We start from the raw sequence: 144,179 nt of genomic DNA on the forward strand, positions 1-144,179 counted from the left end.
AGGATACACCCAGATAGAGATTGGAAATGGCTTCTAGCACGTGTGCCCGGTCCTTTTTATTGGCAGGGTCACATGTCCTGTGACACGTGTGCTGGATGGGTATGGTGTGGGTGTAAAGCAGCCGTGAGGGAGTGGCTGTGGCATGCTGACAACTAGACCTGTGATCAGCCTATCACTACATGGATGACCTGGGACATGTAGCGTTATAGTCTGCCCCTGTAAGCGTAAGCGGAGTGGACTGGCCTGGCATATGCCAGTCCAGCGTAAGGGTGTGAACAATGACCCCAGGGCTCTGGGCGTGGTTCCGTCCTGGGCTGGACAAGGTAGTAACGAATGCGTGTGTCTCTGTTGTAGTGCCAGCGCCACCTGGACTGCAATCGGCAAAGTGTCAACCTGTGACCCAAGTCCCACAACATGAGCAACATGGACGTAAGGGGGAATCATTGACCCTCCATTCATCCATACTTCCACACTTGAAAGATCATAGACATGACACATCTGTGTGAATATGAATGTTTAATGCACATTGAGTGGAGTGTTGTAGCTGGAGCAGTAAAGGGCCATGCAAACACCACTTTACCTTGTTGGCCCGTGGAGGGCCAGCCAGAGTCCTTCAGGGAATGACAAGTTCACCCGAAAGGGAAGAGTCCAGTCCGCAGTCTGAATGCTGTGTCATTGGTGACCAAACAGAATATGGCAGTCCATGTCGCGGTCCAAGGTGAGTGTCACAGAGTGTATAGGGGGACAGTGGAAGGTGATGATGCAGAGGGAAGAACCAAGCATATGGCGGAGATGAATGCTACAGTTTTCTTATTACCAGTAAGGCAGATTCATCCGCATCTTCGTCCCCTGCTGTTTCATGTGCCTCACGTGTGGGGGTAAATGTCGTTTACAACGCAGCGTTTACACCGCACGACCTTTACCATGCTGCCCTTACAACGCAAGTCGTTACTAAGATTTGCGCTGGATGGCACTGTTGGTTAAGGAATATTGTAATTTTATATTCCAACACCTTCCCTACTGTTATGTGGACTGGTGTTGGAATATAAAATTATAAAAATCCTCAATCCGCGCCCTCCAACGCAAGTTGTTGTAATGACTTGCGTTGTAAAATCCGCCATGTAAAGTACTGCGATCAAAATGATCGCGTTGTACTGTCATACATCCCGTGTGGGCAATGGTGTTCTGTCTCTAGCACTGTGTGGCAGTGATATCTCAGGGGCCAGAGGTGGAATGTCTGCCGCTCTATATCCATGATCCTCCGCATGTGTCCCAAATCTCGGGTGACATCTGACTAGAATGTTGTTCTTGTGTCTGAAGCAGGACTCTAGCGATGTCAGCCATGGTTCATTGGAGAGCAAGGAGCAGACTGTGGGTGTCCGTTAGGGACTGTGGTCCCTGAAGGGACACCCACGTATGGCATATAGTTTGGCTGCCATGCGGTCAAACCCCACACGCACCTGTTCAGCCAGCTGCTCCAGGCACCCCAACACAGAGCATTGGAAGGCCATGTGGTCTTTGTGGGAGTCCTGGTAGGCAGCCGTGGTGGTGAGTGCTGCCTGCTGTGTGGTTTGTGCAGGGAGTGGAGACTCCTCATAGCAGCTGGGCTGCCCTGCTCCTGGAGGTGGGGTGCGGAGGCTGTCCACGAGCTGTTGGAGGGCGTCGGGGTCGAAAGTGTGGTAGTCCTCTACACCATCAGAGAAGAGAGGTTCGGCCTGCTCTACAGGAGGTGTTGGATTTCCCTCTGCAATGTGAAGGGGAGATGCAGTTTAACAATGTGTTCACGTGTATGTTCATGCATTGTACATGTTTACATTCAGACTGCATGACAGTGTACATTGTGACTGTTTGGGAGGAGCTGCCTATTTGATGCGGGACAGCGGACATTTCGATGCCATCACAGATGGATCTGCTAAGCAAGGAACACGGTCACGCTGCTGGCGCGAAGGGCTACAGTCAGTGGTTATATTGAAATTGTGCAACACTGTGATTTAAAAAAAATTATTATTTTTGATCTTTTCTCACCTGATTGCCGCTTCCCCGGTCCACCGCCGACCTTACGTCGGATTGCTGTGGAGGGAAGACAGACTCGCGGTATACTACGGAAGTGACTAGACTTCCGGGTTACACACGGGGCAAGTCAGCAGTCTAGCTTTTCTGGGCTGGTGTATTTAAGGGGCTACTTCCTGTTCTCCTGATTGATCTGCTAAGCAAGGAACGCGGTCACGCTGCTGGAGCGAAGGGCTATATTCAGTGGTGATATTGAGATTGTGTAACGCTGTGATTTTTAAACAATAATTTTTTTAAATCTTTGCTCACCTGATTGCCGCTTCCCCTGTCCACCGCCGACCTTAGGTCGGATTGCTGTGGAGGGAAGACGGACTTGCGGTATACTACGGAAGTGACTAGACTTCCGGGTTACACACGGGGCAAGTCAGCAGTCTAGCTTTTCTGGGCTGGTGTATTTAAGGGGCTACTTCCTGTTCTCCTGCTTGATCTGCTAAGCAAGGAACGCGGTCACGCTGCTGGTGCAAAGGGCTACAGTCAGTGGTGATATTGAGATTGTGCAACAGTGTGATTTAAAAAAAATAATTCTTTTAATCTTTGCTCACCTAATTGCCGCTTCCCCGGTCCACGCCGACCTTAGGTCGGATTACTGTGCAGGGAAGACGGACTCGCGGTATACTACGGAAGTGACTAGACTTCCGGGTTACACACGGGGCAAGTCAGCAGTCTAGCTTTTCTGGGCTGGTGTATTTAAGGGGCTACTTCCTGTTCTCCTGCTTGATCTGCTAAGCAAGGAACGCGGTCACGCTGCTGGCGCGAAGGGCTACAGTCAGTGGTGATATTGAGATTGTGCAACAATGTGATTTTTAAAAAATGATTCTTTTTAATCTTTGCTCACCTGATTGCCGCTTTCCCGGTCCACCGCCGACCTTAGGTCGGATTGCTGTGGAGGGAAGACGGACTCGCGTTATACTACGGAAGTGACTAGACTTCCGGGTTACACACGGGGCAAGTCAGACGGTCCCTAAGATAAAAGGCATTTCCCTTCTAGTGCGCAGCGGACGCGCGCAGCGGGCGCGCCGGCAGTGCGCCAAAGGAGTGCCAAAGGCAAGCCCGTCTGCGCCCGTCCGCGCCAGTACGTCGCCTCTCGCCAGAAATGCTGGCCAGGATGTACTGGAGGGACATGCCTACTCTAGGGACACCCTCCTAGGGGTCTTAACAATCTAGGGACCAAATGTAATCAGACTCCACTTCACCCCCTGGGAGGCCCCTTTCAGTGTGGATGTGGCAGATTCTCATTACCTAGACTTTATGGCACTCACGTCCCCTAAAGTCTCCTGCTATAAACAACGGCTGACTATTCTCCAGCTGAACGTAAGATCCTTAGCTAAACATTTTGCCGAAATACACGATCTCATTGAGGACAATAAACCTGACATTCTGTTCCTCACTGAGACATGGATACAGGATGTTATGACCACAGTCCTGAATCTGGCCGTACCCTCTGGCTACTCCGTGCATACCGTGAATAGGCCATCATGGTGGTATAGCGGTGGTTGTTAACTCTCGCTACTCCTGCCTCTTCTCCAAAATTAACATCCTAGGATGCGAAGCTGCGCGTTTCAGCATCCAGATAGACCCGCACTTGACCTTTTCTGGACTATTGGTGTACAGGCCCCCCGGTCAAGACGGCGGCTTTAGGTCTGCTCTTTTGGAAACAGTGAGCTCATTGGCAATAGGCACTGCTAATTTTAACATTTTCGGAGATTTGAATCTTCAGTTTGATCTTACCTCCGACAAAAAGATTAATGACCTTCTCGCTGATTTAGCAGCATTTCAACTGCATCAATTAGTCACGGGCCCCGCCCACAGAGGAGGCCATTTGTTGGACCCCATCTTTTCGAACATGAAAGCGGCCGTAGTTGTCATCCCTACCCCGGTTCCTTGGTCCGATCATATGTTGGTTGGCATGTCACTACCCCTTAAAGGGACCTCAGCTATGCCGGCGGGACGTCAAATCCACAAGCACCCTTGGCGGAAATTGCGTCTTGATGAGTTCCATGCCCTGCTTAGAGCTAACCCTCTCATCCCCTGTGACGATACTGAGATAGGATATGAGAGGCTCTGTGACTGGCTCACTCGGGCTCTGGACGTACTGATCCCGGCCTGCTGGTCCAAAAGCAGCCCCCTTGAGTCTAAACCATGGTACAACAATCTCCTAAAGATCCTAAGGAAATCATGTAAAAAATCCGAAAGGAAATGGAGGAAAACCTATGACCTAGAATTGAAAAGACTATACCTATCCGCTCAAAAATACTATCACAGAGCTATTTGCAAGGCACGAGCTGCTTACTATGCGGAGGAGATTAGGCTTAGCTCGAATCCTTCAAAATGCATTTTTAAAATTCTGAAAGACCTTAGTGCAAAAAAGGCGTCGATACAGGCAACTGCCTCTGAAACTCACTGCGAAAAATTGGCTTCCTTCTTCATAGAGAAAGTACGCACTACTTACAGATCTTTCACATCTATTCCCCTGTCTCCCTCTCAGAGGTCTGAGCCGATCCCTCTCAGTTGCGAGCCTACCATCAAACTTATGATAATTCCCGAAATATCTCATGAGGGTTTTACTAAACTTTGCGGGAAAGTCAAATCCGGCTCTCCCGCTGACCCATTAAAACCAGCAAAATTTAGGGAAGCATCCGCGCTTGTACTGGAACCTCTCCGTCAGGTTATCAATTCTTCCTTTAAATCTGCTGTAATACCACCCAGATGGAAACAGGCTTGGCTCACTCCCATCATTAAAAAACCTATGTTAGATCCCACTAAACCAGAGAACTTTAGACCTATCTCTTTGCTCCCTTGGCCGGCCAAGGCAACAGAGGCCCATGTTAATAGTATTCTTGCCAGCTTTCTTCAATCCAACAAGACTCTGGATGCCTCACAGCATGGCTTCCGAACCGGACACAGTACCGAGACGGTACTCCTAAGCATGACTGAACATCTACGGACCACGCTGGACTTGGGTCAAACGGCGGCGCTGATCCTGTTGGATCTGAGCGCCTCCTTTGACACGGTCTCACATGCGATCCTGCTGCACCGCCTGGAAGAAGCGGGGGTGGGAGGTCTTGCCCTGTAATGGTTCAGAGCCTTCCTTATGGGAAGATCCTTTCGGGTTTCCACTCCCCTGTTCCTCTCCAAGGAACAAGCCATTGAACAAGGTGTTCCTCAGGGCTCGGCACTTAGGCCTACGTTATTCAATCTTTACGTCCAGCCACTGGCTGCGGTCGGTAAGCTATGGGAGCTTTCTATGGTCTCATATCCCGAAGACACGCAGCTAGTGGTGGCCCTAACAGAGGACACCGATCTTAATGCAACCAGGTTTAGGAATGGCCTTTCGGCCGTGGCTAACTGGATGACGCTGAATTTTTTACAGCTTAATGCTAGTAAGACCGAGGTCCTAATAGTGGGAAAAAATGCTTCGGCCTGTTGAGAAAAATGGTGGCCTAATACCCTGAGGAACCTCCCTGATCCTAAAACTGAAGTAAAAAATCTTGGGGTCTGGATTGACTCCTCTCTCAGTTTTAGCACCCACACCAAGAAAACGGCAGCCACTTGCTTTGGGATCCTACGGAATCTCAAACCTATTTTAAAATTCTTCGATCCTTCCACCCGCCATCTCATTGTGCAATCTACCATCCTATCCCACTTGGATTATGCCAGCTCTTTGTTGCTGGGATTAAACCAAGCGGAGATGAGAAGATTGCAGCGGGTACAGAATGCGGCAGCAAGAATCTTGGTTGGACTGCCCCGTTCTCACCCGGTAGTGAGTACCCTGAGTAAACTCCACTGGCTGCCAGTGGCCAATCGGATACAATTTAAGGCCCTTTGTTTATCGTTCAAGATCCTTAAACTCGAAACTCCATCTATGATCCGCTCGTTACTCACTCCTTATGTCCCCTCACGTGCCTTGCGGTCAGAAGGCCGGAACCTGGTAACGGTTCCGCGGGTGAAACGCTCTAGGATGGGCAGACGCTCCTTCCGCTACATGGCTGCTAAGCTATGGAATTCCTTGCCGTCCTGGCTACGTGGACTAAATGACCTGCTAACTTTTAGGAAAGCCATCAAGACTTACCTCTTTCCTTTAGATTAGACTATCTGTACTTTAGGGTTAGCTCGATCGTCAGTGGCAGCCGTCCTCCTTGCTGGCTTGATGCAGCGCCGGGACGCCCCTTAGCTGGGGCAGCTGTGCGCTATATAAATACCAGTAAGATAACATAACATAACATGTGTGTTTGTACTTGTACATCATCATCATCTCACATTTCCCTGCAAGGCCAAATGTGATTGGACAGTTTCTACACACAAGCGGCACCAGTTGTGTCCTCTGTTCTGTTGTGTAAGTGTTGTGGTTTGTACCACATTGTTGTCAATGTTGATGTGCTCTGCCTGTTATGTGTGTGTGCAGCATTTTGGGGGAATCACCCCAGCAGCTCTGATTTTGCTGCCCCTTCTTCCTTTCATGTGATGTTTCTTTGACTTCTGTGCTTATACAGTGCTAAGATGTTGCATACTTGGGTACATTGGTCTCTTGGTGGGAGTTGTAGGTCTGGGGCAGGGTTTGTCCGCAGATGTGCTCTACTTAATTGTGCATGTGTGCCATTGTGCCCATCTGGAGAGGTGTAGTGCAGCGGCCAGTGCAGCTGACTTTGGAGCACAGGGTTCAGGGTTCGATCCCTGGCTCCAGCAGCAGCTCAGCTCAGCACCATGTGACTCTGGGCAATTGCTCACTTAATTTCCACGACCGCCCCCAACACCTTGAGACCCTTAAGGGTGAGTAGTTTGCGCTTTACAAATATGGATTTAATGTTATTTGTATCTGCCACTTCAACCCAGTCCCTGGTCATTACTCACCCTGGTGCTGTGGTGTCCGGTCATGTTGAGCAGTGTCCGGTCCCCCAACTCCTGCCACCATCTTCCCACTTATGACTGTGGACACCATTTCCTCCATCTCATCCAGGCCCTACTGTGGCGCTGGACTCCCACTTCCAGTCTGCATTGCTGCCTTCCGGTTGTTAGCAAGTTGCTGCTTGGTTTTGCGCGTTACATTACTCCCGCGCCTTTTGACCTCTTCCATTGTCCTCTTCAGCACTCCAACTGCATTCACGTTGTCCACGATGGACTGCCATATTCCATTTTTGTACGCCAATGACACAGTGGAGGTGACAAACTGTTGTTTATGGTGTTCTACCACCTCCATTATCAGGATCCTGTTTTCCTGCGGACTGAACCGCTTCACTTCTTTCTACTCTTCTTGTCCTTGCCCCTCCCTGACCCCGAGGTCCAAGGCTGGTCCTCCGCGGGGCTTGTGAGGTTCTGGTTGTCCTCTGTACTTGCTCCGGCTACCTCCATTGTGCTTCGCTGTTATTTGGCTTTTGTTTGTATGATTTTCTTTCTACTTTTATAGTGACTTTTCCCGCCTGACGTGTGTGAAGGCCTGGGCAAGATTATTGAAGATTTTTTTGTCGTGGTTGGGCCCATCGCAACTTTTTTCACGTTGGCGTTTACTTTTTCATCGCTGTCCCGGTGACTTTATCACAGACATTTGACGCGTTATCGTGAGACTATCGCATGGTACCGCCGTGTGGAGAATATAACGTTAACATGTGAAGAGTATTGTTTATTTTGCAATCATTATCACACGTTCTTGAGAATATCCCCCATGATTTGTAAACAACTACACAAATTCAATGATTGCCTATTTATAGCAGAGTTCATCAGTGGAGCATTTATCTATTTAATATACTTAAAAAATCATAAAAGTAGCACTTTCTTGCTATCCATACACTGTGATGTGGTGTGGAAGAGCCCAAAGTGTGCCCATGTTTAAGTTTGGCTGATAGTGCATAATGCTGGCATTGTATTCAGCAGAAGAGGAAGGGGCTGTGGGTTGTAAACTGCAGTGGACTTAGGTGAAATACCTTGGTATCTGTTACTTTTTATTATTTTATTTTTTTTATAAAGTAACCACAACATATATCCTTGTGAGGAGAAAATGACAATCAGTGGTCATTGATGGTTTATACAACTCTGTTAGAAAAGATCAATATTACACTGCAAGTAAGCACTTGCAAAGATGCACACAGAGGTGCTCCCACAAAGGTGCAGGCCTGCATTCACATACACAAATGTACTCAGGAAATTTGTGATAGCACAATTATACACTCACACTCATACTTATGCACACTCACATATAAAAAAATAGGACACCTTACAAAGCAAACATTTACAATGCATGCCTTTACAACGCGGTTTTTACATCGCAACATGCATTGCAACGCATGATTTTACAATGCATGCCATCACAACGCATTTTTAGAAACTACATTTACAACGCATTCCATTACAAAGCCTACCATTACAACACATACCATTACAACGCATAATACTTTTAGGGCAACAGTAGGGTAAGTGTTGGATAGTGTAGGGGTAAAAATTACTATTCCCACTCCAGTGAGTGCAACAGTAGGGTATTTTGCGATGCAGGGCACACTACGGAATTTGTTTACTTACCTCCAATTATCCATATGCCGGTTTTTATCACCCCCCACCCTGCCCCTCCCCCGCCCCGCCTCTCTGCCCCACCGCAACTCCCTCCATGGGCCGCGGCTGCTGAAATCTACATGGGGAAAATTGCAGGAGAGACAGTGTTTACTGTGAATTCAGAATTCTGACTTGTGTGGAAAATGGAATTACTGGACATAACGTAATTCATCCTCATATTTGTCATCAAGAAACAATGAGGTGCAAAGAAAATAACTCCTAATCTCTCTGCTTGTCTCACTATGTTTGTCATGCTAAAATTTTAAACCAGCTCCTTTACTCTATGAACAAATCTCAAACTTTGCTTAAATACAATAGTCTCTGGTTTACCCCAGATGTAAGGCACGAAAGGCTTAAGGTGTGGCAGGACAAATAATTATGGCATTGCTCTTACTTGAAGAAGCTCATAGGGTGTTCCGCCAGCAGCTAAGTCTTTCATGTACGAGTCTTTACCACCAAAAGAGCTTGCCTAATCTCCACAACGGCCCCACCAATTCCGGGGATGCCTGGCTCCACCTTGGGGACTCCCAGCAAGGGACCATCCCACAGGGAAAGCCAGGACGGGTTCCCCAGAGTTATACAGCGCCGGGACGCCCCGTTGCTGGGGCAGCTGTGCGCTTTACAAGTATACTACATTTACATTTACATTTACATTTACATTTACCAAAAGAGCCCATCACAATTTTCTTACAGTGGCAGTTAACTCTACTAAGACCTTATTTCAACTGGTCTCTAAGCTCCATATTCCTGATAGAATCATGATGACTACCTTGCTTCTCTATCACTATGCAATGGCTTAGCCACCTTTTTTTCTTAAAAAGTGCAAGGAATTCCAGCATGGTATCTCTATGGTCCATGATATGACACAAGAACTACAAGATGGCCCTCCACCTTTTGCTACCCTGTTAAGAGACCGTCCTATGATTTCTAAAGAGCAAGTACTTGTTTCACTTCTTTAAAATCAGATTTACTGAATTATATTTGCCTAGTAAGGACCCTATAAGCTCTAGTCTCGCTACGATCTATGCCTTTAGTTTTATCCTTGTTAGGTTGTGTTATGTAATAGGGATTTGTAAAGCACATCTTGTCACCTGAGAAGTTTCCATTCTCTGGAGCTGGTGTGGAGGTTGGCTGCAGGGTCTTAGTTGAAGAGCCATGTCTTCAGGTTCCTACGGAATTCCAGAAGTAAGGAGGAGGTCCTTAGGTGTAGGGAGAAGTTGTTCCCTGTTTTGGGTGTCAGGTGTGAGAAGGCTAGTCCTCCTGTTCTGTTTCAGCAGATGTGGAGTGGGTGTTTAAGAGAGAGAGAGAGAAAGAGAAAGGTAGAGCGCAGGTGTCTGGTGTATTGGTAGAAGTGGAGGCGGGAGTTGAGGTGACTGGTCCAATGTTGTGCGGTGCCTTTTATGGATGTGAAAGGAGTCTAAATACACAGAGTTTGTGTATCAGCAACCAGTGGATACCTCTGAGGTGACACATGATGGGAATGGACTGGAGGAGGTAAAATACAGAATGGTGAAGGAAGAAGTTGGAGGGCTCCTTAAGTCCTTCTTCACAGAGGGTCCTACAGTTTCTAGCCTCCGTCTACTGCTCGTGCCCTTACATCTAGCTTTAACTCCTGGGATGATGCATAAGAAACAGAAAGAAGCTGATGTTAAACCTCTATAAAAAAAGAAAATGTTGATCCTATGGTTGAAGCCAACTATAGACCCGTCATGCTGCTTATGCCCTGTTCTCCCCCCAATGTTTGACTTATACTGGTGGTTACTGACTCTGAAAGTGCCCTGGGCTCTACTAACCAGACCTAGAACCAGTCCTCTGTCCTTAAAAGGTATATGGTAATTTGTGTAATTCTAATTCGCAAAGACAACCTACCTGTAAGTCTCTAGTATAGGATCTTCAGACAGACGTGGAGCACATGTTATTTTCACCCCTGAATTTGAGACAAGGGGCTCGGGTGACATCCTAAATCCCTCAAACATTCTGTATCTTCTGACAAGCATACCCTCACTGGCCTATTTAACATCTGCACAACTTGTAGCGGTGCATTTCAAAAAATATACCTGGATAGGGCATAGGGAATCGACCGTAACAAAGTGGCTCAACAAGTCAGATATTCAAAATATCATGGCAGAAACAGACACATTTAAAGACTGGGGCATCCGGATTGACAAATGTCCAACCGATAAATACCCCCAAGTGTTACTAAAGAGGATACAAAATCAAAAGTTGCTTTTTCCACAGTGTAGCACACTAATGGGCACAAAATCGTTTTCAAGCCGAATATTTAACAACAACATTAAAATTGAGCTAAATAAGGGCACTGCTATCAGACATTGTAAGGAGGTGAGAGCCTCTCAAGGCGACAAACAAGAAGATTGGGCTTGGCTTAACACGGCATTGCACACCAAGGGTTGGAGAAATTCCTAGTATAAGAAATATACTATCTTCGTACGGACTACAAAAGCATAGCCTACCAGGGAGGGCTCTTACAAACAAACACAGAGGCACTAAAGCGGTGCCAATAAGTAATAAGTTCAGACTAATAAGATGGAATGTGGCAGGGCTTAAGTCAATCCTGACCAACTAAGAAGCAATGGAATCCCTGAAGACAGGAGACATCCTATGTTTGCAGGAAACTTGGATGGAAACAGCCAATTACATTAAAGGCTACCAGGCGATTCATACAATGGGCAGCAAAAAAAACAACTTTGGAAGACCGAGCAGCAGGATCTCGATTTTTGTAAAATTAAATCTGCAATTACAAATTGAGGAATGGCCCACGTACTCACCTGATGTCCAGATTATATCTATAAATGGGTTTGGAGTAGAGGGCACTCTGTTCGCAATTGGAATAATCAATCTTTATTTCAACCCCCCCAAAAAAAGGATAAATATATAAATATCAGAAGGACCATTAGGCTGATTAGAGAATATCTCCACGAGAACACAGCTCATGAATGTATTATTACAGGGGATTTCAATATTAGAGATGTATGCAGCCCGGACCAAAGACAAGATGATCGTGATCGAGCTCTTATGGAAGCCTGTATTAATGTATTTAATTTGGAGTCTGCGATCAAGGCAGGGCTGCCAACAACAAACCCACAACCTACATTTAGAAACATCTCCACACTTAATTATATCTTCCTGAGTAAGAGTTAGATGTAAAGAGTATAAGGTGCTGCAAACTCCGGTAAGTGATCACCATTCAATCTCCGTTCTCGTTAACACTAGTAGCAGGCTGCATGAGGAACACCTAACTGCAGGCAAAATGCTAAAGCTACATAAGGAAACAGCTCCTATAAAACGTATTAAATGGGGCCCCATAAGCCGGGCAAAGTATAATAAATGGAAGCAGAATATATGCACAACCGATCCACAGAGTAGTTGGTCTGAAATTATGGCCTCACTATCCACAACAGCAAATATACTGCACCGGGGCAATTCAGCTTCACTGACAATAAAACCTTCATTGAGAGCAAAAAGAGGTGTCGCTTGGCAGAGTCACAGCACAGGAGGGAAAACCCTCTAGGGCGGATACACTATTGAAGTCAGCAAGAAAAATGCATTAAAAAATAGCTTGGCAGTTGAAACAAACAAGCATGGAGGATAATTGGAGAATTATTTATGCATTACTAGCACCCAATAAAAGTAAGGAATTCTGGAGATATGTCAAAGGACTAAACGGCGGCCACCATATCCAAAATGTCATACCTGGTAACAAATGGGTTGCCCATGCAACCGGTTTATATGTCGATCAAAAAACTCCTATGGCAAACACTGTGGAGGCAGAAGACAACCAAAACGAAGAGAGTGACACGGCGGACCCTTTCCTAACAGAAAGGGAAATCCTAACTATCCTCCAGGGAATCAAGAAGGATGGGGTGCCAGGGCCGAATGGGCTGCCTGGGTACATTTTCAGGGAAGATCGCGATTACTGGGCACCCCACATCCAGGGCTTATTCAATCATTGCTATAACATATCTACAACACCAGATTCATGGAAAGACTCCATCCGACAACCCTTCAACAAAAAGGGGGACGCCTCCGACCCAGGAAATTATAGACTGATTGCTTTACTGGATGTGGAAAGGAAGGCATCCGCTAAAGTGCTCCTGAAAGAGCTAGAGTCATGGATAACGAAAAATCCTATTATCCCGCAATACCAGACCGGCTTTTGGACGAACTCTTCGACCATGGATAACGCCTTTGCTCTTTCATATCTGCAAACAAGGCAACTGGGACCACCACCCCTCCATTATATGCATGTTTTGTGGATTATAGTGCCGCTTCTGATGGGGTTCATCGGAACATACTGTGGGCAAAATTGGTTAAATGGGGAATACCAAGGAAACTCCTTGTGGCCATTTTATCACTCTACACTGGCACTAGGGTGCATGTAATGCTCACAAGCACATGTGCTACAGCCTAGATCTTCGGGAACTGGGGACTAAAAGAGGGTTGTGTGATCGCCCCCACCCTTTTCAACCTATATACTGCAGACCTGGGAGAGGCACTCTTAAAAACGAACAACTTCCCTCCAAAATTGGGTCACCTAAGACTGACGATTATGCAATATGCTGACGATCTGGTTTTATTAGATCAAACAAAAATAGGTATGAAAAGGGCACTAGAGACGCTACATCATTATAACATGGAAAATAAATTTATAGCTAATGCATCAAAGACAAAAGTGTTGATCTTTGGCCACAAGCTAAAAAAACTATATCATTGGTATGGCAGCTGGGCCTTCTAAGGATAGCCACGACCAAGAACTACACCTACCTGGGAGTTCAATTTGCAGATACCGGCAGACCAGTACTTCAGGTTAAAGCACAGGAGGCTAAAGCAGCCAAACTTACATATGGCTTATGTAAATTACATCACAAGCTTGTAGGCCACTCGACGGAGGGGACCCATCGAGTAATGCAAGCCAAGCTAATGTCTACACTCAGCTATGGCCACCTTGTCTTCCCTAGTTTGCTGACCAAATAACTGGAGGGCTTATATATAATGGCTTATAGAAAAGTTTTCAAGCTCCCATACTCGACCACTTATCTGACTAGAGATTGACATCACAGCAATGGACATTGAATGCAAAAAAGATATAATCGAATTCCACCATAACGTGACTAATGCATGCCCGGGCACAATCAGGGCAGCGCTACAGGTGGTTTTCACAGACAATAACAGTAGCTGGGCGAGGTATTACTGATGGCCATTAAAACATTAGGATTACCAGTCGATCTTTTAACAGACATACCACTGACAAAGTTTAGTCTAAAGAATCTGCTAAAGAAGTGTGGCAAGACCACTTCGAGGCAACAAGACATTGAACGGATCAGATCTATTCAGAGTGCAGAGGGTCTTATCAACTCATATTAAACAACTGCATGCCAGCCCTACCTAAAAGCAGGATTAGGAAGGCAGGCTCTACAATATGTTATAATGACAAGGCTATTAACTTTTCCAATTCAAGACTCTAGAGCTCACTGGAAAAATTGGTTGGCAAGTGGGTCTGGATGCTGTTTTTGCCAATACCACACAGAATCTGCGGAGCATGTCATTTGCTGTTGTCCAGCTCTGCAGTCCCCAAGGCGCTTGCATCTAAGAACCATATTCATACAACACGGCATAAGAACATGCAAGGAGGCCTTAAGGCATATATACACCACCATAGTCCTGATGGAGCTCGCACGATTTGGGAAGTTTTATGCGGCGGCTGGATTGTCTTTATGATCATCCCGAGAATTGACAACAAAGTAACTTACGATTAACTGAACACCTCCATTCGCTCTTGCTCAGTATCGCCCTCTTAATACTGCTACTGTCCATATTAACTTTTACTAGTTACAGGATATTTAATAGACCTTGGTGATGTAGCTTTGCACATTCTTTGCATGTAAGACCAAACACCTGTTTTAATTCTAAATGTACATTTTATGGTGACTACGATTGTATTTTTGCATCTAAAACCCTCTTCAGATTTTATTCATTTTATCTTTACCTTTTCTTAACTTGTATTTATCTGCTCTGCTTTTGTAAAGGATTTTAAGTAATCATACAATAAAGGTATCTGACATGTAAGTCTCTAGTATATGGTAGGCCATGTAGGTTCAGAGACCCAAGTGGACTTATTGCACTTATGTGTGCACTGCTGTAGTGTCTAGTGTCATTATAATGCCAGACCTGCCTTGCAGGCCACTTTAAAAATACAACTATGTCCAAATTCAACTTTGGAACTAAAGGTACATCCACAGTTGAAAACAACCTTTTAATTACATATAAGTCACACCTGAGGCCTGCCCTAGGTGCCCCAGGAGTAGGTTGTCTTGTTATAAAAAGCAGGCACAATATACATTTTGTTTTATGTGCCATGGTGGGGAAAAACAGCCATTGTCATTTTTCTCCATTGTAGTGCTGCTAGTCCCATAGGCTAACATGGGGAGCCTTTATTACACTTTACTAAAGTCTAACTTTTAATTGGAGTCATTTTACAACTTGATTCAAAGTACTAAAATAATAGTTACAATAAATCCAACAACTTGCCAAGGTTGGATATATTATAACTATTACAGGGAAGTAATTTTTGAACTTATTATCCTGAATTTACCCAAACCAGCCCTGTAGTAGCCTCTTCTGATTGGTCAGCCTTTTTACACCCTGAGCCAAGCTGCTCTCTGAGTAGTTCTGAAGAGGTGTGGGGCTGAAACTATTCAGCTATTTGGTGGGAGTAGATCTGTGACCTGGAGAATCCAGGACAGGAAGTGGAGTAGGGAAATAAACCAAACTTCAAAGGTAGAAGCAGAAATGTCACAGGATACAGGCCAGCTCCTACTTCCTTTATCCACAGCCAGATGGGAGCCCCTTTAATTAGATTAGGAGAGGGGCTGGAAGGGGAGTGTAGGTATAAGTCAGCCACACCAGTGGGGTGGGTTAGCAAGACCCGCACTCCAGGGAGATAAATTCTCCATTTTGATTTTGAGTATTGTGCATTCTGGGACAAAGCTATGCCACACTTCCCAGAAAGTGGTCATTACAGAGGGTGGCAACTTGAACGCTATAGGTTGGGGTGCCCCCCTCGACACAGTTCAGCATGTGGAATAAATATGGCAGATCTGCAGGAGCTCCTAAGATCTCTGCCTACACAAGAAAGGGCTGTGCCTGTCTTAAAGGATAAGAATTGGACTCCCTGAGCAGCAACAGTTAGAGAAGTGCTGGAAGAAGCCACCTGTAACATCCACTGAAAAGACTACCCCAGCTGGCCAGCTTCACCAGGATTTTCCTGGACTGGCCAGGTGCATTGTGGGAGATTGAGTCACAAACCCCAAAAGGCGAAGCAGAGTTTCTGGACCCTGGTGTTGCTGGACACTTGCTGACGCTCAGGAAACCTTTCAGAAGCAAATCTGAAAGTTTGGGAAGTTTTTGCAAAGTTTTGGTGAAAAGCTCCAGGAGAAGACCGGAATGAACCCTTGAGTCGACCGACCACACTGGTATGTCCCTCTGAAAGCGCCGGAGCTCCCCAACATTGAGGCTGAGAACAAAAACCTCTATGACTCACCGAGGCATTGCGCTGCAGAAGGCCGCCGTCATCTACCAAACTCCAGATTCAAGGACCTTATCGGTAGACATCGGGAAAGAAAACTCCATAAAAGTGGCTAAGTGCAAAGGTAAAATGTTGACCGGGTACTCCCGCTTTACCTATCTGACCCACACTCCATTGCGGTCGGCCCAAAACCTTGACATTGTCCCGGTCCACCATGATTAGATAGCTGTGGTTGGCACTTTATACTTTTTTGTGCTAGAAAGCACATTTTTAAAATGTAATCTTTGAAAATTGATATCACCTATTGTTGATCTTTGTTGTTTTGTGTTGGTGTCTGTTGGACCCGGCCCTTTGGGCAGGTTCACCCCGAGACTTTTTGCTTTTTCCTAGCCTGTTTCTGGAACCTGGGTTGGTGATTTTAGGCCTCTGCGCACTTTTTAACTGTGGTACAGTGTAAAGTGCGTGTGCTCTCTGTGTATGTGTGGTGAGTGACCTGCCCTCCCATAGGAATGAATGGGGAATATGTATGCCCATGGTAGTTCCTGATATGTGGGGAGTGCAGGGTCGAGTTTGATATGTGCAAACTCGGGAGAATGAATGCTGCAGAATGGTGTATGCGGCATGGTTGTGTCTAGTCTAGAAGTGCCACTTTTAGAAGTGGGTATATTTGTGTAGTGAGGCTGCTGGCACGTGATTGGCTGGTGAGCCTGGCCCAGGAGTGCCTGGGCCTGTTTGTGGATTGACTGTCTGGTTTGAGTGTGACAGAGGCTGGGCAGCCCCCAGATGGTTGTCTGAGTCAGCCCGTGGATGAAAGGCAGCATCTGCTGCTAGGGAAGTGGGAGGAGATTAGCACCTGATAGTGAAGGGCTGTGCCTGCCTGCCACAATGCTGGCTCCACCCCCCCGCTGGGCGACTGTCACCTCTGTCCCTGATACTGAAGGGACTTCCCTCTAAACCAGTCTAGCTGGTTCTCACACTGAGACTTCAAAGACTTCAAAGACTTTTCTGTGTATAAGAAGGGGCTGTGTCCCCTTCCAAAATGTTCTTGTTTCTAACTTGAATCTGCCGGGGGCGTGCTGCTGCTGGGGCTCAGGGGAATCCCTGAGCCCTGCCCATCCCCTGGACTCCTGATGGACTTTCCTTCTCTGGGAGCTGCTGTGCTCCACCTTATGTCCTGGACTACTGAAGTCCTGGACCCCTGAAGGACTTTGCTGGATTTATGGGCCTTTTCTGTGGCTCTAGCGCTGGGGAAGCGCTTTATCCTGCTTATAGCGCTGGGGGCGCTGTAGATTGATTCCTAGCTCTGATAGCGCTTTGTTCTTGGTCCTGGGCTTGAGGGCGCGTGTTCTTGCCCCTTTGGCGCTCTGGAGCGCTTTGTCTTTCCCCAGCGCTTAGTAGCGCTTTTATTTTCATATTGAATGGAGGCCGGTGCCCACCCGGCATTGCCCCGTGTGGTTCACCGCCGCTGCCCGGGGCCAGGAATATCCCTAAAAGTTGCCGAAAGCGGAGGCTGCAGCGCCGAAAATCGGAGCCGCCGCGCTCTCATTGGTTGAGAGAGCCGAGCCCCCTCACCAACGCCGCGACAGGATAGGCCCGTGCGGCGCAGCATCATGGCCCTTGTCGTGCCGTGATTGGATGAAGAGAGGAGGCTCGTCATCGGTGCCACGACGGGATTGGCTGATCGAGGCCGGCCCGGGGAAGGAGGAAGAGTGATGGCGGCTGGTCTGCAGGGCTCCCGTGAGCGGAGGGAGCCCTGCAGCGAGAGGAGCGGCCTGCAGAGATGAGCGGAGGGGGCGCGAGGCACATTGCCCGTGCCTGCCCCCCCCGCGAGGCTCCCCGACTGGAGGGAGAGCCACGAGGAGGAGAACCGCCGATCGTCTGACCGACCGGTGAGTGGGGCAGGAGAAAGGGAGGGGCGCTGGGACACATTGTCGGTGTCCGCCCCCCCCCTAGTAGCGCGAGCTCGCGCTCCGTGTCAGTAGGAAGCCATGAGGGCTTCAAGGGCGGCCCCGGTTGGCAGTGGGTCGCCCCAACGTGAGTAAAGCCATGAGGGCTTCAAGGGCAGCCCCGGTTGGCAGTGGGTCGCCCCAACGGGTGTAGAGCCATGAGAGGCTCAGGGCCCACATCGTTATTTAGAGCCCAGTGAGGCTCTTGAGGGCAGTGGTATTTACGAGCCCAGCGAGGCTCGAGGGGTCATGGTTACAGAGCCTGAGGGCTTCTTGGGCCATAAGTGTTTTTAAGAGTCTGTGAGGCTCTTGGGGGACACAAGCGTTATGCCAGAGCCTGTGTGGCTCGAATGTGGCTCCAGCGACAGGCGCAGTTTTGGTCGCAGTTTTGGCTGATGTCCCAGCTGCCCAGCAATTAGTGGGCAGCTGCACCGTTTAGGTCTTGGGATTGCCCAGGTGCCCAGCAAGTAGTGGGCACCTGCACCGTTTAGGCCCCTGACATTGAGACTCAGGGCGTCCTAGCCCCAACAAGGCCAGTAGGCCTAGGGACTGCCACAGGTGGTGGCTTATGTAGATTTTGCGCAATTGTATGGTTTTTATTCCTGCACCTCTGAATGTTTTTAGACATCATGTGACTCTTGCGCTACTGCCTTGTTCTGGTACCTCTGAATGTATTTTTATTGCATCATGTGCTTTATTCTTAACGCCGCTGAATGTGTAGGTTTATACATTATGTGTTTCTCTTTACTACTCCTCTGAATGTATATTTATGCATCATGGGTAATGTGTTCTTTCCTAGACCCCTAAACGCTGTGTGATACTTAGGGGGTTTTCCTTTACTACTCCTCTGAATGTGATTTATGCATCATGGGTAATGTGTTCTTTCCTAGACCCCTAAACGCTGTGTGATACTTAGGTGGTTTTCCTTTACTACTCCTCTGAATGTGGTTTATGCATCATGGGTAATGTGTTCTTTCCTAGACCCCAAATTGCTGTGTGATACTTAGGTGGTCGTTCTTTTTAGTACAGGTGGTCCTAGTGAGGTCCTGGTCCCCTGCGTGACATTCTCCTAAGGTGTTTAGGGTTGCGTAGGAGGTACTTACCTGTTCCCAGTAGTTACTGGATGTGATCTATGACTGTTACTTTGTGTTACAGTGATTTTATATACTTTTATTCTAAGTTCTATAAGTACTATTTCTATTTCTAAAAGTGCTGATTATGACAGTGGCCCATGTGGCCCTGTCCTGTGTAAATAATCCCATGTGAATATTGCCTGTGCCAGTTGGCACAATGTATCTGTGTGATTCTATCTGATATGTTTTGACAATACAAAAGTTATTTTTATATAACCTTTTGTATACCTAGGATGTTGTTGCTGTTGTGTGCTGGCGCAAATGCTTTACACATTGCCTCCGAGTTTAGCCTTGCTGCTCGTGCCAAGCTACCAAGGGGGTGAGCAGGGGTTATCTTGGCGGGTGACTTCCTTGCCCTGACTAGAATGGTGGTTTCTGCCTGGCTTTGGCGTCAGCCTTAGCCTACCAGAAATAGCCAGTTCTAACAGTGTCATTTTAAAAATAGGTGTTTTTTTTATTGTCTTGTGTCTTTGTGTCGTGGAGAAGTGTGGCTCAATGGTTAGAGCGGCAGACCCTGATGCAGAGGTCTAGTCTGGGACCAGGGTTCAATACCCGCCTCGGCGGGTCCTGGGCTCAATTTCCTCGGACCTGATAATTCTCGCCTTGGTGCCAATTCTAATCATGGGTCCCACTCTGCAAGTCTGGGCAATAGCTTGCTTAATCTCCACAACGGCCCCAACAGTGCTGGGATGCCTGGCTTCACCTTGGGGATTCCCATGAGTGGACATTTCACAGGGATAAAAGCCAGGAAGGGTTCCTAAGCGGTATACGGACAGCGCCGGGACACCTCGGGTGAGGTAGCTGTGCGCTTTACAAATGCCCTCATTTCATTTCTTTCAAGGTTTTGCTGCTTTGGCGATAATCAATGCTTTACGCTTACTGTCTCCTAAGTTAAGGCTCGTTGTCAAACTACCAAGGGCTCAACAAGGATTCATTTATGGATACTTGACTGGACCTTCTTAGTGATTGTGGTATTATTATTACTAGCTAAAGGTGCATACCTCCACCTACTTATAACTCACTCTCCTAAATTTGGTGTGCAGTGGTGTTTGGTGTGCAGTGGTGGGATCCTGAACTTGTGTTTATAACACCATTCAGTATGTAAGTGACCCAGTGCAAAATTGTTTTAGATTTTTAATTTGGACTAATTGTGATGAATTAATGTTTTATAAAATACTCTTCCTCTAATTGTGCAACAGCTTTTTATGTGACACAAAACAAGGGATACCATGTAGCTCAGGGGTCTCCAACTAGTAGCTCGGGAACTACTGGTAGCTCACCAGCATCCTCAAAGTAGCTCTCAGAGGTGAAGCCAAACCAAGCCGATCTCAGAGATTCTGTGTATATTAAAGAAGGCAGCACTGCTCGTTTCATTACCCGTAAGAGTTACAGACAGCCAAACCAATGGCAGGGCCTCTTGATAACACTCAAACACACACTGTGTTGGTCTATCAATCAATCAATCAGGAAATTATAGAGCGCACTACTCACCCGTGAGGGTCTCAAGGTGCCTGGGGGTGGGAAGGTGGGGGATTTGGGCAGCTCCGGTCATTCGAAAAGCCAGATCTTGTTGCTCTTCCTGAATGCTTGGAGTGCGGGGCTTCATCTGATGCTGAGGGAGAGTTTGTTCCAGGTCTTGGCTGCAATGTAGGAGAAGGATCTGCCTCCTGTTCTGGCTCTGTGGATGCGGGGGATTTCGGCCAAGGCCTGGTCAGCGGAGCGGAGGTTCCTTTTGGGGCGTAGAGGGAGATTCTTTTGTTGAGGTATTGGGGTCTGGTGTTGTGGAGGGCTTTGTAGGTGTGTGTGAGCAGCTTGAAGGTCACTCTTTTTTTTACGGGAGCCAGTGGAGGACTCGTAGGTGCTGGTGGATGTGGTCTTGTCGTGGGATGCTGAGGACGAGTCTGGCTGTTGCTTTCTGGACGGTCTGGAGTTTGTGGAGTAGAGATTTGTTGATTCCAGCATAGAGGGTGTTCCCATAGTGCAGCCTGCTGGTGATGAATGCGTGGGTGTCGGTCTTCCTGGATTCGGGGTGGGATCCATTTGAAGGTCTTGCAGAGGGTGTTGAAGCTTGTGGGAGCTCTATCAGTCACTCTGTGTGCGACATCAAAGAATAGTAGCAGCAGCAACCAGGGCTGACCCACCAAAGTGTGTGATTGCAAGAACTAGAGTGAAAATGTGTTAGTTGGGAGCATGATTGACCAAAGAGCTGAGGAGGAGAGAGTATGCATCCAGGGCAGAGAAAGTTAGAAGCCTCACATTCAATTTTGTGTGGGTGTGTGACATTGTGTCCTTCCCTAATAAACAATGTTGATTCCTTAAAGCTACACCTAGTGTCAAGGACTGCCAAATATGTATGCTGGTCCCCATCATAAGAGTATTATCTCTGACGCAATTGAGCCCGTTCATGGTATAATTGTGCCATAGCCATAACATTTTCATCCTTGACTATTTTGTGCATACAAGTCTAGTAATTACAAACCTGCTGCCATCACTGACATATAAAGAGCATGACTGGCCTGCTTTTAGCCCTTCCTAACAGAGTGGCAACCGCTTCTGGCCATAACTAATATATGTTGGGCATCCAGCTGTGGCACAGTGGTAGCCCTGGTTTGATGATGGGCATTATTAGCATAACAGAGGCATTCGTAGTGTTATGGTGAGCAAGCATGATCTATGATTCCAATGCCTGGGTATTTGAAACAGAATTTGTCCATGAGAGGTATTTTTACATGATGGTACTCAATGAAAACGAAAAGCTGATGTTTAGCGACTTTATTTTCTAACAAGGAAAACTGATTTGACTTCTAAAGGAAAAAATAGTTTTTTCAGAAAGGTTTTTCTTCTGGAAAGTTGAGTTTGAGTGCTCAAAGTGGAAAGTGATTTTGATAGAAAAATATGTGTATTTTCAAAAACTAACATACTAATGAAGACCAAATATTGTAATTCTAAAACACATTTAAAGTTGTTAGCTGAATGATAATTCAATTTGAGTTGGGGAGACTTACTGCTGTGGTAATACCCTTTGTGGCACACAGCATGTGATGATTTGAATTTTACTTGATTACGGGCATTTAATATTGATAAACGTTTCCCTAGCATTCTGCTGATAACTTCTCCTGGAATGTTTGGGTGGTTACTACTGATAATCGTGCTTAGGGTGGTCACAGTGTAATGGTAATAAATATCATCAGCATTTTACAGTGATAACATATGCTAGTAGCTCGGCAGGACTTTCCTTGAGCAGAATTAGCTCTCACTACAGAAAAGGTTGGAGACCCCGGGTCTAGGACCTTCTACCATGAACTGTATGGAGCTAATGTAATTTCAATCCATGTTAGTAAGGATTGATTCAACTACTAGAACCATTTGTTCCTTAGGTGTACTTGTATGCAAACCCTCTGTGTGAAGATTCAGAACAATATCTGTCTCAGGGTCAAAAGTAGGGTTTTGCAACAGATACGAGGGCAAATTACAAATCAAGAGGCGAATGACCCATTCACAAAATTTGGACTAAGATTCAAGAATAAAATCAATATCGAATACTATTAGTCTGCCATATGGAGGTCTTTATTGTTTGTGCCTCTTTGGTATAGTATGAAGTCCAGTTTTTTTTACAGAGTTTTTATGTAGCACAAACTTGACCCGAAGGTATCGGGTATCAGAGCGCTTTACACGAGCACCAGTTGCGTTACATGAGGACTCATTCTTTTTTGTTAGGCACAGGAAGATTAAGTGATTTGCCCAGAATCACAGGATGTTGCACATCCTTCCTAGACTCGAACCGGGTTCCCCAGATTTGAGGTCAACCGCCCTAGCCATTAGGCCACATCCTCTCCTGTATATGTGTGGTTTATGAATGCTTAATGTGTTTATTGTCAGCCCAGCCCAAATTACGCAGAATGCTTTAACAGGTGACAGGGAAATGTACATTCAATGAGTGCTTGGGGGTATAGCCAGGTTCTGACATAAAAATTGATAAACGTGCACCATCATGTAGTTTTTTAAAAAGGGGCGTGTCTTTGGCCCTTTCCTAAATTGGAGCAGGGTTGGGACTGTCCTGATGGATACAGGGATATCACTCCTGAACATGGGTGCTCCAATGGAGAAGGCACGTTGCCTTCTGCTTTTCATTCTTGCACGTTTCCTTCATGGAAGATGTTATGGAATCGTGCCAAGCCTCGCACGCTCTGTAGGGGCGTAGTTTGGTCAGTAAGATTGCGGGGAGGCTTCATATTTTTCAAAAATCAGACTGGCTGGTTTCATGAGGGGGGGGGCTAAGGGACAGTGGAAAGGGAGAAGAATGCGGATTGGTAGGGATACTAAGAGAGAAAACACAATATTTTGTAATAAATATCTGAGTATATGTAAAAATTCCTGATGAAATCCGACAGACATCTCAGTATACCCAACTGCAAACACGTCTTCCCACCTATTTATCAGTTTGTTAGAGGGGTGTAACACCCCAAACAGCCCCCTTCCTTGAAGCTACACCCCTGGTGCTCTGGCTCATAGGACATGCCATGGGTGATGAGGCCTCAACGGTGGAATGTCGTAATCTATTTCTATGCAGCACAGCACTTGGCGTGTGTAACCTGTGATGATTAATATACTTTTAAATGTTGTTTACATTTATGACAGTGCATACTATTCTCGCCTTTGCTATGACTAATCTGGGTGTAGTTTCCTATAATTACCCGAGTCCTTGCCACATAATAACATCAGCCAGTCATATCCCTGGGTCGCATGAACTGTTTATAATCAAATTTCAGGGCCTGACCTACAGTCCAGGATCGACAGAAAAAATGCTGCTTAGAAGGGTTTCTTCGTGTGCTTGTTTTTATTCTTTAAAATGCTCACCTCTTATACCATACAAAAACCAAATTTTAGTTTTAGACACCACAATAAACAGAACAAAGGACAAATGTAAAGTGCATAAGAAAAAAAGTAACAAACCAAACCGGTAAACCCATTAAAAGACCTGGGAGTAGCCTGCAGCAACCATTACAACACTGAAATGTCAATCATCTGAAACAGATCAGCTTTAATCTCTATTTAAAAAGTCGAGAGTGTACCCATTAACTATACTCTGCAGAATACAGTGCAGTTCAGTGCTTGGCCTGGGTTCCCCGTTTCTAATTTGCTCAAACCTTCCATGAACAATGCTATTATTACAATATGAAGTTGCACGACCCACCCTCCACTTCGATCCGTCTATATAAACTGAAACACCATTCAGGTCCTCGGTCTAAATTGGCTGGGAATACCACACGGATGTTTCCACACTTATAATTGCTGATACTGCGTTAGCTGTAATATTGGAAGGCATAAATAGAAAGTTAGTGTTACCCTACGTGATTTCTGTGGTAATTCCCAATTTCTGGACAGTTTCCTACTTGGGACCTTCACCAGCTTTCCACTTGTGCTGAGAGTTATGTTATGTTAGTAACTTTTATTCAGCGCACAGCTGCCCCAGCGAAGGGGCGTCCTGGCACCTGATCCAGTACCACAACACAACAAATCACCGCTAAAAAGAAACACGATCAGTCAACAGAGGTGAACAAATAGGTTTTAATCGCGCGTCTGAAAAGAGTCAGGCTATTAAGGGCACGGATGTGGACAGGAAGGGAGTTCCATAATCCAGCCGCCATGACTCGAAATGAACGGCCGCCCATCCTACTCAGTCTGAATCTAGGCGCACTCACTAGATGAAGAGATTCCGACCTGAGAGACCGCCTGGGAACATACGGGGAGACAAGACCCACCAAGGCAGGAGGTGACGAAAATTTCAAGATCTTGAATGTCAGACAGAGTGCCTTGAATTTAATTCTCTGTCTGACCGGCAGCCAGTGAAGGGAGGTTAAAACTGCAGATACAGAGCACCGTCTCGGGAGGCCCACAATGGCCCGCGCAGCGGCATTCTGCACCCTCTGCAGTCTGGTGGCCTCGGCCTGGTTGACACCAAGCAACAGAGCACTCCCATAGTCCAGCCGAGAGAGAATCGCGGCTTGGACCACCAGTTGCCGAGTAGGGGGGTTGAAGAATTTGAGGACTGAGAGAGTGCAGTTGTCCAACATTTTTTTCAATTATAATTTGGCCGGTAACTCATCTAACCAGTGAAATTGAAAAGAATGGGCCATCCAGAATGGAATTCTCGGTAGTCAACTAATCTCTAAAGATAACAGGGTTGGCTCATCCTAAATGGTGGAAGAGCCCCGCCTGCCCACTACAAGCGCAGCAGGCAAACACAAATAAATAAAATGGCATATCAGTGCCATTTTATTATGCCACCGCTCGCATTATGTGCATCAAGAGGGTGGGGGTGGGGCTGAATCCTGCAAATGCAGGATGACTGCACTGGTCTACAGCCATCCTATCCGACATGCACACTGTAGACCCAGTAATCCAAGGGCTGTGGAACAGCCTGGGTATTGCTGGCACAAGCCCCCAGCCTCAAAATAGAAGTGGGTTAGCCTGCTCCAATCAATCCTGGAGCTGTTTTCATGCTAAAAACAGCATGAGAGCAGCTTCAGGAGTGGTTGGATTCACGTTCCACGAGCAGGAAGGAGGTCCTTCCCTTTACTGCTCGTGGACTGCAAGATCCCTATCCTGTCATGGAGAGACACACAGGACGGGGGCCAGCAAGTGCGGTGCAACATATATTGTCAGGTTTTTGGGCATCGCACCATACCATATTTTAATGTTACCAGTCTCCACTGAAAGGAAATTGGGTGTTCATGTTCTAATCATATAGCTCTATCCACTCAATAAATCACCCATCTCAGATCCATAAAGCACAGCTATTCACTTGCCACGGTATCCTGGCTGTTGGTTCTTGCTGTGATACGTCGAAGAGCCAGGTCTTGAGTCCCTTTCTGAATTCTGTGCTCGTGGACTCCAAGATCCCTATTCTGTTGAGGAGAGACACTCCAAACGGGGGCCAGCAAGTGTGCTGCAACATATATGGTCAGTTTTTGTGCATCGCACCCTTCCATTTTTTTAATATTGCCAGCCGCCACTGAAAGAAAATTGGGTGTTCATGTTCTAAGCATATGGCTCTGTTCAATCAATCAATCAATCAATCGGATTTAAAAAGCACGGCTATTTACTGGCGAGGGTATCCTGGCACTAGGTTCTAGTTGGGATCAGTCGAAGAGCCAGGCCTTGAGTCCCTTTCTGAATTCCATGCTTGTGGACTCCAAAATCCCTATCCTGTTGAGGACAGACACACCAGACTGGGGCCAACAAGTGTGCTGCAACATATATGGTCAGTTTTTTGGGCATCAAACCCTACCATATTTTAATTTTGCCATCCGCCACTGAAAGAGAATCAAGTGTTTATGTTCTAAGCATATGGCTCCGTTCAATCAATCAATCAATCAATCAATCATTCACTCGTCTCGGATTTATAAAGCACGGCTGTTTACTGGCGAGGGTATCCTTGCACTAGGTTCTAGTTTGGATTAGTCGAAGAGCCAGGTCTTGAGTCCCTTTCTGAATTCTATGCTTGTGGACTCCAAGATCCCTATCCTGTTGAGGAGAGACACTCCAAACCGGGGCCAGCAAGTGTGCTGCAACATATATGGTCAGTTTTTGGGCATCGCACCCTTAAATTTTTTTAATATTGCCAGCCGCCACTGAAAGAAAATTGGGTGTTCATGTTCTAAGCATATGGCTCTGTTCAATCAATCAATCAATCAATCAGATTTAAAAAGCACGGCTATTTACTGGCGAGCGTATCCTGGCACTAGCTTCTAGTTGGGATCAGTCGAAGAGCCAGGCCTTGAGTCCCTTTCTGAATTCCATGCTTGTGGACTCCAAAATCCCTAACCTGTTGAGGAGAGACACACCAGACTGGGGCCAACAAGTGTGCTGCAACATATATGGTCAGTTTTTTGGGCATCAAACCCTACCATATTTTAATTTTGCCATCCGCCACTGAAAGAGAATCAAGTGTTTATGTTCCAAGCATATGGCTCTGTTCAATCAATCAATCAATCAATCAATCACTCGTCTCGGATTTATAAAGCACAGCTATTTACTTGCTAGGGTATCCTGGCACTAGGTTCTAGCTGGGATTAGTCGAAGAGCCAGGTCTTGAGTCCCTTTCTGAATTCTATGCTCGTGGACTCCAAGATCCCTATCCTGTTGAGGAGAGACACACCAAACTGGGGCCAGCAAGTGTGATGCAACATATATGGTCAGTTTTTGGGCATCGCACCCTTCAATTTTTTAATGTTGCCTGCCGCCACTGAAAGAAAATTGGGTGTTCATGTTCTAAGCATATGGCTCTGTTCAATCAATCAATCAATCAATTGGATTTATAAAGCACGGCTATTTACTTGCGAGGGTATTCTGGCGCTAGGTTCTAGCTGGGATAAGTCAAAGAGCCAGATCTTGAGTCCCTTTCTGAATTCAAGAGAGAGTATGTAGTTTTGAGGTGAAGAGGAAGGTCGTTTGGACAAACAGGTGAGCTATAATTGAAGAATTAACTAATAAATGGGTTATTAGCTAATGCCTTGCTCAGAAACTCATACGGCACAAATGGACTTCGGACATTGTGTTGATTTACTTACCATTATAAAACCTGAATGTGCAACACAGAATGGTCTTTGCCGGCCAAGCAACCATGTTATCTTTAAAATTGTAGACTTAGGAGTATTGATCACTAAGGGCCAGATGTAGGTCACCAAATACCGGTTGGTAACGGCCGATTTCGGCCGTTACCGACCGGTATTTGGTTTGTGACATGTAGGGGGCCTGAAATGTACCGATTCTGGAAATTTACCGATTCGGTAAAATACCGAATCGGTAAATTTACCGAATCGGTAAATCTACATGTAGGTGGCACTGAAAACAGTACCACAGGCCCTTAAGAATTTGTTATTTACCATCAAATACTATTTGATGGTAAATAACGAATTCCTGTGTACATGCACATCTGTGCATGTACACCTGTGCCATGTGGCACGCATACATGCCCTAAGGGCATGTATGTGTGTCACATGGCACACAATCCTGAATCAGGGGTGCAACAGGGTGTCAAAGTGACACCCTGTCCTCCTTGTCAATTCGGTAATTTTACTGAATCGGTATTTACCGATTCGGTAATTGCCATTGGTTCCTATGGGCCTCAAGGCCCATAGGAATCAATGGCAATTACCGAATCGGTAAATACCGATTCGGTAAATACCAAATATTGCCGATTCGTTAATTTATTCGGTAAATATACCTACATAGCATTTACCGATTTGTAAATACCGAATCGGTAAAATTTGGTATTTATCAATCGGTAAATAATAATTACCTACATAGGGCCCTAAGTGTCAAACTGACGAGTACCAAAAAATATAGAGCCTAATTTATAATTTGACAGATGGGATAGTTTGTCACAAATGTGACAGATGTCACAACGAATTGGAACGCTTATATATCACATATTAAACGTCCACATGATACATTCATACATTCAGGTATTTCAAATCTTCTTTGGACTTTTGTTTCTTTTGAAATGTTTCTTATTCCTGTAGCTTCTTTCAGTTCACTCAAGTGTCATACTACACAGTCAGCACGATGTTTTCCTAAGACCCCCTGCCTCAGGGCTTCTTATTGATGTCTGTTAACAACCGCCAATATTATCACTGTTGTGTATCTTATCTTTTTGTTTGTTTATTTGTCTTATTTCTTAAAAAGATTCCTGAACATTAATAGTTAGGAAAGTCTACTCATTTGGAGATCACACATCCATTTTAGACCTGCTGTTAAGGAAGCAAAAAATCCATTTCAAATTTCTTTCAGATCCTATTTAGCATATTCTGGCAGCCCCCAACTATTACATATTCATTTAGTGTTCACTGGACATTTTCATATTGAATTGTAGAAGGATATCATGGAGTATTGGTATCATTGGGAGCAATAGCACTGGGATCTCTGATGCCCATTCGTACTTTGTTAATCGGCTGCTGTCCTGTCCACCGTATTACAACTATATCACCTGTAATGCGACAGACGGCATATCCATCATGTTTTTACAGAGTATCCTATCACCTAGCTCTAAATAATCCCATGGTTCTGCATATTTAGGTGACTTCATATATGAGAATCAGGGAAGATTAATTAATAAGCAGAGCTGTAAATTGTAATTGTATTTATGTAGCTCTTACTACCTCTAACTAGACATTGAAGACAAGGTATCCAGTATGATAGACCATCTATACACAAAGCTCTAAATAAGGTGCATAGTTCTCCATATTTAAGTCAATATAAGAATCAGGTAAGAATAGTTAAAAAGCAGAGTGGTAAATTGTAAATATAATTCTATTTATATAGCGCATACTACCACTGACAAGGCGTTGAAGCATTGCTCACTAAGTAGCATGCTACTCCAGTACCCAAAGGTAGATTAGTGGTGGATTAGTAAAGAGAAATATGAATTGTTATTGAGAGTGGTAGACATGTGAGTCTGTTAGCTGGATGAATAGGATAAAGGATGGATAGAGGGAAGAGTTTGGGAAGGGTCATTTGAGAGTTTATAGAGGTAAAGAGGTTTTCAAAGAGTAATAGAATGTAGGTATGGTATAATTTGGAAGAGGAATAGGATGGGTTATAGAGTGGTGGTTTGGTGAGGGTTTGGGAAGATTAGTATGTTTTTCCTGCAGTGGGATATGTAAGGATTTGGATGAACTATATGATATGGCTGTGGAGTCATATGCAGTTCGCTCACAATTAGTCCAGCCAGGCTTGTTTACTTACCTTACGCTCAATCCTGGGTTAGCTGTGGCTCTAAGCAGTAAGGCTTAGCAAAAGAACTTAGTGTAAAGCATATAATAGCATCAAACAATGAAATAAGAAAGTCACACAAAATGACACAAATCAGACACCAATTTATAAAAATCGATTCTACTTTTATACATTTGTAGAGACCTTGAAAACAAAATCCACCAGAAGGTTCCAGAGATACAGATTTTAGATGATATTATCACCTTTAATTGCAACCACAAACAAACATTAGTCAATAAAAAGTATAAAACAGTTAGTTTAACTACTCCAGCTGAGGCTGGGCAACCAATTCCGACTGGACAGAAGTCTAGGGGGCCAGAGAGGATACTAAGGACAGTTACTTGGCCACCATGGAGTCGCTGAGTCTGAGGATACAGGCAAAAAATGCTCAAAGGAAGCTCTGGTTGTGGTGAGGTCGACAGGGGTTTCTTTGTGGGAGGTCCTCGGTCCATGGGTGAAGTGTTGCAACATTGCTTACAGAGTTCTGGTTCCCTCAAAGTTCTCTACGTTGCAGTAGCAGGCCAGCTGATCCTGGGCTACTGGTCTCCTTGCACTGCTGTTGGAGTAAAACCCTTAGGTGGGGGCAAGTGTCCTTTGGGTGCAACAAATCCAAACTGAAATAGCACTCCTGGGTCGGGCAAGCTCAGGTGCAACTTTTGGCTATCTCAGATTTTGGATGCCCAGCGACAGTTAGCAGCAGAATGTCTGTGATGGCTATCGACTTGTCAACTTAGGCTTCTTCAGCTCTTTTGTCCCTGGAGCTGGTTCCAGGGGATCATCCAACTGATCCTTGAAGTCACTCCTTTGATCTAGAAATCAACTTTTCCCTGAGCAAGGAGCCACAGGCACAGTCAAAACTTCACTAACACAAAGTGCAGCAGAGGCTGTCCTTCCTTTTATTTTTTTTATTTTTTTTTAATTTTCTCAAATTTTTATTGGCATCACAAGCAAAATCACATTTCAAAGAAAGTACGTTTTTAGAAAAATACTACAATAAAGAGGAAATTTATGATACATAGACTCATTGAAAAATTGATCAAAAAGAAAAGAAATCAGAAACTGTTCAAGATCCTAAATAGGGAACAAGTAACCCCAGATTTTATCAACTTTCTTCAGAGAGCGAATCCCTCGAATTTTAGCAGTCGATAGTTCCATGTCGTATATTTCATTTACCAGTAGCCACCATTCGGTTACCACTGGTGATTTATCAGAGATCCAAGCCCTGGCAATTATCAGTCTCGCACAAGAGATTAAAATAAACATTAGATCCTTATAAGTAGCAGAATAAGATTGTATTCCCAAAAGTAACATCTCTGCGGTAATTTTACCAAAATACAATTTATGCTGTTTCATCACTTTCTCTATTTCCTCCCAAAATGTTTGTAAAGCAGGGCATGAAAAAATTATATGTACAATATCTGCTGCTAATAGATCGCATTTAGGGCATTTTGTGCGTTCAGGTAGTTCATTGTTCCCTGACCATTTAAAGAAGTGAAACGGCGTATAATATAACTGGCATATGGTCTTATAAGATTGAAGTTTTAAGCTAGAAGAGATAGTTAGAGTACTGCTGTTATGTAAAAAAGTTGTAATATTATTTGAGGAGATAGGCAATCCTAGAGTAGTAGTCCACTTCTGTGCTATTTTATCGCAGTCATCAGGCTTAAATTGCATAAAACATTTGTACCCCGTGCTAATTAATTTGTTTATTGTTTCACCGTAAATGCAAGTCCATATTTCTGAATCTAAGATTTCTCTTAGTTTCAATCTGTTTATTAAGAAATCTCGTATCTGTGTATATTTGAAAAGAGCATTTGCTGGTAGATCGTAAAGTATTCTTAAGGTATCAAATGTTATAAAGCCAGAAGAACCGTATAAATCGGAGAGATAGTTTATACCATGGTTAGCCCAATTTCTAACTATCGGATCACTAAAAATCTCAGGTAAGCCCGGATTATACCATATTCTTAGCTTTGCGTGATAAAACGTGGTTTTATTAATAGCCATAATAGTGTGCCATATGTGTACTACATCCTTCGCGGTCTTAAACTTTACTCGCTTGAAGTAGTTCGGGTCGTTGCTTCTAGCTAGGAATTGAACAGACTTTGTGCCTAACATAAGTTGGTGGTAGAAATATGGATGATAAACAGAGAAAAGGCTGCGTATCCGACCCAAAAAAGAAGCGTAAAAGTAAAGTTTAAAGTCGGGGAAGTCAAGGCCGCCTTTGGTAGCTGTTAATTTGAGGGAAGACAAAGCTCTGCGATTTTTTTTATAGCCCCAAATGTAGCTACCTAGAATGCCATCCAGTTTAAAAAAAAAAAAATTATTAACATATAACGGAATGGACCTAAACAAATACAAAAACTTTGGTAGAATGTTCATTTTTATAAGGTTGATTCGTCCAATTAAGTTTAAAGGAACCTTGTGCCATTTTTTAAGAGTCCCTATTGTCTCTTTCAAAAGTATATCATAGTTTAGAGTCATAATTTCTTTTAAGTTTGATGTTATTTTGATACCCAAGTAGTTCGCAATGTGGCATTCCCCTAAAACTGGTACCTCGAGCTTATAATTCACAACGATCTGTGTTTTGTTTAAGTTTAATTTGTATCCTGAAACCAAGCTGAATTCGTCGGCTTCTTTAATAATCCCAGCTATAGCTTTAGGTACATCGGTTGTATAAATAGCAAGGTCGTCGGCATAAGCAGTAATTTTAAGGGAATTGTTGCAATGCGTAAATGGTATGATACATTCTTGGGTCTGTATTGAATATATAAAAGACTCCATTGCAAGAGCAAATAAGAGGGGCGACAGGGGGCACCCTTGACGTGTGCCTCTTAAAACCGTAAAGCTATTGGAGGTTAAGTTAGCATACCCTATTTTTGCATTAGGTGAGTCATACAAGGCTTGGATCCTAGTGAGGAGCAGTTTCCCAAAGCCCATCCTCCTTAGTAAAGCCCAGAGGTTGTCCTTCCAATGGTGCAGCCTCTCTTTGTGCAGTTTCAAAGGTAGTTTGGCAGTCCTTCATCAATCCTGTCTCCAAATCCATGAGATCTAAGGGGCAGGGTTCCTGGGTGCCATATTTATTCCAGGAAAGAGACCAGAGGGAACCATGTGGTCACTAGTCAATGGGCTAGTGGGTCTCCTCCTTCCTAGTGACAAGTTTCCTATGATGTGTGGTATCTAGCTATCCCAGAGTGAACCATTCTTGCCCCTTTCAAGATTTTGATCAATCAGCACAAAACCTTCTTAAAATATTACTTCAGTAATTAAACATGTTTGAATGACAAGTTTGAGCAGACCAGTCAGGGGACTAAACCTTGTAGAGGATGGAGGGGCAGCCTTTACACAAAGACCATGATTAAGAAATAATAACACATGGATGGTGGGAAGGGACATGAGAAAAATCAATAAGTAGTAAATAAAAAGTGTATGCTTTATTAATGATTTGTGACCCCCAGTTTCCACTTCTTGTAAGGCTACAACATATATGTAAATATTTTTTGTCACATGCAGGATTGGTGCAGTTTGTGTTGAGCCTGATCTATCCCAGAACTGCTCGTTATTTTTGGCATGAGATGCCTTCGATTTCCTTTCAGTAGTGAACAGCCATGGTGTCTCTGAATCCACTCAAAAGTTTTGGATATAGTGGGGGCAAGCTACAGTATTGTAAACTTGACTTAAAGGCTCTGGGTAGCACTAATGTTGTGATGGTCTACCTACATACTGATGCCTCAACACAATAACTGCGTCAATCTATTTGAAAGGTCTATTTCAATATCTAACGGGTTCTCATGAAAGCAGCAATCTCTAGCAAGGATCCAAAATATATTATTATGTTCATCCTCCGGCCTTGAGGAGGAAAAGAAAGAACTAATACATTTTTCCTGCTGTAGGGAAATGCCTTTTCTTGCATGATCAACCCTAATTTCTTGGACTGATTATCCTGTTTCTTTACTCTATGTACTGGAACTCTGCTAACCAGGCTTCAGTGCATGTGCTCTGACCCCTAAAATATGTTGACATTGGTTATACTTCTAATAGGCATATTTAACATAATTATAAGTCCCTAGTATATTGTGCATAGTGTCCTCAGGGCCTGTAAGTTAAATGTCACTAGTGGACTGCAGCATCCATTGTGTCCCTACTACGGTGACAGTGCAAACATGACTATAGGCTTCCCACTGTACCATGTCTGTGCAGTTTCAAAACAGCACATTTGGTCATAATAACCCATTTTGATTGGCTAAAACCCCCATTAAAAATATTAGTAATTCACCCCTAAGCAGACCTTATTGCCGCTACGACAGGGTGCATGGTATTTAAAAGTAGGACATGCAAAGGTTTATGATCAAACATATCCTTGCAGTGGCAGGGCACCAAAATGTATTATCACTAGAGCATGCTTAGCAGCTTATTAGAAATGCATTGGGATACAATATTACATTTATTAATGCTATCTTTGCCTAAGTAACAGCTACAATTGTTATTCTTGGACTTTCTACAATATTTCTTACAAGCCCAATTTACTGATATCAGGATACCAGGAACCTAATTAACTTCAAAAAGGCCTACTGTTTTACAAGCAGTTGTAACTAACACATGTGCAGGGTTCTTTGTCCACCTAGCTAAGTAGGCACAAATCCCACTGGAAGAGGAGCTGACCCAGAGCTGGTTTGAAGTGACCACAGAAGAGGATTTTCTTGTTTCACTGGCCACACCTCTGTGGTGGGCACAAGAGCTGCTCCAAAAATGTATAGGGTTACCCCTGAGAACCTTTTCCCTATTTGTAAGCAGGGGCCAGGAGTCACCCCCCCCCCCCAACAGGCTGGTGTTTGGCATAAATGTGCCACTCCTGGGCACCCTCTTCAGAACACTACTGAACCTGTGGAAGAAAGAAGGACTGCACCTGCTGTTAAGATGTGTGAGGTGACCTGAAAGGCTGGACATGCTCCCATTGCACCCAGGACAAAGAAGTGTATTCCAAGGGAGAGTTGGCTAACCTCCTGTTAAGCTACAGAATAACAACAAGCTGCTAGAGAGTCCAGCAGACTTTTACCAACTGGACCTGCCAAAGACCCTGCTGGTGGCTTCTACTTGGGCCAGGCTTGACCCCCGAGTACTGTTCTGGAGGTCTTGAAAAACTTGGATATCTCAAAGAGTACTCCTTGCAACATCCTGAGAAACATTTTTGGCTTCAAAGAACTCAGGACAAGACAATCCGACAATCAGATGAAGGTGCATTGCCACAGATTAAGTTGCTTCAGCTCTGAGATTTTCCACAGCAACAAATCTGTTACAGCAGGATGTTGTGGAGAAGTTAGCCAGACTTGCAGAGCAGTACTTAGCTAAAGCTTGCAGCTAGCCTTCATTGGAGGAATCTGAGCTCCAAAAACGTGACTAAGTCCCAACATAGAAATCTTCACCGTGCAAAGGCAAAAGGCAGAAAAAGTATGCAACCAGCGAGGGACCTCCTATGATATACAATTTAGAATTTCTCCTGCTCTGAGCTTTTCTGCAAAAAGTCAGGGGCTTCACCGGGGCTTCACCGGGGCCTCGTCTGATGGATCTTGTGGAGCCTTGTCAGCCACAGTCTGTTGCCTTGCCCCAGTGAGGATTTTTGACTTTCATTTCAGACATGAAGTATGAAGGTAACATTTCCAACCAGGTCAAACCTGGTTTCTGTATCTGAGATGCCTATGTACCAGTAAAAGCGCAAACAAAGGACCACGTTTGGCTTTTATCACTTTTTAGTGCTATTTTCATTTAAATGTGAAAAGAAATCATATCTCTGGTTCTCCTTATTGGATTTTTGACATTATGGTGCAATTTTGTTAATGAAACTATTCCTTATTTTTATATATTAGAGTGGAATTTTGTGCAATTAACTGTTTTAGTACTTCTAAATGCTTTGCACATTTTCATATTAAGCCTGTCTGCTCTTTGCCATAGTTACGAGGGTCTGAGCTCAGGTTTAAATTGCGAGACCATTTACTGGACCTAACAGGAATGGTGACATTATTACTTGTGGTGGTCTACCATCAACTCCAAGAAATAATCCACTTTCTCACACCTACATGTTGACTTAGGTCCTTACTTAGAGTTTGATAGAGGGGATACTCCATAACAAATGTGAAGATGTCTCACTGTAATACTGTGATTGGATATACATTACATTGTGACTGAAAGCCTGTCTGACAAACTCGAAATCAGGCCCTAACTTTGGGAACTGTGATAATATGGTCACTGTGGTAGATAGTGGCAACTACTTATAACAACCAGCCCTTGGAATCACGGGTGGGCGGAACTTGTGAAGTTCCGCGACTGGGAGGAATTAGCCACGTTGCTCTGCTCGTGCTGAATTTTAGCACCAGGAGCTTATTCAGTGATGCGAAATCAGGATGAATGGCACCATGCTGCGCTGCAGAGGGCGCTTCTTCTCAAGTTGATTTTGCTGCCGCTTGAGTAGGTTTCCTACTCGAAAAGCAGCTTTCTCACTGTGAACGGATCGCAACCGCAAGTAATCACCCGCGTTGGAGAAATCTCACCATGTGCATTCCTAGCGACCGGAAATTACTAGCCAACTTATCAATGGCAAGCTGCATGTGAGAAAAACTCCACCATGTGGCATTTTGGTGGAATTTGGCTGGCACTCTGTTTTACAAGTCTAACCTGCAGTGGCAAAATTCCGTGAGCTCCACCAGCCGAGCGGAATTTGTCCCTGACCCCTACATGGAATTCAGAACTCCTTTGGTTGCTTTGCCTTTTTAACTTATGTCCATTAATGACTCCATTCTAGCATCTACTCATCATTGATGAAGTCCAGCACCATAATAGTGCTTAACCAGCAGAGTGTGCTATATACATTTTCATACTCAATCAGTACTCATGCTACTATTTTATTAATTGGAATATTGTAACGGTTTTTATTAACTATACAATAAAGAATTTATATATCATGCAAACATTTGTCTCCATAATGTGCACTTCATTCAAAATGACACAAATTAATAGACTAAATTGTCTTTTGGGTTCAGTCCCTTGAAAACGGAGTTTTGGCCGTTTCAAATGATAGTACACAAATGATGCATGAAAACAATAGATCAACAAAACAACGCCCTGTGCTGCTAATGACTATTCACCACTGGGCATGGATTGTTGTACAAATGTGCTCTAGGTCACACATGGTTAAAAACATCTGACTGCAATTAGAGGTATCAGGATTGTTTTGCAATTTTTGTGATGTTTATGCTAATTAATCATGTTATGACAATATTTCCTCTTACTCTGCAAAATGCATATCGGTCATATACTTCTTACTAAGGTTACATTTACAGATTTTAGTCTCCTCTCTTTGTGATGCTGATGGACATTTCTTACATTATTTGTTATTGATGCAGGTCAGATGTAGGACTGCATTTACAAAGTCCTTGAACTACTGGCAGTGTTGCGAGGCTTAAATGTGGAAACAATGTATTTTAGTTTTCCAAATGGAAGACTCAATATGGATGGAAGGACCTCTGACCCTTTCCCTGTTCTGTGTTCATGGTGATATGAGCTTTTTGTTAAATGTCTAATTACATCACATCAAACACTTGTCTCTTTTTTTACTGCACACAATTCGATTTATCGAAGAAATGTTTTGCAAAGCCATGTACTTGAGTCTCGATATGTGCCTATGGCCATGTATTCTAGTTTTCCATTCATCCTGTCCCCATGTCTTTTTTCTGAGCCCTATACCTATACTTTTTGAATACTGTAGTTACGTCCTTCAACCTGTGTCTCCCTGATATGTGCTTGAGTGGCCTGGTGAGATTCTATTGAGTGCTGCGGTGCCTGTTTGTTGTGGAGGAACCTTGAGACTTGCACCTTTCAGGCTATTGTTGTGAACAGCCATGTTTTAAATGCCTTTCTTAATGTCAGGTGTTCCTCCATTAAGTTTATGTTGGGGAAACTACTGCGAGGAGAACATTCCACAACCCCGCCATCAGCATTGAGCAGCCTGTGATTCTCATTTGGATTTCTTAAATGCATGGACTGATCCAAGTGTATATATGGGTTGGTACTAAGAACTAGGGGGCATATTACCAAGGGGGGCGATAGACAATTATCGCCGATTTAGCGGCCGTTTGCGGACACTAAGCGGTGATAATTCTATCGCCCTATTAGCAAGCTGGCGCTAACTGATGTTAGCGACAGCTTATAGGCGATAGCGAGCGGTTTGGGGCCCGCTTTGCATGTCAGCGATGTTTATCGCTAATGACATGCAAAGTGGGCGTACCCAACCCGTTAGCGACTGAAAGCAGTCGATAACGTCGCTATCGCCTATTAACAAGGCAGGCGTAGCGTTGGAAATATTCGTGCTAAGCGCGAATATCTCCAAAAACTAACGCCTGCTCAGAGCAGTTCTTATCCATGGTATCCAATGGGAGGTGGATAATATGGCTAAGAGCATTTTGTCGCTAATGCGTGAATATCGCTGTATTCTCAGTTCTGCAGTTCTTAGGATTAGTGCATTTGCATTCTCTGCCGAGGGATATCAATTTTAATGTCAGTTTCAGAGGGGAATGCGCAATTGAAAGTCTGCTGAAAAATGTTGGAGTAGAAACAGTGGTTGGGCCATATTTTAAATGGCGGCGAAGAAACAGATTTCCAAAGTTTTGGCAATTAGGATTTCGCTTGTTGAATATTGCCCAGATGATTTGATGGTTTTATCAAAATACCAACAATAGAAGGACAAATGAGTGCAGCTTTTTTGTGATTTTTTATTGTATCTGATTTATATGTATATATATACCTTGACCTTGAAGCCAAATCTTGCAATTCACTCGGTTTAATATCAGAAATAAAGTGGCAACGCGCTGTCCAAAACATAAACCTGACGGGTTTCAGCTCTTCCTCGAGCCTTGGTCACAGGTTTAAGGTGATTGCTAATTAGCACAACCACAGAGGTTAAATGCTGGCCAGAATGGGCCTTCTGTAGTCCTGTTATACTACAACAACCAGCAAGCATGCAATGCAAATGTCATAACATATCCTTTTCCCACATCCAGTATAACATTATTCAGGTTATATACCTTCATCGTACTGTTGTGGATATAAGTTCAGTAAAGGCATTGCTGGTTGAATAAAGTGACTTGGTGCATTAACAAATTAAAGTTCTCATATCAGTCCATTTCACTTGGCACTAAAATACTTGGTGAAACTCAGGTAGTCCTAGGCCAGAATAGAGAAGTACAAAATTCCTCCTATCACCCTTTCTTACCCCTGTACTTCATAGTTCCAGGAAAATCCTATCTTGAAAGCGGGATGACCGGATCATGCTCCCCAATTGCATTCACAATCCATACGAATCCTCCATGGCGAGGGCGCCCTCAACCCTGCGGGCGTAGTCAAACGGGATGTCACTGACCATGTCATGAGTGATGTAATATGTGAGGTCATAAGCAGTGCATTGTGGGGGCGCAAGTTATAGTTAGCCCAGCTAACTGTAACCGCTGAATTTCTCTGGTTTTGTATGAGTGACATGTCAGCATAAACATAATGGGCCTCATTTATGAAAAGTGACGCATCGCTGCGTGAAAACAGCGATGCGTCACTTTTCAATGCGCACTCCATGCGACACCAATGATGCGTCATATTTAATGTATGGCGCATCATGTCGCAAGGAGTTACAGATACGTCAGTATTTCTGACGTATCTGTAAGCGCAAAAGTGACGCATTGCTGGAGTGTATCACAAAAGTGACGCAACTCCAGCAATGCACCCTTTCACATGGGGCAAGCCCCATGTGAAAGGGCCTGCGTCAGTCTTACGCCTGCTGTGAGGCAGGCGCAAGATTTTGACGCACTGGCGTCCTAAAAGTGACGCAGTGAAATCTCATAGATTTCACTGCGTCACTTCTACGACCCTTCCTTGCGTCAATACGCCCCCCTTGCATACATTATACCTGGCACAGGTATAATGTGGCGCAGGAGTTTACAAAGTGACGCATCTACCTAGATGCGTCACTTTGTAAATATGGTGCAACAAGGCACATTATTTACGCTGCTGGTGCGTCACAAAAAGTGACGCACCGGCGGCGTAAAAGTGATGCACGGCCTCATAAATGAGGCCCAATGTCCCTGTAACCTTTTGTTTTTTCAGCGAATTTCTATGTTTTTTTAAAATTCTATTTCCTAACTATAATGTCCAGGTAATCTTTGGTTTTTGAAGTGAATTGCTAAGGTTTTTTAACGAGCATCTGTATTTGCACAGTGGTGGAGAGAGGGGCTGGGTCTCTGACCAGTTCTCAGGAATCCCACTTTGTTAGGACTTACAGGAGGTACCAGGAGGGATTCTTGGCCCCCAAGGTCCCTAAGGAGTAAAGTGGACTTCATGTCCAAACTAGTAGTATACAATGAGCCGCGCTTGCAGAGTGATGCAGAAAGGGGGCGTGGTCTCCGAAGACCTCTTAGCCCTGGTAGGAGGCCAAACCCCTTTTCTCCACCCTCTGAAAAGGGACCTCCTGGCACACTAGGAGGGGGATGCATTCCCCTTGGCTTTTGAGGGTCTTTGGGGGCCAAATACCCCTCCTGTTACCTCCACAAAGTCCCACATAGTGGGTTTGGTGAGAGGTTTCAGTGCCCACATACCGTTTCTCCACCACTCTGCAAAAGTGCCTTCTGGCACTCTACTAGTAGGTGGTTGACGTCTTCTTGACTCTTGACGGTGCTTGGGCTCCCAGTAGCCCTCCTATTACCTCCAGTGACATCCATACAGCTGGATTGCTGAGAGGTTTCAGAGGACATGGCCCCTTTTTCCACCACTCTGCAAACGCATGTCCTGGCACATTACTGATTAGGGTAAGAAGTCCACTTTAGTCCTGAGTCCCTAGGACGGAATGGGACCTCGTCTCCCCACCAGCAGTGCGTTGAGAGGCACATTTGCAGAGTGGTGTAGAAAGAGGGCGTTGCCTTTGACCATCTCTCAGTAATCCTGCTGTGCGGAGCTTACTGTTGGTAACAGAAAGTCTTGTTGATCCCTAAGAACCCTCAGCAGCCAAGGGGACTTAAGCCCCAAACCAGCAGCGCACTGCGAGGCATGTTTGTAGAGTTGTGGAGAAAGGGGGCAAGGCATCTGGCGAGTTTCTTTTTGTTTTTTATATTTTAGGAAAGGGGCCGTGTGGCCCCCCTTCCATGGACAATTTGGCTTTTACTTTTATTTGGATTTTAATTTTTAAATTTTAAAGTAAGGGGGGGTAGAGCGTGCCCCCTCCCCACCCAGGCCATTTTCTGCATCATGCACCCCAACCCCCGAGGAGTGCCCTTTAAAAAAAAAAGAGACGGGAGCTGCACAAGCCCCCTCCGAAGGCCAATTTCGGCCCCAGGGGCCCCATCCCCAATGCCAGGTCATTATGGGTTTTTCTAAAAAGGGGAGGAGAGTCGTATGGCTCCAGCCCCGGGCCTCGGTGACCCCATCTCCTTGGGCTTGGCCTTTTCTTTTATATTTTATTTAAAGGGAGGAGGGCTGAATGACCCTCTTCCCTGGCCTTTTTTGGCACTGGGGACCCCATCCCTCGAGACCTGGCCGCTTTGTTGGGGACCGCGGAAGAGCCTCAAGGCCCCTGCAGTCCCTGCCGGCTCCCTGCATACTGCGAGAGCCAGCACTGCGTTTGAACAGAGGGAGCTGCTAACATGCAGCTCCCTTTGTCCAATAGTAATTGTGCTCCACTTCTAGTACGTGAGAGCTTTTTTTGCTCTTGCTTATTTGAAGCAGAGCAGGTTTGCTATGGCATTGCAAACTGCAATGTCCTGGGGGTGGGCACCCCAGGACATTGCTGAAGCCAGGCCTGGGGTGTGGTGGTCCCCAAGGCCATATACTGCTCCAGGATGGGGACTGTGCGCAACACGAGAGGAAGAATTGAGAATCTTTGAGGAAGGAGAGGAAGAAGAGCCATTCAGGAAGAAGAAAGAGAGCAGAAGGTTAAAAGAAGGTCAACGCCTGGAAAATTACTTGTACCATCTGCAAAAACATTATTTCCCGTGGCAGTGAGAAAATGTACAGTTGTGGCACCTCCGGCATGCACAAGCATCTCAGAACCATCCACCGACTCGCCTCGCATGGGCTGAGATGCAGAGACTTAGAGATCAAGAGGCTGCTACTGGAGGAAGTGCTGCTGGAACATCTGCAGGAACTGTACTGACCAATATTCCTGTCACCATCCCTGAATTTGGGAAAATCAGAAAATAGTGCCTCTAATACAGTACTTCTCTTGCAGTGGGCAAAAAAGTGATTTCAACCCTGATTCAAACCATCAATGCACAGAAGTGCTAAAACAACTGCATTATTTTTGAAGCACAGATGTTTTTTTATTGTGCTTTGTTAAACTTTGTTTTCTTCATTTTTTTAAAAGTAAAATAAAAGCACAAATGAAATCAAAAAGATAGTTAGAAAAGTTAAAATAAAAAACTGTCAAAAAGACAACGGTTCTCTTCAGAAACACCTATTCTGGTTAAATAAAAGATGAATTATTAAATGTATGTCTGTATGTGTGAGTCTGTCACTGAGGGCACATTTAAAAGGTTTCAGGTGGCACTTTTGCACCACAACAGTGTCATTTCTTTGATGCCTGGAGGTGTAAAAGCGCAACAGCATATTTACAAGGTGAGGTAAAGCCACTTTACAGGGCTTTTCCTCTCTTTGTACATATGTGCCCCTTTGATGCACAACACTGCTTTATAGGAGTATTTGATAGTAGGTGGTGTGGGTGTCCTTACACAACACTCATGAAATCAGAACCATTCCCATGTTTACAAAAATCGTAAATCTGGGAATGTGTCAGAATCTAACACCACCCCAGTGGTAAGAAATGTTTTAATTTCTCTTTATTATTTCCTTTTTCTATCTGTGCTGTATTGTGCACTATATGTAGAAAGAGAAAATTGAATGAATTGATTGATTTTGTACAGGAAGGTGTCCCTTCTAGCACAAAATTAATATTATTAATTAATATAGCCTTAGAGCATAGCAGGATCTACCCGCAATTAAAGGCACCCTTTCCTGTTAAAGGCCTGAACCAAAGGTGAAGGTCTTTAACAAGGGAGCAGGCTTTTAATGACTGGTAGAGTCCTCTTCAAAGGACTATAGGCATATTAGAACATTCTCCCCAAAGAGGGCAGAATGTTATAATTACTAAAATCAACGGCCTCTAGGACCCAAGGAGGTCGGTATCTCCTCGGAGTCCAAGAGGCCTTTGTTCACAGCAGCACCTGTTGCTGCTTTGGCTTCTACCATCCAGTACATCTGACAACATGTTTTAAAGCTCATTTTCTGTACCAGATTCATTAGAGAGTCAGAGATCGCAATGCCAGACCTAAGCCAAAATGAAAGACTGACTCCTGTCAAGCCACTCAGTCTCAGCATCTTTCTAAAGATTTCAATGAGTGTGCCAGTGCCTTTTAGGGTGGAGATGACAGATAAAAAGTAGCCTTTAAATATTAGATTACCTCACAGCACATGGTCTTCAAAAGTGTGTAGTAGAAACTGCATGGATCACTTTCTGCTCATTATACAGGGCAGCCAGGTATGAAGCTGTGTGTTCAAGTACTTCTGTGACACCTGCCTAATTAACAGATCATTTCTTTTGGGACTGAATACTGATGTAGCTCTGACAATATTCGTCTAGGGGAATAATAGACAGTACAGTTTTTAAGATATGGTCATCAGCTGCAGCACACGTGTGAGACTTCACATACAAGTAGAGAAATAGCAGAGACATGGTAGCAGTCAGACATTCCAATTTGTTATAGTACGCTTTCAGTTTAAAGCACATACCTCACTATCTATGGCCTTCTTGCAGTGTACCTTTGCATAGACTTATATGGACTCGGATAGACGTCAATACCTCTGGCAACTTGTTTTAAACCTCACTTTCCTCTATCAGTTTCATTAGAGAGGCATGCCAGGCCTAATCCAAAATGAAAGGCTGACTCCTGTCATGCCACACTTCTCAAAGTCAGAATATTTCTAGAGACCAGAATGAATGTGTCAGTGCCTTTTAGGGGACAAGATGACACATGTAAAGCAGCCTATAGGGAGTAGACTACATCTGTGTCACACTTCATGCTCTCCAAATATGCATCACTTACTGTTCATTATACAGGGCAACAATGTTTGTAGCTGTGTGTTGAAGTGCTTCCGTAATGCCTGTCTAACTAACAGATCAGTGCTTTTGGAACGGAATGCTGAAGTAGCTGTAACACCATTTGTACAAGGGGATAAAAGACTGTATAGTTTTTAGGGTCATGAGTGGCACCACATGTGTCAGACTAAACGTAGAAGGGCAGACAAACCCAACACATGGCAGCAGTCAGACATTTAAATTTGACACAGTACACTTTCAGTTTAAAGCACACACCTCACTCTCTACGATCTACATTCCGTGTACTGTTGCAGAGACTTATATGGACTAGGATAAATCTAGAAACTTGTTTTAAAGCTCACTTTTCTCTACCACTTTCACTAGAGAGGCAGAGGTCGCAATGCCAGGCTGAAGCCAAAATGAAAGGCCGACTACTGTCATGCCCCTCTTGTGAGTCTCAGCATCTTTCTAAGGACCTCAATGAGTGTGTCAGTGCCTTTTTCGGGGCTAGATGACACATCTAAAGAAGCCTATAGATACTAGCTTACCTCTGTTTCACACCGCATGCTCATTAAATGTGTGTAGTAGAAGCTACATTCATCACTTGCTGTTCATTATACAGGGCAGCCACGTATAAAGCTGTGTGTTCAAGTGTTTTTGCGACTCCTGTCCACCTAAGAGATGTGTGCTTCTAGGACTGAGACAATATTTGTACAGGGCAATGATAGACTATATAGTTTTTAACATAGGGTCATCAGCTACAGCACAAGTATCTGACTTCACATACCAGTAGAGACATATCTGAGACTTGGTAGCAGTCAATCAATCAATCAATCAATAGAATTTGTATAGCGCGCTACTCACCCGTTAGGGTCTCAAAGCGCTGGGGGGGGGGGATGCTGCTGCTCGAACAGCCAGGTCTTGAGTTGTTTCCTGAAGGAGATATGATCCAGGGTCAGCCGTAGGTGAGTGGGGAGGGAGTTACATGTCTTGGCTGCCAGGTAGGAGAAGGATATTCCTCCGACGGTGGATTTACGGATTCGTGGGACGGAGGCGAGGGCGAGGCTGGTGGAGCGGAGCTGGCGGGTGGGTGTGTAGAATGTGAGTCGGCTGTTGAGGTACTTCTGGCCCGTGTCATGGAGAGCCTTGTGTGCGTGGGTGAGGAGTCTGAACGTGATCCTCTTGTTGACGGGGAGCCAGTGCAGGTCGCTCAGGTGGGCAGAGATGTGGCTGCGGCGAGGGATGTCCAGGATGAGTTGTGCCGAGGTGTTCTGAATAAGCATGGGCGTAAAATCCGTTCCGCTCGCGGATTTTCGGTAAATTCGCAATCCGCGAACTCTCGCGAACTTGCCGAAAATTCGTAAAATCCGTGCGAAGCGGATTTTTTGCTTGGTCGCACTTGCCAATTAGAATACTATACAATTTCACGGGAGTAAACACTTGCGAACACGTAGATGCGGCGGGCAGCGACAATCTCGCAATTGCGAGATTGCAAAATTTGCAATTTCGCACAAGAAATCCACCAGCAGGCAGCATAAACCTTGAAAATTATGATTTTTATCAGAATAACTCCTCAGGTTGACATTTGCCTGCACTTTTTCTTTGCAAGGAGTCCATTTTGGGGGGTGGGGGTGGGAGAAAGGAAGTGCCCCACAGTCTCCAACTACCTGTTCCTGTCCACCAGGCTCCTCCCAGCGCTTTCTTCATGTGCTGGTCACTTTGATTTGGATCTTGACCTGGAAGGATTACTTTTTGTGGATGCTGCTGGATATTTGGATTTTTGCAAAACTGAAAGCACTCAGCAGGTGCAAAAGTTCAATCTTATCATTAGTAACCATTCCCTGTAGTGCTTCCTGAGGGGCCCCTTCAGAGTTCATTTGCCTACTTGCAACTATTCTATGACCCTGCTCTGACCCTCACAGCAGGCTCAGAGAATAGCTACAAGTATTCAACAAAGGTCCTGTTAAAAAAATTACACTGCAACAGAAAGCAATTACAGACAAAACTGAAAGCACTCAGCAGGTGCAAAAGTTCAATCTTATCATTAGTAACCATTCCCTGTAGTGCTTCCTGAGGGGCCCCTTCAGAGTTCAGTTGCCTACTTGCAACTATAGGCCACAAAGGTCCTGTGGAAAAAAAGTGCACTGCAACAGAAAGCAAATTACAGATAAGGAAGCAGGTGCCAGCCAGACTGGAAGTTTAAATTCAGTGACACATTAATCAACCCCAAATTAAATCATGTCAGTTGAAGCAGGGCAGGTGTGCTTGCTTTTTTTCACCCCCATAATCTACAGTGATAAACCAACCAGAGGGTGGCAGTGATGTACCAGACGGTGGCATGGGTGTACCAGAGGGTGGCAGTGGTGAAACAGAGGGTGCTGTGAACCTGTGATGATGAACCAGATGTAGAAACAACATAGTCGCGGCCGTTGCGAGCCGACAAGTAAGTTCGCAATTGCGAACTGGTACAGAACCCTCGCGAACTGGCGGAAATCCTTGCAAACACAAAAAAAAAAAAATACATCCGCAAATTCGCGAGAGTTCGCGGATTTTGCGGATTGCGAATCCGTAAATACGCAAGTTCGCGGATTGCCAATTCGCAAAATCCGTCCATGCTTAGTTCTGAATACGCTGGAGTCTTTTCTAGAGTTTGGCTGTGGTTCCAGCGTAGAGGGTGTTCCCGTAGTCCAGACGGCTGGTGACGAGGGCCTGGGTGACCGTCTTCCTGGTTTCGGTGGAGATCCATTGGAAGATCTTTCGGAGCATGCGCAGGGTGTTGAAGCAGGATGACGAGACGGTATTGACTTGCTTGGTCATCGTGAGGGAGGAGTCCAGGATGAAGCCCAGGTTGCGTGCGTGGTCCGTTGGCTTCGGTGCGGTGCCCAGGGCAGGGGGCCACCAGGAGTCGTCCCAGGCGGAGGGAGATGGTCCGAGGATGAGGACTTCCGTCTTGTCTGAGTTCAGTTTCAGACGGCTGAGCTTCATCCATTCCGCGACGTCTTTCATTCCTTCCTGGAGGTTGGCTTTGGCGGTGGTGGGGTCGTTGGTGAGGGAGAGGATCAGCTGGGTGTCGTCGGCGTAGGAGATGATGTTGAGGTTGTGTTGGCGTGCGATGGCTGCGAGAGGGCTCATGTAGACGTTGAAGAGGGTGGGGCTGAGTGAGGATCCTTGCGGAACGCCGCAGATGACTTCAGTGGCCAAGGATCGGAACGGGGGGAGGCGGACTCTCTGGGTTCTTCCGTCGAGGAACGAGATGATCCACTTCAGGGCCGCTCCTTGGATTTCGGTGTTGCTGAGGCGGTGTCAGACATTCAAACTTGATAGAGTATGCTTGCAGTTTAAATCGCACACCTCTCTATCTACGGCCTTCTTGCAGTGTACCTTTGCAGAGACTTAAATGGACTCAGATAGAGGTTAATACATCTGGTAACATGTTTTAAGCCTCACATTTCTCTACCCGTTTCATTAGTGAGGCAGTTTGCAATACCAGGCCTAGGCAAAAATGAAAGGCAGACTCCCGTCATGTCACACTTCTGAGTGTTGCAAAAAAAACAATTGATGGACAGAATGCTGGTCAATGCCAAACAGTCATCCCAGTACAGAGATCTGGGCCTAAATCCATCATTTTTTTGCTCCCCATGCTTTCCAGTTTAGACCCAGCCACATGCAAATCAGTCTTGACCTTGTTCCCCATGGGAACAGTTCAGCCCGAACTGCCAGGCCAGGTCCTCCCTGGACTGGAAACAAGCATCCTGGGATCGGTTTAAGGGCATCACCTCATATCAGCCAGGCTAGCTTGACTCCAGTAGCATGGAGAGCATGGGACCCACGTCTGGGCATACCAGTCCCACTTGGGGTGCAAAATGCAAAAAGAACAATTGATGGACAGAATGTTGATCAATGTCAAACATTCACCCCAGTACAAAGATCTGGACCTAAATCCATTGTTTTTTGCTCCCCATGCCAGTCCAGTGTAGACCCAGACAAATGCATATCACTCTTGACCCTGGTCCCATGAGAACAGTCCAGTCCGAACTGCCAGGCCAGGTCCACCCTGAACTGGAAACAAGCATCCTGGGACCTATTCTGAGTGTTAGCATCTTTCTAGAGCCCCCAAGGAGTGTGTAAGTGTCTTTTTAGGGACAAGATGACACATGTAAAGAATCCTACAGGTACAAGACTATCTCTATTTCACACCACATGCTCTCTAAATGTGTGTAGAAGAACCTGCTTGGGTCGCTTTCTGCTTATTGTACAGGGCAGCCGGGTATGAAGCTCTGTGTTCAAGTGTTTCCATGAGGTCTGCCTAGCTAAGTGATCTGTGTATCTGGGACTGAATGCTGAAGTAGTTCTTTTGTATTTGATTTCTATACTTATGAGGAGTTTGGAACGTTTATTTAAGAAATCCGGAAGGTAAGAGCATATATGCGTTGTGACATATGCCTCTGGATAGCGCTTAAATGATACCTCATCAAAGCTGGAACAAATACATATCAGCTGTTCTGTCGGTTGTCACAGCATGAGACTTGCTTTCTCATCCAATCACATCTCACAGTATTTTACTGTATTACAAAACACGTGCAATATTCACACCTGCATATGCTTTCATGAGCTGTTTACCAGCCTCTTGCTCCAGAACAGCACATTTGAACACTTTGGGTTTAAAAGGTATATCATGTTCGTACCACTCATCAAATTTCCCAAAAGGCCCGATGTTAGAAAATAGAACGTTCTATCGGCTTCAAAAATGCAATGAACGTTTTTAGGTCTAGCGTTAGCCAAGACTTCTTTTTATTTAACTAGAATAATATGCATAATCTACTAACTTGTAGGGGTTTCCAGCCAGTCCTCATCAGTCACTACATGTTGTATCATTTACATTTTTCTTCTGCCTACTTCAGCATCCAGAAAAGGCAATCTGCTCATTCACACAGGGAATGCCCACTCACAAAGTACTTCTCTCCAGTTCAAGGGACTGCTATGGCAATGCATGCATTTTCAGACCACATGTTTATAATATTTTGAGGTTCTAGTAATTGCCCCATTGATAAATATTACAAAAACCATGAGAAAACACAGCAAGCATTGACAAAGTCAAAAGACTAAGCACCAATTCAAGAGCTATTGGCTTTGTCAAAGTGTGCTTCATCACCACTCAAGTCAAGTCACAATCACCTTAATTATATATAAGCATATAAGCACAGAGAAGTAAACACAGTGATCATCAAATTCATTATATCATAAAACCATGGTTAAAAGCACATAATAAATCAAATGTAATATAATACAACTTAATATCAAACAAAGAGAGTGATACACATATTAGACACATAATTAATCATATTCACACACCAATTTATTGTACAGGGAAAGAGTCTTCCTTACTTTTATTACACTGCTAATAAAAATAGAGACAACATGACAAATATATTCAGTCTCAAGACTACATAGGAACTTATAAGCTTCCTGCTGCATTATAAAATTCCTCAATAAAAGGGCAGGGTGTAAAATTAGTTTTATAATTTGGCAATGAAAACCACAAAAAAATATAAAGTGCATTGAAGATTGGACTGACACTCCATCGCTAGGACACCTAGGAAGTTTGTTTGACCATAAATATATAAATGTGTCTCTTATAGGGATTTCTACACGACGATGTGCAATACATAAACGGAACCTGGTAAGATGGAATCTTTTCTGTTTATCTGTGATCATAAAAAGTTAGCCCTGTAATCCATTTTGTAAAGGCCGTTCCAGATAGTTGTTTACCAACGTTTTCTGCATGTATTCGAATTCTCTCGTGCCTGAGCATTTACTGATAAAAATAGCTTTTAGTTCTTTCTTGCCATACTGTAAGATGATTGCTGGATTCTTAATATGACATTCTGCATCAAGTTCCTTCAAAAGCCTGTTTACACACATCAGCCAGGGAATTTTATTACAGTGCTCAAGGGCAAGGTAGACATTAATTACGTCTCTAGTAAACTTCATACCAAATGTGCACAACATGTTATGCCAGCCAGTAATTACACACAGATCAATTTTATCCCCCACATATATTACACCTAATTCCCTGTGACTGATACAAATAGGGGTTGAACGTGGTGTAACAAGAAGCCTGGCTAAGAATAAATTCTTGTGTGTTTGCAGGATATTTTGCACCCTTGCCCCCCGAGAATATTGCTTCATGTAAGGCAGAAGGTATACATTTGTTTCTGCAAATATTTAACATCTCTCTGATAGGTTTATTACCTACTTTGTTGGTAAACCTAAGCAAAGCTTCTGTCGCTCTGGCAAAGCGGGACTTTGCTAATTCTAAGTACTGGATCCAAGAACCAGAACTTGAGAACTGTACACCCCAGTAGGAAAAGTTTGTTAGCTCTGTTAATTTGTATTCTCTAACAGAGAATGTTTTCTTTTTGGGTCTGCCTCTTTCACACACTATAATGTAGGTCGTAGCCAGATTTAATTTGAGATGTTTTTGCTCCATATATCTGACGAAACCATCAATTAATTTTTGTAGCCCATTTGCGTTTCTAGACATTAGCACTGCAGCGTCGGCATATAGGAACACAGGGGTACAAAAAGGTCAGATTTTGGGTGCATCAGTAGTTATCGTGTGTATCTCCTTATAAATTCCATTTACATAAAGGGAAAAAAGAGTGGGAGCTATGACGCACCCTTGTCTTATCCCTCTATTAACCATAAATCTCGATGTGCACTCTTCTTCCTGCCCAAATCGTACGCTTGAGGTCATTGAGAAGTACATCTGAGAAAGATGCGAAACAATATCCGTAGGAGCACCCATGTCACACTAAGTTTTCCAGAGGGTTGTATGGTTAACTAGATCAGATGCACTGGAAAGATCAGCGAAACAAAGTTATAAAAAACGCTGTTTCGCTAATGTGTATTTGCTCACAGTGAGGTGAAGGTTTATACATTGTTCCATGGTCCCTATATATCCTTCCTGAAACCATATTGAACATCTGTCAGCACATGATTGTCGACCATTCAATCAACCAATCTTTCTAAAACAATTATCCCCAAAATTCTGCCCGCAGAGTTCAGGTGGGATATCAGGCGGTAGCACCTAGGGTCCCCCATCTCCTATTTTATATAAGGGTACAATAATGGATTCACTCCAAGTACAATGGATATTCCCTTTAGCTGCAGCATTAAAAATATTGGCTAAAATTGGTGCCCTTAAACCAATATTGGCCTTGAAAAATGTCACAGGTACCCTGTCGGGACCAAGGGCTTTAGAAGCAGCAGGTTTTCCTATTGCTACAACCGCCTCCTCCACTGTAATCAATTTTTATGGGATTAGAAATGGACCACTTGTATCATTCTGTGATACTACAGAATATTCTGTACAAGGATTGAAAATACCTCCAAAATGTTCAACCCAAATAGATGGAGCAACCAAAACTTCTATTTTGGGATCTGCATTGGCTGACAAAAAAGGCAAATTTATAATTTTCCAAAATAAGGCACTGCCCCTGTTTGCACTGCCTGTTCTAAGCCTGCCCAAACGTATTCCTGCATCTCAATCCTACCTCGGCCCATGGCTTGCTTATAATTAGACATAAGGAGTTTGATTTCTTCTCTATCCCTGGATTCTTTATGGAGGGCCTTTCTTAATTTATAATATGCCTGTGTACAATGTTGGTCGGACCACCCACTCGGGTCGTACCTGTTTGCCAGTACTCTTCTTTTTTTCATTTATCTGCTATAGCTGAATTAATCCTACTAAAGGCTAAAACGACTTACTTATGTGTGGGTTCAATTTCCGTGCAAGTGTAGAAGCCTTCTCCATTGCCTTTTACCAGATCTTCCAAGAATACTGGTGCATTTACTCTCGACCATTTTAGGCTAAAAACATTTTTGGGGCTATAGACACAGAAGTGGACAATTGAAATACTTCTTGTGACTGGATTGGTAATTCTACTGTGAGTATAAGTGGAAAGTGGTTGCTAGAGACCTTCGACCTACTCCGCTCTGCCTAATGCGAACATTGGGCGTGAGCGAGTGAGTGGGAACAGTGCTGCTGATTACCAGCCTTCATTTGCAAAGTGCCTTTTTAAACCTGTGTGTGTGTCGCGCTGATTGCTAGTGCGCCGCTTTTTAGCTGCATTGTATTTTACCTGCATTTTTGCTGTGTACTTTGGCCTGATCTCCTTTTCTGTTTCGTTACCTGAGGCTGTGCCAGGTAACTCCTTTTTCTAGCTTTCTCCTCGCCTCCCCTAACCCTCTGCAGTTCTCCTCTGCTGCCGGCTTAAACGTGTGGGGCCGTGCAGGGAAAATCATCGTGGTCCCTCTTCCTCTCAGCCGAGTGGGTGCCGTGGGGACTTGTGGTCCATGTAGGAGGAGTGTTTGGGGAGTGGCCATCTTGGGAGGGAGCCAGGCACGCTGGTTGGTGGACCAGTGGTGCGCTTGCTCTGGGAGGAGACGGCTTAAAACTGAGGTAATTGGGGGCTCTGGTCAGACCTTCGACCTACTCCGCTCTGCCTAATGCGAACATTGGGCGTGAGCGAGTGAGTGGGAACAGCGCTGCTGATTACCAGCCTTCATTTGCAAAGTGCCTTTTTAAACCTGTGTGTGTGTCGCGCTGATTGCTAGTGCGCCGCTTTTTAGCTGCATTGTATTTTACCTGCATTTTTGCTGTGTACTTTGGCCTGATCTCCTTTTCTGTTTCGTTACCTGAGGCTGTGCCGGGTAACTCCTTTTTCTAGCTTTCTCCTCGCCTCCCCTAACCCTCTGCAGTTCTCCTCTGCTGCCGGCTTAAACGTGTGGGGCCGTGCAGGGAAAATCATCGTGGTCCCTCTTCCTCTCGGCCGAGTGGGTGCCGTGGGGGCTTGTGGTCCACGTAGGAGGAGTGTTTGGGGAGTGGCCATCTTGGGAGGGAGCCAGGCACGCTGGTCGGCGGACCAGTGGTGCGCTTGCTCTGGGAGGAGACGGCTTAAAACTAGAGCCTCTTACCTCCGCGCCTGCGGGCGCGCCTAAGGAGCGCCGAAGGAAAGCCCGTCTACGCCCGTCAACGTCCCGGAGGCGGACGGGAGCGGCCGGGCAGGGCTTGGCATTTGGGCCATATATGCCGGCTGCATGATGCTGACATATTCAGCAGCTGCGCTGCTCTCCTTGAGGAAAAAGGCTAGTTTTTGTTGCTCGGTCTTCCCGGGGCAGGCTAACGGCAAGCGGCGCTGCCCGGTCTGTGGATGGCTTCCGGGGAAAGCCCCTGTTCCGGCTCTTTGTCCCCCGCCCATTAGGTATTCCTTCTTTCTGCTAAACACCAGATCGCTGTGTAAATATGCCCTGGATATTCATGAGCTTCTGGTGACTAAGGAACCGCTGGGCCTCTTTCTAACAGAGACATGGCTCGGGGAAGGCTCTAACCCTGATATTGCTACTGCGATTCCGCCCAACTATGTGATTTTCAGGCAGGATAGGGTCTCAGGCAGGGGTGGGGGAGTCGCAATTGTGGTAAAGAGAACTGTCACTTGTTCCATCCTGTCCATCGATGTCATTTCGGGCTGTGAGTCCCTTGCTTTCTCTATAGCCTTGTCCCCTCACCAGTCGTGTACTGGCCTTTTCATTTACAGACCTCCAGGGCCTTCTGGCTCTTTCTTTGAAGAGCTGCAAGCCGTGTGGTTGTCACTGTGTCTGAAGGCCGAACATTGCATAGTACTGGGGGATTTTAATCTCCATATGGATGTTGGGACGGATGTGGATTCTATCAAGGTCCGGGATGTCACTCTCCCCCTCGGACTTGCTCCTTGCCTCTCTGTTTCTACGCATAATAAAGGTCATACACTCGACCAAGTGTTCTCCACCATGCCGGTCGATATTGTCTCCCCTACACCTGTGCTCTGGTCTGATCATTTTTTAACCAACTTTTATATCTGGGGCAGCAGCAAGCCAGGGAGTAGCATCTGTAGTCGGTTCTGCCTGGCCCCGCGGGCCTTCCATTGCGTCTCTGAGATGATGGCCGAGGCTTGTGTACGCTATCCGTGTGCGTTGTCTGGCAATCTGGAGAGGGACTTGGACTCTCTGCAGACGTGGCTCACGGATAGATTAGATGAATTGGCTCCCATAATGTCTCCACGTAAATCTGTTAGCCGATCCTCGGCCCCCTGGTTCTCCGACTCGTTGGCATTGGCGCGGCGGCAATGTAAGGTGGCAGAGAGAGCCTGGCGGCGCCAGTATGATTCCTTGGCTAACGAGACATATAGGGCGGCCATTAAAAGCTATCATCGTGACATTTTGTCTGTTAAGAAAGCCTACTTCTGTAAAAGAATTGAGGCTGCTGCCAAACACCAGTAAGGAGATTTTTTCAATAGTTAGGGAATTCACTTCTCCTAAATCCAGTATTCCATCATGTCTTCATTCTGAGTCTTGGGTAACTTCCTTGGCTAACTTCTTTATGAATAAATCAAGTCCATCCAGGCCTCCTTTCTGGCGTGTGGGGCAGTGGCACCCCCCTGCGTCAGTACGGCACTGGATTCGCCAAAAGATTAGGCCCATACCTTCTCTGAATTCCCTTTACTCTCCACTGCGGTTTCTCTGGACATTTTGTCCAAACTAAAGTCCGGCTCCCCTATGGACCCTTGCCCAGCTAAATTGTTGGCCAGAATGGCGGCAGTGCTGAATCCTGTCATCAACCCGGTGCTGAATTTGTCTCTCAGCACGGGGGTGGTTCCTTCAGTCTGGAAGCAGGCATTTGTCTTCCCACTGCTTAAGAAGCCCAATCTGGACCCGGAGGGGTATGCCAACTATAGGCCGATTTCTCTTCTACCCGCTCTTGCTAAAGTAGTGGAGAAACATGTACAGACTTCTCTCTCTAACTTCTTGGAGACTAATAATCTTCTCCACAGCTCGCAGTCCGGTTTTCGGGCTAACTTGAGTACCGAGACGGCGTTGCTGGAAGTTACTGAAATCATCAAGGAAGTGTTGGACTCTGGAGGTAAAGCCATGTTGGTTATGTTAGATCTATCAGCGGCATTTGGCACCGTCCCCCACGAGGGTCTCCTAGTAAGACTCAGGGAGATCGGTGTACAGGGGACGGTGCTCAGCTGGTTCCGCTCCTTCCTGGCAGGCCGGAGTCAGACGGTATGGGCTCCTCCTTTCTCTGCCGCGGTGCCGCCACTGGAGGTCGGGGTCCCGCAGGGGTCGATATTGAGCCCGACCCTGTTTAACATCTTTATGACCCTTCTGGCGGCATTGGTGAAGTCCTTTGGAGCCCAGATCCTGTCATACGCCGATGACACGCAGCTCCTTTTCACTTGTGGGAAAGGTGCTGAGTTCGATGGGGAGAGTATCAGAGGTTACCTGGGGGCTGTGTTTAACTGGTTCCATCTACACAGCCTCAAGTGTAACTCTGATAAGTCTGAGGTGCTTTTCTTTGGTTGTCGCTCGGATCCCATCTGGCACCTTGGTGGCCTGAGAAGATGTTTCCACCTTCGGCTGCCTCTACTACGGCCAAGAATCTTGGGATAAAAATTGACAAGGAACTAACGATGAAACCCCAGATTCTTGGCCTTACCGGGAGGTGTTTTGGTCTGCTCAAGATGCTGCGCAAATTCCTTCCACTCTTGACACCTTCACATAGAAAGATCACTGTGCAGGCGCTTATTGGGTCGCATCTTGACTACATCAACATCCTGTATTTGGGTCTTCCAGAATACCTTCTCCAACGTCTGCAGGTAGTGCAGAACTCAGCGGCGCGTGCCATCTTCGGACATCATCGGCGCGCCAGAGCTTCTGACCTCTTGCAGACCTTGCACTGGCTGCCCATCCGGAAGCGTATCGCTTTTAAAGCCCTTACTCTGGCCTTTAAAGCCCTTCACATGACCGGAGCTAAATACATTAAAAAAAGGCTGGCTTTCTACCAACCTGCCAGATCACTGAGATCAGAGTCTTTGGCTCTGGCCTCGGTTCCGGCCATAGGAAGAGCTCGAATTGGCGGCCGGTCATTTCGGCGCCTAGCCCCTCAGCTGTGGAATACACTGCTGGTCTCCCTGCGCAGGAATTCTAACCTGTTGGCCTTCAGGAAGGACTTGAAATCTTGGTTGTTTGTGCAGTAGTTCTCTTTTCCCCTTTTTACTTTTGTCCTTTGTTCGTGTTAGGTCAACGCGCCGGGACACTCCTCGGAGTAGCCGAGCGCTTAACAAAAACATTCTTAACATTAACATATAGTAAGAGGAATCAATAGCTAATGTACCAGATACATTCATTTTATTTGCTGAAATTAAAATATGATCAAAACAAGAGGTACTGCTATTCCCACAAAAAGTCAGCAAGGGGAAGGATCCGCTTTGTGTCAGAATTTCTAGATTGTACTTGCATATCAGCTGATTTAAACTGTTCCCGTATAATTTATGGGAAAAATGCATCATATTATTACCTTTAGTATGTTCGTACACAAGTCTCAATATTAAAATCTCCGACCAAGATGAGCACCCAGTCTCCAGTAATATCCTTTGTGAAAGAATCCAGTTATATCTCAAATGTCCTTAAGACCTCACAATATTTATTGCTAAAGACATTGCTATACTAATTTACCAAAACAATATATAGTTTTGGATTAGTCTTCAATAAGATCAATTGAAAAAAGGGTGAGAGAATGTAGGACTTTATAATTGACACTGGGGCTGTGGTTGATACCAGAACAGACTCACAGCCCTTAGCTCACCCACGTGCTGATGGTGTTGCTGGGCTATTTATAGCAGTATGCACATTATTAAAATAGGTTCCAAGATGCCAGGTGTCTTGAAAACACAAAATTGCAGCAGTGCCGATTTATTTATCCCATTCAATGTTAGCCAGCTTGCTTTTGATACCATCAATACTTCAAGATCTAAATATAAGAGGCTTCCTGTCGCTATCAATGGGTGTGTTTATCACCCCTTTCTTTTCATCAACAATACAGTCTACACCTCCATTTCCCCAATTACCACTCTGATGGGTTTCATTGCAGCGTCAATCTCGATCGTCAAGAGACAGTAGGGGAGCAAATGTATTAGATGTCAGTGCTGTATTAGTTCCTCCAATGCCAGTGCTGTTTTAGTTCCTCCAATGTTATTTTAGGTAACTGAGGGTCTCCACACCCGGGTTCTCTGCACGGGCTCTGGTGACTTGTAAATATACGCAAGGGGAACAGTCATCATCTTTCACCTTGCTGCCCTTGGTGCCTCTGGCGTTGTTGTAAATTGAAAAGACGTGACTGAACCAAAGCAGAGTTACAGAAATTAACTATAATACAATCACCGTTTTCTTGTTTACATCTGAAGTTCTAGACCCTACCCAACTAACCCTCCTTACAACGATTACCTGTGTAGGTAGGAGAGTTGCATTAAAATTCTATTCGTCAATTAGTGCACCACTTTGTTCTGTAAACTGACCCAACTTTCTTTGATCCCAGATTCTAGCATATCAACACCCTTTAAAACAATAACATATGGTACAGCATCAGGGGGAGATAAAGAATCACTGCTTCTGTTACCTGTTGCAATTGACACCCTGGTCCGGTTCACAGCACGATACACACAACAGAAAGAACAGGCTTTGGTGTGGGGCACATTATCACTTCATAAGAGTGACCCTTCCATAACCCGCACAAAATCCAAACTTTAGACATGGTTTAGTCACTCTGTGCATATGTGGATACATTCTTCAATTGGGTCAAGCATACATTTTAGACATTGCACGCTGCATACAACAAAAGTAACAGGATTCGGTCTGGGGCACATTAGCAGATCTTTCACAATCCATCACCAGTGTGGTTTACTGTGCACATCAGGTCACTTTGCACTCTTTGCAGCTAGCTGTCGTAGTTTTGCACCTACATAACAACTACCGCATTCCTTATCTACATTTTCCATTACTAACCCAAAGGCAGCTTTTGAGACAGCAGTGATACCATCCCCCAAAAAACTTGTGTTTTTTGTGCAGACATAATTCAACAACAAACCGCATAATTGTACTCAACAGCACAATTACATAATACACCACATACATTCTATCCACACCACATAATTCAACATCATACCACACAATTCAACAGCACACCACATAATTAAGTTCCACTACTTAACACTGCACAATACAAAATACCACTCCACATATTTACACTCAATTATACACAATCCCACTCCACATAATTACAATGCAATCAATACCACATAATTTTCACAGAATTCCACTGAACACCATCCCACATAATTCCACTACACAAACACACTCCACACCACACAAATCCATGCAACACAATGTCACACCTAACTATTCCAAACTAGCACACCTTATTCCATTAAAAACCATGTACATCCACTCCACTCCTTAACACCAATAGCTCTAACTCTCATTTTACTTTATTTTCTAAAGCACATGCTTTTGTCTTAGGGGGTCTGTTTAAATGACAAATCATGTGTTAAATCTGATTTGAGGGCACTTTGTAGGCCTTATCTGTTAGTTTTTCTAAACTTAATATATTTGTTATTTGGAAATAATGTAAACGGTAAAAATAAACAAGGCATAAAAAACAACATTTAAAATGTATGGCTAAAATTGATGTGTTGGAGAGGGGGTCAGTGCCTTTTTACACTTTATAAACATGACCTATTTTTACACACACAATTGCACAGTTCCACACCACACAAATAAACTCAATATGTTTCCATTACACACCACATAATTCAACAAGAAACCACATAACACAAATCAACAACACATTTACATAAAACACCACAGACATTTAATCCATACCACATAATGCAACATCGTACCACAAAATGACAACAGTGCACCACATATTAAAACTCCAATACATAGCACTTCACAACACAAAGTACCATACCACATAAATACTCCCCATAACACGCAATCCCACTCCAGGGGTAGGTGGTTCATTAAAGCCCACCAGACCACCATCCACTGGTCCTCAAATGACCTTTTAATCTGACTAGGGAGTCCGCCATTAAAGGGTTTGCTTGGAAATCCCTAGGTCAATCTTAATCATATTTCTGCACCTTTCACTTGATCCCGCACTGTTTCTTTATTTGTTTGTTATGTCTCCCCCACCCTATTGCTCCACCTCCAGTATTGGCTTGCGTGGGTGGAGGTGTGTTAGCAGCCCCATGATGAAGCATGCCACAGATTTCTGTGGGTGAGGGCAGTATTAAAAACTTTTGTTTTTCTCCTCTATATCACAGCAACACAACTTACGCAGCCCTATTTCTATGTGTGTGTGAAACTTTAATATTTTGTTTCTGATAATTCAAGGAGAGCGACCCCCCATCTGAGCCCTTTTTGGCACCCGAAACCCCATTCCTCGGGGCCTACCTCTTTTTAGATTTTATTTTTCTGGATTTGCTGAGCAAAATAAAAAAAAAAGCTTTCTCCCCCCGCCCAGGTCTCTCAGGGACCCTCCCACCATATCTGGGGGTTCAGGATATTTCCTACCCTGCCCTCTTTTCTTTTTTTTGAACTATTTTCTGGGACTTGGCTTTAAACCGAGTCCCAAGATGGGTGCCAACACTTCCTAGTTGAACTGTTGCCAGTCAATCAAATTTAAGTAGGATTTGCGAGTCCACTGCAAGGACTCGTGTCCCCAGATATCTATGTTTCTTAAAGATAGATATCTCAAAAACTACTGAACAAATTTGCACCAAATCACGAAACCACGCTTTCTGGACCAACATCTAGTTGTTTGCCAAATTTGGTGTTATTCCGTTCAGCAGTTAGGGCTGTAGTCACATTCAAAAAAAGAAAAATCCCCCTAGTCTTAAAATGGGGAAAATGCTTTTTGGAACTCCCCATTTTTCTGAGCCCCCACTTGTTGGATCATCCCAAAACTTTCAACACGTCATCTGAACCCAACAGAGGGTGTTTTGGGAACATTTCGTGGAGATTCGTCAAGCGGCTCCAAAGTTTTTAGCAAAACAAAAAACGCCTTTCCTCTGGAAACTTTGGTGCTAACTATAACAACCTACTGGCGATAAATCAATCTTAACATTGTCATTTTGGATGCTCAATAAGTAACTGGTGATCACTAAACATAGAAAAACATTTTTACATTTACTGCATTTCAGTCATCATAAGTACAGATGTTTTTCACCAATGCCATCCTTTCTTAAAGGTTTTAAAAGACATATAAGAAAGTGTGGGTGGGACACTTACTGTTTTGCGAAGAGGCCATTGACTGCACAGCGTACCAGCTGCATCGGCGTGCGAGGCTCCCAGCTGACTACTCGCCGCACCCGCTTCGCGGGCGCCGCTTCGCTGGGGAGCCCCCGTCTCGTCTGCTGTGTGCGTGTACCGGAGAGGACCTCGGCTGAAAGGCGGTAAGGGGCGTGAGGCACCAGCAGGGCTGCGAGTGTGCAGGGACTTCATTCTCCAGAAGTCCCTGCGAGACCACGGAAGAGCTTCCGGTCCGCTCTCCCTGCTGGCCCGCCCCCCGCCCATCTAAAGTATTCAAAAGTGCACCGGCAATTCCTGCCTAGTGGGACACTTACTGTTTTGCGAAGAGGCCATTGACTGCACAGCGTACCAGCTGCATCGGCGTGCGAGGCTCCCAGCTGACTACTCGCCGCACCCGCTTCGCGGGCGCCGCTTCGCTGGGGAGCCCCCGTCTCGTCTGCTGTGTGCGTGTACCGGAGAGGACCTCGGCTGAAAGGCGGTAAGGGGCGTGAGGCACCAGCAGGGCTGCGAGTGTGCAGGGACTTCATTCTCCAGAAGTCCCTGCGAGACCACGGAAGAGCTTCCGGTCCGCTCTCCCTGCTGGCCCGCCCCTCACCCAAACCACCACCTACTTAACACCAACTCACTCCCGCAGCGCGGGACGCAGCCCGGGCTAAGACTGGGCAAAGACAGGGCCGTTTGAGGCCGTTCGAGGACGGCAGAGGACGGCCCCGGCCCTGTCACCCTGCATTTTTACTTCGTTCCTTCAGATCCGCACGATTCCTGACTTATTCCACCGAGGAACACGATGCGTCCCAAAACCAGAAGTACATCTAAGAAAGCTACTTTGGTGACACAAGTGACCGGTCCCATAGACCTCTTCATATCCAGGGTAAACGATACCATTGATAAGAGCATAATTCTACTGGAGAAAAGAGTTTCCTTGGACCTCATGCAGGCTAAACGCTCTTCGTTAGGTTCACTTGCCACCGCAAACTCCCCTATACACCAGGTCGCTAACAACTGCTCTTTACCAACACCACCAACTATCGTTCCCACGATGACTGTCCCAAAATTTGTAGATTTATCCGTAACCCAAACAGATTCCGAGCAATCATATGTCGACCTTGAAGCGACTCCAGACTTAGAAGCCTGCCAAGCACCAACCGAAAAATTAGACCAGAGTGCCATTAGTAATTCCATACTACCTGATCCAGTAACGTCCTTAGAACCGATAAAAACAAGGAAAACCACCTCCACTTTCACCAAGGCTATGCCAAATATCAAGGAAAAACCTAAAATAAAAATAAAGAATCACAACCTGATCACGCCCACCTCAAATTCCTCGGCAGGTATCCCCTGCTGGGTGGAAAATATGGTAATGGACCTCAAATCAGACCTCGAAGCCACAATCTCAGCACAAATTAAACCTCTAATATCCAAGTTGGACAGACTCACCTCACTAATCAACACGAAATGTAGTTGCAAGATAAGCGGTAATGGCCCCGCACAAACGCATGGGGCAAAGGAAATACTTCAAAAAAAAAACACACCTTGTATTAAACAAACAACAGGCATAACGACCAAGCCTAATACCTTACCACTTAGAAAGGCGTCAGTAACACAACTTTCAGCCAAAAAAGGGAGCAACTCAGATGCTCCCCTTGACACCTCGGTTGCGGTAGATCTCCCCCCCGCAATACAAATAGACCCAGCAGGCCAAACCAAAACAAACAACCGACAAGTAAGAGGTAATGGAAACACCACCATTCCAGTAGAGACCCCTCTCCGAGAAAAACAATTAGAACCTAAGATCAAGCAGTCTCGGCCCAAAATAATAAATTTACCCCCGGAAGCTTCCCCCTTCGTGGTGGTGCTAACAGCTGTACCCCCACTGAAGGAGGGTGTAAGAGAAACTTTCGCAGAGTTGAGGAATAAATGTGCCCAGTGGCTCCAACTCCATAAACCCTTACCCACTCACATCAGAGGTGATATCTTCTCCGTACGTAGAGGAGATTGGGTCGGCAGAAGCACAAAGTCCATAGCGGGGGACGTTATCAGCATTAAATTTAGGGAGATAGGGGCATCTAACTACATCTGCAACTCACCCAATAGCGGACCCGCCACCCAAATAAATCCCCTCCCCCTGTCCTATTTCCTACCCCCATCCTCAAGGCAAAATTTTCCCTGTCCCGCCTTCCCATTAAATACCGGGCCCATAAATCCCTCAGAATATAATACGCATCAATACCACACGCCACGGTTTCCACAAATACCACAACAATCAATCTTCCAGTGGCAACCACCTCCTCAATTTCCTCAATCTCTATATCTCGCTACCCAACCACCTGCTTATCCTCCTCAACACTTACACCACACATCCCAACAGTGGTGGCAACCCCATCAATCCATGCAACACAATATTCACCAATGGCAGCAGCCGCGGCAAGGACGGCTCCCCCCACTCAACCCACTAGGCCTTAATCATCGAGGCAGAGAAAGGGACGAATGGAGTGGCCAGGATCACTGGAGAAAGCACAGGGATCCCACATGTTGGGATGGCTGGAATGATCTTCATTTAGCAAATAGGTATAGCGCCTTAGAGGGCGTTGACTGACTACCACAGCTACAAGAACACCTTCAAATTTACACAGACCCATCGGAACCCACGGTCTCTCCATTAGTCCCTCGAGACCCAGAGATCCCTCCAGCCCCAGAGATCTTTAACGAACCAAAAATTGCAAAAAGCTCAAGGGATAGTCCAACAATCCTGAGCCTGATCTCGTGGAACATCGCAGGGTTAAGGACAAAAATAGAGGATGGGACAATTATGCATCACACGCAAAACCACCAAATAATATGCATACAGGAGACATGGTCATTACAAGAACACCACCTACAGGGTTATAAGACGTACTCCTCTCTCGCAAAGCCGGGTCAGATAGGCAGACCAAAGGGAGGCCTGTGTATCTACGTAGCCAATACTATCCAAAACACCAAAATAAAGGTCATAGAACTGGACTCTAATTCGCAGATCCTTGGTCTCTTCTTCCCAAAAAAAGAGTCAATGATAATTATCAATTTTTATAACAACATGGATGAACTAGACTTTCAGGGAGTCCTGACCCATCTCCACGAAAAACTAAACACCCTCAGAATGAAACAAGGAGAAAGAGGCCCGGCAACAATAATATGGGCAGGTGACTTCAACCTTCACGTCTGTACCCAACCAAAAAGAAAATGTCCTGGCATGGTGACAGAAGAAGGCCTCTCACTCACCCATTTTTCGCATAACAACATGGGCAGACAAATGAACGATCTCCTATCCGACCTGGATCTCCAGATAGCAAACACCTTGGACCATGGAGGTAACTCACTAGCACCTACTTACTTAGGAAGAGGCTATAAAACCACGGTAGACTTCATACTAATATCAACATCCTTACAATCAAGAGTAAAAAACTTTGAAGTCAAGCCGAATCCTCAAAGTGACCATGCAATGCTAAATCTGGAAGTCTTACTAAACCACCAACAATGCTCTCCAGTAACAATAGCCAACGCACTGACCCAAGAAAATATCAATATGGATAAAATAAATGGGTATTCAATAAGATGGGGAAGGATTAACCCAGAAGAACTTACTAAAGAGCTAATAAGATTAGCCCATCCCCAAATCAACATTTGTTTGGACATAGCAACAAAAGACGAGGAGCTTCTTAACAACTTTGCCCAAATTATGGACAAATTAAAGGTTTTACTTACAACAAAACAAAAACCCGGTCTATCCCGACTCAAAGGCTGGTTCAACCAAGAGTGTACTAAGGCTCACACAAAGCTGAAGTTAGCCTTAAACAAAGATGAAAGGGACCCTCGTACTATAGCCATCCTCAGAAGCGAATATTACAACATAAGAAAAAAGAGGAAAGAGGAACTCAAGCAAGCGCTTTGGCACGAACTCCATACCAGTGCACAAGAAAAAAACCCTCAAGCTTTCTGGAGAATCTTAAGAACTCCCTTCTTGGTAGACGACACGTGCCCAAAAATCGAAGCCGCCATAGATGCTGCAGCTTGGGTATCACATTTTACCAGCATCTTCCAAAAACCATCCTCTGAACTAGAGACGGAAGAGGAGGAAAAAGCATTCTTACCATACCCCATAGACATAAATTTCGAAATCTCCGAGATTTTTTTGGCACTGAACTCAACCAAAAAAGGAAAAGCTCCAGGCCCGGATGGAGTCCCGGCAGACTTTTTTAAATATCAAACAGAACTTTGGGCACCGATCTTAACAAGGGTCTGCACCGCAACGGCAAAAAAAGGAATTTTGGAGTCATGGACAAGGTCCATCATGGTGCCGATATTCAAAAAAGGTAACCGCATGGACCCTGCCTGCTACCGCCCAATTTCCTTGCTGGATTCACTAGGGAAAATAGCAGGTAGAGTGATCCTAGAAAGACTTCAGGATTGGGCGGAAGAGAGAGGCATCCTATCCGACCTACAATTCGGATTTAGAAAAGGACTAGGAACCGTGGAACAAGCCCTAAATCTATCGGTAATTTTTGGAAAATATGTGCATGCAAAGAAAGCAAAACTCTACATGACTTACGTAGACTTGTCTGCGGCTTTCGACTGTGTCTCCCACACAAAATTATGGTCCCTTTTAGCAGAAATGGGGGTAGATCCATCACTCCTGAATTTCTTAAGGGAACTCTATTCCAATCCATCGGCAAGAGTCCGCTACGGCACAAAGGGGGAACTGACGGCGTCCTTCAGAGTAGAGCGTGGGGTTAGACAAGGATGTGTCCTGGCACCCTTCCTTTTCTCCCTCTACACTAACAACCTGGAGGTAGAGCTCTTGAAGGGTGCCCGAGATCTTCCACTGGCCAAACATCGCCCGATCCCCGCTCTGCTCTACGCGGATGACGCCGTCCTCCTTGCACAAACCCCTCGCGAACTCCAAAGATCCATCAGCAGATATTCGCAGTTCATGAGAACCCTTGACCTTCATATAAATGTAAAAAAGACTTTCGTAATGAAGGCCGGGGTTGGGAGAAAACAGCAAAAATCTATCTATCTTGACACCCAAAGAATAGACTCTACAAATGAATACTGCTATCTGGGAGTTATGATAGATAACAAACTCTCCTGGAAACCAGCAGTAGAAGCCAGAAAACATTGCTTTACAAGAGCACTAGCCGCATTGGTGTCGTTTACACAAAAATTAGGAAAACGTCCGCCCAGAGAATTGATGACCATATATAAAGCCAAATGCCAATCTACAGCTTTATATGGAGCAGGACTATGGGGCCATACGGATGTTACCTCTCTGCAAACTGCAGAAAACAACTTTTTCAGATTTCTTTTATCAGCCCCCAAAAGTTCTTCGACCTACGCCTGCCATGTAGAATTGGGTGTTCCATATATCGAAGATCTTGCGAAAATCCAACCACTTCTTTTATGGCGACGTATCTGGGCGTCAGAAAAAAACGACCTTACAAAAACAATACTGGCAGATGCAATGTCTCTGGACTACGCTTTAAAAATCAAATGGCTGGCCTATATCCGGAACTCTCTCTTTGATCTTGGAATGGAAAAATACTACTCAAACCCCGAAAAAATTGGAGAACTCTCAATAAATAACTTAAAAACACGAGCTTTGGACCACTTGGGTAACCTGAGATTACAATCAGAAGCCGGGAAACAGTCGGTACAGCACGCAATAATGGTCCAATCTACTCTTTTAATGCAGCCCTATTTAAATCTCGACATTGGCACCTTCGACCGATTTCTCCTGATAAGATTCAGACTGAACATATTTCACATATTGGTAGCTTTTCCAACGCCAAACGTTTGGGACCCAAATCCACTCCCATGTCCATGCGATGGGAAATCAAGACAAACCACCCTTCATACCGTTCTGTTCTGTAAATTTTACCAGGAACACCGCAAACTTTGGTTACTGACTCTTTTAAAATCTTGGGGTCTTAAACAATGTCGAGTAGCCATGTTGAGTTTGCAGCTTTTGGATACTGAAGCCACATGTTACCATGTTCTTAACTTTCTGAGATGTATATACGGACACAGGAAAAACCTTTAAAATATAATAGTGCTGGATAAACTACCGAAATTCCTTTTGCTATTTTTAAAGTTATCTGTAATTATTTTGCACTACAGATTCATTTTTTACTATGTACTGCTTTTATGGATCTTTGTAAAAAATCCGAATAAAGTTTATTATTATTATTATTATTATTATTATTATAAGAAAGTGTGACGTTTGGGAAAAAAAATGTATACTTATGATTTGTTGTACTTGAGCTGATAAAATGTTGTGCCAAGTTTTTCACATTTCTTGAAAGAACAAACATGGAGTTAGCCAGATCGAATAAATAATGTTTCATGCTTTTCATTTACTAGAAAAGATTCTTACTGTGATAGAGAGGAGTGGACTGGTGAGAACAATGTCCTTCTCCAAAAGCCCATTTTTAAGCTGCTCGTCCTCTAACACAGCTGAGACTTTATTCATGTTGTCTTCATTCAAGGCGCTTTCATACTGAGAGTAGGAAATCTTCAGTGGGATCTGTTTCACTGAAAATGCAGAAGACACAGCATTATAAAATAAAAGATAAATTATGGGAAAATATCTTTCTCTGAAGTTTAGTGATTACAGCTAAGGTTTTGGATTTAATTCTGAATTACATGATGGAGGGGTAGTCTGCATTTATCGTAACTCACTATCAGTCAAACAAGCGGATTCCATTGAGCTATCCTCGTGTGACTACCTATGCATTAATATCTCAGATGCTAAGCGTATCACTAGTAAGTTACACATATTTTACCACCCCTCAGGTGACAATTTGACTTGTATTGATGAGGTTATGGAGATCGTGGCATCCAATTTCAAGTCTCTCATTCCTCATATTTACCTACGTGATTTCAACCTCCATTGAAGCAATGCAAATGATCATATTGCTTGCTGCTTTAAAGAATTTTTGTCTGAACAGGAGTTATTCCAATTCTGTGACAGCCCAACACGTAACAAGGGAGAGACACTGGACCTCATCATTGCAAAATCAAACATCATCCTACTGGAATTCATCACCCCTTGCGATTGGTCTGATCATTACTGCATCTTCTTCTCCATCAATATCGAAGCTATTCAAAAAAGGGGACAACCCTCAAAATCAAGGCAATTGAAACGGAATCTGCAAAATATCAATCACATCTCCTTGGTAAACCCTTGCAACTCCGCTTTGACCCTCATGACAGATATATCTGATGTACATGACCTTACAACCTTCTACAATGACAAGATACCCAAAACTCTGGACTCCACAGTGCCGTTACAGGAGAAAAATGTCTCCTCTAAGATTTCCAAGCCCCGGAACAATGAAGATCTGAACTTGGAGAGTAGACCGCTAAGAGCTGCTGAACGTCTTTGGAAAGCGGCTCCTAACACTGACAACCTGGAGCACCTTAGAAGGTTACGGAATTCTTACAATAGGAACATTCTTAAGACAAAGGCAGACTTTTTCCAAACTCAGCAAACAAACTAGCAACCATACAAAAATACTCTTTGAAAACAACAATCATGCAATACAAATAACCACAGTGAGTTAAATGATATGGCCACTCCTACTTGTGACGTGCTTGCCAAGTTCTTCCATGAAAAGACTAGGGCTATTGAGCTAGACATCCAATCAAAGTTGGCCCCCCCTCAACCCATGGAACAAGATCCCAAATTGGGGGCTTTATTTGAAGCTTATTATAAACCCAAGGGAAGCCACAAAAAATAATTCCTCTTGGCACACCTTCTCGCCAATTTCTCAACAAAATATCAACAACACTCTCCAAGCAATCAACCCCTTCAATCATTTCTCGGACTCCTTGCCTCCTGCCCTGTTCAAGATTTTCAAAACAACTATACTAACGTTATGGTCAAAAATTGTAAAAGCCTCCCTGAGTCAAGGTGTCATTCCGGACTGTCTTAAAATAGGACAGGTCACTCCTATATTAAAGAAATCTGATGCCTCTCCATCTGTTCCAACAACTACCGTCCTATAATCGATATCCCCACCTTGACTAAATTATTGGAGAAATGTGTTCAAATGCAATTATGCAATCACATTGAGAACTTCAACCTCTTAGATTGTCACCAATCTGGATTCCGAAGAGGGCACAGCACAGAATCTGCACTCACTCACATTTTGGATGATATACTAATTATTGTTTGACCGTAATGAATCATGCCTTCTGATTCATCTTGATCTGTCCTCCGCCTTCGATACGGTCAAGCACGACAACCTCTTGTCTCTATTGGAAAGAAGGATGGGCCTCTCAGGCACTGTGCTGCAATGGTTCTCCTCCTTCCTGAACAACAGATCTTAAAGATTCAAGATGAAGAATTCACTCTCACAATCTTCCATGGTCTCACTTGGTGAGCCTCAGGGATCGTCCCTCTCACCCATTCTTTTCAATCTCTTAATGGAGCCTCTGGCAAATGCATTGAAATCAGCAAACATTCTATATCACCTGTACGCGGATGACACCCAGTTATGCTTAAAAATCACCTCACCAGATGACTTCATTGCTCTTAACACTACGCTTCTGAACACGCAAAGCTGTCTCACTAACAACCACCTGATGTTGAACACCAAAAAAACAGAATTCATTCTCATCTCACCTCCAAATCACGCTCCAAAGATATACCTCTGGTTAAAACATCTAACCTCCTTTGACTGTGTCCCCCTCATCATAGACTCGGCAAAATCCCTAGGTGTCTCCATTGACAAACATTTGAATATGCAGTCGCACATCTCTATTGCCACCAAGGGAGCTAATCACAAGATGATTATATCAAGGCAACTCAAACCCTTTCTCCCTCAGGCTGATTTAAAAATTGCAGTACAAGCACTAGTACTACCAAGACTAGACTACGGAAGCTCCACCCTCTCTGGTCTCCCTAAATACAGGCTTGCTCCGCTGACAGCAGCTCTGAATGCTGCGACTAGACTGGTATCAGGAACTAAAAGAAACAGTCACATTTCACCAACCTTGAAAGCACTGAATAGGTTGCCTTATGAGGCAAGAATACACCTTAAAGTGGTGTGCATGACGCACAAAGCAATTTACAGCAATACACCCAGTTACGTGGTGCTAAAGTTGGAAAAATCTGCAGGCTGTAGACAACTACGAAGTGCGAGCACTTTCCTTCCGAAACCCCACTCCTTCCAGAAGAAGAGATCAGGTTGTAGAGCTTTCTCAGGAATTGCCCAAAGATTTGGAACTCTCTACCACCACTTGTGCGTGGAATCACCTAATTTACTGTTTTCAAAAAGGGAGTAAAAAGACTACTAATGAACAAATACATGTCCTAAGTTTAAGTATAGGATATATTTGAGTTTAAGACTTTCATCACAACCCTTGTTGCTCTATAATTGTATGCAGTTCAATGCCAGCTGGATGTTGATCCGCTTGATCATCTATATATATATATATATATATATATATATATATATATATATATATATATATATATACACTACAGCCGTACTTCTTTACCCTGCATAAGCGCAGAAGTCACGGACACAAATCATAGTTATGTGCAGCAAACGTAGATTTATTAAAAAAATAGTCTTCTGACAAGAATTACACTCGACGCGTTTCAGGATCACTCCCTTGTTCACGAGTGTTTGATCCTACGTTACATCTGTTTTTATACAGCACGTGACACCAATGTGAGTGAAAACATACTCAGCTTATCGTAAGTACACTTTTCTTAAATGTTGTTAAACACATATTCAACCAAATGCATGAGTCTTAAATGTGATAAAATAAAATAAAGAGAAATAAAGATAAATACACAACCGCGTGTGTGAAAAGCAGAATCAACCATGTGCTGCTGATGGCGAGCGTTACCGCAGCTCTGTTTGTCCATGCCTCATGTGCCTAATAAAGATATATTAAAGGCTCCGTGTGTTCAACTGCTAAAATTCTACTTGCAGTGAGCGTGCTAGAGTGTTAAAAGCATAAATTCGTGAGGTTACAGTTTTGAGCCCATGTGGGCAATTCAATCACTGTTAACGGCTACACGGATTTTGAAACCTCATTCATCATTCAGGCCCAAGTGGGCTTGTGAAAAAGTCCACAATTTTCTGGCCATCAAAAAACAGCAACTCATTATAAACCATTTTCCTGAATTTCATTTCTTCCACATACGCGGGTAAGATCTAAAAAGGAACACAAAATAACAAGGTGTCACCTATATAACACAAAATATAAAATAAAATAAAACAGTATGATCAAAACAGTTAAAATTACAGTTTGCTCTGCGACATTTCATGGTTACGGACGTTCTAAGGAAAACTCATTATACATCAATATGCAGAATACCATTTAAAGACAATGTCTCAATGTACGTCAGGTACATTGACGACATTTTCTGTATATGGAGAGGAACAGAAGAGGAGGCCAATGAATTTGTTAAAACACTTAATGTCAACAACTTCAATCTCCACCTTACTTCAACTGGTCTAAAACAACAGTAGAATTCCTCGACCTCAGAGTATTTATTTAAAATTGCAGAATTGAGAGCTGTCTCTATAGAAAGAGTACTGCAGGAAACAGTCTGCTGCACTCTGACAGCTGTCACTCTACTGCACTCATCCAGAGCATACCGCTGGGTGAGTTGCTTAGAGCCAAACGCAATTGTAGCACGACTGACAAGTTTTAAACCGAATCTAAAGTTATGACAGAACGCTTTTTGCAACGTGGTTATACCAAAAAAAGGCGAATAAAGCATTAAAAGAAGTATCTCAACGTTCTAGAGAATCTTTGCTTATTGATAAGACACTAGATGAAGAGGGAGTGAGCAAAGATAACAAAAATCAAACCTTGAGATTTATAACCACGTATAGCAAACAAACACATGCAGTGCGTAAATGTCTGAACAAGTTTTGGCCAATCCTAGGAACTGATAAGGATCTGATTGATTGCATAGGGCCAAGCCCGCAGATTACGTATAAGAGAGCAAGATCGCTCAGGGACACTCTATGTAGAGCAGTAGAAACTACCAAGACAGGGATTCCGGGAATTCAAGGGTTCTACATTTGCAGAAGCTGCAAAGCTTGTAAAAATAGCAGAAACAAAAAAGAGTGTACCCTGTCTGCAGAGAGTCAACCATATGTGATTAAAAAGCACACTTCGTGCAATACAGAATATGCGGTGTACGCATTATTCTGCCCTTGCGGCCTAGCCTATATAGGCAGTACTATCCACAAGGCCAAAATACGGATTCTGGAGCACTTACGTGCAATAAAAAACTTGGATAAAGCGTACCCCATAGCCCGCCATTTCCAAAGCCATCACGAACAGAACACGAATTTACTCCATTTTGTAGTACTGGACTTTGTTAAAGCGGATGTGCGAGGTGGCAACAGATTGAAAGAACTCCGCAGATTAGAGTCTAAGCTCATCATACACTACAGGACTCTTACCCCTTTAGGCCATAACTGTGACGAGGAGTTAGCCGTCCATCTAGGGTAATAAGTCCAAGGTATTCTGCATATTGATGTATAATGAGTTTTCCTTAGAACGTCCGTAACCATGAAATGTCGCGGAGCAAACTGTAATTTTAACTGTTTTGATCATACTGTTTTATTTTATTTTATGTTTTGTGTTATATAGGTGACACCTTGTTATTTTGTGTTCCTTTTTAGATCTTACCCGCGTATGTGGAAAAAATTAAATTCAGGAAAATGGTTTATAATGAGTTGCTGTTTTTTGATGGCCAGAAAATTGTGGACTTTTTCACAAGCCCACTTGGGCCTGAATGATGAATGAGGTTTCAAAATCCGTGTAGCCGTTAACAGTGATTGAATTGCCCACATGGGCTCAAAACTGTAACCTCACAAATTTATGCTTTTAACACTCTAGCACGCTCACTGCAAGTAGAATTTTAGCAGTTGAACACACGGAGCCTTTAATATATCTTTATTAGGCACATGAGGCATGGACAAACAGAGCTGCAGTAACGCTCGCCATCAGCAGCACATGGTTGATTCTGCTTTTCACACACGCGGTTGTGTATTTATCTTTATTTTTCTTTATTTTATTTTATCACATTTAAGACTCATGCATTTGATTGAATATGTGTTTAACAACATTTAAGAAAAGTGTACTTACAATAAGCTGAGTCTGTTATCACTCACATTGGTGTCACGTGCTGTATAAAAACAGATGTAACGTAGGATCAAACACTCATGAACAAGGGAGTGATCCTGAAACGCGTCGAGTGTAATTCTTGTCAGAAGACCATTTTTTGAATAAATCTACGTTTGCTGCACATAACTCTGATTTGTGTCCGTGACTGCTGCGCTTTTGCAAGGTAAAGAAGTACGGCTGTACTGTATTTCAAAGAGACTGCCTGCCTCGTGACAGACCGCCTTCACCAAAGTGGCTGGGAGAGGCATTGCGGGCGTTCACGCTTGCATTTGGGGTTGGATATATATATATATATATATATATATATATTTTTTTTATATATTTATCTACTCTTATTCGTTCAAAGTCATAATATGTATGTCTGGTAGCACAATTTCCTAACGTTCAGTAACTGCCTAATGTACAACGTTCTGCAGAATCCTATTTTGGTCCTCTATGTTTGCTATGTATTTTTTTTCTCTCTATTTCTTTACAAAGTGGCAAATTTGTTTTGTTGACTGTAGACTACCTCATCCATTATTATTCTTCTACTGTAAAGTGCTCTGATACCCTCTTGGGTCATGTTCACGCTATATAAAACTCAATAAATAAATAATAAATAAATAAATGCCTACTATTTATTAGGATGCCGTTTTTTTTTGCTCTTTACTTTTTGGTGTTTTTATATGGTATGTGTAAAGCTTGAAAGCCTGAAGAGGTTTACATACAAAACATACAGTAGAAACATAGACATTATCATTAGCGAGAAAAAATTCCAGTATCAGACAATAAAATAATAATTGGCCACAATGGATAGGAAATGTGTACTCAATAATGGAAGGAGCAAACAAAGGGTAGTTGGTGTAAAGGACGAATTCAATACAGTAGTCAGTACAGAGGTAGCCAGCCAGAGCCGTAAACGGAAACGCAGTCAAAAGCCAAAGAAATCTGATCTCAAACAACAGGCAATCTAAAGGGAGGAAGACCAGAAAATATTTCACAAGAAATAGTTTCATTTCTCTTTTGAATCCAGATAAAGAGGACGTAGAAAGCATGCTTGTGTTCCAGGCTTTGTGTGCAATGTCAGAGAATGACTGGTTTGAGAAACAGCCACCACCTAACTCCTTGCCCCAGAAGCTAGCAATTTTGGTTAAAGAAACATCTCATGTTCTGCTCAAGCATTATAGATCTGACAATTCAAGATTTTCATTTGATTTTCTATGGTTGTCTGTCAGGGTTCGACCTATCACAGGATTTTCAGGAGAACAGACAATGAATGTACCTCCATGGCAGAACTGCCTGCCTGCTCCACCACATAAAAAGCGGTACTTGTAGGTAGGATATGAGGTGATAACAGAGAGAGAGTTGACTTCTGCTTGCTGGGAATTATGCTGATGAACACAAGAACCATGAGATGGCTTCCCCTGCCCGGGACTGAAAAGAACAGGTCAAGTCAAGTCAAGTCAAGTCAAAAATTTGTATAGCGCACTACTCACCCAGAGGGTCTCAAGGCGCCTGAGGGAGGAGAGGTGCTTTACTTGTCGAATATAGTGTTTAGTTGTTTTCTGAAGGAGAAGTGGTTCTGTGTAAGGCGGAGGTAGGTGGGGAGAGAATTCCAGGTCTTGGCAGCTAAGTAGGAGAAGGATCTTCCTCCCATGGTGGATCTTTGGATGCGTGGAATTGCGGCGAGGGCTTGATTGAACGATCGTAGTTGGCGGGAGGGGGTGTAAAAGGACAGGCGCGTGTTGAGGTATTCGGGTCCTAGGTCGTAGAGGGCTTTGTGTGCATGGGTGAGGAGACGGAACGTTATTCTCTTGTTGACGGGGAGCCAGTGGAGGTCTTTCAGGTGACCGGAAATGTGAGCTTGGCGGGGGATGTCTAGGATGAGTCTGGCTGAGGCGTTTTGGATGCGTTGGAGTTTTTTCTGTAGTTTGGCTGTGGTTCCGGCGTAAAGGGTGTTTCCGTAGTCCAGTCGGCTTGGGACCAGTGCATGGGTTACCGTCTTTCTTGTTTCGGTGGGGATCCAACGGAAGATTTTTTTGAGCATACGTAGGATGTTGAAGCATGATGATGAGACTGCGTTGACTTGTCTGGTCATCGAGAGGGAGGAGGCCAGGATGAAGCCCAGGTTGCGTGCGTGGTCCGTTGGTATGGGTGCATTTCCCAGGGCCGGTGGCCACCATGAGTTGTCCCAGGCGGAGGGGGAGGTTCCTAAGATGAGGACTTCCGTTTTGTCCGAGTTCAGTTTTAAACGGCTGTTCTTCATCCACTCGGCTACTTCTTTCATCCCTTCGTGTAGGTTGGTTTTGGCGGTGTTTGGGTCTTTGGTGAGGGAGAGGATCAGCTGTGTGTCGTCTGCGTAGGAGATGATGTTGAGGTTGTGTTGGCGCGCGATGGATGCGAGGGGACTCATGTATACGTTGAAGAGGGTGGGACTGAGTGATGATCCTTGTGGTACGCCGCAGATGACTTCGGTGGCCTCTGATCTAAAAGGGGGAGGCGGACTCTCTGGGTTCTTCCGGCGAGGAACGAGATGATCCAGTCCAATGCTTTTCCTTGTATTCCGACGTTGTTGAGGCGCTGTATAAGGGTGCTATGACAGACTGTGTCGAAGGCTGCGGAGAGGTCAAGTAGGATGAGGGCAGCTGTTTCTCCGTTGTCCAGTAGAGTTCGAATGTCGTCTGTTGCTGCGATGAGGGCGGTCTCGGTGCTGTGTTTGGCTCTGAACCCGGACTGTGAAGGGTCGAGGGATTTGTTGGATTCGAGGAAGGCGGCGAGTTGACTGTTGACGGCTTTCTCAATGACTTTGGCAGGGAATGGGAGGAGCGAAATGGGGCGGTAGTTCTTAAGTTCAGAAGGGTCCGCTGTGGGTTTCTTCAGGAGGGCGCTGAGTTCGGCATGTTTCCAGCTTTCCGGGAAGGTAGCTGAGTTGAGGGAGCAGTTGATGATGTCACGGAGATGGGGTGCGATAATGGAGTCTGCTTTGTTGAAAATGTGGTGGGGACATGGGTCGGTTGGTGATCCTGAGTGGATGGAGTTCATCAGGCGGATGGTGTCTTCAGTGGTTAATGGGTTCCAGGCGCACAGGTTATTGGAGGGGGGTTTTAGTTCGGAGGTGGGTGGGGTGGACTGGTCTCCAAAGCTGTTATGTATGTCAGCGATTTTGTTGTGGAAGAACGAGGCTAGAGAGTCGCAGAGGTCTTGGGAGGGAGTGATGTCGTTGGTGCCGGCGGTGGGGTTGGTAAGCTCTTTGACGATGTTGAACAGGCAAACTTCGATCAACTATGTGAAGCCTCATTACTTGGCTCTTTCTCAACAACTGCTCCATATCACAGCCCCAATGACTGCAGAGCATCTCGATTGTGAAACATACCTAAGAGACTGTTAGTATTGTTTAAATTGTGGGTTCGAGCAGCAAAGGGATTGTGATTGCACATAACTAGAACCTTGCAACCAGTGGATCTCCATGCTACTCTAGATTGGTAGCACCATACACCAACCCTTGAACCCTAGAGACAAAAGACTGTGAAATGAAAGTGATCAATGCTCATTCTACTGAAACTGGAGAGAACACAGCCTGATGGCTAATATGCCAGGGCCTTGTCACCCTGCACCGATGCCCTGAAATAGACTCAAGCTAAACTATCAAATGATGAATGGAATGCTCAATAATGCAAACATTCCCCTCCAGTCACACAGCTCTGGGCCCAATCTGGACCCAGCCATATGCAAATCAGTTTAGACCCTGTTCCTCTTGGAAACAATCCAAACCAAACTGCAAGGCCAGGTACTCCCTGGACCGGAAACAAGCATGCTAGGACTGGTTAAGGGTTTCATTCCTCATCAGCCAGACTAACTTGAATCCAGTGGTACAACGAGCAGGATACCCACGCCTGGCCATACCCTTGCCCACTTAGGGCGAACATAGCAAGCACAACAAGATGTAGGACGGAGTACTGGAACTTTTCGACCACTCACCCACGAGTCACAGACCTGGGTTTAACCCATCATTATTTTGCTCACCACCCCACCCCAGTTTGGACCCACCCATATGCAAATCAGTCTTGACCCTGTTCCTCATGGGAACAGCCCAGCCCGAGCTGCCAAGCCTGGTCCTCCCTGGACTGGAACCAATCATCCTGGAACTGGTTTTGGGCATTACCACTCATCAGCCAGGCTAGCTTGAATCCAGTGGAGCAGTGAGCACGGGACCTTTCTTCAGGAGGGCGCTGAGTTCGGCATGTTTCCAGCTTTCCGGGAAGGTAGCGGAGTTGAGGGAGCAGTTGATGATGTCACGGAGATGGGGTGCGATAATGGAGTCTGCTTTGTTGAAAATGTGGTGGGGACATGGGTCGGTTGGTGATCCTGAGTGGATGGAGTTCATCAGGCGGATGGTGTCTTCAGTGGTTAATGGGTTCCAGGCGCACAGGTTATTGGAGGGGGGTTTTAGTTCGGAGGTGGGTGGGGTGGACTGGTCTCCAAAGCTGTTTCTACAGCTGGGCATACCCTTCGCACTTAGGGCGACAAAAGCAAAAGGAACAAACGATGGATGGAATGCTGAACAATGCACACATTCAACCCCAGTCGCAAAGATCTGGGTTTAATCCGTTGTTCTTTTGCTCACCACGCCGCCCCAGTTTGGACCCAGCCATATGCAAATCAGTCTCGACCCTATTCCTCATGGGAACAGTCCAGCCAGAACTGCCAGGCCTGGTCCTCCCTGGACTGGAAACAGGCATCTTGGTACCGGTTTCGGGGTATTACCCCATATCAACCAGGCTAGCTTGAATCCAGTGGTGCAGACAGGACGGGACCCATGTCTGGGCGTACCATTCCCACTAAGGATAACAAAAGCAAACGGAACACAAAATGGACGGAAAATTTCAGCACTCCGTCCATCATCTTGTGTTTGCTATTGTCTCCCTAAGTGGCCAAGGGTATGCCCAGATGTTGGTCCCTTGCTCGCTGTGCCACTGGATTGAAGCGAGCCTGGCTGCTAAGGAGTGAAACCCCAAAACCTGTCCTAGGATGTTTGTTTCTGGTCCTGGGAGGACCTGTCCTGGTAGTTCGAGCTGAACTGTTTCCATGAGGAACAGGGTTAAGACTGATTTGCATATGGCTGGGTCCAAACTGGGGTGGCATAGTGAGCAAAAGACAGAGGGATTAAACCCAGATCTCTGACTAGGTGTAAGTGGTTGAAAGGTTTCAGCACTCTGTCCATCATCTTGTTGAATTTGCTGAAATAGACTCAAGCAAGAGCAAAATGTCAGCTTTGAGGCGTATGCTAAGCAGGTGAATTAGACTGCTTTGGGCCTTTATCTAATAGGTGCTCATAGTGGTAGCTTTTGTTATATGGCTAACAATGATTGTATATCTCATACAAATGGAGAATGGCCATTATATTGGTGACCTCTAGAAACCCAAACTGGTACATGTTAGACCATGTCCCCTTTCTTCATCATTCCATGTTGCAACAATTATTCCCCTGTCAACCTCACAGTGCATGCAAGCACAGCATGATTGCATCATCTAAAACAAGCTATAACATCAGATCCTGGGTCCACAGACTTTTCATGTCCCACACACCATCCATATTCATCTTGATAACTTTGCCTTCCTTGGATCCTTTGCCAGGGACAAGGATACTGAACTGTGAGTTAACTCCTTAAGGATGTTTCATCCTATGCATATTTTTCAAGATGTATCCTAGCATATCACTGAAAAATACAAGGAACTGTACAGCTTTCAGAGGTACACAGTCCGGCATCTTCAAGTCACTGACTCGATAGGGGAAATCTTCCTGTACATGCAGTGGGAACATTCTGCAACCCCAAATGTTGACACTCCACCATCAATAGTTGGAAAGTATTCATCTTTTGATGTGAATGTTTCTTTTGATTTCATTAGCTATTTCATTTTATGGAAAACTTGAATATCTAACTTTGACATCACTAGCAAAACATATGGTTGTGCATTTTTCATTGTTTTCTTAATTGTATGAAGAAGGAGATTATGGAATTAGGTACAATATTGTCTTTTTGTAAAGCTATGGAATTTTACAGTCTTCTCATTTATGGGGATCAGATACATTTTGTTCTGCATGTATGCACCCATGAAACATCATCTTTTTCAATCGGACAGTCCTACAAACTTCAGGGCATATTTACAAAAGCCTAAACAATACAGTGCAGCAAGTAAATTGGCTGCATTGCTAAAATGGTGAGAAAGCAGAACTGTGCCATAGCTACATAGAAGTGGTGCAGTTCTGTTCTCTCCCTGTTCTGGTGCACTTCTGACTGCCATGCACCAACACAGGCATCCTTGTGCCATAGTGCAAGAGTGACTGCTTTGTTCTCAGCATCGTTTTTGTGCAGGAAAGGGCCCCTCCCGCCACAAAAACTATACTTTAAAGCATGTTTCTCTTTATATGTATGACGCAGGATGCAGAACACATGCAAAGAGGAAAAACAATGAGAAAAGAGAACATTTATCCTTGTAATGTCAGCCTGTATAATCTAATACCAGTGCTGGTTCACATAGATGAATGTGGGACTTTCAGGTAAATGTCTATGCCGCTGGCAGCCTATTCATCACACTGTACCCAAGATATAGCTGCCCATCTCTATTGCTGCCTGTTGGCCAACCTGCCCATCTGGAGCACGACTGGCTTTGCTCAGCCAATGCCTACTTCCAACCTCAAATGACGGTAGGCTACACGAGGGAGTCACACTTTGTTCACTGTGCCATCGGATCCACTGCAAGATCTGCCCACTAAAACTTATGAGGTGCCACGTACATCTCTTCTCCAACCAGCAGCAACGTTTGTGTCACACAGCACTCCAGTGTTTTCATTGGGTCAATAGTATTTCCTACATTGCTTCGTCTAATTACAAGCTCTCCATTTACATATTTATAATATGTTCCCCTTCCCTTAACAATATATGCCAGTCTCTCTTACGGAAGTCCTATAGAGCCCTATGGTAGGGAGCTGTGTATTGCTCAGCAGGACATATATTTTTCATATGTCTTAACAGCAACACTTCAAAATTGTCTTTTGCTGTGGATAAGTTAGTAGCCCCATTAGCTAACACAGTGTTACTGGTTGGCACCTCAGCCTGGCTAACCTCTGAATAGGACTACCTAAGTGGGTCATCTCAGGTATCAAATTATTATTGGCATTAAACCCAGCCTGAATTCCAGGTCGAATCAAATGTCAGAATTAACGTTCAGCAAAGTTTAGGAACCTGCCATTCTGTATTCCTGCTTGCCCAGAAGCCTCACAAAGGCCCTGGCGCTCAGACAGCTTTCTGCCCACCTGGAGAGGCATGCAAATGACTCCCAAGCTTAGGAGCACAGACAGTTGTCCCAGAATGGCCACTCTTGTTGTTCAACCAAAAGGAGTGCTTCAAAGGGGAAGCCAACCTTTGTGAGGGAAGTAGTTATAACACTCCTAAGCAAGATGCCTTTTGATTCTGAAGACAAAGTGGAGATAGAAACAGAGAGGGAAAACACATCCTCAAATGTTTTTTCCATGGGTGTGTATCCCTCTGGTAGTCGCACATCTAGGGTGGACTACCAAGCTCCTGGCATCCAAAGAAGGGTTGTGCCATCTTGAAAGGGGCAAGAATGGTTCACTCTGGGATAGCTAGATACCACACATCATAGGAAACTTGTCACTAGGAAGGAGGAGACCCACTAGCCCATTGACTAGTGACCACATGGTTCCCTCTGGTCTCTTTCCTGGAATAAATATGGCACCCAGGAACCCTGCCCCTTAGATCTCATGGATTTGGAGACAGGATTGATGAAGGACTGCCAAACTACCTTTGAAACTGCACAAAGAGAGGCTGCACCATTGGAAGGACAACCTCTGGGCTTTACTAAGGAGGATGGGCTTTGGGAAACTGCTCCTCACTAGGATCCAAGCCTTGTATGACTCACCTAATGCAAAAATAGGGTATGCTAACTTAACCTCCAATAGCTTTACGGTTTTAAGAGGCACACGTCAAGGGTGCCCCCTGTCGCCCCTCTTATTTGCTCTTGCAATGGAGTCTTTTATATATTCAATACAGACCCAAGAATGTATCATACCATTTACGCATTGCAACAATTCCCTTAAAATTACTGCTTATGCCGACGACCTTGCTATTTATACAACCGATGTACCTAAAGCTATAGCTGGGATTATTAAAGAAGCCGACGAATTCAGCTTGGTTTCAGGATACAAATTAAACTTAAACAAAACACAGATCGTTGTGAATTATAAGCTCGAGGTACCAGTTTTAGGGGAATGCCACATTGCGAACTACTTGGGTATCAAAATAACATCAAACTTAAAAGAAATTATGACTCTAAACTATGATATACTTTTGAAAGAGACAATAGGGACTCTTAAAAAATGGCACAAGGTTCCTTTAAACTTAATTGGACGAATCAACCTTATAAAAATGAACATTCTACCAAAGTTTTTGTATTTGTTTAGGTCCATTCCGTTATATGTTAATAATTTATTTTTTTTTAAACTGGATGGCATTCTAGGTAGCTACATTTGGGGCTATAAAAAAAATCGCAGAGCTTTGTCTTCCCTCAAATTAACAGCTACCAAAGGCGGCCTTGACTTCCCCGACTTTAAACTTTACTTTTACGCTTCTTTTTTGGGTCGGATACGCAGCCTTTTCTCTGTTTATCATCCATATTTCTACCACCAACTTATGTTAGGCACAAAGTCTGTTCAATTCCTAGCTAGAAGCAACGACCCGAACTACTTCAAGCGAGTAAAGTTTAAGACCGCGAAGGATGTAGTACACATATGGCACACTATTATGGCTATTAATAAAACCACGTTTTATCACGCAAAGCTAAGAATATGGTATAATCCGGGCTTACCTGAGATTTTTAGTGATCCGATAGTTAGAAATTGGGCTAACCATGGTATAAACTATCTCTCCGATTTATACGGTTCTTCTGGCTTTATAACATTTGATACCTTAAGAATACTTTACGATCTACCAGCAAATGCTCTTTTCAAATATACACAGATACGAGATTTCTTAATGAACAGATTGAAACTAAGAGAAATCTTAGATTCAGAAATATGGACTTGCATTTACGGTGAAACAATAAACAAATTAATTAGCACGGGGTACAAATGTTTTATGCAATTTAAGCCTGATGACTGCGATAAAATAGCACAGAAGTGGACTACTACTCTAGGATTGCCTATCTCCTCAAATAATATTACAACTTTTTTACATAACAGCAGTACTCTAACTATCTCTTCTAGCTTAAAACTTCAATCTTATAAGACCATATGCCAGTTATATTATACGCCGTTTCACTTCTTTAAATGGTCAGGGAACAATGAACTACCTGAACGCACAAAATGCCCTAAATGCGATCTATTAGCAGCAGATATTGTACATATAATTTTTTCATGCCCTGCTTTACAAACATTTTGGGAGGAAATAGAGAAAGTGATGAAACAGCATAAATTGTATTTTGGTAAAATTACCGCAGAGATGTTACTTTTGGGAATACAATCTTATTCTGCTACTTATAAGGATCTAATGTTTATTTTAATCTCTTGTGCGAGACTGATAATTGCCAGGGCTTGGATCTCTGATAAATCACCAGTGGTAACCGAATGGTGGCTACTGGTAAATGAAATATACGACATGGAACTATCGACTGCTAAAATTCGAGGGATTCGCTCTCTGAAGAAAGTTGATAAAATCTGGGGTTACTTGTTCCCTATTTAGGATCTTGAACAGTTTCTGATTTCTTTTCTTTTTGATCAATTTTTCAATGAGTCTATGTATCATAAATTTCCTCTTTATTGTAGTATTTTTCTAAAAACGTACTTTCTTTGAAATGTGATTTTGCTTGTGATGCCAATAAAAATTTGAGAAAATTAAAAAAAAATAAAAAAAATAAAAGGAAGGACAGCCTCTGCTGCACTTTGTGTTAGTGAAGTTTTGACTGTGCCTGTGGCTCCTTGCTCAGGGAAAAGTTGATTTCTAGATCAAAGGAGTGACTTCAAGGATCAGTTGGATGATCCCCTGGAACCAGCTCCAGGGAGATGGTTTCACGTGTCGTATAGACCCCCTCTCTTCCCCCTCAGATAAATTTGAAGCCCTTTATTTCTACAAACAGTTTGCCCCCACTTCTTCCTTCTCTGGCATTCTCTGCTATAGTCACCCCGGCCCTAGGGCCCCATTTGCTAATGATATACTTGAAATGTTAGACTTAGTGATGCGGGCGCTGTGGGCCCGAAAGCCACCCATACGATATGGCTGAATGACACTGACGGTGGGGGGGGGGGAGGCGAGGGAGTTTGGGGATTGAAAAGCAGATACTTAAATTGTGTTTGTGGACCTGAAACAGCTTGGAAGAGTACGATGACCACCTGATGGACCCTATTAAAGCGCCGCCCGGCCTCTGGGATGTGGGCTGAATGGCTGTGTCCAACTTTAAGGATGTTTAGAGTTTACATTGCGGGTATATGACGGTCGATGGACCTAGATGTTTTGTTTCTAATTCTGCAATAAAAACATATTTGAAAAAAAAAAAATACTTGAAATGTTAGAGCCTTTTATCAATAGGCCTAATCTAACTCTCCTGGGTGACCATAATTTTCATCTGGAGTAGACTGGGGACCCGGACACGATTGCTCTTGTGGAGAGCCTGAATGCATGTGGGTTGAGCCAACTGGTAGATGGCCCTACGCACCTTGCTGGCCACACTTTAGACGGTATTTTTCCCAACGATAACAGGTTGAGGACCGGAACGCCGATTCCATTAACTTGGTCGGACCATAGGGCTGTTCCTTTCCGGCTAATTACACCTTCCTCTGCCACGACCCCTAAAAATAGCAACTCATGGGAAACCAGAAGAAATTATAAAGAGGTCACCAATAGTTCCATAGCCCCTTTTTTGGCAGAAGGCAATTTCTCCCTCTTACCTGATGCTAATGCTGCTGCTCTTAGCCTGTCCAGTGCACTAAGCACGGCTATGGACATTCTAGCACCTCCTAAAAAACACTATTCTGCTAGGAAGAGCCACTCTGCCCCCTGGTACTCTGAACGATTGAGACTGCTTAGGCAGAAATGCCGACAAAAAGAAAGAGCCTGGCTCGCCCAACCGAACTCCCCCGAGAAGAGCCAGCTTAAACAGGCCCTAAAAGAATACAAAAGGGCGATAACAGAGGAAAAAAAGAGCCACCTCAATAACACCACTGCTGCATTGAAACCTTCAAGAGAGCTCTTCAAAATCATCGACTCCCTATCCTCACCTAAAACCCCGAATTCAGGGGTTGAGACACAGGCGCTATGTGATAGTATTGCTAACTTTTTCCACACTTAAATAGCAGACATACATAATGCCCTGGAAACTCTAAATTTGGAGTTGAACACTTGTCCAGTATCCACCTCATCTTTACCTCATTTCCTGGTCAGGCCTGTGGTCTCGGAAGCAAGTCCTTGCTCCCGTTTGACACACTTTCCTTTGATGTCACTGATAGAGCTTAACAATCTCATAGACGCTACTAAGTCTTGTTCCCCCTTAGACCCCTGCCCTTTAAAAACTCTCAAGGCTTGAAGGGAGGCTGTTCTCCCTTCGCTACTGGAGATTATGAATATGGTCATCACCGAAGGGAATTTTCCTGTAGTCTGGAAGACCGCGGTTGTTAAACCCCTACTAAAAAAGGCCTCCTTGAATACCGAAGTCCTAAAAAAGTTTCAGCCCATTTCTTTACTTCCGCCCCCGGCTAAAATACTCGAAGCCCATCTCAATCGGCACCTGTCCTTATATCTGGAGAGGGTGAATCTGTTGGATGTTTCCCAGCATGGGTTCCGTGCGGCCGATAGTACAGAAACGGCCCTCACGGTGGTAGTCAACAACATCAGATCAGAAGTTGACAAGGGTCAAACCGCTCTACTGGTGTTGTTGGACCTAACAGCAGCTTTCGACACCCTGTCCCCTGCAATCCTGGTAGACAGGCTGAGGGCAATTGGGGTCAAGGACAACGCTCTGAATCTCCTTTCCTCTTTTCTGCATCAGAGACAGCAGAGAGTTAAATTGGGCAAATTTCTGTCTCCCTCCCAGGCGGTGCAATGTGGGGTCCCACAGGGCTCAGCTCTGAGCCCTGTATTATTTAACATATATCTGACCCCCTTGCTAAAATTATAAGATCTTTTGGGTATCAGGTACTCTCCTATGCCGATGATACTCAGATCATTGTCTCTACTTCCCGACCGACACAAGACTCTGCCACTAAATTTCGAGCGTGCATGGACAAGGTATCTGTATGGATGATACGTAACCATCTTAAGCTAAACGGAGAGAAGACTGAGGTCTTGGTCTTTGGTGGGAGCCATGAATTGTGGAATGATGACTGGTGGCCCGTCTCACTAGGGGACTGTCCCCAACCGGTACAAGCAGCCAGGAATTTAGGTGTCATAATTGACCCGGCCCTCTCCTTCGACCGTCAGGTCAATAAAACAGTGGCCACATGCTGTACTATTATTCGGACATTGAAAAAGATCACCCCCTATTTGTCCCCGGAGGCACGTAAACAGTCAACGGTCGCTCTGGTATCTTCCAGGCTCGACTATTGTAACACGCTATATGGTGGTATTAACAAGAAAGCGAGTCAGCGACTTCAGGTGGTTCAAAACGCTGCCGCTAGGCTGGTTCTCAATCTGCCCAGGCGTTCATCGGCCACCAAGGCGAGAAAAGACCTCCACTGGCTGCCAATTCAGGCCAGAATTTCTTTTAAGCTCCTCTGTCTGGCCCATAGGCTGTATTTGGACCAGGTTCCGAAGGGATTAAAGCTTTAGTCAGCCCTTACATCCCCAGCAGATCCCTTCGCTCATCCACCAAAAACCTGCTCCCCGTCCCTAGATTCAATAAGGTGAAGTGGGGAGGAAGATCGTTCTCCTTCTTGGCGCCCAAACTGTGGAACACGCTCCCGCCTGAACTTTCCAGCCAACCCTCATTGATGATTTTTCGTAAACTTTTGAAGACATGGCTCTTTTCCCTGGCTTATTAATTATTAATTATTACTATATCTCCTTCCTGTTTTGCTGTGCCTATCTGTTGTTATCTGCGCCTTGATGCCCCCTGGGGTTAAGTTATGCGCATTATAAGACACCCATTCATTCATTCAAACTGGAATGGCAAGGCGAGCAAAAAAACTATGGATTTAGGCCCAGATCTCTGTACTGGGGTGAATGTATGACTTTGTTCTGCATTCTGTCCTTCAATAGTTGTTTTTGCACCCTCTCCCGCCATAGCATAGCAGCGGCCCCTGCTCAAACACACAAGAACGCACTGCAAATCCAATAATTATTTCATTTTAGGAAGCTCTAACTTTATCACACTAACTATGGGAAGAATGGGTGTCATTTTCTGCAGGAAAATTATTAGCATCAAACACAGTCACCTAAGGAGTAAGCTATTTCCTTCCCTGGTAATTTACTCTGTATTACAGAAATGAGTTTCAACATGTTATAATTATCATTCAGGAGAGATGAAAGCTGGCACATAACAATAATGACAGGGAGGAGTTGACTGATGTTCTCCAGCAGTCTCTTTAATGCTTATCATATTATGGAATTTCATTGACAGATTGTGTATGAAATCATGCAGTAGGAAGGATCACATCACCTAATGTAACCTCTGTAATTGCTACATATATCCAGAGTAACCAAAGACAAAATATCTAGGAGAACAAACCAAATCAAATGTGATGTTGGAAAAGTAGTAACTTTTGTAGGGTATACTCCAAGAATATATAGATCAACCAAAATAAGAGGGCACTCATGTAAGATAGAGATTTCTATCTGTCTCTGCCTGTTGTGGTTGTTGCAATGTACAATTAATACTGATGTGTTTTAGTTCTACTATTGCACCAGACACTAAAAATAGATTCTTACTAGTGAAATAAGCAACACCTGAGTCGTTTTCTAAGACTGACATAGGATAGCTAGGTGCAAGGATCGATTGGAAAGGTCCGGAACATTTTTGGAGCTAACACCAACCCCATTTATCTTTTAAAACCCAATTTATGGAAAACAGTAAAAGCAGCTGAACATGAAAAGTTACATTGTAAAACTGTAACAAAATACATGATTGACAGATCATAGGATCGTGAATAAAATGTACTTGTTCATTAAGAGCCAGTACTGTACTTATAAGCATAAAGAAATGGTAACAAAGTTACATTCACCGATATCCAGTGGGGATTTCTTGATTTGGATGAACCAAAACTTTTTATCAATTATCTGGGTGAGGCAGGATTAAAGGCATCCCTTAACCCCTTCGCTGCTAGGCCTTTTCCCCTCCTGTGCTAAGGCTTTTTTTGGCGTTTTGGAGTAGTGCGCGCTTAGGCCCTTGTAACTTTTTGACCACATAAGGTATCCGCGCCAAATTTGCGTACTTTTCTTCCAACATCATGTGGATTCTAAAGGCGCCCAGGGTTTGTGGATTCCCTTGGAGGGGTCCCAGAAATTAACCAAAATATAGTGATTTTATTCAGAAAAATGGGAAAAACGGGCTGCAAATGAAAGCCTCTGGGTTTTTCCCTGAAAATGGTATCACAAAAGGGTTTGTGGGGCTGAAATCTCCATTTTCTCAGCTTTCAGGGAATGACAGTCTTTTGTCAGAGAACCGAAATTTTTCACTCAGTTTTGGCATTTTTCTGGGACATAGCCTATTTTTGCTATTTTTAGAGCTTTCCACCTCCTTCCAGTTAATGGTAGAAATGAGTTTGAAAGCCATAATGGATCCTGGTAAGCTTTACATTTTCGAAAAGTAGACATAATTCTAAAGAAAGGGGTCATTTGTCTAAATCCATGAAGGTTTCGTTATAGAAACTAACAGTTAGATATTGGAATATTTGAAAATTTGTTGAAAAAACAGCCTTTTGTATCAACGTTTTCACCTATAACTTTTTCTAATTTTGATAGCTCTTGGAAAGCAATATACCGTTACATCTGTTAGACCTTCCTGGTTGTGGGGATATATAGGACTTGTAGTTTCACCAAGAACCCGACGAACCCAGATCCAAAAACTGAGCAGCAACTTGCAATGGTATTTTTTCATTTACTGGGTATAGTGCACTTTGTCTTGGAAAATGTATACATGGAATAATCTGTATGAAAGACACCTATGTATTTCTGAATTGGGTACAAATTATAGAGTTCAGAAACAGTATATAATTGCACATTTTCAAAGTTGGGAATACTCATACTAGCATGAGAATTATTGGTCATTTTTCATAAAGATTTTTTTTTTACACAATGTCTTTCATTGAAAGGGAGAAATGCATGAAATCTCAATTGGTAATAACAGTTGATTTACAAATCTGAATTACCTCAAGTGTCCCGATAAAAACGGTACCTCACTTGTGTGGGTCGGCCTTGTGCCTGCGACAGGAAACGGCGCAAAATGCAACGTGGTCACACCTAAATTTTGCAGTTACAAATTGACCCTTTTTTGGCAAAGTGCCTACCTGTAGTTTTTGCACCCTAGCTCTGACGGCACCTAGGGAAACCTAGCAAACCTATACATTTTTGAAAAGTAGACACCCAGGGGAAATCAGTATGGGGTGACTCGACTGCCTACCACCAGGTTTTGTTACCCAGAATCCCTTGCAAAGCTAAGATTTTGAGAAAAAAAACACATTTTCCTCACATTTCTGTGGTGGAAAGTTCTGGAATCTGCTTGGATCAACCAATTTCCACCCACCCAGCGTTTCCCCAGGTCTCCCGATAAAAACGGTACCTCACTTGTGTGGGTCGGCCTTGTGCCTACGACAGGAAACGGCACAAAATGCAACGTGGTCGCACCTCAATTTGCCAGTGAAATCTTAAGCTCTTTGGACAAAGAGACTACCTTTTGTTTTTGAGCCGTAGCTCAGCCAGCACCTAGGGAAACCTAGCAAACCTATACATTTTTGAAAACTAGACACCCATGGAAATTCAGAATGGGGTGACTCGTCTGCCTAACCCCAGGTTTTGTTACCCAGAATCCCTTGCAAACCTAAATATTTTACCAAAAAAACAAATTTTCCTCACATTTCTGTTGTGTAAAGTTCTGGAATCTGCATGGATAAACAAAATTCCACCCACCCAGCGTGCCCCCAGGTCTCCCGAAAAAAATGGTACCTCACTTGCGTGGGTAGGCATAGTGGCTGCGACATGAAACAGCGCAAAACGCAGCATGGTCGCACCACAATTTCCCAGTAAAATTTAGCACGTTTTGGACAAAAAGACTACCTTTTGTTTTTGCGCCGTAGCTCTGCCAGCACCTAGGGAAACCTAGCAAACCTATACATTTATGAAAACTAGACACCGAGGGCAATTCAGGATGGGGTGACTCGTCTGCCTACCCCCAGGTTTTGTTACCGAGAATCCCTTGCAAACCTAAAAATTTGACAAAAAAACACATTTTCCTCACATTTGTGTTGTGGAAAGTTCTGGAATCTGCGTGGATCAACAAATTTCCACACACCCAGCGTGCCCCCAGGTTTCCCGAAAAAAATGGTACCTCACTTGCGTGGGTAGGCATAGTGGCTGCGACATGAAACAGCGCAAAACACAGCATGGTCGCACCTCAATTTCCCAGTGAAATTTAGCACGTTTTGGACAAAAAGACTACCTTTTGTTTTTGCGCCGTAGCTCTGCCAGCACCTAAGGAAACCTAGCAAACCTATACATTTTTGAAAACTAGACACCCAGGGCAATTCAGGATGGGGTGACTCGTCTGCCTACCCCCAGGTTTTGGTACCCAGAATCCCTTGCAAACATAAAAATTTGACCAAAAAAACACATTTTCCTCACATTTCTGTGGTGGAAAGTTCTGGAATCTGTGTGGAGCAACAAATTTCCACCCACCCAGCGTGCCCCCAGGTCTCCCGAAAAAAATGGTACCTCACTTGCGTGGGTAGGCATAGTGGCTGCGACATAAAACAGCGCAAAACGCAGCATGGTCGCACCTCAATTTCCCAGTAAAATTTAGCACGTTTAGGACAAAAAGACTACCTTTTGTTTTTGAGCCGTAGCTCAGCCAGCATCTAGGGAAACCTAGCAAACCTATACATTTTTGAAAACTAGACACCCAGGGAAATTCAGAATGGGGTGACTCGTCTGCCTACCCCCAGGTTTTGTTACCCAGAATCCCTTGCAAACCTAAAAACTTGACAAAAAAAACACATTTTCCTCACATTTCTGTGGTGGAAAGTTCTGGAATCTGCGTGGATCAACAAATTTCCACCCACCCAGCGTGCCCCCAGGTCTCCCAAAAACAATGGTACCTCACTTGCGTGGGTAGGCATAGTGGCTGCGACATGAAACAGCGCAAAACGCAGCATGGTCGCACCTCAATTTCCCAGTGAAATTTAGCACGTTTTGGACAAAAAGACTACCTTTTGTTTTTGCGCCGTAGCTCTGCCAGCACCTAGGGAAACCTAGCAAACCTATACATTTTTGAAAACGAGACACCCAGGGCAATTCAGGATGGGGTGACTCGTCTGCCTACCCCCAGGTTTTGTTACCCAGAATCCCTTGCAAACATAAAAATTTGACAAAAAAAACACATTTTCCTCACATTTCTGTGGTGGAAAGTTCTGGAATCTGTGTGGAGCAACAAATTTTCACAAACCCAGCGTGCCCCCAGGTCTCCCGAAAAAAATGGTACCTCACTTGCGTGGGTAGGCATAGTGGCTGCGACATAAAACAGCGCAAAACACAGCATGGTCGCACCTCAATTTCCCAGTGAAATTTAGCACGCTTTGGACAAAAAGACTACCTTTTCTTTTTGCGCCGAAGCTCTGCCAGCACCTAGGGAAACCTAGCAAACCTATACATTTTCAAAAACTAGACACCCAGGGGAATTCAGGATGGGGTGACTCGTCTGCCTACCCCCAGGTTTTGTTACCCAGAATCCCTTGCAAACAAAAAAATTTGACAAAAAAAAACACATTTTCCTAACATTTCTGTGGTGGAAAGTTCTGGAATCTGCGTGGATCAACAAATGTCCACCCACCCAGCGTGGCCCCAGGTCTCCCGAAAAAAATTGTACCTCACTTGCGTGGGTAGGCATAGTGGCTGCAACATAAAACAGCGCAAAACGCAGCATGGTCGCACCTCAATTTCCAACTGAAATTTAGCACGCTTTGGACAAAAAGGCTACCTTTTCTTTTTGCGCCGAAGCTCTGCCAGCACCTAGGGAAACCTAGCAAACCTATACATTTTCACAAACTAGACACCCAGGGGAATTCAGGATGGGGTGACTCGTCTGCCTACCCCCAGGTTTTAATACCCAGAATCCCTTGCAAACATAAAAATTTGACAAAAAAAACACATTTTCCTAACATTTCTGTGGTGGAAAGTTCTGGAATCTGCGTGGATCAACAAATGTCCACCCACCCAGCGTGCCCCCAGGTCTCCCGAAAAAAATGGTACCTCACTTGCGTGGGTAGGCATAGTGGCTGCGACATAAAACAGCGCAAAACGCAGCATGGTCGCACCTCAATTTCCCAGTGAAATTTAGCACATTTCGGACAAAAAGACTACCTTTTGTTTTTGCGCCGTAGCTCTGCCAGCACCTAGGGAAACCTAGCAAACCTATACATTTCTGAAAACTAGACACCCAGGGGAATTCAGGACGGGGTGACTCGTCTGCCTACCCCCAGGTTTTGTTACCCAGAATCCCTTGCAAACATAAACATTTGACAAAAAAAACACATTTTCCTCACATTTCTGTGGTGGAAAGTTCTGGAATCTGCGTGGATCCACAAAATTCCACCCACCCAGCGTGCCCCCAGGTCTCCTGAAAAAAATGGTACCTCACTTGCGTGGATAGACATAGTGGCTGCAACAGGAAACGGTTCAAATCGTACGGTGTGGGTGCCCCAAAGCAGAACACGCCAAAAATGAATTTTGAAAAAAGTAGTTTTTAGTCATATTTAAGTTTTACAAATTAAGCCCCCCAGCCTGAGTCACATGCCTTTGGCCCACCCACACAAGTGAGGTATCATTTTACTCGGGAGAACAAGGGAAACGCTGGGTGGTAGGACATTTGCTCCGGCAGCGAGATCCCACCCAAAAAAAGTACGGAAAAGTGGGTTTTTTGACCAAAATTTCAGGTTTGCAGGGGTTTCTGGGTAGGAAAACATTGGGGGACCCACGCATGCTATACCTTCCTGGACTCCCCCGGGTGTCTAGTTCTCAGAACTGTTTGGGTTTGGTAGTTTCCAAAGATGCCCACCAAGCCCCGGGCCAAAAGCTCAGGTGACCCGCTCAAAAAATAAGATTATTTGGCTAAAGGTAATGTTTTGGTCTCCACAGTATGAATTGGGCCTTTTCCTAAAGCAGCCACTATGCCTACCCACGCAAGTGAGGTACCATTTTTATCGGGAGACCTTGGGAAACGCTGGGTGGGAGGTAATTTGTGTGAGCCCAGTGATGCCACGCTTTCCCATACTAAAACGTGTGAAAAAACTGTTTTTTTCCAAGCAAAAAATGAGGTTTGCAAGGGATTCTGGGTAAAGGAACGTTGGAGGATCCACGCAAGCCATACCTCCTTGGAAGCCCCCGGGTGTCTACTTTTCAGAAATGTGTGGGTTTGCAAAAGCTGGTGAACTTAACATTTTCACCATTGTTAAATTCACCAGCTTTTGCAAGAGGGGTTACCTGGGTTTCTGGCCCCGTGCGAGACAGCATCTAGGGAAACCTACCAAACCCACACATTTCTGAAAAGTAGACACGCAAGTGAGGTACCATTTTTTTTGGGAGACCTGGGGGCACGCTGGGTGGGTGGAATTTTGTTGATCCATGCAGATTCCAGAACTTTCCACAACAGAAATGTGAGGAAAATTTGTTTTCCTTTACCCAGAATCCCTTGCAAACCTCAATTTTAGCAGAAAAAAATCAATTTTTTCACACGTTGTAGTCTGGGAAAGCGTGGCATCACTGGGCTCACACAAATTACCTCCCACCCAGCGTTCCCCCAGGTCTCCCGATAAAAACGGTACCTCACTTGTGTGGGTAGCCATAGTGGCTGCAACAGGAAAAGGTCCAAATCGTACGGTGGTGAATTTAAAATACCCTGAAGCAATATAACTTTGATTTGGGGGGGGCACCTGAGTTTTTGGCCCGGGGCTGGGTGGTATTCTTTGGAAAGTAGCAAACCCAAACAGTTCTGAAAACTAGACACCCGGGAGAGTCCAAGGAGGTATGGCATGCATGGGTCCCCCAATGTTTTCCTACCCAGAACTCCTTGCAAACCTTAAAATTAGGTAAAAATAGCACTTTTCCAAACTTTTTGGCGTGGGATCGCCGTGCCGGCAAAAATGTCCTACCACCCTGCGTTCCCCTTGTTCTCCCGAGTAAAAGGATACCACACCTTAACAGAGTTACTCAAAAGTCAAACATTCAAGCACGGCTATCTATTCCTCAAAGACACACACATACAGGTTGGATTTGGCACGAGGGCGAGTGATGGTTCAGTACATAAAATTTTATTAACAAGATATTTCAAAAAAACTAAATGCTCTGTCAATAAATAAATGCATAAAAACTGAACCAGTGACTCGCAACTCGTGAGCTGTAAAGCCACGACAAGGCACCAACCGTTTTACAGGCCATTCACGCACCTTTCATACCTGATACAAACCAGACCATTGACACCATCCGAATGGAAAAGCAACACATAACAACAATCACAATAAGGGACAAGGTACACCCTACTGCAGAAAGAGAAAAAAAACTATTATTACTGCACACCCATCTAATCCGCAAGCACACACACATACTGGTTGGATTTGGCACGAGGGTGAGTGATGATTCAGTACATACAATTGTATACGCAAGTAATTTCACAAAAATGAAATACACTGTGTATAATTGAAAGTATGATAAACTGAACCACTGACTCACAGCTCGTGAGCTGTAAAGCCACGTCAAGGCACCAACCTCTTTACAGGCCATTCATACACCTTTCGTACGCGTGACACATACAAAACATTCATACCGCCAGCCGCGGACCCATCACATTCCAACACTCACACCAGCAAACAGCGCCATTCAAGGGCCCATCACTTTCACACGCCCACATTTCTGACACTGCAACTACACAAAATGATGGACTGTGTGGAGTGTCACTCAACTAGCAGTGTGTGTAGTGACCAACAGAAAGTAACTACTCACACACCGCCTGCCGAGCGCCAGTCCACCCACACCACCATCCAAGCACCAGACCATGCACACCGCCAGCCAAACACCACTCAGCGCACACCGACAGCCAAGTACCACTCCACACACACCACCAGCCAAGCATCACTCCACGCACACCACCAGCCAAGCGCCACTCCACAAACACAACACCAGCCAAGCACCACTCCGTGCACAGACAGCCAAGTACCACTCCACGCACACCGTCCAGCCAAGCGCCACTCCACACACACCGCCAGCCAAGCACCACTCCACACACACCGCCAGCCAAGCACCACTCCGTGCACAGACAGCCAAGTACCACTCCATGCACACCACCAGCCAAGCGCCCCTCCACACCCACCACCATCCAAGCGCCACTCCACAAACACAACACCAGCCAAGCACCACTCCGTGCACAGACAGCCAAGTACCACTCCACGCACACCGTCCAGCCAAGCGCCACTCCACACACACCGCCAGCCAAGCACCACTCCACACACACCGCCAGCCAAGCACCACTCCGTGCACAGACAGCCAAGTACCACTCCATGCACACCACCAGCCAAGCGCCCCTCCACACACACCACCAGCCAAGCGCCACTCCACAAACACAACACCAGCCAAGCACCACTCCGTGCACAGACAGCCAAGTACCACTCCAAGCACACCACCAGCCAAGCGCCACTCCACACACACGACCAGCCAAGCGCCACTCAACACACACCACCAGCCAAGCACAACTCCACACACACCGCCAGCCAAGCACCACTCCACGAACACCACCAGCCAAAGACAAATCCAAACACAACACCAGGCAAGCGCAAGAGCACGCACACCGCCAACCAAACACCAGACCACGCACACCGCCAGTCAAGCACCAGTCCGCAGACACCGCCAGACAAGCACCAGTCCACAGACACCGGCAGCCGAGCGCCAAACCATGCACACAGTCAGACAATGGACACTACACGCAAACCAACATCATACTTTAGTTTTTTTTAACATAAAAGAGAAACAAAAACAAATTGCAAATTGATACAAATCTCATAACTCGACAACTAAATCTAAAAAGACTACACAAATACAAACTTTGAAACTGAACAATAACTTTTACAGAATAAAGACCAACCAGTTCACTTTACCACTCATTGATACTCCCAAAAATTATTTTGCGTGTGGTACAATCTAAAACAAGCAGGTACACACAGCCCGGGGTTTGAAGGGCAGTCGGGGCAGTACATGCGAACCTCCTTCCACAAACCTCTTCGCCAACAGACTCTACATCTCCGACTGGGAAAGTCTTTTGAGGTTGTAGGAGGAATTGTATCAGGAAAGTGGCGATCTTTCAATCTGGCAACATCCTCCACCACTCCAACTCTAGGAACACTTGCCTGTTCCACTAAAACAAGGCTGCCTATTACAGACTCCTGAAACTTTACAAAAGTCATCTTTGACTGGGGACAAGATTTCTGGAACACAATAAAAGCATTAAAGGTTGCCAAGTGGAAAAGATGGATAGCCAACTTCTTGTACCAAATGTAAGCTTTATGAAGAGCAGCATACGGTTCCAACCTCTGATCAACTCTGTCAACACCACCCATGTACTTATTGTAGTCCAGTATGCACACAGGCTTGCGCACTTCTGCAACCTGACCCCAAACAGTCCGCGGTTCAGTGCTTTCATCATGTATTGTAGTCAACATGTAGACATCTCTCCTGTCTGTAAACTTCACAGCTAGAAGCTCCTCACAACGCAATGCACTGCACTGTCCCCGAGCAAGCTTTCGACAAACAAGTTCTTTTGGGAAACCGTTACGGTTTGAGCGGATTGTGCCACAAGCAACAGTGTCCACTTTGGCCAATTCCCTGAACAACCGCACACCAGTGTAGAAGTTATCGAAATACAAATGATGGCCTTTGTTAAACAATCCACGACCAAGTTCCCACACAATTTTCTCAGTCACTCCAAAAGTCGACGGACAACCAGGGGGGTTAATCCTGGATTCCTTACCAGTGTACACCCTGAAATTAGAGACATATCCAGTCTCACTGTCACACAGCATTTACAGTTTGATTCCATAGCGTGCCCTCTTACTAGGAATGTATTGCCAAAATACCAAGCGGCCCTTGAACAACAGCAAAGACTCATCCACTGCAATTTCTTTCCCAGGATAAAAGATCTCAGAAAATCGATCAACCAAATGACCAATGACAGGCCGAATCTTGAAAAGACGGTCACAATCAGGGTGATCTCGTGGCAAAGCAAGACTATTGTCAACAAAATGCATCATCCGCAGCAGAAGCAAATACCTATCACGACTCATGACTGCCGGAAATATAGCTGTTGCCATCAAGGGACTAGTAGACCAATATGAAGCCATTGATGGTTTCCTAAGCAAGCCCATCAAAAGAGTTAAACCCAAAAACTTTTTCATCTCCTCCAAATTGGTGGGAGTCCACCGGGTAGCTCTAGCGTGGGGCTTAAGGCTGGCACTGTTCACCCTCAAAAAATTTTCAGCATACAAATTAGTCTGCTCTACAATCTCTGCCAAAAACACATCATCCATAAACAACTTGAAAAAATCAATAGGCAAAAAGTTTTCAGTGTTCACCCTACACCCTGGAACACCAGTATATCCAGGCAATGCCGGCTGCACCATGCCTGGTGCAACCCAGAGGTCAGAACTTTCATCGTCAAGTCTTGCAGCCGCAGGCCGCCGCCCAGCTGCCTCTTGTCTCACTACACCAACTGGAAGTCTAGCAGCCCCAGGCTGCAGCCCAGATGTCTCTTGCCGCACAATTGGCACATCAATGTCCTCCGCAACCACAGGCACAACAATGTCCTCCCAAACCGTAAACACAGCAATGTCCTCCCCAACCACAGGCACATCATCCACACCAAAAGTAGCTTCATCAGCACTCAAAGTGTCTTCATCATCAGATGAAGCCATGTGTAGAGAAAACTCACTACCTGAATCTTCACCTCCCACCTCTGGCTCAGAATCAGAGTCAGACTCTGGACCATGGTCAGAGGAAGAATCAAAAAGCATTCCAACAACTTGCTGAGCAGTAATCCAGCGGCTAGCCATTATCCTTACAAATAAAGGAGTCTGCACAAACAACTCAACAACCCCAACACTGCGCAAAGTAAGATAAAAATGTAAGACTTTTTCACAAAAAAATATATTTAGAAAAAATATACATTTCACTTACAAGACACAACTACACTCACCAGCACCTACTCTGCAAAGACACAGCAAATAGGCAACAATATCCCGCTAGAAAGAAGAAAAAAAAACTTACATCTACAGAAGGACACATCAAAAACAAATGCAAAACATGTTTTACAATCACAACAAACAGCAACAAAACATACTCGTATTACTACACACTTTGCAAAATAAACAATTACATTACAATTGAACAAAAAAAAGGTCTCTTACCAAACACATGCACCTACAGAAACAGCAGAACAACAGAACCACCAGTAACAAAACCGCACACTGCAACAATCTAAAGAGAAAAAAAACCAATACACATTAGAAGAAACAAAAACAACACACATTACAACAGGCTATGTCACAGGGTATGTCACAAATGGGGTGTCTGTCCCCAAGGGGGGAAGATTATAAATCATTATAAACGTGGGCCCCCTGGAAGCAACCCTACGGAGGGCAGAGAGGCCAAATAAAGACACGGCAGAACATACTGAAAACAAATGGGCCCAAGGAAGCAACCCTTGGCCAAGGGGTCGCTCCCTATAAAAAAAAATAACCCTGGAGTCTAGTGGGCTTTTCTATTCCCCCCCTGGGGCAGAAAAGTCTAAAAAAATATTAGGGCCACTAGGAAGCGACCTTTCCCCAAGGGGTCGCTTCCTTTTCAAATATAAAACAAATCCCTGGTGACTAGTGGGCTTTTCTGCTCCCCCTGGGTGCAGATCGGCCGAAAAAACGGCCGATCTGCCCCAGGGGGGGCAGAAAAGTCTGAAAAATATTTTATCCCCCTAAGGAAGCAACCCTTGCCCAAGGGGTCGCTTCCTTTATAAATAAAAAACAATCCCTGGTGTCTAGTGGGCTTTTCTGCCCCCCCTGGGTGCAGATCGGCCAAACAAAATGGCCGATCTGCCCCAGGGGGGGCAGAAAAGTCTGAAACATTATTTGGCCCCAAAAGGAAGCGACCCTTGCCCAAGGGGTCGCTTCCTCGACAAATAAATATGCCCAAAAACAATCCCTGGTGTCTAGTGGGCTTTTCTGCCCCCCCTGGGTGCAGATCGCCCAAACAAAACGGCCGATCTGCCCCAGGGGGGGCAGAAAAGTCTAAAACATTATTTGGTCCCCTAAGGAAGCGACCCTTGCCCAAGGGGTCGCTTCCTGCACAAAAAATAAACACAAACAATGTCTAGTGGGGCATTCCTGGTGCACGATCGCGACGCTGTGCGCGATCGTGCACCAGGAATGCCGTGCATTGGGACATCAGGGGAGAGGAAACACAGTTTCCTCCCCCCCGATGCCTCAAGGCACCGAAAAAAGCCCCCCCCCGCCCCACCGGAGCAGCAAACACGCACCTCTTTGCTGGACGCGCTGGAAACAAATGGCTTCCAGTGCGTCCAGCGCTTCCTGATGACGTCGGCGCGCGCTGTGCGCGCTGACGTCACCAGGAAGCGTGGGGGGGCCAGGGGGTGGCAGCGGAAAGTCTTCCGCTGCCACCCCTGAAAAAAAAAAAAGATCGCTGCACAGGGGGGGGGAGCGCCAGCGCTCCCCCCCAGGGCTGTACTGATGACGGAGCGGTTCCGTCATCAGCACAGCCCAACCGATGCTGATGACAGAACCGCTCCGTCATCAGCATCGAAGGGGTTAATTGTGGTGGACATTTTTGTTAACATGGACAAAGGAAATTCAAGCCATTCTTGTTAAAACTGGAAGCAGTATGTTCTGTATTTGCAAGTGAGAGAAACACACATACAGCTGGCTTTATATTGGCTGCTAGTGACATCTTAGCAGCAAAACAAATAATTGAAGAAACTGATGAAGGACAAACTTTTCCCTCAACCATTCAAAAGTCAGTGAACTAGAGATCATACTTTCCAGCCATTATGCCTGTGATACACAAGTTCATCCTCCGTGCTATGTGCGTATTAATGAGGGCTGTTGTCCTAGAATAAAAACAAAGGGCCTCATTTATGAGGCCCTACCAACACTTTTGCACCGCCGGAACGTCACATTTTTGACATTCCGGTGGCTCAATGTGTCACTACCAGATTTATTAGGCCACATAAAGCCCTGTTAGGTGGCTTTTCATGGCATTATAAATATGTGCCCCTTTCACACAGAAAACTGCATGAAATTGGCGTTCCATGGGGGTTGCTGGGGGCGTTTCCAGCAACATCCATGGCTTTTTGACACTGCCCCAGATTTACGAGAAATCGTAAGACTGAGACAGTGACAAAAATGTACGCGTCCCCAGGGGAGGTGTAAAGGAGGCACAACGAGGCGAAATATCTTTATTTCTCCTTGTTTTTCTTCCTTCTATGTGTGCTGCATTCTGGTTTTTATTCCTGTAAAATGATCCATTTTTTTCTTGATCGAATAAATTACTACTGCTGCATTCTGCAGCACACTCATAAAGAGGAAAATGTCTCTTGTGATTGTTTTTGTGCAGGAAGGTTTCCATGGTGCAAAGGTCCCTGCATTGGTGAACAGTAGCCTATTGGGTGCCGGCGCAGGCGAAACAAACAGGAATGCACCGTTTCTGATAGATAAAGTGCATTCCTGCCCTTTTCTGTTCCTGTAGGGATGCGCAGCAGCAAGGCCCGCTGTGACGCCCTATGACAAAAAACACATAAATGAGGACCAAAATAAAATACAAAGCTTAATCATTATTACATTCAAACCAAAAGTAAAAATAGCCTTCAATTATAGTTCAAAACATGAACCTATGCTGTCAACTACACAAAAACTTTACAGCAAACACTTACTTATTCCAGGTTTGGAAAACAGTAAAGCCCCTTACTTCCAAAAGAAATGTCAGGAGAAATGAAAGGGCTTGATAGAAACTCCCTTTCTGTTTTTTAGAGTAATTGAGCACCTAACTACTTATTTGAGTTTTTCCAGGCATTAGAAACTTTTAGACACTCAAACCAGACACGTTTGTGTGCAGATTCTTTGATGTATATATGGCATGTAATTCAGACATGACGGATATTTGCTGCCTCCTTTTATCCTTTGTCCTGATTACTGTTCCAATCTGGCAGAAACAATCTTCCCTTTTCATCAGTATTTCAATAATAGAGTTCATTTTAGGCATGAAAACTCAGAATCTGTATCTCTGAACATGAATTAACCTGATCTAGACTTCATTCTGTTTTTTTTAATATATCCAGACTTTCTTTACTTTTCATTGTCAAATACATGTCATTCACTACTGCCGTAAATCCATATCCACATGGAATGAACTGTGCAGAGGCCTTTGGGCTACATACCACCACTTGCCCATCCTCCTTCCAAAAGATCATGCTTGACAAAGGACGACCAATACAATCACCATCAGGTATCAAATGGGGTTACTCTTTTGTGAACGTATGTGATTTAGTAGGGTATGGATGTTTTCCTCCTTTCTCCTCTAAATTGAGTAATCTAGACCTCTCCTCAAAATATGATTCTAGGTACCATAGAGTAATGCTTTGTTCAATGCATACATTGCATTTTCCTCAAAGAATGGCACCTCAGGAATTTGAGGAGAAGCAGAGAGTACAAGTCAGATCCAGTTGGGTCTGGTCAGATGGAAAGCATGAAATCGGTCTGAAACCTTGTTGTGTCCCTGTAGCTCAAACAGATAGTCGGTCAGCTGATCCTTTTAGTCATTTCCAGGGTACTGGGTTCAAGGCAAGCAAGTCCAGTCTTCCTTATTTAAACACCAGGGCAGTCCTGTTTCTGAAACTTCTCAGGTCCAGGTGTATTCTGCTTTTAAGTTCTGAGGATGCGATTTTTATACCCTGCGCGAGGGACACCTTTTGTCTAACACTAAAACTGGTGCTAGTCAGTTCTTCTTCTCTTTTCCCTGAGCTTGGCTACTGTCGAGTAAAACAAAGGGCAGGAAGGCAGAGATCTTAGAGGGTACGCATCTTCCTAAGTCAGGAAGGGGCTTGTTCCAGACTTCAGGCGATCCTTAGAAGCTCCTTACAATGGACAGTCAACCAAGGGAAAGGGCACAAAGTGGGAAGCAGCTGACCCTAGAGCAGGAACTGGAAGAATCCAACAGAGCCGAAACTGCTGCTACAATCAAAAACAACAACAACCAACTCTCCAACTGGGTCGAACATCATGAGGTACCCTCAGCCCAAGAAACCAGGGCCATCGGATCAAATGAGACAGACATTATATTATTTGTCCCCGAATACAAATCTAGAGGAAGAGTGGTTATCTTAAATAGAGGAAACATATTAAAAAGTATCCACTCAGTTAAGGGACTGGAAGACATCAACTCAACAGACCTGCTCGCAATCGAATTCCAATCTACATGTGACCCACATAAACCAGAAACGACAAAGACAACATGGATATCAACTGAGCTGGTTGATCGGATCCTAGGAGAAATCAACACATTTTCTCAGTGGGGAATAAAACTGGAACTAGGAAAGAGATTAGCCTATCCAACACCGTTCTTAGAGGAGAGCAAAAAAGAACATTTTCACACAGCAATATCAATTCTAAAAGGAGCTATTAGCCAGTCACCAGGGCCACAAGGAAGGCTCTTATACAGTAAAACAGTAATATTACAATCACCTGTTCCCAACCTGGCCAACATACAGTGAACAATAACAAACAGGGCCGGGCAATGATAAGGGATACCAGCCCAGACCTTACCACATACCACTCCGACTAATCTTAGAATATGTATCTGGAACGCCAACGGTCTGACTAACAAACTGGACGATCCGGAAACATTAAATTACTTAAGGTCATTTGACCTGATATTACTACAAGAAACCTGGTAAGAACGCGAGATAGCCCTAGAAGGATACACATCACAAATAGTCCCAGCCACTAGGACCTCAACCTTTGGTCACAGTTCAGGCGGTCTGATGATTTTTGCCTCAATTCTTACTATAGGAACATCAGAAGAGATTAAGATTAAAACCACAGCTCCAAGCGCTATACAGGCAATAGCCATAACAATTAAAATTAAAAAGACGGATCAGCCACTTTTTATAATCAATTCATATATACACCCGAAGCACAGACTGAAAAGTGCAAAAGAGCTGGTCAAGGAAACAGCAAGAATCATAGAAGAGAGAGAAGTTGAGAACTTGATCCTGGCAGGAGACTTCAACCTTTTCCTCTTCGGAACCGCACTGGAAGACGAACTAGCACAGGAGCTTAATATAGCCTGAGGAATTCCAACTCAAGCCCAAGCACTTCCAAACAAACAAACAAGGTGCTCAAATCAACTACTAAAGGACTTAGAGCAATTAAACCTAAGGGTGCTGAAAGGTCGGTTCAAAGAGGACACCCCACCAGCATCAACTTATCACTCCACAACAATCTCTTCTTATTTAGAGTATACACTTGCAACTCTCCCTCTGTTTGACATTATCAAATCATTTAGACTGGGTGACAATGACCAAAGCGACCACCTGCCGCAAGAAATTGTGTTAAGCATAACCAGAGGGAGCCTCATGGAATAAGGGTAAGCACTGGGACCGAACATACTTCGGATTTTACACGAATAAGGTACAAACCAGATAAGATTGAAGAACTATCCACAAGTGCAAAGGAACTAATTCATCAAGACAAGTTGGCCACAAACCCAATTAAAACCTGGGAGGAGTATACGAAGGCCCTTGGGATTAAACACGCCACAAAATCAAAGACCTTTAAATGTAAATCTCAGGGGTCCATATCAGGAAAGACAAGCACGCCAGAGACAAAAAGACTCAAATGAAAAATAAAACAAATTCTAAAATGACTTCGAGCACAACCACAAACGAAGCACTGCAAGAGGAGTTACGTGATTTAAAAGCCAGGCTAAAAAAGGTAATTTGGGAAAAAAAGACAGATGAACGACGAACTCTGGGCAAAAATAATGTACGACTCGAAACTGGAAAACAGCGCCAAGTTCTGGGAGACAATTCATAGTCTCCAACTGCCAGGTCACCATGGAATAGGCTCATATATACTGGAGGCAGATTGGGCAAATCATCTGCACAATCACTTCAATGATAAAAACAAAGAGGGCAACACCACTGAAGAGAAACAACAGAAAACGGAGATGGAACAGAAGGATACCAAAGAAGGAAAGACCGAAGAAGGGACTAGAAAAGACATCAAATGGGATGTGAAAAGGCATAAACAAAATGACGAAGACGAAGCACGAAATACAAGCCCAAACTTAACATCAAACAGCAAAGAAAATAATATTAACAATGTCAGCGCCTCGGATAAAATCACAAATACAGAAGGGCAAGTCGGAAGGAGCACCAGGTCCAAATGGGATACCGCCAATAATGTTTAAGCATGACATTGAATTTTGGAGCAATACACTGGTACCAGTCTTCATGGGCATTCAAGAGCTAGAAACAAGCCCGGCATCCTGGAAAGGATCAATCATAAGTCCAATCTATGAGCAGGGCGACAGGAGCAACCCTTGCAATTACCGGTTGATCGCCCTAATAGATATAGAGGCAAAGTACTATGCTGGTCTAGTACTGCAGGAACTGACATCTTGGGCATCTTTAAAACAAATAATCCCGGTATATCAAACAGGATTCCATAGAGGACAGGGTACCACCACTAATGTCATGGCATTAACTCTGTTGGCAGACGCGGCAAAAGCAGCAAAGAACTCGCTATTTTTATGCTTTATAGACTACAGCTCAGCGTTTGATCACGTGGATCGGGCCAAACTATGGCAAAAGCTGGAAAAATGGGGGATACCAAGACCTCTTTTGAAACAGCTGATCTCACTTCACACCAACACCTGGGTCAAAATCAAGCTGGGAGATGGGACGCATCTCTCAAGGCGGATTAACACCTCCAAAGGCTTGAAACAAGGGTGTGTCCTAGCTCCCATGCTGTTTAATCTCTTCATAGCAGACCTACCAGGGGAATTGGACAGCACTAATTCACATGCCCCACGACTGGGAGAAATCATGCTGTCCAATCTCCTATATGCTTATGACCTAGTCCTAATAAGCCGGACTCCAATTGGCCTCCAACACCTTCTGAATACTACCAGCACCTTCTCACAATGCAACGGACTAACCATCAACTTAACAAAAACAAAAACCATGACCGTGAATTACAAGAATACTAGGAAAAACATTTGGTATTTGGAAGGGCGGAAACTGGATCAGGTAACAAGCTACAAGTACCTTGGGGTACTACTGGACAGCAGAGGCTCGTTTAAACCTCAATTAGAGACTCTGCATCTGAAGGGCACCATGAGCTATCTTGCGATGAAGCCCATGAAGAAAGTTCTGCCAGATTGCACACTCGACCCGCTCCTACAAGTAATCAGAGCATGTTTACAGCCCATGCTGACATATGGGAGCGAACCAACACACGGAAACGTGCGTTGATCCTAGATAAAGTGATGAGTAGAACCTATAGATCAATCTTTCAGCTACCCAGCTATGTATCTCCTGCCCAAATACGCCTCGAATCTGGCCTTCAGAAGCAGACTGTGGAAAGAAGGGGCACCTATATAAAATGCTGGCACAAGATCCGAAACGCAGAACGAGGGACCCTAAAAGCCCATCTTTGGACCGGGCTGTTACAACGAGAGCAATCACCAGCCAGAGAGTACCTGTTGGAATCATTAGAGAGACTTGAACTGACCGATCTTTGGGAATCGCCAGTGGCACATAAGAGTTTTAAAAAGGTTGTAACCAAAGTAACGAAAATTATATCCTTAACAGAAGACAAGGAAACTCTAGCAAAGAGGGCACACGGCTGGACAGTGTTAAATGATTACAAAGCACTTAAGCCACAAGCTTATTTGAAAAGGGGATTTAAACAGAAGATAAAAGTAAAACTTTTAAAGTTGCACTTTGGTATCTTACCAATTCTCCCTCACCTGGCACCATGGAAAAGGAAACAAGAAGAGCAGACCTGTCGTCTCTGTAGAGCAGGATCTGAAGATCTAATACACATAATTTGTATTTGCCCAGGCTTAATGGATAAAATTAGATCCTTACTACGAGCAAGATGGAATCAGAAGGGCATCAGGACTTGCAGACAGGCAGTCAAACTGTGTTTCAACCCGCAGGAGACCCAGTTAAACTGCTGTCTCTCAAAAGTCTTTGATACAGTGATGGAAAGACTAAAGCATCAGCAAAACGAGGAAACAGACTAGCAGACAAATAGCGCTCCTCAAGTAACACATTGGGACTCCAGCCCACATAATAACACCGATGAATTAAATTGAAAACATATATTTTATTCACTACCTCACAATGCGAGATAACACCGACCCATGTATTTTAAAGTTTGAAAGTTATTTTTATTCTTTTTAAATCGTGAGTTTTAAACAAATTGTGAGTTTTAACTCACTGTACAATACAGATTACTTACTTACACTAAAACTGGCGCTAGTCAGTTCTTCTTCTCTTTTCTCTGAGCTTGGCTACTGTCGAGTAAAACAAAGGACAGGAAGGCAGAGATCTGAGAGGGTAGGCATCTTCTTAAGTCAGGAAGGGGCTAGTTCCAGACTTCAGGCAATCCTTAGAAGCTCCTTACAATGGCCTGGGTACAACACCCGGGCCATTGTACTCAGGAGAGGAAGGCCCTTCCCCACGCCCAATGCTCTTTAACAACTCTTTATGAGGAATACACATCACACTACAAGAGAACCATTAACAGTCAGATGGCCCTGCACACTGACAGAAAGGCAGATTTGACATAGGCAGGAAAATGCAACCTTTCTAAAAGTTGCATTTTCAAAACAGCAATTTTAAATCCGAATTCACTATTAAAGAGGATTTTAAATTACAATTAAAATGAGTGGAGTTACATGCCCTTGTCACTTATGGGTAAATTAACCTCTTCCAGCTCGTCATGAGTCACAGTGGAGCATTGCTCGTGACGAGTTGGGCTCGTCATAACTGCCGCGGTCCACCCACGCGCGATTGATTTCCCTCCTGTGCGGGCGAATTAATCAGTGGGCGGAGTTGTGACGAGCCCAGATCGTCATGAGCACAGCTCTACTGTGACTCATGACGAGCTGGGGTCGTCACAAGCGCCACGGCCCCCCCCCCCCACACCTTGGGGGGATTACCCCCGCAGCGCAGGGGTTAAATGTGCTAATTGGATGTATGCCAATTTTACCATGTTTAAAAATGGAGAGCAAAAGCACTTTACCCATGATTAGAAGGAGTAAAGTGCCTAGAGTCCTCTCACCAAGATCAACGGGTACAGCAAAAATAAGGTAGTGAAGGCATTCAAATCTGGGGGGATACCACACAACTACTCCAATCCACAATATAAATGAAAAATGTTTGCATATAAATATTACTATAACAATTAGTAAGAGGCTGACTTGGAATACTGATATATGAGTTTGACCTAGCATTCCCAGTCTCACTGACTTGTCAGGAAACAGTCCAATGTTCTGATGAGTAAAGTCACCCCTAACACCCTTGAGATTGTGCACTTCTTTATCGCATGTAATAAACCGTGGATATGTTGAGTTATTATTTAGTAAAAAGCGGAGAGGTCTAAGATTTTCATAGAATCCCACTGGTGAATGCCGGATCCGAATACCAATACTGCCTTCTTTTGATTACACCTCTTGCCTCTTTCTTCCACCACGCTTCAGTTCCTCTCTCTTTATGACAATTTTCCGGGCTCTTTTGATCCATGCTTTCTCTGTGAGAGTTTTCCAATCGTTTTTCTCTTTCTTTCTCCCCATGCCGTCTTTCTCTCTCCTGGTCTCCCAAAAATAGTGACAGCGCCTTTCTACCACTGTCTTGACCTCCCTGTACTAATTCCTACTACGAATAATCGTTACTTCAAGATCCCTTGACGAGTTGACTCTCTGATATGTAACTGAATATCTCCGTGACTTAACTAAACCCTCCCCTTGTCTCAACACCCATTCACCCAGCAGACCCTTCTCTCAAAATCCCTCTTGTTGAATTGACTGTTTAATTATTAACGGTGTAAATATACACCTATGTGTGCAGGTAGATGTTATACTGTAAAATGCTTTAACAATCTAAGCATTGAGCAGAGCTACATAAGAACCATCGGGCAGATTTACAAGCCCCTTGCGCCACTTTTGCGTCACTTTTAACATGGGAAAAGTGATGCAAAAGTGGCGCAAGGGGCTTGTAAATCTGCCCCCATGAATAAATACATCAATCAACTGTAAACTCGGCCCAAGTTCAGTGATGTACATTTTACGTTAATGTTTTAATCCATTAATAAAATGCAACTTTATGTGATAACACGAGTGACTTGATGCTTTAGATGTAAGTGGGGATGCATCACTCATGTGAAAGATCTAAAAGAGTATTCTGCCAAAAGGCAGCACATGTGGTGACTGGGTTACATCTTGCGAAAAACGTTGCGGGGGAATGTGTTATATTGTAGGAGAAAATGCTCTGAATAATCATAAATGGCCCGATTCACAATAATAAACTAAAACTTCTGTGTAAGTTTTAAATGTTTGGGGTATTTTACTAATAGTAATTTTACCACTGTTGAGCCATCGGGGCAGAAAATCCGCACATAAAAAGCTAGGTTAGGCATATCATTCTGTATGCTATGTTTCCACCATGAGTGCAAAATCTTCTCAATGCAAAATTGCTATTAGTAAAAATTAAACCAGGAGCGGTTTATTTATAAGGGCGGGTGAGCGTTGCCCCCTGCCCCCTGTGAGCTGCGCAAAGCGTTAAATATAAATGGCAATGAAATGATTTCATTGACATTATGGGCCTCATTTATCAAAAGTAGCGCATCGCTGCATTAAAGCAGCGATGCGTCACTTCTCAGTGCGCCCTCTTTGTGACATGATTGATGCGTCATGTTTATTGTACGACGCAACATGTCACAAGGAGTTACAGATACGTCAGTATTTCTGACGTATCTGTATGGCGCAAAAGTGACGCATTGCTGGAGTGTGTCACAAAAGTGACGCAACTCCAGCAATGTGTCCTTTCACATGGGGCAAGCCCCATGTGAAAGGACATGCATCCGTCTTACGCCTGCTGTGAGGCAGGCATAAGATATTGACGCATTTGTGTCCTAGAAGTGGCGCAGTGAAGTCTTATAGATTTCACTGCGTCACTTCTACGACCCTTTCTTGCACCAGAATGCCCCCTGCATACATTATACCTGGCGCAGGTATAATGTTGCGCAGGGGTTTACAAAGTGACGCATCTACCTAGATGTGTCAATTTGTAAATATAGTGCAACAAGGCACATTTTTTATGCTGCTGTTGCGTCACAAAAAGTGACGCACCAGCGGCGTAGAAGTGACGCACGGCCTCATAAATGAGGCCCTATATTTTTAACCAAGGCACGCCACAACCACCAGCCTGCCTCTGAGCTGGCAGGACGTGTCCTCTCTGGAAACAAGAGGACTGGAGTAGTGGTGGCCACGCACTTCAAAGTGCGCATGTCACTTTGGCTGGTGGTCTTGCGCCGGCCAAAGTGACATGCACGCTTAGAAGCTCTCCAGTCAGCTGTCCTAGACAGCTGGGTGTAGACCATGCACAGGCCTTTAGGGCCTGAAGGATTGTTAAGCCAACCTGCTCTATCCAATCCTGGTGCTGCAGTCATGCTGCATGAGAGCAGCATCTGGATTGGTTAGGGGGGATTCTTCGTTCCACAGTCTTTGGAAGGACAGCTAGGAGAACGCGGAGCCCACAATAGGTACGATTTAGTTTTATTTAATTAATATAATGTGTAATACATGATCTGTTTGTTTAATTTTGTAGGGAGGGGTTGTTTTTACATGGGCTTTTGAGGGAGCTTTTTTTTTTAGATGGGCTATTGTAGGGAGGGAAAATGTGTTTTTGTTTTTTTGAAGGTGGTGGGTCACTTTGCTCGCCACACCACTTTGAAAGGTCACCAGCCTCTCCTGATTTAAACTCGTAGCTTGTGAATATCAGATGAACAGTAAACTTATACAAGAGTGTAAGTTTACATTTGTGAACAGTCCCAAAGTGTTCCATTCCATTTACACTTTTGTATTGTTCTTAGTCTGGTAATGTGGTGCATACCATTCCTATATGTCATTTTACCCTTTCTATTTCTCTCATCCTTCAGGTTCCTGATCAGGTTGTAATTAAACAGACATTTATGGTGGAGGTCACCTTTAAGAACCCGCTTTCTGAGGTGTTAAAGAATTGTTCATTGATGTTGGAGGGCAGTGGCCTTCTGAAAGAGCAACTTATGATAAAGTAAGTGGACAGCGGAGAATTGGGGCAGTAATTTACAGTTTTTGACGGAGGGAGAACTGGCATAAATTGGTATTGCCTCAGGTCTGACAAATTTGTTGTGACGACAGAGCACAGCTGCCTTTGCTATCAGAAACCCTTGATCTGGCAACACACCCACCACAGGGTCACCTGGTCACAGTGTCAGTAGCCCCCCTATCTAGATTAGGGGTATTGTCATTCATTTTTTACTTCCCAGGACAACCATATGAGGAATGACATTTCCAGGAAGGAAACTGTAAAAGCGTCCCTGTCAGAAACCCTTTCAGAGGGCCACAGGGAATCAGGGTTTACTGGTCCCAATCTTGGGGGGTTGAGGCTTTTTACTCCTGGTGTCCTTGGCCCGACCTACTATGGATTCTGAGTAACTGGGCCAAGTCCCCATTTTGCACTTGACTCTCAGGATAAGTGTGGTCAAGTTGTCCATGGCTTCCTTAGGGGGTAAGGGGTGGGTTTTGATAAAGGATAGTAAACACGGCCTCACAACTCAAAATACATGCAGCAGCAGTGATAAATAATTGTCCAGCCATTTACTCACTTTTATGTAAAAAAGGAAATGTATTTCCACTGCATACCACACAAAAGAAGAACACAACAGAAAAAAACGATCACAAAATTGCCCCAGAGGTTGGGGCTATAGTATTTCTCTGGTGATTTCCTGTCAAACTCTCTCCTCACATTCCCCATCCACTATTAGTAACATCCAGGGTATGCTGCACTAGCAGTCCGAGTCGCAAGAGTGCACTGTGACTCTAAGGTAAAGTTAATGGTGTCCCAGCAGTGCACCGAAACTAGCAGCAAGTTCCCCCGGGGCGACAGGTCTGAAATCAGTCTTACTCGCACCAGCAGGTGAGAAGTTTCTTGAGTTCCTGAGTACGCTTCATCCTTGGGTGAGTCGGCGGGGTTCAGGGTTTGTAACTTGCGGTCCCTCTACTGAAGCGACGGGACGATCTTTGCAGCTTCTCTTGTGGGCTAAGTGTCCAGTTTCTCTCCCAGTGAGGGGATGATTGAAATTATACTGTCTTGAGTCCCTATTCTGGGTGATAGAATGCAAGTACTCCCACAATGTCTTCTCTTCTTCGGTGGGAGATGGCAGATCAGGTCACAGTACTTGGTGCTCCCAATGACCCCTCTGGCATACAAGGTCTCTGCTTTTGACAGCACACAGTCTCCTGCCTGAGCAAATTCTTCACTGCTGCCCGTCCTCTCCTAAGTGGTCATCACCCCTACTACACAATACTACAGTCCTTACCGCACTGCAGTCTTTTTTCACAGCGGCCCATCCTGGCTAACGAGGTCACCACTTGCTACCACACAAGGCTACAGCCCTTAGCGCAATGCAGTCTTCTTCATGGCAGGCAATCCTGGCACACAGGGTCGTCGACTCTGCACATCCTCCAGCCTGATCAGCTCAGCACTGCATGTGGCTCAATTCACAGTGGCCATCTCCTGGCATAAAGTGGTCACCAACTTCCTCCTGTACAAGGTCAATGACCCAATCTGTGCAACATCCATTTCCTCACATCTTGCCTAGGGAACCTACTCGACAGGGCTTATCACTGGACCTTGCTTCCTCCAGCACTCTCACAGGACACACTGGTCTTGGCAAACAGGCAGGCACTGCTACTTCAGGTTCCAGGGCAGTTGTTCCTGGATTCCCTGGGTGATGTCCCCTCACCCAGCAGGGAGTCTAGCACGCCTTCCCTCCCAGTCCCATGCAAAAGTCCTGCAGAGCTTCCCCTCCTCACACGGCACATCTGGTTGCATGGCAAATGATAATTTCTGGGGTCTCAATCGCCCCTTCTGATTGTCCATTTCCAGACACCAAATATAATTTAGGGTCGGAGTCTTTGAAGTTTCATGTTGGGGTTCTGTGCCTTTTAAATTGTCTCCTCCTCTGCTCCCTCTTTCTCTTGGAAAGCAGTCTGCCACAGAAAGAGTGTCTCCAAAGGTGATAGACCCACAATACAGGCCTTGGGAGTGACTAGGGTTCACAGCTGGATGTCAATCACAGTGATATGTGCATCAAAAAATTATCCCAAGGCCCCCAGCCTGTTATATTCCTGAGTTAGGCCCTTGTTGCGAAGCAGCTTAGTTCTTACAATGCCCTAGAAAATAAAATTTTAGCTGTGAACTTTTGCACATATATACATGGACAACAGTGTTTGATTAGTTTCTCTGAAACTACTTTGTTTACACATCCAGCTTCGCACAACATTATCACGATGCCTTGAACATCAAGGACTAGGCCTTTCTAAGCACTGGGTACAAAAGTCGTCCTATCTTCATCCACGAGGCGACAACGCTATCTACATATAGGTTCTGTACTGTTTCCATGATTCCTAAAGAATCAGGTATGTCATTTTCAGTGGTTATCAGAAATCATTCACATCCTGAAAGGTTATCGGGGATTACGGTGGCAGTGTACGATAGCTGGTCTATAGATCAACATATCCTGCAGGTGTTTGGAACCCGTCTTGATGCCAAATCCTTAGTTTATGTTGTCCGAACAGTGCACACGTCTTACGGATTGGTACTACAAAACCTACTCTTTCTGATTCTCTTATCAGTCCCATCTCCTTCCTGATATGTGTCCATGCCTCTTCCTTGTGACCTCTCAGTGAATCAAAGAGCACTCATTGAAGTGTACACAGTAAGCTTGGCTCTCCCCTCATCAGTGTATGTCCCACCCAGCTTACAAGAATGCAGCAATACACAAATCTGTCTATGGGATCTCGCTCACTCCTCTGCATGTTTCACCATGCAGGCTTGGGTCTCCCAAAATGAATCTTAGGGCCCTCCATCTATTGTAACATCCACAGGCACACATACACCCAGTGCATGTATACAGCATCCACGCTCTGCACAGTAATGTATCTTCAATGTACTGTACAACTCATAGGCACACATACATCCAGCATATGCAATTAAGATGCTTGCACTTCCGCCCTCATGTATTGCACCACTCACAGGTACACATACAGGCAGCACATGCATTTATCCTGCATGCACAGCACAGCACTACAACCTTTAGGTACTATACCAGTCATAGGCACATATTCATACACCATGTACACACCACTCAGTAGTTTGTTTTCCCTGCATTATAATCTTACCAGGCACACATACACCCAGAACAGATACACCACTTCTGCATTGTGCAGCACTTCACACCAAACCGATGTAGGCAAAGGGTGAGTTAAGCACACAGCAGCTTAACTATCAGTGAGTCTGTAGGCCTCATTCCAGAGACACATGTTCACTCCTACCGATCACTGTAGAGTATGGTGCCACAACCACAGTTGTGCTACTTAATTCCTGGTGAAGGTAGTATCCTTCCACCACTACGAGGGTAAAGCTATGGACGCCCCTGCTGGTCCAACAATACCACATGCATATGATCTGTGTTTCCCTATGACAACAAACATTTGCATAATGGATCCAGACATCAGTGTAGTAGGGAACTCAGGGGAGTGTTTAACGTCCATTTCCATGATGAGGATTTTTCCAGCCCAACAGTATCTAACTTGCAGGGAGAAAACTTCAACATTTTTTCTTTCCTTTTAAACCACAAACCTTCATTTAGGGAGTTTATTGCTGAAAAACTGAAGGGGATTCTGACCAGGCTAAAGAAACATTGCATCCGGCATATTACACTGTTAGCAATGCATCTGCTGCATTATCTCTAACGATTCCATGCTGTCCTCTGCTACGGGGTGGAAGCAATTGCCACTGTCAACTCTACATGCTATGCCACTTCTAAAAACGATAAATGTTTTAGTGCTTAGAATGATTCATCTGTTCTATTCAGTTGAAATGCTGATACAAATTACTGATTTGAAGATCTCTAAACCTATCTGTAGTGCTTGCTTACCATGGTGCAGATTATGTAGAAACTGCAAGGTTGGCTGATGATTGGCAAGAATGTTCATTTTATAGTATTAAACTTTTGCAGTTAAATACCAATTATCAGAGCCCCCTTCCAACTAGATTCTTGTGCGGTGTCCATCTCAGTCAATGGATTCTTTAAAGTTGGGATGCATTTAATGTATTCTTTTCCCTAGATTGCCTCTCAATAGGAACTTTGCTTAACTACGGCACCAAATCTTTTTACAGCTCACCATCCTCAAGATTGTTCTCTTTTTCAATGAACTGCCCTTTAATTTTTTTTAAAGTGCTACGATCAACATTCACATGGGTACAATCTCATAATACTAGAACTGCATTGTTTAATTTTCATTTACAAGCTAGAGAGCACACATTAGTTATTCTACAGTGAACATTTGTAACTTGCTCATGTCCAGTTAGATTTAAACTTTGTATTGTTTCTAAAATGCCAGTCCCATCAGAAAACTGTGGCCAATACGGCCACTTTTCCAAAATCGCTTGCTCTAGACAAACACAGTAGCTAGAGTGGTCTTGATAACTTCAGCCACAGTGATTACAAACTTGTCCACATATGCACTCTGTGCTGCCTGCCGCCTCCTCCTTTTCAGTATTTTCATTTGCTTCAGACTTCAGTCTTCAGTCACATCTCATATATTCCTAGATAAACTACTACTCATTTTTGGTGCCTTCAATTTTTACAGGAAATGTCCCATGTTGCCTCTGAGCCATTTGACTTATAAACATATTTTCCCACACCTAGCATTAAAGCATATTCTGTGCCACATACACATAGGGCATCCCATACTTTGGAACCTCCATTCATTTGGGTTTTGAATATAACTAGATCATTTTTGGGACTCCTCATCACTTATGTGTTTATAATTCATTGTGCTTCAGAACCTCACAGAATGGGTACCAGAGTACTAATCTGCATTGTATTAATAATCTTTAATAAGAAAATTTAAGCCACTCACACCACAGTAGTGATCTAACTTATTTTATTCTTTTTGAGTAATTGCATACCTTTTAAGTTATTTATGAATATAATTGTTTCCAGCTGAACCACTGCTCTATCAAAAATGGAGTCATTGTGGTAGGAAGATTGCCTTACATTAATTAATCTGAAGGTTAATATATATATTCCATACATCACAGTTCAATCTTGGGTCCCGAGGGAGGCTTCTGAGAATTCACTACGACCACTACTGACTTAGACAAGTTGATAGGCTTTTTCCTTTCTTATTGGGCTCCACTTAATAATAATAATAATATGAAACTTATAACGCGCTCAGCCTACCCGGGGGCATCCCGGCGCGACAGACCAAAAAAGGAGAGGCTCGATTAATCACTACTGTGGAAACAAATAGGTTTTAAGAAGTTTCCTGAATAGTAGGATCTTGGGCTCAGAGCGAATCTTGAGGGGCAGAGAGTTCCACAAGGTCGCCACCTGCACCGAGAAACGCCTGCCCCCAGTACGAGCTCTCCTAACTCTCGCTGACTGCAGAAGGTGTTTTTGGTCCGAGCGCAAAAGGCGTGGAGGTTTATAAGGACGGGCCATATTAAAAAGAATGGGGGGGCCTTTGCCATGTAAAATTTTATGGGCCGTACACAACGCCTTAAATTTCACCCGCTCCTTCACGGGGAGCCAGTGAAGCGCTTTGAGGGCCGGGGCGGCAGACTGCCTTCTAGGAATCTCCATCAAAACTCTGGCAGCTGCATTTTGCACCTGTTGGAGGGTTTTAAAGGTCGCTTCGGGGGCGCCGAGAAACAGGGCATTCCCATAGTCGAGCCTCGATAGGATTAAACCACGTATCAAAAGCTTCTTAGCTGGATCCGGAAGCAGTGGTAACACCTTTCGGGCTGACTTCAATAGACCGAAGCAGACCCCCGCGGTCTTCCTGGCGTGGGTCCTGAAGGACAGATCTTCCTCCAACCATACTCCCAAGGACTTGATCTCCTTCTTGGGGGATGGTGGATCACCAAGAGACCGGGGCCAACAGCTAGCAATAATGGAGGGACTGGAGTTACCCAGGAGCATCAGCTCAGTTTTTCCTCCATTAAGCTTTAAAGCAGAGTTGGACATCCAACGGTAAACATTGGCCAGGCAGTCATGTAGCACCTTGGGTTGGTCCGCCAGCTGAGTGAGGCCCACCACCAGCTGAGTATCATCAGCATAGCTGATGATCTTCACTCCTGAAGGGGCTACCACTCTTTCAAGTGGAGTCATATATGTATTAAATAAGGTAGGGCTCAGCGATGAGCCCTGCGGGACTCCACATTGAAGAGGGAATAGAGAAGACTGCTCTGCTCCTTCCCAGACTTGGTAGAAACGGTTGGAGAGAAAGGATCCCAGCCATTTCAGGGCCGTCCCTGAGACACCTACCTCTGACAGGCGTTGGAGGAGCACCTGATGACTCACGGTGTCAAAGGCAGCACTCAAGTCCAGGAGGATCACTGCCACTGATCCTCCTGTATCAAGAGTGCTCCTTGCTTCCTCCACTACTGCCAGCAGGGCTGTGTCCGTTCCCTGGCCGGGGCGGAAACCAGTCTGGGAGTCTCCCAACAGGCGGTTGGACTCTAGATGGTAGGAGAGCTGACGGTTAACCAGCTTCTCGGCGATTTTTGAGAACCCAGGCAGAAGCGAGATTGGCCTAAAGTTGGTCAAGTTGGAGGGATCCAAACCTGATTTTTTTAATAGGGCTTTTACCACTGCCCTTTTCCATCTCTGTGGCACTATGCCATGAGAGAGAGAAAGATTGATAAGGTCGGTCAGCGGAGTTGACAAAGTATTAGCCACAAGCTTAAGATATTTCATAGGCACTGGATCACTCGGAGATCCACTCTTCATCTCCAACAGGACCTTAGTAACCTCCTCTTCCGAGAAGGGGCCAAAAGAAGCAAGTTCGGTCGGACAACTTATTGGACTAACAGCCGGCTCAGAGATTTGAGGAGTAGCGGGCAGGGAGGATAGTATTTTCTCAATTTTTGAATGGAAGAAAATTGCAAGTTCTTCACATTTGTCTTTAGGATTAGCATGCACAACTGGCGGGACCGGGGCTTTCAAAAGTTCTTTAAAAATTTTAAACGATTCTCTAGGAGAATTACTTGCCCTCTCAATCCTATCACTAAAGAAGCTCTTTTTTGCATCCTTCAGTGCACTTTTGTATTTCCTCATCTCTCTTTTATAGTTAGCCCGGCTTTCTTCCGTCTGCTCTCTCCTCCAGGCACGTTCAAGCCTTTTGCAAGAAGTTCTGCAACTCCTAAGTTCCGGGGTGTACCAGGGGGCAGAACCGATTCTTCTCTCCCTGATAAGCCTCCTTTTATTAGGAATCAGTAAGTCAAGAGAATTAGTAAGCCATTCGCCCAAATGCTGATCAGCAATGTTGGGGTCATCTACAGGATAAGGGCAGGTTATAGCTAGCTCTTCCACCCAACTGTCCACCGGCAGCTTCGACCAGAGTCATTCCACTTGCCAAGAACGTTCAATCTTTTCTCCCATATATTTAAATACACTTCTCCTTCCCCCTGACAGGTTTATCAAGCCTTGTTTCTCCAATGTGGATTGGGAAAATACAGTGATTCATGTCCTCCCAAAGAGCACACTGTCTCTTGTCTTGGTTCAACCAGAGGTATTTCTGACAGGGCGTGTCCTATCAATGGTGTCTGTATTTCTTCTGTACCTCAGATCAGTTTCACTGTACATCCGACCAGCAGGGGTCCATAGTAGGACTACTACTGGTTGGAAGTACATTGAAACTCATCTGAGCTACAGAAAGAAACACAGCCGGCATTGACGGGACACACGCCCTGTCAGCAATGCCTCTGTTTGAACTAAGACAAACACGGGAAGGAATCTTGCAGCCTTTAAAGACATGAGCCACACTTGTTCTGGTTAATATCAGTTGAAATCTGTGTCCCGAGTAATTCAAAAACATTGACTGATGGTGACAACAAAAACTTCATCAGAACACCTTGACACCCATTAAGATGAAGGCCTGATGAAAGTCCCTTTCCCCTATGCCTTGAAACGAGTTGCTATCTCAAAAACACGGCGGGATTGTAAATTAATAAACGTCATTGCCTGAGGGAGTTGGGCTGAAAAAAATATCTCCAGCTTGCACACATAAATTTGATCCCTGTGTTAGGCATTTCTTTGGTTTGAAACATTAGACAGTTCCAAGATTTGCCTTTAGTGCCAAATGATTTGGTGTATATAAAACGTTATTTTTGAATGATTGTACATAATGATGCGGCACTTCAATGTTTGTCTATGAATGTCTTTCGAGAATTGTTTAAATGTATTTGTATTTGTCATTTGAAAATTAGTGTTCCCTCTTTCTTGCATTTGAAATTCCTCTAAAAAATACACAAAAATAATTTGATAAGGAATGATTAAATAAATAACCTATTCAAACAGAAAAGGTAATTGTTTGATTCGTGCTCTAAAGTAAAAGAGCGTAAGTTGTGAAGGTATCAGGTTCTCTCTTTTGTGTATTTTGATAATTATTACAGCCCTTACCTGAACCCTGTCCTTTGGTCCCAACCCCTCTAGTGGTGGTACTTTTAGAAGGTTAGCATTTTCCTAACTAGGTGTAACGGACAGTTTGACTTTGTTTATTCCTCCCAGACAGCCACACAATAGAAGGATTAGGGGTGCCCGGATGGGCTATCAACTGGCAGGTTGGGGGAGGGCAGAGCTGGACATAGTCCAAATTGCACTTCAATTGGCTGTGCTCTGCTGTCACACAAAGTACTTGTCAGCTCTGAATTATTCATGCAGCCAGCCTGAAGCCAAGGCAGGGGAGTCAGCAGGAAACCTCAGCGAATTCCCTAGAAACTTATTTACTTCAAAGGAGGCATCAGGTATAAATACAGGACCATCAGACCTACTCTTCAGGTCACTTTTGAACGTGCAGAAGGACTCTCAAAAGACTGCCTGCTGCTGTGGCCTGCTGTATATGCCACAAGACTGCTTTGCTGTATATAGAAGGACTGTTTTGCTGCCTGGAGCCTGCCTTGTACCCTCAGAGGCCTGCCCTGCTGCTTGAACCCTGCTTCATCATCTGCACCCAGAAATACTAGAGTGACTCCAAGAGCTAGTTTGCTGGCCTCATGTTCAGAGCCTCAGCAACATAAAAGGCTCCCTCCATCTTGAAATCTTGAACCCACACCTGGACCCAGCCTGACTGAGTTCAAAACCCTCTAGTGATGCCCCTATAGCCGTGGACCCTTGGTGGTGGTGGTAAAGGTGCCCAGGTAGCCATAATCCAAAACTTGGGATGAAGAAAATGTTTGGCTAAAAAAGCTCTGAGAAATAAGAGAAGACTGGAACCAACCTGCTCTTCTATCCACCCAAGGTGCATCGCCAGTTGGCCTGATTTTGTGGCAGCTCCCGCTAGGTTAATCTCTGCAGCAGCATATCCTGTTCAGCTGCCCTTCACCATAGGGGTATGCAGCCTTGTGAACTCTTGACAGCTACAGCCTCCTGCTTTGTCCCGCTGGAGATTTTTGACTTCCAAGAAAGTGACTATGTCTGACTTCGTCCATCAGCCCCCCTGCGACAATGCTCCCTCATTGTACTGTCTTAAACATGGACATAGAATTGGGTGTAAAGCACACTGTCATGCTTGTCAGGCTGTACACTGTACTGATTCCATGTACCACACAAGTGAAGCAGCTGGTAGTTGTGAAAGGTCATCAGGTGACACATATAGGAATCATTAAATGTTATACATGTGGGCTGGAGGGTGTTCCAGTCTTTCTGCTGTGGTCTTTGCACAGCATGCAGATGTACATACATCACATAAAAGTGTCTGCTTGATTCGCTATTTTTTGTCATCGTTCTGATAAAAAAAAAATTTGTTATCGTTCATATTTTACTTGCGCTTTACTGGTCAGGTGCTCCTCCTGGAACCTTCCCCTCTATGGGAATGTGTCTAGTTTCTCAATGAGTTGTGAGGTGTGAGGTTTTTAACATGTGTTTTAAGACATACAATTTTGAACATCTGTGATTGATCACTTGAAAGTGACCACAACTAATTACTCCCAATCTAGTCCCACTTTGCTATATCCTCCTACTACACAACAATGTGACATTCTGGTACTTGGGCATGCAGAACAGGGAAAACATGGCGGCGGCCGCTTGAGCCGCTGCGGCGCTCTGCTTGTGTGCTCCCGTTTTTTAGCAAAATACAACATAACTAGGTCGGACGGCAATGCGTTTTTTTAATAAATCTGTTAGTTAAAAGAAAATTTTACGCCTGGATGCTAGACAACTAAAAATAACTGTACCGAAATCAGCGTTTATTTTTTTTCTCCTGATCCTTCACTCAGTTTCAGCTCGATGGGTCTGGAGAGGGCGTGTCTAGCCGTGGACGCCGCTGCAGTGGAGACGATTCCTACTGCTGAGCTCGGCTGCCGGCAAGAGTGCGATATCATGCGCCAGGGGTGCACCCTGGTGTCAGCAGGTGGTTTGGTGTGGTGCCTGGCCGCCCTGGAGCTCCGACGTGGGCGCCCCGTCCGAGGCTTGTCCCCCTGACGTCGAGGGATTGTTGCCGCTTCGGAAGTGGAGGTGATTGGGGCTGCCAATGAGAGGACGTCGAAGGTGGGAGAGCCAACATTGGTTTGTGAGCCGGGAGAAGGTGGTGGCTGTGATAACGGCGGCAATGGGTTTGAGGCAGCCTATAATCTGAGGGGTAACAAGCACAAGGTTCATAAAGGGGAATCCAGTAAAGGAAAACAGAACAAAACCTTGCCCCAAGGTATTAACCTGCCCCTGGTTGCCGGCCCATGTTCATCCACGGTAGATTGTGCAAGTAATGCTGAAACTGTAACAAAAACGGTGGTGCTTGAGGGGGCTAGTAATCTTACCTCAGATTGCCTCAGCAGTAGTAGTAAGAAGAAGCCCTCCACATATCTGACAGGCCAGGTCAAAGCAAAACAAGCCTACACTTGTAAATCGGCCAAAGGGTCTAAAAGTAAAAACGCTGCCCCAGTGTCCAAAATAACGCCATCACTGAGGTCTTTTTTTAAGGTGATCCCTCAAGTGGTATTATTACTGGACAGGCCCGAAAGAATATCAGCAGAGGATACTGCTTTTGAGGGAGTAATGAGCTCCGTGGATCTGCCTGATAATGCTGACACCCCGCTAGGGATGGTGACGGGGAGTGCAGAAAGCTCTGCGAACCTGGTAGTAGGTCTGGAAATAAGCAACGATCAATTTGGGGGCGAAGAGAGAGAGATTAGCAGTCCAATTCCTGGTGCGTCAGGGCACCTCTCACCCCTCGCCTTGGTTTTGGCACCCCCATTGGCTCCACCTTTCATGCTGACCCCACTAGCCGTAACACCTGGCTTAGGCCTACAGGGTCCTACGCAAGGAGCTACAGCAGTTACATCAGACACTTTTGTCCCTCGCCTAGTGCTATCCCACCAATTAGCGCAAATACAGACCTGATTACTACCTTGCAGGCGTCTTTCCAGGGACTGTTTTCCTCTCTATCGGCGGATATCAAAAAAGGATTTGAAACCTCTGCAGCTAATCAAGCGGATACTAGGTGCTTTTGTGAAAGCTTAGATAAAAAACTAAGCGACCTAACAATGAGAACAGAGGTGCTTGAGGATAGGGCCACAGGTCTGTCCCTACATCTAGACGAAGCTAAATCAAATATCAACACACTTAGGAAGGAAGAGCAAATCCTATCAGAACGGATGGAGATGCTTGAGAACAACGCCCGAAGGAATAATCTTCGTATAATGAATATCCCTCAGGATAAGGAAGGCTCAGATGTCAAGCAGTACGTTATCTCGCTGTTGAAAGAGGCGCTGAGATTAGATCAGTCTGAGGAAGAATTAGCCCTAGACATCCAGCGCATCCACAGAGAGCCTTTTAGGAAGAATCCTCAAAGAACCAAGCCTAGAAAGGTTTTGGTCAACTTTCTCACATATTCCTTTAAGGAAACCATTCTAAACCTGGCTCTAAAACAGAAAACTGTCAGTGCAAAGGGATTTAATTTTCAAGTTCGATCAGATTTATCCAGGGTTACACTGAAAAAACAATGGGAACTTGGGAAAAGGCTTGAGGCTTTCAGAAGCTATGGTGCAGTGGCTCAACTGGTGTTTCCAGCCGCATTGAGAATTATGTACAATAATACCATGCATAATATAAGATCAGTGCAGGCAGCGGATGAACTACTGCTCACTATAGGCAGAGAAAAGGGAGCAGGCAATTAGATGAAGCCTTTCTAGGATAGCTAAGCTAATTTGTTAGGCACCTTAACATATATAAAAAAAAGGAGGCAATGGTGAGAAGAAGAGAAGGTATATAAGTAAAAAAAAATATATATATATATGGGGGCATTCAGCTATGGTATAGTGGAAAGAAAAAGATAAGAAAGAAGTTTGAGGTCAGGTCGAGGCCAGGTAGCACGCACAAGAAAATCAGTGCACCACACACACACTTTTATATAATAGGGTTTAGGTAAAGGGTATGGGTCATATAGGTTGGCTTCACCTCCTCCCATTTAGATTTCTTGATGTTACTTTTTTTTTTCTTTTTCTTTGTGTCCTCATCTTCCGGCCGTAAATAGGAAGGGAGTTCACAACAGAGCGCTATCATCTGGTTTTCCAGATAGATAAAACAAGGGCTTTCCAGGGGGGGAGGTGGGTTAGACAGGGGCACGGGGGGGAGGGGTGGGGGGGGATTGCAGGGGGAAAAAATTAAAAAAGAGTCCTCTTTTTCGCGGTAGTCTTTTTTTTATGTGATGGGGTTATTGTTAAGATATGGCTCAGTTAAAACCTATCTTTACATGGGCAGATTGCGTACAGAGCTCCGTATTTCGGTGGGAGTGGTAAAAATAAAGAATTGGAAACGTTATCCTAATGAGTAAATTGTCTATTCTCTCCTGGAATACTAATGGTCTGCGAACTAGTCCTAGGAAAAATAATATTATGCAATATCTTCGAGACTCTAGCGCGCAGATTATGGTACTCCAGGAGACACATCTGACCGAGCCAGAGATACAAACTGCATCTTCTACCGCTGAGCTGTTTTTAAGTTTGAGCTCGAGGTCAGTTATTTCTAATAGGAGGGCTTCGACTAGATGTTTCGCTGTTTCTACGATCAGCATCATGAGGTCCCTCGAGCATCTATTTGCTATGAGGGACCATCTTTCTAGGAATCTGCGTATTTGTACAAACAATCCAGGAATGTTCCTGACTCTCAGGCCTTGAGGAATAACAGCCCCGAATCCGACATAATGTCAGATAACTTTTCATCAGACCCCTCGTAAGTCCTAGTGGTTGTATAGTAGATCCGAACCACACATACACATACCAAACAGGATCACTATCCTTGGTTTTTCTATAATCCAAACCCGTTCCAAGATGGCCGCCACTCATGCTGAAATTTGTTAGTACATTTCGAGCCGTCTTCATGCACTTCCGGGTCATAAGAGCCTTGGCCCCGGGTTCCTCCGGTTCCTAATTAGGTCCGATTGCGCGCGCAATTTGGCCATAAAATCATCATCCACCTCTGGCGCTTTCTCTTCCCTCGGACTGTCGATTGAGACGCCACAGCAGACCCCACCATCGGAAGACACGCGGGACCCTTGTATCAGGTACAGACTCGTCCCTACCCCCACAGGCACTGGTTTAAGAGTCATGCACTCTGTTGCCTATCACAAACTTCTTTTAATTTCTGACTGCACTTTGATTTTGTCCCCAGATAATCCTGCATAATTTCACATAAGGGCTCTTAACTTCACCCCATTCGACCGAATTATCAAATATATAGACTCCACCATCGGGAGACGCGACGGACCCCACAAACAGGTACTGGATTTTTTCCGTTTACCTTCCCCCAAGTCAAGTTACCATGCTCGAGCACAATAATTTTTCTCTAAAACCTCGTCGCAACTTCTGTTTCTATTCACAGATAACTCGAGTCCAGTGCTTCTGGAACACCTATCTGAATGATCTCAGATACATTTAATAAAACAGAATAAGGTAGATGGCCTTCTCATAATTTACAAACACCGCTTTATTGAAACTTGGATTCGCCCTAGTTCGCAGCTTGATAATTGATTTCCATCCCATTCTATTGTCATTTTCCTTTGTAGCCTGTTATTGCAAAGAAAGACAATCAATAACCAATAAAATTGGATGTACAATTAATTATAACAACATTGTTTTTTAATCACAATGTGTTTCATATAACAATTATTCATTCAATAAATGTACAATAAATCACTTTACAAAATGCCCCTATGAGAGTGAGAAAGGGAAGGGTAGTGTTGGGATGGTGAAAGAATAAGATCTTCAAGGAAGGTCTGCAAAACCACAATATAAACAATTAGTTGTATAAAGAGTTAAATCATCTTCTATTTGAAAACATCATGCCTCAATGGAAAACAATACTAATAAATGATAATAGAGGCTGAACATAGAAGGACGTGTCGACGTTTCGACCCAGTTGGAATGCAGGCGTGGATAAACCTTGCTAGAGGGTCTTCACCAGGACGGGGGTGTTGGAAGGTGGGGCAATAGATCTGCATAAAAGTTGAATTTTAAAACAATTAGTTCACGGGTCATATGAGATCCCAAACAATTTTCATAAAAGCTCATCGAGAGGAACTACTGCTAGGTTGGAAAGGGGGAGGAATGCATCGGAGGTGTATCGACAATCATAGAGTCATGAAGACTGAGACTGGTGTTGGTAGGTAAGAGGTACTCTGTGGAAGGGAGACCATCGTCAAGAAACAGCAAATGGGGATCTAAGTAAATACCGACCGATGTATAAGGCGGAACTCACAATCCCATTGGAGATGGTGGGTTCATGAATCCACTGAAGGTATTCATAAAAACCGAAAGTATCAGATGACAGAAAATCAGTCTATGCAAAAACATGTAACAAAGGAGCTATTCTCAGAGCTTCGAGTCTGGCAGAAAATAGGCATTGTACAAATGTGGAGGGACAAAAAGATTCTAATATTCAGAAGTGGTAGTAGAAAACAAATGTGAAACCGCTTCATGTTCCACAAATGGCATACCTGCTTGTCGGAAAAGCTCGCTCAGTATTCATTCAAAAGTGGTCATCAACACGCACCAGGGGGCAAATCTATAAAAATGGGTGGATGTTAACTTCAGTACTTGCGCTAACCCTATAGGTTGGTGACTATTCGAAATAAATGTTAATGTGCATACTTAGCAGGAGGGCGATGTCGTTGCCACCCCTGAAGTGCCGCTTCTAGTCGTAGAGTGGCTTCTCCAACAGCTGGGAGATTGCTCTAAATAGATAAGCAAATATATACATTCTGTAGTTCTCCAGCAATATAAAAAGGTTTTACTGTCAATATATATTCTGCATCTGACATACCTGCATGTAGCAAAAAAGGCTCGTTCTAACTTGGGCGGTCGTCTTCACGTACCGTGAGCCAAAATCTGTAAAAGAATGTCAGGTGAAGGGTTAGACTCCCATAAGTACGCCCTAGAGCAGCCGGTCAAATAATTGAAGCAAAACGGTAATGGTGCCGTCAACATACCAGACGGCACCATTACCGTTTTGCTTGAATTATTTGACCGGCTGCTCTAGGGCGTACTTATGGGAGTCTAACCCTTCACCTGACATACTTTTACAGATTTTGGCTCACGGTACGTGAAGACGACCGCCCAAGTTAGAACGAGCCTTTTTTGCTACATGCAGGTATGTCAGATGCAGAATATATATTGACAGTAAAACCTTTTTATATTGCTGGAGAACTACAGAATGTATATATTTGCTTATCTATTTAGAGCGATCTCCCAGCTGTTGGAGAAGCCACTCTACGACTAGAAGCGGCACTTCAGGGGTGGCAACGACATCGCCCTCCTGCTAAGTATGCACATTAACATTTATTTCGAATAGTCACAGAACCTATAGGGTTAGCGCAAGTACTGAAGTTAACATCCACCCATTTTTATAGATTTGGCCCCTGGTGCGTGTTAATGACCACTTTTGAATGAATACTGAGCGAGCTTTTCCGACAAGCAGGTATGCCATTTGTGGAACATGAAGCGGTTTCACATTTGTTTTCTACTACCACTTCTGAATATTAGAATCTTTTTGTCCCTCCACATTTGTACAATGCCTATTTTCTGCCAGACTCGAAGCTCTGAGAATAGCTCCTTTGTTACATGTTTTTGCATAGACTGATTTTCTGTCATCTGATACTTTCGGTTTTTATGAATACCTTCAGTGGATTCATGAACCCACCATCTCCAATGGGATTGTGAGTACCGCCTTATACATCGGTCGGTATTTACTTAGATCCCCATTTGCTGTTTCTTGACGATGGTCTCCCTTCCACAGAGTACCTCTTACCTACCAACACCAGTCTCAGTCTTCATGACTCTATGATTGTCGATACACCTCCGATGCATTCCTCCCCCTTTCCAACCTAGCAGTAGTTCCTCTCGATGAGCTTTTATGAAAATTGTTTGGGATCTCATATGACCCGTGAACTAATTGTTTTAAAATTCAACTTTTATGCAGATCTATTGCCCCACCTTCCAACACCCCCGTCCTGATGAAGACCCTCTAGCAAGGTTTATCCACGCCTGCATTCCAACTGGGTCGAAACGTCGACACGTCCTTCTATGTTCAGCCTCTATTATCATTTATTAGTATTGTTTTCCATTGAGGCATGATGTTTTCAAATAGAAGATGATTTAACTCTTTATACAACTAATTGTTTATATTGTGGTTTTGCAGACCTTCCTTGAAGATCTTATTATTTCACCATCCCAACACTACCCTTCCCTTTCTCACTCTCATAGGGGCATTTTGTAAAGTGATTTATTGTACATTTATTGAATGAATAATTGTTATATGAAACACATTGTGATTAAAAAACAATGTTGTTATAATTAATTGTACATCCATTTTTATTGGTTATTGATTGTCTTTATTTGTTCTCTATAAACTGGGACCACTTTGTTTGTACTGCTATACTGCCCAGGTCCCAGCGACTTCTTGGGTTGACCCGTGTTTTTATAACATGTTATTGCAAAGAGGCTCAGTAACTGTCAGCTTTCCGGAATACCATTCCCGATTGAACTCAGTGTCTCGCTTTTCAGGTACTATTGACCTTTTTCTGAGTCTGATTGTACAATCGATCACTCGATCCCTCTTTACCATTTTGTCTGCACGCTACTTATAGGAAACATGTCCCTCTGTGCTGCCCCACCTCAAACCTTCAACCTCGTGTTTTGCATTCTTCACAGCTTTTCTTTTCATCATTGCTGGCAAACTGTTTCAACCAGCTACCTGTCGACAACCTCCAAGTTTATATACAGGTACCTTCTCATTAGAATTTCTTCATCATTGTACCATTACTTCACATTTAATAAACAGTAATTGCCTTTCTGTATTATGTTCTTACTAGAGTGAAGAACTTCTTTATGAAGCTATAAAAGGGCTGTAGTACCAAATCACATCAGTATACCAGAAGATACCGCAGCCGTAGTTTTTGGTAAGCAAACAATTCCTTCATTAAGAGCGCCCGTATATCTTTTCTGTTGCCCATCTCAACTGTTTGCTTGAATCTTTTTCACACACCACGTTCCATCCCCCCCAATCACCACCTCCAATCTCCTCTACATCTCCATCAATCATAGTCCTGGTCCTCCTGAGATCTTGCCCTATATATCCAATAACTCCCAAATTGTCAAATATACAATACAGGACATTATGAGTTAGAACAGCTACTAAATGTGAACTTATTGATCTATATGGAGAACTTAGACTTTGTATCAGCTTTAGAAGATAGAACTTCCTCTAAAAGAATAAAAATGTGAATGTATGCGCCAATAGCAGAAGCAATCAATCAATCAATCAATCAATCAAAGCATTTATATAGCGCACTACTCACCCAGAGGGTCTCAAGGCGCTCGGGGAGGGGAGCCGCTACTGCTCGAACAGCCAGGTCTTGAGCTGCTTCCTGAAGGCGAGGTGGTCCTGGGTCAGGCGGAGGTGGGTCGGGAGGGAGTTCCATGTCTTGGCGGCGAGGTAGGAGAAGGACCGTCCCCCTGTGGTGGATCTTCGGATGCGGGGGACGGCGGCGAGGGCGTGGCCGGTCGATCGAAGCTGGCGTTTGGGAGCGTAGAAGATGAGGCGGCTTTTGAGGTATCCTGGTCTTTGGTTGTGTAGGGCTTTGTGAGCCTGGGTGAGGAGACGGAAGGTGATTCTCTTGTTGACCGGGAGCCAGTGCAGGTCTCTCAGGTGTTCGGAGATGTGGCTGCGACGGGGGATGTCCAGGATGAGTCGTGCTGAGGCGTTCTGGATCCGTTGAAGTCTTTTCTGGAGTTTGGCGGTGGTTCCTGCGTAGAGGGAGTTGCCGTAGTCCAGACGGCTGGTGACGAGGGCCTGGGTGACCGTCTTCCTGGTCTCGGTGGGGATCCACCGGAAGATCTTACGTAGCATGCGCAGGATGTTGAAGCACGACGAGGAGACGGAGTTGACTTGTCTGGTCATGGAGAGGGAGGAGTCCAGGATGAAGCCTAGGTTGCGTGCGTGGTCTGTTGGTTTGGGTGCGCTGCCTAGGGCGGGGGGCCACCAGGAGTCGTCCCAGGCAGAGGGTGAGGATCCCAGGATGAGGACTTCCGTCTTGTCTGAGTTCAGTTTCAGGCGACTGTTCTTCATCCATTCGGCTACCTCTTTCATCCCTTCGTGAAGGTTGGCTCTGGCGGTGGCGGGGTCGTTGGTGAGGGAGAGGATCAGCTGGGTGTCGTCGGCGTAGGAAATGATGTTGAGGTTGTGCTGGCGTGCGATGTCTGCGAGGGGGCTCATGTAGACGTTGAAGAGGGTTGGACTGAGCGAGGAGCCTTGCGGAACGCCGCAGATGACTTCGGTAGCTTCAGATCCGAACGGGGGGAGGCAAACTCTCTGTGAACTTCCGGCGAGGAAGGAGATGGTCCACTCCAGTGCCTTCTCCTGGATTCCGACGTTGCTGAGTCGCTGCACTAGTGTACGGTGGCAGACAGTGTCGAAGGCCGCAGAGAGGTCTAGGAGGATGAGGGCTGCTGTTTCTCCGTTGTCAAGCAGTGCTCGGATGTCATCGGTGGCTGCGATCAGGGCGGTCTCGGTGCTGTGGTTGGCTCGGAAGCCAGACTGCGAGGGGTCGAGGGATCCGTTCGTCTCGAGGAAGGCGGCCAGCTGCTTGTTGACGGTCTTCTCGATGACTTTTGCAGGGAAGCAAATATATATCATCACATATGTATATATGTATATAGTAGGGCAGTTTTTGTGTACTTTCAAGGCAAGTTCCCCTTGTTTTTAATCACTATATTGTAAATATTTAAGCACTACATGTCTTCGTAATTTTGTATGATTAGGACAATACACTGACATGAATTCTTATGTCTTTTTTGTTTTGCATAGGTACATTTTTGGAAATCCATCATGGCTTCCTGATGAAGGCTAACAGCCGAAACGCGCGTAGTAATCTTTAGCCATGTTTTTAGACTAAAATGTTAGCTAAATAATAATAACAAAAAAAGTCTCCGCACAATGATTTGCAATGTAATGTTTTGTAACCTAAAAAGAACAAACCAGTACAACATTATGTATTTGTAGATTATATATCACAAATATATAGGAGACAAAAACGTATATGTTTTAGACCACTATCAAATAAAATAAATATATATTTTTGTACCATGCACATTGTCAACATATAGTTATTACTGTCTGATGTCAGTTCATGTCCACATGATATCCTTGTTCCTAATTTCTTGTTTTTTCAAATAATCCATTTATCCCGAATTAGGAACCTTAGTCGGGGATACCCCCCTTTTCCTTACACACATGCATGGCTTTAGTCCCCAGAATAAATAAGGCAAGAGCGGGCGGCAGGATGTTCACTTACAATGCCGCCAAGCTGTGGAATGCACATCCGTTTCAACTCAGGTTTAATTGAAACCTTTCCACCTTTCGGAAACAGTTGAAGACTTTTTTGTTTAATGCTCCATTTTAACTCTTCCTTTTCTTTTAAGCAACTTCAAAACTGGCCGCTAGCGCTTGGACGCCCCAGGGCAACAATCGCGCTTTATAAATTGTCATTTCATTTCATTCATTCAATAGCAAGTGGTTCTTGCCTATATTTCTGTTTCTAAATTAATAATCAGTATAGTAATAGGCTATAATGCTATTTCACTTACCTAAACTTTACAGGTTACCATTAACAACTGCATCCCTTCAAATTCAAGAATATAGAGGTTTCGAATACAAGAACACTATCTCCCCAATATGTACAAGCCTTCAACAGAAAAAGAAAATGCTTATTTGTTTGAACACTGCTGAGGTAAAATCAAACTCTTAATAATTGTGGACAAGATTACAGATAATTCCCTGCCTTTAGGTACACCATTTTACAATCATGTGCACTTCCTTTATAACTTCAAAACCTCACACATTCTGGGACTTGTGCTTCATTAAGCAAGAGTCATTTAAGGTAAGACATCTGAAAATGATTTAATTACAGCTGTCACCTTTTCCATAAATGTGTGAGTGACATCTGTACATCTGCAGTGTCCTTGTGTGATATTTCCAAACATTATGTGTAACACTTTCAGTGACACTTTATAACAAACAGAAGAATGCAGTGATGTTCCACTATAAATATACTTTACTAAAATAACCTAATTTGCTGTTAAGCAATAAATAGTCTACAGATTATGAAAGCAATGAATGGTCTTTAACTATAAAATCGATATATGAAAGTCTATGAATATATAGGGTCCCCTGGCCCAAAGTGGTATAGAGAGGGGGGGTTGCCCATAGGGTTTCGACGTGGTCAGGCCCTGCCGCCAACCTCATGTTGAACAATGCCGAAGGCATGAGCATTGGCTTGAGACCAGTATAACTGGTAAATTTAATTGGCTTTGTACGTTTAACACATTACGTTGTCATTGGAATCTTCACCTAAATATAATGCTACTTCAAGGTTTGTTTATTCAGTGAAATAAATATATATATATATATATATATATATATATATATTTATATATATTAATTTAATATATATACATTTATGTATGTATATATATATCGATAAATATATTTATGCACACATATTTTCAACAATAAAATGTCAAATCTGACGTTCCTGAAACAAAATCTCATCTGTTACCAGCCAACCAGAAATCTACGCTCAGCCCAATATAAACTCCTCCAGACTCCTACATACAAGAACGCTTGTTGGGGAGGAAGGAACTTTGTACTGGGCACAGTGAAACTTTGGAATTCGCTACCCATGGAGATCAAAAGCAGCCCAACATTACTCTCCTTTAGAAAATCGTTAAAAACCCGGCTATTCTCCAACTAATTTCACCTTTTTATTCTACGATCCGGCATACTCCTCCGCACAGCGCCTAGATGCTTCCGGGCATTTGAGCGCTATACAAATCCCATAATAAAATCAATTCAAATCAAATCAATCAAATCTGAGAGACGACAGTATATTTAACCATAAACTGTATCATTGATAGCAAAATTTATTAACAAATGATGTCATCATCATTTCTATACGATAATAAAATGTTTCGAACACTAGATATTTGACAATATCATAAATATTCATTCTAGATATAGACTTGCACTCCTCTCTGCCAATAAGTGTTTCAAAAAACCTCCGCTCTTTCAAGGCAATCATACTAATTTTCTTTGTGTGGAGGGTATTCACTTTTTATGTGCAAAAATCACATTCCTTGTTTAATATTCTTTCGATATCTAATCATGATTCATCTTAGATCAAGTCATTAAATCAGACATGACCTTGGCTTGAGTGGGTCGGTGAAGCAGCCTTTCGGCTTCTGTCTGTGATCACAGGTAAATCCTGATCAAAGGCAAGTCTATAACCAGAATTTATTTTTCTGTGGATATGATAGTGATCTATACATTGTAAAGATCACAATTTTGGAAAATGTTTATGATCTTGTCAAATATGTAATGCCTGAGACTTTTGATTTTTATTTAAAAACTATGATGACCTATCATTCTATAGGAAATGTTGCTATTAATGATACAGTTTATGGTTAAATATCTTGCCTTCTCCACTCACTTTTGAAATTTTACTCGTGAATATGTGCTCACCCTAGGGGGTAACTAGGGAAGAGGAGAGGTAGCGCTGGGCAAAACATTTGGTTTACCCAGACTTGTGTTTATTATATACTTACAGCCACATGCATCAAGTGATTTAGGAATCGCAAACGGTGCGAATCGCAAAAATCGTCCGTTTGCGATTCCTAAATCACTATTTGGGATGCATCAATCAAAAACTACAAGAAATGGCTATTTTTTGCGATTTCTGAAAATGCGATTGCATTTAAGGAATCGCAATTTGAGATTCCTTAAATGCAATGCATGACACCTAACAAAATTGCGAATTCGCAATTAGGAGGAAAAAAATTACCATGAGGTTGGACAATGTCATACATTCACCCCAGTACAGAGCTCTGGGCCTAAATCCATGGTTTTTTTGCTCATCATGCCATTACAGTTTGGACCCAGCCATATGCAAATTACTCTTGACCCTGCGCCCAACAGGGACCGGCCAGCCCGAACTACCAGGCCAGGTCCTCCCTGGACTGGAAACAAGCATCCTAGGACCAGTTTCGGGCTTTCAGCCCTCATCAGCCAGGATAGTTTGACTCCAGTGGCATGGAGAGCATGGGACCCATGTCTGGGCATACCCGCCCTACTCGGGGTGTCAATTGCAAAAAGAACAATTGATGGACTGAATGCAGAACAATGTCATACATTCACCCCAGTACAGAGATCTGGGTCTCAATCCACCTTTTTTTTGCTCACCATGCCAATGGGAACAGTCCATCCCGAACTGCCAGGCCAGGTCCTAGGATACTTGTTTCAAGTCCAGGGAGGACCTGGTCTGGCAGTTCGGGCTGGACTGTTCCCATTGGTCGCAGGGTCAAGACTGATTTGCATACGGCTGGGTCCAAACTGGAATGGCATGGTGATCAAAAAAACGATGGATTTAAGCCCAGAGCTCTGTACTTGGGTGAATGTATGACATTGTTCAGCATTCTGTCCATCAATTGTTCTTTTTGCAGTTGCTACAAGTCAGCTGAGTACTCCAGAAAAAGGACCTCCTGCAGCTTCTTGCATCTCTTTAACCACGCAGGAGGACAACTTCTTAGTCATGGGTGCAAGTGGGAGCCGGTTCATTACCTCTGGTCTCCACACCGGTCTAGCCAGCAGGACCACTCACCTTCTGCTCTTCCTCAGCCCCAAAAGTATTCTGGTAATCCCGGAGCAAAGTGCCCCTTTTGTAGGGTTCACTAGTCAATGAATGACAGTGTCTCATCGATACTCCCATGTCAATGAGAAACATGTTCTCAGTGGCAAACCTTTCCACTTTTGTAACAAATATGGTTTGCTTTACTGCAATCAGCCCACAGTATATCATTCTGAGCAAAATCCATCATGGCAGGACTATTCTGCTCTAGAAGCTGACTCATGCCCCTCTAAGGTGGGTGCCTAGGGAAATAGGCAGTCCCCTGCTTCTCAGCTACCCTAGAGTGGTTCTAGGGACAGTTCTCCCTTGCACTGGGATAATGTTAAACTGGCTACAGTAAGCCCAGGAAACAAAGGCTGCTCTTCCCCAGGTCTGCCTTTACACTTCACTATGAATTTACAAGCCTCATACTGGTCCCTTTCAAGTTACTGAAGTTACTGAACTTCGGCAGCGGCCCTTTCTGCGCTGGGAGAAGTCATATACCTCAAACCCAGGCAGAGCCGGACTGGTACCCAAAACCGGCCCTGGCAAAGTCCTTGGCCAGCCCCCTTGGAGTTTGGCGGTGCGGCCGAGCTGTTTCTGTCTGTGTCTGCCAATTTAGTTACAGCGGCTGATATTCCAGCTATGCTGCAAAAACGGCCTTGTAACAAAATCGGCCACCAAGGGCCCAAAACCAGCCCCCAACCATGGCGGCCCACCGGGTAAATGCCTGGTGCCTGCTAAGGCCAGTCCGGCCCTGAACCCAGGTCTTCTTGCCAAAAGGATCAAGCCATTTCTCTGATCTGGGAGCATTTTTCAATGTTCATTAAGTGGAAGCACTTAATGCTGACAGCTGCCTGCTGGCAGGCTAATGCTAATTAGCTGATTGAAGTTTCAGGCAGAGAAAGTGTCACTTAAAAGTTTGTTTTCCTATATATTTATCAGACATCAATTTTCACCACTGAAGTGGGTTTTAATAAATATTAAAAAGCAGTGCTTGAATAATTTCTGTAGCTTCTTCCATCCCATCATTAGCAAGAATAATATTTTAGCTGAATTTCAGTTTTCCTCATATGAACAGCTACACATCTTAACAGTAACAAGTATTGGCATAGCCAATAGGTCTCACTTTTGGGATCTTATAAGTATTTAGTTATGCAGCACAATGTCCTTGGTGCAACAACATCAACTGTTGCATGGTTAAAAACTTAAAAGGTCCCAAAGGTGAGACCTATTGTCTATTCTCAATGACTCAATTATGTGGTGTCCTTCTGAATTGTGTGGCATGATGTGGAATTCTGTGGTGTGAAATGGATGTAAGTAGTTATGTGGTTTAGTGTTGAATTATGTGTTGTGGATTGGATGGATTAATGAATGAAAGTTTGCATGATGAGTGAAAGAGTAGCTGGAAGTATGGGTGAAAGGCTGGATGGATGGACATGTTAAATGGGTTGATAAATGGATGATAGATGGATGGATGAGTGAGTGAAAGGATGGGTGTAAGTATGGATGAGTGAAAGATTGAATGAATGAGGAAAAGGGAGGACAGATGGATGGCTGGATGAAAGGGTGGACAGGTGAATGAGTGAATGGATGGAAGGCTGAGTGAAAGGATGGATGGATGAGTGAAAGGTAAATGGATGGATCGATGTGTGAGTGAAATGGTGGATAGCGGGTGATTGAAAAGATGGGTGGATACATGCATGGATGAATGAGTAAAAGGATTGATGTAATGATGCATCTAATCACAGGCATTTACAAATGCAGTTTAGCACATTAAAGCCGGAACATTTGCCAAAAAAGGATTGGTTTCTTATTGGTTGCATACACAAGAAAAAGAAATGAATATGATCCTGTGATGACAGAGTGTACTTTTCACTGGCAAAATAGTCCCTCTAGCATTTTAATGGAATCACTTTAAATAAAATGGAATGATACACCTGAGGATCATTAATCACAACAGGTATCTTGACATTTTTATTGTTGCCTGGAAATTGTTAGAAGCAAGGAATGAGGCAACATGTTGCACAATATAAACAACAGTTGTAGTACTCACCTTTAACAGCTGCTAGCTTTGCAAGAGCGTATTTGTATTGGTATTAGAAAATAAATTAAGTACAAATTGGCACTGGTAAGTCACATCATAGGATGATTAATGCGCACACCTGGGTGGCCATCCCACAATGCTATTTATTAATAAAAAAGCAATGCAAAATTGTTGACCTTCTGTGCATATGTGTGTGTCTGCTGTGTGATGCAGTGGCGCAAAGCGTAGAAGGGCACGTGTGCATAAAACGCCATGTGCACACTATTTCCCTGTTTGAGAGACAATTGCTGGGGCCAGAAGTATCGGGTTCCGGTCGCAGCCTGTGCCTTGGGGATTGTTATAGCACGCCAGGTGTGTCAATGGACCAATTTACTTTGTTATGCTCTAATCAGAGATAACATCGCCATAAACAGAGGTCTGGCGAAAGGCACCTTCTTTCCTCCCTAGTTGTGAGCTTCCTGGTAGGCGGAGAGAGGGGACAAAAAACAATTCAGGGGACACAGGGGCGGCTCTCGGCTCATGGTGGCCCTGGGCAGGGAGCGTAGGTAGGGGGCCTCGGAAGAGGGGGTCCGGGCGGGGCGGAGCGCAGAGGCCATTGAAGAGGGGGGGGGGGGGGGGTCAGGGTGTTTGGAAGTGGAACAGATCCCTGCCAGGGGCCACCACGCAAATATGTATCCATCCTCAGGGGATTATTATATTAAGGAAATATATTGGCGTGGTGGCACCTGGGGTTTGGTGGCCCTGTGCAGGTGCACAGCTTGCACATGCCTAAGGCCGCCCCTGGGGGACGGGAGGGAGAATTGTCACCAGACAGTTTGAGGGACCAAGAAGGTATTGTCTTTACCTTTAACTCTCATTGCAAGATTATGTATAGGCAAGTACTGGTTTAAAAGGGAACCTCCCAGCTAAAGACACAGCTAGCAGTGTTTCACTTAGTATACAGGAATAGAGATATCATAGCAACCATGGACAACGTCTTGAGGCGGCTTTTGAGAATATGGGGCCCTTTCATGGAATGGCTTTCTAAGATAGGATGATTTAAAAATGATATATGTTATGACGCTGATGAGCAATAATGTAAACAAATGGACTGGTTATATGTTAATTCTGTAACTCAAATACGTAAGTAATAGAGCTTTTTTACTGACTTTCGGCATTAAAAAATAAAACACAAAAGGAGAAACTTGGTAATTATATACTGCAAAGATTCTACCTATATTTTCAACACTGCAGACAATCTCCAAGCGCCTTCCCTTTGTTTGCAAACACATCCTATATCATGGCTGTAATTGGTGAACGTTTAATATGACCTGCTGTTATACATATTTACCACTTTCTCCAGCAAGAACACTACAATCCTAACACTGTTTATCTATTATGTGTAGCTCTCTGGCACCCTTGCGCAGGGTCACGACTACGCCATATAAAACCAAATTAAAGTAAAGAAACGCAGTTCTCAGCTGTCACTCCGTCAGTAGTGTGAAGAAAAAAAACATTGGAACATGGGGTCGATTTCTGTGGCAGCCAACAGCCAGGGCAGAATTAGATCACTCAGGAGTAGAACAGGTAACATAGAACAGTCCTTTGCCTGACACAGCGTGGGCACTGTTGAAAGCGCATGCTGAGGTCAAAGGCATCCGAGAGGTCAAGGAGTACAAATATGAAGGTGGGAAGGGTGTGTAGAGGCCTCAGCAAAGGGCTTCAGAGGCGACAGTGAGCGCAGTGAAGTGGATTCCGTGAAAGGTGTCTCGCAGGAGGGTGCAGAAATAAACTGCTGTGCCCGGTAGTGGGTCAGGCCTTTGAATAATAGTCGTTCAGTGACTTTAGAAGGAAAAGTAATGAGACGTGAAGGGAGTTCGAGTAGATTGCTAGGTCTGCCCATGGCGTTTTAAGGAAGGGGAGGACAAAGACAGACTTAAAGAGTGAACGCTGGGGGGAGATTAGCAGAGAGTGGTTACTACGTCCTGAAGATTACGATCGCTGTGAAAGCGAAAGTGATCGCGATGACGTGCTCAAACACGCAAGGGATGCACGCGCAGCAGCTCGTGCTTGTGCGCGTTCTAGCACGCTGGTCGCCATTTTGGGAGCACTTCCCAAAGCCGCTACTAAATGTCTCTCCAAGCAGTGCATGCGCACTGACTCAGCGAACCCTAAAAATAGATTTTGGGGGCTAATCACCGGAGGTATATGCCAACCCTAATTTTCTGCATGTATCACATTTAAAACTAGGCACCCTATCTTGTGGTCTACAAGTTCTACTTGGGGGGGGGGTGTAATTGAAGATTTAAAAGTAGTACTCTGTCCTATCAAAAGGGCTATTTTTTGTCATGTAACACAGGTAGGCCTAGATTCATTTTTGCCTTGTCAGCGTAATGGATGGCATGACATGATGGAGTCCACAGGTTACATTTAGCTTTCCATGCCATTGGTGTATATTCCGGCACCTTAAATTACAGTCTTACTGGAAACTACCATACCAACTGAGGATTAGTCAGTCATACCATGTTTTAGGGGTTAGAGAACATGCATTGGGACTGGATAGTAGTACCCTAGTGTGCAGAGTTCAAAACCCAGCAATACCAGTCAGCATAAAATGGGGTGATCATGCAAAAGGAGGTATCTTCTCTCACCAAACCTCTCTGTTTATGCAATATTTCCATTATTAACTTAATTGAACTCTTCAAAATTCCATATATTTGTGCAGTCCTGTTACTTTATTAAAAATGTGCTAATGCCTTCCAGTACAGGACTGCTATAAATAGATAAATAAATAAGAGTAATAAGCAACTCCCCTAATGAATGGCTAAACCTAATGACACTTTCTAGAACGGTGAACTAAACAATTACTAATATTAAACTGCCTATCTACTAGGCCTGGGTGGAATTTCAGTGAAGCTAGAGTAATTGGAAAACATTTGGTAATTCCACATTACTCTTTGACGCAGAGTTACTGATAACTGTGCAATTACCTGCTTGTGTACTTTGGGGAAAAAAATCCTACAGTGAGAGCACATTTATTGAGCACAAGTGGCTATTCGTGTTCTGCTACATTTAGAGCCATTTCTTAGTGCAAAAATGTATCCATGCGTTCATTTTGTGCACCTGGTTGCATTTTGCCCTGAAAAAACAGCACTAACTGCCATTAGTAAGTTGGAAACAAATCCTGCCCGAAGACTCATTAGCTACCACGAGTGGCAGCTCGTGCTCGCTGTTCGTGTTCCATCGCATTTATTGCGATTTCTTAGTGCAAAATGCGTCTACGCGTCCATATTGGAGTAAGGTGGCATTTTTGTTCTAAGAAATAGCACTAATACAGAATTACTCTTCCAACATAATTCAGTGGAATCTCATGTAATTCTTATGGTAATTCCACATGATTACCCTACACAGAATTTCACAATTTACACCCACTACTAACCAACAACTGCATATATTATTGTGCTTACTCGAAATATGTAAACTGTTTTAATATTGGAAGTGTCACAATGTTACCACAAGACCCTCAAAAAGTATTCACAAATGTAAGCGTGTAGCAATGATACAAATTGTGACCTTAAGAGATACAAACTGTATTTAACAGCATTTTGAAAATGGTGTTGGTATTTAGCATAAGATTGTGAGCCATCTAAATGTTACAAATCAGCAGTAGGGACGGGCCCTTTGGGGCATTCCGAATTCACTGCATCAATTAAAGAACCCTCACCCACCAACCTAGTTGGTGGCATGCTTCATCATCTGGTTCCCACCTGGGGTGCCGAGTGCATCCCAGGTGTACTTCGACGCCTGAGTCACTTGGTGGATGTTAGGCATTGCTTCCAAAATTATACTGCCTAGCTAACAGGATGGAAAAATCAACTCTCCACGTGTGCTGGTGAGGTGTGCCCATTGCCCAATGGAAATAAAGTGAGTGTCTTTAAAGAACAATTGAAAACGTTGGTGGATGTAAGGTACCTTTACTTCGTGTGCCTGACAGCAGAGGAGATAGCAATGTACAGATGTCAAAGAAGAAAGCGTTACTTACCTTCATTCACAATATTTCTGGGGTGGTCCAACTCGAATCCGGGGAACTGGGTTCGAGTCTCGGCAATGACGCTGAACATCCTGTGATTCTTGGCAAATTACTTAATCTCCCCGTGCCTAACAAAAAAATGAATGTGTCCTCATGTAATGCAACTGGTGCTCTGTAAAGCGCTCTGATACCCGATTCGGGTCAGGTTCCCTCCATAAAAAACTCTGTAAAAAAATAAAAAATACAAATAACCAGGCCTCAGATTAGTCTGGAATAAATGTTCCTATCAGCATCACTCGAGCACCACAAGGCGGGGCAATTTGGATAAAGCCACAAATCCAGCCCTGGGTAAGACAACAGAGCATATAAATCCATAAGGATTCCTCCTTCTGGGGATGAATCTGTCTACATGTGCCTATTGGACAACAACGAATCAATAACGACCTCTGTTCCATTAAATGGACGACCAGTAATTAATGACCATCTTAATATAGGGCATACAAAAATAGTACTGATGTGTGTATTTTTCAGAAGACTCTTTTACAGAATTGCATTTAATTTTCACACTCCCCGATTCATCATCCTTATGTGCCCATGATCAATAGCAGGTGCTGACAGAGTCTCAGAATCGGAGCTAACAACTCAATTATCTGGACAAATCTAAAAGCCCTAGGAGGGGTGTCCTGATGATGACCATAGAAATAAACTAATTTACAAGGTGGAAACATTGACAGTATAACAATCGGACTAGGTATTTTCTCTAATTGCAAGAGACGGTGCTATGCAACTACATTTATTAACCCAAAACTGATATTCTGTCCAAAGTTGATTTTTTTTTGTTTTGTACATACACACTCTGGTACCTATTCTTGTTATTTATCACTGAGGGATCACTGTGGGAGCTGATCACTTTATTTGCAGCAAGTTCAAATATAGATTTGTGTTTATTCATAGCAAATGCATTTATAGTGTCTAGTTTCGTTCTGAAGCATTTATTGCAATGGCAATTCAATTACCAAAAAGGTTTCCAAGTGTATGCCTACAGTGAGACCTAGTGAATCATTGTAATTTGCAAGAACGTGACTTGATTCAACACAGCCTGGCAGAATGCATCATGCTAAGTGGGCCGAGGAATGCAGCCAGAAACTCCAGTCTCTCGTCTATTTTTAGTGTCGGATTCTTATCCAATGACCAGAAAGTGTTTCGAGTCAGGAAATGGTGCCAAAGTGGGAGTTGACCGTTTCCTCAAAGAAAAAGGGGGCTTTTTTTTTGCATTTTATGGGACGATATTTTAGGCTATCGTTCCCTGACAGGAAACTCTTCTAGAGTCAAGGGAGTATACTTTCTGTGTCCCAGTTTGTTCTCACGCTTCACATGGCCAAACACCAGCAGACGCCAGCATGCCAGTTGGCACTTTATAAAGTCTGATGTCATCATATCCAAGAGCAGAGTCACGGCTGATGCCCCCGTGGCACCACTTGGTGGCGCTGGAGAGATTCGACTGGGGAAGTTCTGTCCTGATGAGTCTGAAGTCAGGAAGGATAATTCATAAGGTGAGGAATCTGGAGGCAGATGTAGTCATGTTATTGTAATTCATTCTAAACGTGTGTGGAAACAATATAATAACTAAAGTGCATTGAAAATATTGTCTCTCTTTTGGTTGGTGGTTGCATGTCAGACCATAGTTTACAGAAAAATCGTCTGAGATAAATATTATTTCTTAAATATTATTAACACAAATATTCTCCCATTAGGTGTAGATTTTCTATTATTAACTTCAAAGCAGAGATATCTTTGTAGAAAGTATGTAGGGCACGATATGTATCTCAGACAATGTACTGATAACATCTGGTACTACACCCTGTTGGTTATTGGGAACACTAATGACTCCATCACATGCAGCACGCACATAATGGAAGTTGTATATTATGATCTCTCATTACAACTAAGTTTGCACTGGGTAAATTTAAAGAGTAAAGAATTCACTGCTTGCGTGAAGCATAGAATGCTTGTTGCCCAAGAAATGTGCAGGAAAGTATGAGGGGAACAGAGGTAGCATAGCAATTCATAAAATGACAAGCCTGTGTGGGAGGTATGTTGTAACTACTCATTCATTAGGATTCTATAACAGATCACTTGGAATCCCAGTGTACACCCCCAATTCTCTGTTCTACCCGGTCCGGTATAGAGGTAGCAAGAGAGGATGGACTGTGGAAGCCTCAAAGCATTGACAATGTGCCTTGCAAGTCCAATGCTGAAGGTTAGGACATACCATTCTATAGGGGTACTGATTCTTATACCTTCCCATCTCTACTCTTGGTCAAAGGTAATACTTGTTCCTTGATAAAGGTTAGATTTAGGTGAATTCCTTCTGTTCTTCTGTACAATTTGAATTTCTTAATAATGATTTTCTAGCATTGACAGCAAAGTTACAGGAATTTTCAGTTAAAGGTCATACAGAGCCAGAGTTATCTCCAAGATTAAAATCTAAATCTATCATCGATGGATGGGCTCGGGTGGGTGGATGGATGACTCTCAATACTAACATCTAATGTAATATTCCACAATTTTACTGAGTTTCACACACACACACAATGTATATGTTATTAGCAAAATGTTGGTTGTCTCGGTTTTGTACTGCCTAAGAAATACCTACTTCATTTGTAAATTTAAGTCTAGAGAGAGCTTAGATTTGTAACGCACCATATACCTTTTCATTATGTTGAGTCTTAGGACACTCTGAAGATAAACCGTCCCTCTAGATACAGGTTACCTCATGCCAATGCAAGGCTGCAGTGGGATTCTTATCTTGTCTACAGAGCAATGTCCTAGCTTAAGAAAATGTAGGTTTGGAGCCTCAATAAATGGCTGGACTGGTGAAGGGTGAGAAAAATACTATTTATCCACAGCAAAGTAAGTATAGGAAGCATACAACAGATTACTTATTGGTGGGTGATTTTCCATTTTTAGCTAAGATTACTTTCCAATGACGTCATGCTGTCCCTGCCCTACCTCTGACATCTAGCACCGCCCTCTTAACATCTATTGCAGGGGTCTAAAGACCTGACGGAATGACAATATAATGGCATTTAGTAATTAATAAAACAACTACATGGTGTACGCCTGGTTCCAACGTCAACCTGTTCCAAATGGAAATACCACATTTCTACTTTTAAAGTTTATTTGGGAAAAATAAATAAGTGCCAAGCAAACAAAAAGCATGATACCCACTCAGTATAGTACTGTGACTTCAGTGACTGTGCTGCACGGGTGTATGTAATGAAGGCGGTGACATCCCCGCTGGCCAAGTAGGGATCTCCAATACGGACGAGATTCTCTGCTTTGGTGGGCGAAGTCACCCTCCAGGGTCTAAAAGATCTCTTTTGACTGGTTTCTGAAACAAAAACATCACCATCAGTATGGCTCCGAGGCATACTCTAGTGAGGGCTGCATAATGACAAATATGCTTTTTGAGGTACTGTGATGAATGAAAAATCAAAGTTAAAAAGGTGGAAGGCAGTTGGGTAGAAAATGCTTTAGAGAGAAGTCCACATTTTAACATGGCATCTGAACTTGTGATGCCGGACACTTCCTGAATATAAACGAGTAAACAATTCCACAATCTAGCAGAAGAGCTACTACCTCCCGTCTTAGGAATTTGGGAGTATCAACCAGGTTGGCAGCAGAGGAATGTAAACATCTAGAAGTAGTGCATTTTTTCATTGATGTGGTATAAAGTTAAGAGAATTTATGTATGAGGCCCTCTCCACTGCTCAAATCACCTTAAATGACTTTTCTCCATTACTTCTCTTTCACAGATTTTGCTCAGCTCCTCTCTCTTCAGCAATCACGGTTATCTGCCTCAGTAAAAGCGACCACCTTAAATACATCTATTGGTTGTTCTCAGTCGAGTGGTTTATAAGATTAAAAAAACACAACCATGATGATCCCATGGAAGTAAGAACATTTGTAAGCTTTTCATCAGTGATGTTCTACTGCCTAAGAATAAGAGATACTACCCAACAGAGTGATATTGAAGACCTGGGGGGCTTTAATCGTTCCATACAGATGAGAATCTTTAGGTACAACTATTCCACTCTTCCAGTACAATGTTAGGCAGAAGAATACATACATAAAAACTCTCATACTTACATGAGTGTCCAATACATTCTCTTGTGCCTCCGAGAACTCTGAAGGCATTTGGCACCCAGATACAGAGTCACACAAATCTAGCACCAGGAGGATGGTAAATCAGAAGGCAGATGGCACTATTGGATCTCAGGGGGAGATGTAAAGTTGCAATTTCAGTCCAACAGGAGACCTGATAGAATGAAGAACAGGCGTGTTACTGTTCCTAGGACCTGGAAAACATTAGCTAACTGGAAGTACCACAAAGACAGTTTGCTCCAGATTTGTGTTACATGGGTACATTTGTGTGTTTATCGGTAAAACCTTGAAAGGCGAAGCGCTCCAATGATATATGCTGTCCCTTAAGTGACCTAGAACCAGTGTTACTTCAAAATAGCTTTACAATAATCCTGTGGCAGTTGGTTTCAGGTAACAAAAGTGTCATCATTGATCTCCTTTGAATGTCAAAATCATGGAGAGTCAGTTTTGTTGGAAAGAGCACCATAATCAGCTTTGTTCTCACCTCTTTCCACTCTGACGAGAACTCTTGTGACCAAGCATAATGGAGAGAACAGAGAGAACGGAGAGAATGGGGAGAATGGAGAATGGAGAGTGGCGAGAATGGAGACTGGAGAGAATGAAGAGAATGGAGAGAATTGAGAATGGAGAGTGGAGTGAATGGAGAGACTGGATAATGGAAAGAATGGAGAATGGAGACTGGAGAGAATGAAGAATATGGAGAGAATGGAGAGTGGAGAGAATGAAGAGAATGGAGAGAATGGAGAATGGAGAGTGGAGAGAATGAAGAGAATGGAGACTGGAGAGAAAGAAGAGAATGGAGAGAATGAAGAATGGAGAGTGGAGAGAATGGAGAGAATGGTCAATGGAGAGAATGGAGACTGGATAACATGGAGAGAATGGAGAATGGAGAGTGGAGGGAATGGATATAATGGAGAAAATGGAGAATGAAGAGAATGGAGAGCATGGATAGAATAGAGAATGGAGAGAATGGAGAATGGAGAGTGGAGAGAATTGAGATAATTGAGAATGGCGAGAATGGAGAATGAAGAGAATGGATAGAATAGAGAATGGAGAGAATGGAGAGTGGAGAGAATGGAGAGAATGGAGAGAATGGAGAGTGGAGAGAATGGAGGGAATGGAGAGAATGGCGAATGGAGAGTGGAGAGAATGTAGAGAATGGAGAATGAAGAGAATGGGTAGAATAGAGAATGGAGAGAATGGAGAATGGAGAGTGGAGAGAATGGACAGAATGGAGAATGAAGAGAATGGAGACTGGAGAGAATGAAGAATGGTGAGAATGGGTTCCAGAGAGCACAGATTATTTATCACCTGGATATCAACCCTCATAAAGCAGGCTCCACATAAGAAGCCTTTTTCTAGACAAGACGAAACTCATTCAACCGTAGGAGTCTTCCTCAATGAGGATCATTAATGCTCGATTAGTGGGATACAGGAGTTTCATTAAAGCCAGGGTAATCTCAAATAGCTATTGGATGTGAGGTAACATGTTACACCTTCTTCATCGTAACTCTCACCAACATAGTCTAACATATTTAAGAGTTGAATAAAATGTTGAGGTAAAGTTCCCTCTCGTTAATGAGAAGGGTTTGGCACATTAGTGATTTAAATAGGCAGGCACTGTTTAAATCCAGATACAGACTGTTCCTGT

The sequence above is a fragment of the Lissotriton helveticus genome, chromosome 7 (assembly GCF_964261635.1).
Source record: "Lissotriton helveticus chromosome 7, aLisHel1.1, whole genome shotgun sequence".
NCBI classification, from domain to species: Eukaryota; Metazoa; Chordata; class Amphibia; order Caudata; family Salamandridae; genus Lissotriton; species Lissotriton helveticus.